At 40.0% G+C, this 110,797-nt stretch overlaps 1 protein-coding gene across 1 annotated transcript; it reads left to right on the top strand.

Moving 5' to 3' along the window:
* The first annotated feature begins 2,905 nt into the window (after window positions 1-2,905).
* MYRFL (myelin regulatory factor like) lies at window positions 2,906-65,118 on the top strand. The gene is made up of 25 exons (XM_060777468.2): window positions 2,906-2,975; window positions 4,291-4,384; window positions 5,846-5,913; window positions 6,225-6,414; window positions 7,494-7,582; window positions 14,159-14,309; window positions 20,227-20,422; window positions 21,138-21,214; window positions 25,088-25,198; window positions 26,002-26,092; window positions 36,293-36,493; window positions 37,989-38,097; window positions 41,125-41,234; window positions 44,955-45,121; window positions 45,657-45,720; window positions 47,750-47,838; window positions 49,130-49,198; window positions 50,909-50,955; window positions 51,942-52,109; window positions 56,696-56,758; window positions 59,738-59,825; window positions 60,515-60,589; window positions 63,156-63,264; window positions 63,847-63,921; window positions 64,009-65,118. The coding sequence occupies exons 1-25, from the start codon at window positions 2,930-2,932 to the stop codon at window positions 64,093-64,095; spliced, it is 2,634 nt and encodes an 877-aa protein (XP_060633451.2). The 5' UTR covers window positions 2,906-2,929; the 3' UTR covers window positions 64,096-65,118.
* Window positions 65,119-110,797: the final 45,679 nt, after the last annotated feature.

Raw genomic sequence — 110,797 nt, forward strand, 5'->3', positions numbered from 1 at the left:
TCAGATGGCAGTACTCAGGCCCATAAATTATGGTGCATTTGACTCTAAAGCAATATTGGTTTTGGAGAAGGGTGTTGGTCATAAGATAGCACAATGAAAGTTGTGGCAGATTTTTAATAACCTTTATGTGTGCCAGGTTCAGAGCAGTTCAATTTTGGCACTGCTAAGGCACTCAGAAGCTTTCCATTCAATATACTGATGTATCTGGGCATGAATATAGGAGCATTGTGTTACTCTTGTCCTTCTCCAGAGGATATATGTTGCAGTGCGTTTTCCATTTCAGATAGAAGCAAGTAACTATGAAGTATGTTGAACTAGCACCATATTTGTACCCATTGGCTAAAATTCTTTCTTTCCTGGAAATCTGCTATGGAGTGGTATCCAACCTTGACTTTGGGAAGCTCTCTTTTTCTGGCCGTCTTGTTGATGTCTCAGTACTGCATAAAGCTTCACTTCATCTGTGTAATATTCTTTACCCTACTTGAGTATATAAAATTACAGTTAGACAACATAGAGTACAGTTAGACCCATTGTTAAGTTACCATTAGGTGGCAAAGTGGTGTTAAACTGCTAAGCTGCTAAACTTGTTGACCGAAAGGTCACAGGTTCAAATCCGGGGAGAGGCATGAGCTTCCCCTGTCAGCCCCAGCTTCTGCCAACCTAGCAGTTCGAAAACATGCAAATATGAGTAGGGAAGGTTACGGCGCTCCATGCAATCATGCTGGCCACATGACCTTGGAGGTGTCTATGGACAACGCCGGCTCTTCAGCTTAGAAATTGAGATGAGCACCAACCCCCAGAGTTGGACACAACTGGACTTAATGTCAAGGGAAAACCTAAGTTACCATTATAGGGGTTCCGAGATAACACATAAAGTATAAAGTATATACTCCCTCTCCTTCTGTGTACTTCTGGGTGTAGTAATTTTGGAGCTGGGTCTGCCTCTGCAGTGGCAGATGAGAGCTTCAGCTATGAGCTCATCTGTTTTTGAGCTTAAGAAAGCCTCGGGGATTGTATGGGATTGTCACAAGTCAAAAGGCAACTTGAAGACACATATGCACACATGTAAGCCAAAATACCGAGACTTGCCAAGCTCTTGACACCATCTTTCTTTTGGTAGTTACAGCCTTTAGCAGACCACATGATGCAGCTGATGGGAACTCTGCTTGACTTCACAATGGTATAGGACTGTTGTGGCATACTAAGCTTTTCCTCCCCATCTCCCAAATGTTGTAGTGTGTTATATAACCTTGCATAGTTTACAGGTTTGCTCTATACTCAGTGAGAAGTCCCAATGAAGTGTTGAGTTTGCTATTTACCCCAGTATTGAAAGAACCAGGATTTGCAATATTAACTGAACATTTCTTCTCACTGTCCAAAGTATTCTGATGTGATCAAAAGGCCATTGTAAAGCCAACTAAAGGTTGCATAAACTAAGGGTCCCTGCTCCCCACATTCTGTCATTGCTTCCACATCACCTCCTTCTTTCCAGCCTGTTCTCAGTCATATGCAACATTTGTCCATGTCAGCCCTGCATGTGATGCAAGCAGCAAGCCATAGTCCTTCTGCCACAACTCTTTGTTTCCTTCCAACTAGAACTCACCAAGTTTTCTGGCACATCTTTGGTGTCCTGTCCCTCACCCGAGTTCTCTAGTGGGGTTGTCTAGCTATACCTTTGAGTAAGCCAAATCTGCCTTGCGAATGGACAATGCCTACTGTTCTACAGAGGTTGCTGTGTAACATTGCTGTGAGGCGGAGCGTGGGTGGGACAAACAAATGATAAAACCAATGCAATCATTAACTTAAACGTTGACCTCATCTCGGCATAGTAGTAGTAATACTGGTAGGGAATATTACAGAAATCCAACTAGCTTTATTGACCATTTAATACTAAAATGAATGTGACCTTTGTTAACAAAGGTAGTACTGTTTTCAATAGACTATCCTTTTCAAGTGAAAAAGTAACCATAATTGAGAGAGATGGAGATTAGAGACCCAAACATTGACTGTTCACAATTACTACAGGAGGCCCTTGGTATCTGTTTTCCTTTAGTGCCATGATTCCCCTGTGGATGCCATACTCTGAATTATATACAATGGCACATAATAATACCAGCCCTTATTTAAAATGGAAAAGGGCTGCTTTTTGGAATTTTGCAAGGGAATATTTTTAAGCGGACGGTTTTCAAACATAGCCTAAACAGGCATATGTGTCATCTGCCCAAAATCTTCCCCATTTAATAGACTTAATAATTATAAACCTTTCTACTTTTGCATGTTGATATAAAATATCTTATGCAATTATTTTGTTGCAAATTTGTATCTTCTGTTTTGAATGTTTGTAAGTTGCCTCCTTAGTGTTTGTGTATTTGCTGTAAAAACAGATCACATAAGACATCTATGATTATCTGTATTTGAACTCAACTGGTAATCAATGAATATATCTATTTTTAACAGTACAGTGCTTTCCCCTCCCATCCTCCCATGTATCTGTCCATAGCATTTACTCTTTTTCACATAAACACATTAGAGGGCCATACAGCAAGGAGATAAGCTACTTTTACTGCCTTTCTAATTGCACATGTGTTGAATTGTAAAGTGATTTTGAGGGTAAAGGTCCGTAACAAGGAAGGAAGGACGCATTTGTCATGATCTACAGCCATAGTTAAGGGGAAATGCTGCGTGTAATTATTATTCTAAAATTGTGGAAGGATTTTAGGACAAAAATCACAAAGAAACTCTCAAAACTAGTTGGAAACTCATGTGCAAAGGACTGAATTTTCTGTGGCAGCCAACCAGTGGTTTTCCTGTAGGAATGGGACAAGGTATCTCAAGGCAGTCAGAGCTGTAATAACTAGACTGTTAGGTTTGAGTGCTTCAGGTGAACAGTGTGAGAAAGAGCTGGATTCCTCCTATTCCTTTCTTGTCCATGGACGTAGTGGATGAAAATGAGGCCTTGCAGCAGTTTTTTGAAGGTAAGAGACTGATAATTAAGGAAGGAGAGTTTTCCATTGGAACCACTGCAGTTGGTTTCATTTTATTCTGTATCATTGTTTCCTTGCTCATTATTCCTGAAATATGGCTTATGCTCAACATATCTTGCTGGGTTCCTCTGCACTTTTGCTGTTGAAGTTATCAGGCATGTGAATAGGTAGCAAAATATTCCTCATATTTATATCCTACTTTCTTTGAAACTAAGATAGCTTTTATGTACCATTCAACACTATATGGAATTTTAGGGTGGTGTGCAAACCATTGAAATGGTACCCTCAATCTAACACAGACTGCACATTAAAGTATTGGGGTCTCATAAAAGCAGTCATGTTTTATACAAATCTACAGGCTGTCATAATCTGTTAGTAACCTTTCCAAGGTTTCCCAGTGTGGCTTCTTTCCCTTTTATTGTGACACAAAGTCCAATGCGGTGCTCACAGGTGTACATGTGCTTAGCATTACACTTCTGACTGCTTTAAATTGTTTCATTTTAACTTGAGAAATAACCAGTCTGGTAAATGCACCAACATTCAGTTTAGCCTTTGTAGAGTTTTATTATGTCATCCATTCATATTAATCTGGATGGATGCACACATATACACACAATGATTTGCACCCTTGGTAAATATAAGTATTTATCTCATTTATTTATTTATTTATTTACTATACTTGTATCATAACTCAATTATAACAATGTTGGGGCAATACCAGATTAACTTTTTTGTGGGATGATATCAAAATTGCAGTGTAGATCAGTCGTTCTCAACCTGTGGGTCCCCAGATCTTTTGGCCTACAGAATTGAAGGCCAAAACATCTGGGGACCCACAGGTTGAGAACCACTGGTGTAGATGAACCTTTGGTCTCAGGAGTAGTCTGTATAGGATTTCTCTGATAGACGATATCTCAGAGACAATGGCAGTGTCACCATAGTTAACACTTACTAGTACTGAACAGAAGAAGGTGCTGGTTGACCACTTCCAAATGTCTTTTACCATAAAAACCTATGATGGAACGATCAAAGTTCTAGAAATTAGAATAATAAGATGATCTACTTGTGGTGCTGTTCAGATTTGGCAAAGAGCACACCACAAGATCATACTTGGCAAATTATTTCATAGTTCCCTTGTGGCTTTGGTGTCAAACAGTGGCTGCTCACCCTAACCCTAACTCTAACTCTAACCCTGACCCTAACCCTAACTCTAACCCTAACGTTGTCCATTGCTATTTTCAACTTAAAACTGAAATTTGAAAATTGTACATTCTGGGGAACTCAGTTCTTGGTTTTTACTCTGAAGGACAAGATGTCCATAGAGCGTTGGAGAATACAATGATGGATACACACATGCTGGAACAGTTCATAGATTGTGACCTCGAATTATTTGGAAACCTGTAAGTATGAGATCTTATTTGGAACCTTAAAAATATTAACCTTGTCCTCCACAGCAGTTTTCTTTACTTTCAGATAATATGTTTGTATACAGAAAATCCTAGTATCACATTACAGGTATACATCAGTTAACAAACTAGATGTGTTCCTCTGCTTTCCTTCTTTAACAGAAAATTTGGTACCAGAGGCAAAAAATAACATGGAAAGAATAGGGATTCCACAAAATGAAAAACAAGAGCAGTTCAATATGTTTCAGGAAATGTTTTATACAGGACAAACGATATCCATAACCACATCATTGAAGCCTTGTTTAGGAGAACAAAAATAGTTTAACCCCCTAGAAACCCTCGAAGGCTCCTTCCAAAATGCATCCAAGGATGTTTTTTTCTCTATTTATCCAGGTTTCACTTCTCTTATGATTTCCATTTTGGTAGTCAAACTTAGAGAAAAAACTTAGTCAAACTTCATTCACATACTGGGGACATCACTTTGACAGCTCATTTTTGTCTGATTTTAAAATCTTTTTCTGTGGGTTGTTGTAGGTTTTTTCAGGCTATATGGCCATGGTCTAGAGGCATTCTCTCCTGATGTTTCGCCTGCATCTATGGCAAGCATATTCAGAGGTAGTGAAGATGCTTGCCGTAGATGCAGGCAAAACGTCAGGAGAGAATGCCTCTAGACCATGGCCATATAGCCTGAAAAAACCTACAACAACCCAGTGATTCTGGCCATGAAAGCCTTCGGCAATACATATTTTTCTATGTTTTTTTCCCCACAGAGAAAGCTAGGGAAAATGAACCACTGCAGTTTAGGTGCATTTGGGCCATGTTTTCAGAAAGGGCTCACTTTGGAGGGTTTCTGCAGGCATTTAGGGTTTCCAAGAAGAAAACCCTAATTCAACACATCTCAATTTAGGGCTGCCAACACATCTCTGATTCAACACATCTCAATTTAGGGCTGCCAACATAACTCAGGCCTGCATGTCACATAGGACTGCAAGATTGTATCTGGAAGGATTTTTTCCTAACTTTGACCCTAAACAGATCTTTGGATCAAGACAAAGTACTACAAAGCTCTGTCAAGTCCCCTCTCATATTTTACACCCCAGGTTCAGCCACAGTTGTCCTCTTCCTCATTGTCTATTACTTAATTGGTGGGTATGGGGAAGGGAAAACAGGCACAGAGGAGAACCCATGTCCTTTTTTTTTTTTTTTTTGGACTACATCCACATTGCCTGACCCCACCAGCAAGACAATGGCCATGTTGGGAGGGGATACTGTTGGCTCAAAGTTGAGGTTTGGAAGGACAGATATCCTTATCCCACTTAATGGAGTTTTGGGGAAGCCCATCCTGCTCCAAAATATGTTAAAGATTAGAGTTACAGGAACTCCCTCCCAGGTCCAGTCTGGTAACTGTAATGAACTAATACTGCAAACATTGTTTTTATGTGACTCCACTTTCAGGCAAAACAAACTACCTGATTCCCCACCAGATTCAGGATCAGAACCATATTCGCCACCACACTCTCAAGGTCAGTTGGTTGCTTGCATCCTAATTTCTTGGCATTTGGGGTATGACTAAGGCTCCCTCTACACTGCCATACAATCCAGGATTATCAAAGCAAAAAATCCAGATTATCTGAATTGAACTGAATTATATGAGCTTACACTGCCATATAATTCAGCACAAAGCAGATCATCCGGATTTTATATGGCAGTGTAGAAGGCGCCTTACTTTAATGTTTGCTTGAGACAGAAAATTTGGGTTATTCTCCCCTCCTTCTTTTCAGTTGCATATCATGATACTTCATGCTGCAACATGCACCTTCTTTCTCTTCCACAGGACTAACCAATAAGTTTCCTGGCAATTTTTTGGAGGCAACTTGTAAGATGAATCCTAATGGACAAGTCTCTCCTGCATACCAGGACTACTCTCCGAAGACAGGAAATGCTGTCACATCCTGGATGAGTTGTACATCTACAAATAGCCTTGGTTTACACGGCTCTCCAGAAAGAACTTCTCTCAGTCCTAGGTAATTTGTCATTTTTGTTTGATTTAATGGAGGAAAGAAAGTGTTGCTGGAACTACTGCAGATTGAGAAGCCCTTATCCAAAATCCTTGGACCCGGAAGCCTTTTGGAGTTAGGACTTTTTGGATTTTGGAATGCCAATATTTTCATATATGTAAATAATGAGATATCTTGGAGATGGGGCCCAAATCTAAACACAAAATTCATTTACATTTCATATACACCTTGTATCCATAGCCTGAATGTCATCTTATACATAATATTGCATGAAGCTATCAGAAAGCTAGTATCACTACAGTCAGCCTCCCACACTTGTGGGTTTGAGTTATGCAGATTTGATTATTCATGGATCAGATCAGTGTTTCCCAACCTTTGGTCCTCCAGATATTTTTTACTTCAGTTCCCACAATTTCTAACAGCCAGTAAACTGGCTGGGATTTCTAGGAGTTGAAGTCCAAAACACCTGGAGGACCAAAAGTTCGGAATCACTGGATTAGATTAAAATGTTTTCTCTAGGAATCTCTAGACCCTCCACTGTATAGAGCAGGCATGGGCAAACTTTGACCCTCCAGGTGTTTTGGACTTCAACTCCTAGAAATCCCAGCCAGCGTATCAGCTGTTTGGAATTGTGGGAGTTGACGTCCAAAACACCAGGAGGGCCGAAGTTGGCCCATGCCTGGCATAGAGTCATGCTGGAGGACCTAGAGAATCCTAGAGAGAACACCTATCTAGGAATTTTTAGGTCCTTTACTGTTATCATATAGTCAACCTCTGCATCTATTTCATCTCATGCATGAAGTTATAGATCTAAGGATGGTTTCCCATATTTCCACAAGGTGGCAGCATTTAAATATGTAAAGCTCATTTTTATGTATGTGGCTTACTCAGGGGTAAATTTGATTGTGTTAAATGGAGCTTCTTTGCAACCCAAAATGCATGGGATTACAGCCCTTTTAGTATTGACAATATTTGGTGACATGGGCTACACTAAGGTGCGACTAAGGCAGAAGACAATGGCTATTATGTTATATTGTAATATTATGGACATATTTTAAAAGTTGATAATCCTCCTTTCCTCACAGTCTTTCCTTGACATCCAAAAAGAGGAAACGACCTGAGATGTTGGAAGACCCTCTAGAATTTCTAACATGGCCTGGCGACATTGGACAAAGTAAGTAAAACTGAAAGGGAAAGAAGTCACTCGTTACAGCTGATATGCACAATGCACCCCATCTCTCTATTGATAGGTTTTTTTTAGAAGTGGAGTTAGAGGACATCCATAAAGCACAACATATACCACGTTGAAACAAGACTCTATCTATCTATCTATCTATCTATCTATCCATCCATCCATCCACCCACCCACTTACCCACCCATGATCATTCTCCATTACTGAGAATGGCAACGTTTAGGTGTATTTGTTGATACTGTGGCCCTCCAGGTCCATGGAGTCTGCACCTGCAATTTCAACCAACTGCAGATTGTCACACCTTATATTATTAAATGGTGCCAATGAGAACATGGACACCGTCCACTTGTGACACTGGATCCTTTGATTGAGTACTTCCTCATTCTTCTGCACGCTGCTGAAAGGTTTTATGGCATTGTAAGTTAGTTAAATTAGCCTCCCCGCATAAAGCGGTACCTAAATTTCCTACTTGACAGATGCAACTGTCTTTCAGGCTGCATAGGTCGACAGCAAGCTAGATTGATTGAGTACTTCCTCATTCTTCTGCACGCTGCTGAAAGGTTTTATGGCATTGTAAATTAGTTAAATTAGCCTCCCCGCATAAAGTGGTACCTAAATTTCCTACTTGACAGATGCAACTGTCTTTCAGGCTGCATAGGTCGACAGCAAGCTAGACTATTAATGGTCGGGAGCTTACTCCAACCCGGACTGGCTTTGAACTCATGACTTCTCGGTCAGTAGTGATGTAATGCAGCTGGCTACTAACTGGCTATGCCACAGCTCCGTCTTACTTTGAACTGTGACCTCAGTACAGGCCAATTCACAACACACTTGGCTGTGCTATTAAAAAATGGCTCCTAGATGTACCAGTGCTTTATGTTCGTGTTGAATAAGCAAGAGTGTAAAAGTGGCACGGATGCATTTGGAAACATATATGTTGCTGCAGTGTTCTATGATCCTCCTGTGCTTTCTGAGTTGCAAAGACATTGTGCCGTTGTACTCTCTGCCATCCCATCATCTCTTGGGCCGTGTGATGCTTTTCATCTTTGCTGTTCAAAGCGGACCGCAATCACAGTGGATCTCTCTGACCTATTTTAAAGCAATGTGCCCAGAGGCCTGGCAGAGTTTTCATTATAAAGGAGCGATGCAGAATGTCTCACCCTCCAGAGGGTTTGAACTGCATTTCCCATCAACCATCACCAGTGGATGATGGGAGTTGCAGTCCAACACTACCAGAAGGACCACAGGTTACCCTCATTGATAATAATAATAATAATAATAATAATAATAATAATAATAATAATACTTTATTTATATTCTGCCCTTCTCCCCATGGGGACTCAAAGAGGATAACAGTGTAAACAGATACCAACAAACATTCAATGCCTTGTTACAATATAATGAGACACACAAACAAAAACAAAGGCAGAGGCTTCTCCTTTCATTTCTGGCTTTGGAGGTAGTGCTCATCTCTGGCTCTGGGGGAGGTGCTCTTCTCCATTTCCAAGCCAAGGAGCCTGCGTTGTCACCTTCTGGTCGTGTGACCAGCATGACTGCTTGGAGTGTCTTATGCCTTTCCTGCCGAAGCGGTACCTCTTTATCTACTCACATTTGCATGTTTTCGAACTGCTAGGTTGACATAAGCTGGGGCTAACAGTGGGAGCTTGCCCCATCCCACGGATTTGAACTACCAACCTTCAGGTCAGCAGTTCAGCAGCACAAGGGTTTAACCTAATGTGCCACCGCGGACTGATCATTCAAAAGAATTATTCATATGCAGAAAGGTAGAAAGTGTGACCATACATATGTTGTTGAACTGTCTCTATCATCATCTGTTTTCACTGTGCTAGTGATAGCTAGTACTTGTGGGAGCTGCATAGTACAGTAACATATGGATGGCTGCATATGCCATATCTGTAGTTTACGCATCCTGGTTTTGATAAAGAGGATGCATTTATTCTCACTTTCTAGTGTTGCCCATATTTTAAGAGATGAAACCTAGTATTTATTAGAATTTCTTGCTGAATTTCTCTTGATGGCTGTGCGTTAGTGAGCAAAGGGAGGGAGTGATCAGCCTTACCATGGCTCAGGCTACATCTGGTTATGCATCAACAAACACTTACGAGCACCTCTAGAGGAAACTTTGGCCGCACAATTGCCCTGTCTCTACCATGAAATTTTTATAGGGGATCCAGGTGATCTTTCATATGTAGCCTGCCTACATTTTCTCACAGCTTCCTTCGACTCCTCTCTCACCTGACCCCAGGAAATTTGTGAAGGAGGGAAAGGCAGACGTGCTAAGTAAAACCATTTAGCGCTTAGCTCTAAGAAGCCTCTGCTTGGAAAGGTACACCTTCAAAAACCTCGCCTTTTCTACACCTTACATTATCACTACTATTTCCATGTACATTTTGCTCCCTTGAAAAAGAAGGTCCTGTATCTTGAACTGCTCTTTGAAAACACTGGGGACTCTCTTGTTTTTGTTGTTTGGGGCAATTTTACAATACTACGATCGTATATTGACCATTTCTAAAGGTGGAGTTTGACAATCATGTTGGAAAATCCTCCGCCACTTAGATCTGAAATGGCATCCATACCTAACTCAACACTGTTGCTAACACCAAGATACAGTTTTCTTCTGAGATTTTTTTCCCTCTGTTACCTGTATTCACAAATGACACAGACAAAACTGTGAGGTTCAAATGCTCTACTTTTAAAATTATAGAAGGCCCCCGATTTCATGGGGCATAGGATCCTAATAAAAGTTTTAAAAAATGAATTAATTTTTAAAATCTTGAAGAAACATCACTCTAGAAATTTCTAGATCTTCCAGCATGATTCTATGGTTAATTTTGGAATGAAGTTGACCATAAAATTAGAGTGGAGAACCTATCTCCAAGGCTGGATCTACACTGCCATATAATCCAGATGATCAAAGCAGATAATTCAAGTTGTCTGCTTTGAAATGGATTATATGAGTCTACACTGCCATATAATCAAGTTCAAAGATAATCAGTATTTTAGATGCCAGTATAGATCCAGCCTAGGAAGCTCTTGGTTCTCCAGCACAACTCTGTGGTTGTTGTTTATTTGTTCAGTCACGCCAGAGCTCCCTGTTGGCCACTCCCAGACTCTGTGGTAAACTTCCACAAAGCATTTTAGACTGGATCTGTGTTTGCACAACAAAAATCATATGTAGTTCATGTTTTATCAGTCCACACAGTCTTGCTAGAGAAAGAAAATATGTCACACAGATGATCAATAAAGAACATGTAGTTTACTCTTCATAATGCAGAACAACATATTTACAGTCATGAGATCAGTTGCATTGGCTCACACAATGACCTTTTTAAGAGAGATAAATGGTCTTTCAGTGTCCATGTAGAAAATCCCCTTCCAGCAGCTCATGAAGCAAGAACTCTGTCTCTCTGCAAGCACTTGCACAGCTCAAGCCTGAAATGTAACTGTTGCCAAAACTCCCAGGCTCAGCTTGCTCCCTGGGCATGGCCTAACTAATCACCTTCGTGCCTTGCGTTTTACAGTTAACACACTCACTAACTAATTTCTTTCATGCTGCAACAATCTACACTGCCATATAACCCGGTATCAGAATCTAGATTATACACTTTGAACTGGATTATACAGATGGAAGAAACTGGATTATACGGCAGTGTAGATCCAGCCTAAAATGCTTTGTGGTAGTTGACTACAGAGTTGTGCAGGAAAACCAAGAGCTTCCTAGGATGGATCTATGTTGTTGTTCATTCGTTCAGTCGCCTCCGACTCTTCGTGACCTCATGGACCAGCCCACGCCAGAGCTCCCTGTCGGCCGTCACCACCCCCAGCTCCTTCAAGGTCAGTCCAGTCACTTCAAGGATGCCATCCATCTGGCCATCTTCCGACCTGGGAGTCCCATCTTTCAATGGCATACCGACATATCTCTGGTTGTACTGATGGATCTATGCTGCTATATAAAATCCAGATTATCTGCTTTGAACTGGATTATATGGCAGTGTAGACATATATAAACCATTTCAAAGAAGACAACATGGATTACCTGCTTTGATAATCTTGGATTATATATCGGTGTAGATCCAGCCTTAGAGATAACACTTCTCTGGACATTTGTAGGTCCTCCAGTCCAATGTTATGGTCAACTTCATCCTGAAAACTAAAACAGAGTGTATGAAGTTACAAACACTTTAAAAATGTAATATAGTCAATTAAATAATATATTTAATTAAAACACTCTTTTCAAAACATTAAAATTTAAAACAACGAGAACAATTAAAGCAGCTCACCCATCCCTCTTCTAAGGAGCTCAGTGTTTCTCTTTCATGCTGTTGTGTGCCTTCCAATCGATTTCAACCTAAGGATCCTATCACAGAGGGTTTTTTTCTGATGATGAGAATGTGTAACTTGTCCAGGGTTGCCAAGTGGGTTTTCATGGCCAGTCGGGGATTTGAACCCTGGTCTCCAGAGTCATAGCCCAACATTCAAACAATAAACAACTCTATAAAATAGGAAGAAATAAGACAGAGCCATGTTGCTAGTTAGTGTTGTCTCTCCTGGCTAGACTGTCGAATCAACAGTGACCTACATCCAGTTGCAATCTCCAGCAGCAGGAGACATACGGAATGCATTCCTGAATGATAAATTAGCAAATATGTAAATTCATTTAATTCAACACATCTAATCTAGTTGAGACTAGCAGTTGGATTTAGGTCAGCATGTTAAATGCATGAATGAGTGTCACCTGTCCAGCTGTTTTGCTTTTATACCACAGGATTTAAACCATAGAATAGGAAGGTTTTTTTCTTTATAAAAATTCTCGATGGGCCATTGGAGAAGACAAAAAATTACACATCCATGTACTTAAAAATGTCATTCAATCAAAGAAACAAACTGCTATTGCTATTAATAATGTCTACCAGGAAATGTTACGGTCACTCCTTCATATCCACAGATTCTGCCTCAACATATTCAACCATACACAGCTTGAAAATAATAATTAAAAATTTCAAAATGCAAACATTGATTTTGCTGGGTTGCTGTGAGTTTTCTGGGTTGTATGGCCATGTTCTGGAAGCATTCTCTCCTGACATTTCACCCACATCTGTGGCAGGCATCCTCAGAGATTATGAGGTCTGTTGGAAACTAGGCAAGTGGAATGTCCAGGGTGGGAGAAAGAACTCTTGTCTGCTTGAGGCAAGTGCGAATTTTGAACTGGCCACCTTGATTAGCATGTAATGGCCCTGTACCTTCAAAGACTGGCTGGTTGCTGCCCGGGGGAATCTTTTGTTGGAAGGTGTTTGCTGGTCCTGATTGATTCTTGTGGGGAAGAGCAACACTAAAAAATCAGGGGAATTCCAGACAAGAAACAATCAGGGCCAGCTAACACCTCCCAACAAAGGATGTCCACAGGCAGCAACCAGTCAGGCTTTGAAGCTATAAGGCCATTCAGTGCTAATCAAGGTGGCTAATTGCAACAGTCACACGCCTTAAGCAGACAAGAGTTCTTTCTCCCACCCTGGACATTCCACAGAGTGACCATTCATCCCATTTCTTTCTGTTCCATCTACAGTGTTATCCTTATGATGAACTTCTCCCCATCCTAAATTGAAGGCCTAACCCCACTGTTTGTCCTTTTTGGGCTCCTCTCAAATACACTTTTTCTACTCCTACCTTATCCAGGGTTTTATCATTTCATCTTGTCCATTTAGCCTGCCCATTGTGTTCGATTTTCTATTATGCTATTTTACTTTGTGAACTTTATTTGGCCACTGTATTGTATCTTTGGGCTTGGTCTCATATTAGTTGCCTCGAGTCCCCTTCAGGGAGATGGTGGTGAAGTATAAATAAAGTTTATTATTTTATTATATTATTCTTTCTCCCACTCTGGACATTTTTCCACAGATAGATAAAACTCACAGCAACCCAGTGATTCCAGCCATGAAAACCTTCAACAACACATTGATTTTGCTTTTTTATATAAGGGATACTATTTTACTATAATGGGATTTTCGCATCCCTGGATTTTGGTATCCATGCAGAGTCCTGGAACCAAACAATAGCAGGTGCTATGGGTCTATTGTATTTGACAAAATGCAACTAGCTATGCCACATGCAATCATAAATTCAATATATCAGCTACATGTAATTTGTATATCATATTTATTTATGCAAACCATAACAAAGCATAAAACTATTATAAAACCTGATGGACATATGATGGATTGGACTGTATCCATACAATCTTGTGTTCTTGGAAACTCTTATTGGAATGTAGTAAATAATGAAATGAATAATCCAATTAATTGCTTTTATAGAACAGTGTTCAAATAATAATATGGTTTTTAACACCTTTGCCTGCTGAAGAAACCAGTGGAGCATTGAAAGCTTGTTACATGTTTAGTTGGCCCAATTAAAAAATAATCACTTTTTGTGGATTTTGACTGGTGCTGTATTTTGCTGTATAGCTCTCAATATATTTCCTGTTTTCTTTCCACGAATTACCTATTAAAGGTTTTTCTTTTTTCCTTCTGGTTTCTTTCCAGTGCCTATTAAAGACTTTTCTTCTGACATGCAAGTTTATGACTGCGACAGGCAGAGTGTGGGGTCTGTTGAGAAATGCTGCCAGTCCCTTACATGGCAGCCATATCGAAAGTCTTCCTGGAGTAGCCTGTTTAATCATAATTATGAAAAACTGTAAGTGCCAGTCAGGATCTATCATTACTTTAATGTATATTTAATTTAGCATTGTAATACTCAGCTTGCTGTGGAAAGATATGAGAAGAAGTTGCACAATGGATTGTGTTGTACATATGGTGTTTCTGCTACAAAATTGTACTTGCTAGATCTTTCTTTCCAGGGAGTCTTGAGAACATAGAAATGAGTGGCCTAAGTGGACCGTCCTTTTTTATATGTTCTTTACCTGGTCACTATGGCCCTTTCTACAGTTCCAAATAAAATCCAGATTATCTGCTTTGAACTGGATTATATGGCAATGTAGACTCACACTCCTGTTATATCCCAAATAGACTACTGCAATGTGCGTGGGGTTGCCTTTGAAGACTGTTCAGGATCTTCAAGTGGTCCAATGGGCGGCAGCCAGATTCCTCACTGGAGCGGCATACAGGGAGCATACAACAGCTCTGTTACGTCAGCTCCACTAGCTGCCAGTTTGCTACCACACCCAATTCAAAGTGCTGGCTTTAGCCTATAAAGCCCTAAATGGTTCCAGCCCAGTATTTTGCCCCCCCCCCCCCCGCAACCAATCACTGATATATATTTTCTGTTCGTCGTTCGTCGTGGGAGTTCTGTGTGCCATATTTGGTTCAATTCCATCATTGGTAGAGTTCAGAATGCTCTTTGATTGTAGGTGAACTATACATCCCAGTAACTACAACTCGCATATGTCAAGGTCTATTCCCCCCAAGAGCGCCTCAAGAGCGCCCCTGGGCAAAATCAACTATACTGCAAATGCTTACATTGTGTAATGGGTTGAGCCGCCCCTGATTAAGATCTTCTTGGGAGACCCTGCTCTCGATCTCACCTCCTTTGCAGGTGCAGTTGGTGAGGACGAGAGACAGGGCCTTCTCAGTGGTGGTCCCTCGGCCATGGAACTCCCTTCCCAGTGATATTCAATCAGCTCCTTACTTCCTAGCCATCAGAAAAAAGTAAAAAACATGCTATGGGACCAAGCTCTTGGAGAATAACCGCAGTGCAGTAAATGAATGTAGAATCTGTGCAATGACAACTAGAATGTCTCAGGATTATGACCTTGGATTGTATGATTTTAATAACTGATGTAATTGTTTTAAGATGTTTTAATTCTTTGAGTTTTAACGTAAATGTTTATTCAATTGTATGTTTTTGTATGCCACTGAATTGTTGCCAATGTGTGAGGACGCACTGAGTCTCCCTCGGGGTTGAGAAGGGTGGGGTACAAATGTGGTAAATAAATAAAATCCAGTTCAGAGCAGATAATGTGGATTACCTCCTTTGATAATCTGGATTATATGGCAGTATAGAAGGAGCCCTAGTCTGCATACCTTCAAAGATTTCACAGATAAACATTGGGACATGTATGACCTGAATGTTTTTTTTAATCATATATCTTTCTTGATTTTGATTCAGTCTTTTAGGTGAACAATTAAAATATGAAGATTTTAGTAGGGAGAGATATGAGGGTGGCGGGTGGGGGGGGGAGGGTCATTCATATGCAAATTAGTTTAAGATACAGAAAGTAATGAAGATGTTAAAAGAATTAAATATTTACATTAATGAATACACTGTTCACAGTGTGTGAGATGGACCCCTTGGTGACACAATGGGTTAAGTCCTTGTGCTGGCGGGATTACTGACCAAAAGGTCAGCGGTTCAAATCAAGAATGGGTTGAGCTCCCTCTGTCAGCTTCAGCTCCCCATGCAGGGACATGAAAGAAGCCTCCCACAAGGATGGTGAAACATCAAACATCTGGGTGTCCCCTGGGCAATGTCCTTGCAGACAGCCAATTTTCTCACACCAGAAGCGACTCAAGTTGCTCCTGACATGAAAAATAAATGTGTGTGAGATTTTGGTGCCCATCCATAAGCAGAGTAGAATTGGAGCTGGGGGACGATTGCTCCTGAATATAAAAGAAAATGTTGGTCATATAACTAGTTAAAAGCTGAGCTTGGAAAAGTTATTGCTTTGTACTATGACTCCTATGGAGCTCTCCGTCAGCACGAGTGATTTTTCTAAGTTCTGGGAAATGGCCTCATTTTTTTTACTTGTTTTTCTCCGAAATACAACATCTTTTTATGGTTCCTTCTTCTAAATCAGAAGAGATAGGAAGAGCCATTTTATGAACCAGGTCTTTTTGACTGGTGTACTAAACTAACATGAAGAAAACTGGTATCAAAGGAACAAATGGATTTTTATTCATTATCCTGAAAAACCATAGAGTGGATACACATTTTTCCTAAAGTCTATACATTAAACCAGGGGTCCTCAAACTAAGGCCCAGGGGCCAGATATGGCCCTCAAAGGTCATTTACCCGGCCCTCACTCAGGGTCAACCTAAGTATGAAATGACTTAAAAGCACACAACAACAACAAAAATCCTATTTCATCAGCCAAAAGCAGGCCCACACCTCCCACTGAAATACTAATAAGTTTATATTTGTTAAAACTGTTGTTCATTTTAATGATTGTATTGTTTTAAAGTGTTTTTGCACTACAAATAAGATATGTGCAGTGTGCATAGGAATTCATTCATGTTTTTTTTCAAATTATAATCTGGCCCTCCAACAGTTTGAGGGACTGTGACTTGCCCTTGGTTTAAAAAGTTTGAGGACCCCTGCATTAAACCATTCTAACTTCTAATGGCTGAATGAAAATATGGGTTCTGAAGAGCTCCCCCCTTTTTGGACTCCTTGAACTTGCTTTCCAAGAGTTGCTTGAAAGTAAGTAAGGCGGGGACACCTCAGCTGGAGCTATGGTGGGGAGTTCAACACAGGAGCCTTAGGAGACCACAAGTGGAACATGAGCCAGGAGTGGGATGCAGCAGCTCAAAAGGCCAATGCAATCCTAGGCTGCATCAAGAGGAGGGTAATGATCAAGGGAAACCACTGTGTGTTAAGTTTGGTCCAGATCCATCAGTGTTTGGGTTCATAGTGCTCTCTGGATGTAGGTGAACTACAACTTCCCCAAGTCAAGGTGAATTTTTCCCAAAGACCTCTAGTTATGGGGGCCATAGTGTACATTTGACAAGTCTTTCAAAGATGAGCAATATAACTTCCTACAAGACTTGAAGTTTTGTGCTTCAACCTGAAGAAGGATGATTGACTAGACCTCTAATTCACTATTTCTTTTGAGAAGATCTTTAATATCTTTCCCTGGAATGGAGTACTGGAAAATAGCAGAGCAAACAAGGCTTCTGTCTCATGTTTACTTACACAATAAGAGCAATCCTTTAGGCAAATTTGCAAGTGTCAATATCAGGACATTTGTGTGTGTGTTTGAACAGAATTCTACTCCTAAATCGAGCCTGAATATTGGAAGAATGAATGCCCAAAGAAACTTTCGCCATTCATTTGTGTGACAATATTTACAATACAGCCTTGGTTATTTATGGTTGAGTAATGATTTGCTGTAGGAAAGAAATACAGTTTGCATATGCTGACATGACTGGGGACTATTTCCCAGGAGTCCTTCCCTAATAACATAGGCAATGCTTTATACATTCTTTGCAGTGCAGATCCATTTCAGCTATCCTGGAATTCCAGTCCATGAAGTCCCTTCTTGGCATTAATCAACTAATCTCTATTCATTCAGTTTTAAAAGCCGCAAAGGACAATGCTGAAATTTGCATTTGATAGCCTGAACCTCTCTCAGTAAGCATTAGCATCCTATCAGCAGCTCGAGGCTACACTAATCCTTGACAAGTAGCTGTGATCCAAGGCTGCTAGGGGACCATCCTGCTCCAGAACTGTATTTAATTTGAAACAGAGCTTGGGGAAAAAATACCTTTTTGGACTTCTCCCAGAAAGCGATACAGATTGGAAAATTCTGGGAGTTGCAGTCCAAAATTGTTACCTTTCCAAGCTCTGATAAGAAGTTAACCAGGCAAGAGCCTTTCTTATCTCTCTGTCTTGTATCCTTCTTGTCGCACGCATGCATCTTTCTTTACTACCATAAACTGCCCAAAGATCTCCTACTCTCTGAAACAAGTCCAGGCCTTATTTTTACAAGTACCATGCAGAATGCCTTTCTACAACCATCTCTACTATTTCCATTCAGTTCCTACATTCCTAAACTCATCCTTTTCTGAAAAATCTTTAGATTCTTATTTCTCATTGGAACAAAGATGCTTATTGCCCCCTCCTACTTTCTGTTTCTCTCTATAGAACTAATAAACAAATACACAAACAAATATTTATTACAGACATAGACCAGCATAAGGAGAGTGGGGGTACGGTCTCATAAAAGCATTATACATTACAATCATTAGAATCTAAGCTAAAAGCTAGAGTAAGGTAAAGGTAAAGATTTTCCCCTGACATTAAGTCTAGTTGAGTCTGACTCTGGGGGTTCGTGCTCATCTTGATTTCTAAACTGAAGAGCTGGCATTGTCCATAGACACCTCCAAGGTCATGTAGCTGGCATGACTGCACGGAGTGCCGTTACCTTCCTGCAGGAGTAGTACCTATTGATCTACTCACATTTGCATGTTTTCAAATTGCTGGGTTGGCAGAAGCTGGGACTAACAGCGGGAGCTCATCCCGCTCCCCAGATTCAAACTGCCAACCTTTCAGTCAGCAAGTTCAGTGGCTCAGTGGTTTAACCTGCTGCACCACTGGAGGCTCCAAAAAGCTAGAATACAGAGGTATATTAAGATGCTAAAACACAAAATACTATTTGGAAAAAAGAGTAGAAGGAAATGAAAAGGGAAGAGAATCTGGAGGGAGGGGTAGAAGAATTCAGGGACTATGGGGAGCATAAGGAGGGAGGAGTACAGTCAGGCACAGGTCTAAGGGACTAGGGAGTGGGAGCACTAAATACCTATGGTTTCAATTTTCTGATAAAATAGAGTGCTGACTTGTTGTACCAGTTATCACTCAAATAATTTTAAGCAGTGCCCTAGAGACCTATAACATCTAGTCTTTGCAAACTACCATGTGTGTATATTGGAGATAGAGCAAATCTGGGATATATGTCTAGAAACCTAAAGTCACTCCATTTGGATTCAAAAGCATTCCATGGGCTCCACTAGTTCTGCATATGAACTTTTTTTTCAAAACTGGAAGTGATTGGAAGTCTACTTTCTTTAACTTCATGGTTGGGAAAATAATGTTGATGGTGCTACATACCCCATAATTTCTAATGGGTGGTCTTGAACACATACATTGGTGATAAGGTTGAAAACAGCACCTCGAACAGGCGACCTCATCAGACAGGCAAAATTGCCCATCCCACAACAGTTCAACCTCACCTCAGGCACGGAGCCCGCCAGATCCCATCACATGACATTGATGTAGTTCTGGCACGGTTCTGTACCTGAAGTGAGGTTGAACTGTTGTAAAAGGCAGTACCAGAAACATGGGAGACTTCCTGTGTTGCATAGAGAAGAACGGGTGGAAGCCAGGCAACAATGCTTCCTCCAATGGGATGAGGTGAGGAGCAATGTGGGCAATGTGGTGCGTGGGGTAACAGGTGCTGAATTCATCACAATACATGGTGATCAATTGTGACCCCGATGTGATGAGGTCCTAAGTCCCAAAACCCTTTGGCAGCATCACTGTTTTAGAAAGGGTGGTACAAGATAACTGAACAGTATTCAGTTCCATTTCATTGAGCATTATATGTACCAGGACCCCCCTTCTATGTCCTGTGATATACTGTATATGGTGATTTTTTTTTACTCCTTTAGTGTTAAAGAAAGCAAGTATATAGGTTACTAGGGTACCATATCTATAAATTTCTTTCAGCAATGTAAACTAGTTCATAATATTCAGATTTTGAGATATTTTTAGATGTAAGTAGTGTGTAAACTGATCAAACAAAACATAAAATATTTATATTTGTTATATCTGAAGGAATGTTCAATTGACAGATTTTTCTTGGTTCTTGTCTTTATAGCCCAGATGTGGGATATCACATCATAACAAACAAAGGATTTAATTTCTCAGCAGTAGATGATGCTTTTGTCTGTCAGAAGAAAAATCACTTCCAGATCACAGTCTATATTCGAGTGGTTGGAAATCCAGCATTTGTCAAAACCCACTTGGGGCTGAAGCCTGTGGAAATGTTCTATTTAAAGGCTTTTGGTATAAAGGTGTGTGTGCCCCTGTGTCTTCTCCCTCAGTGTTCATGATTCCCTTTTCTCTAACATTGATTCCTATGGAAATGTAGGAAAATTGTGATCTTATCCTTCTATTAAGGACTTCATAGGACTGATAACACTGGCTAATGGCCTTGCTAGGAGCCCCCAGTGGCAATGGGTTAAACTTTTGTGCTTGCAGGACTGGTCGACCGAAAGGTCAGTGGTTCAAATCTGGGGAGAGGGGTGAGCTACCTGTGGTTTTGAGGCAACAGTGTAGTAATGATGAGGATCCGGATCATATTTTCATTCTTGCAGACCACTGGTGGTCCACAGAGCACAGGTTGAGAACCACTGCTGTAGTTACAAGGGTGGTCCAGCGCTGTTTTGTAGCTCCTCTCCCCAAAATGTGGCATCAAATTGGTGGGAACTAAGAGCCACGTAAAACAAACAGAACATGCTTCATCCGAAAGGATTCCCACATTCTGCTGATGGAACATGAGCAAGTTTGGAGTTGGGGGTGGGGGTGAGGGGTGGGGATATAGTTCATAGCAGGTTCAAGAGAGACAAAATTGGCCTCTAGATGTGCTGAACACATCCTGCAGTAAACAACAGTGATCTAGATGATGTCCCTGGTGTAAGACAGCTTCCATCCAAACAGATAAGGAAAGCATAAGGTTTTGATCTGGATATCTGTCTTAAAAGATTTTCCCTTTTGTTACATTCATAGGTGGATGCCCCCAATCAAGTAATTGTTATTGAACAATCTCAATCTGACCGGAGCAAAAAGATTTTCTCTCCTGTTAAGTAAGTAAAGAAACTGGGTTGTTGTAGGTTTTTTCAGGCTATATGGCCATGTTCTGGAGGCATTCTCTCCTGACGTTTTGCCTGCATCTATGGCAAGCATCCTCAGAGGTAGTGAGGTAAAGAAACATACAATTTCCTTAATAAATCTGGATGTAGGTGTACACATTCCCACAACCCTCCAATGTGGAAAGAATGAATTGGTGATAAATTAAATGTAAATACATGAGTGAAAAAGGACAAACAGACCAAACAAAGCCATAAATCAAGAAACATACAGGTTTGCTGTAGGCAAGATGCACTCCCCAATCGTCTCTTTATTCCCCAAAATGTATTTTCTCTTAGTGATCTCTACCCTGCCAACATGAACGTTTAAACAATTCATCCTCATCAACAGTTTGCTTTGTCTTTTTCTAATTACAGTAGAGTCTTGCTTATCCAACATAAACTGGCCAGCAGAACGTTGGATAAGCGAAAATGTTGGATAATAAGGAGGGATTAAGGAAAAGCCTATTAAATGTCAAATTAAGTTATTATTTTACAAATTAAGCACCAAAACATCATGTTTTACAATGAATTGACAGAAAAAGCAATTCAATACATGGTAATGTTATGTAGTAATTACTGTATTTAAGAATTTAGCACCAAAACATTGCAATGTATTGAAACAGCTATAGATCTAGGCGGGAGGCAGGCTGTGTTGGATAATACAGAACGTTGGATGAGCGAAGGTTGGATAAGTGAGACTCTAGTGTATTTTAAACACATAGAAGAGATTCTGAGGGAGTCGACTTCATCTAAAAGGGTTTATACTACCAACTTCATTCTCTCACTCAGACCGGATCTACAGTGCCTTATAATCCAGTTTCAGAATGTAGGTTAACTGTATTGAACTGGATTATGAGTCTATACTGCCATATAATCCAGTTCAATGCAAATTACCTGCATTTTGAAACTGCTTTATATGGCAGTGTAGATACAACCTTAGTCTCTGATGTGTTGCAAGATCCCTTTTAGTACATGGAAAAAATGACTGAATTCACTAAAATATTAGTGAAAACTCAATGGACTCTATCTTATTGTTAGTCTTAATTAGAGTAGACTCATTATATCACCAGGATTTTCCTACATGTTGATTCATTGACCCGTTATTAAATAAATCTACTCTAGTTGGATCTAATCAACAGAATATGAGCAAAGGTATATTCACACAAAATGACATGAAGATTTTGAAATACAAGCAGTGGTAAATTCAATTTTCTGTGTTGTTTCAGTATTCATGTTCAGTTTAGCTTCACTTTGACCTTCTCCTGATGATAACTGTAATCCAATACAGAGCTGAGCAACCTAACTTTGCATCATCAATAGTTCCGAAAAATATTTCTTGTCTTAGTAAAAGGAACATGCTGTTTATTAAATTTTACTATTACCAGTAAATACTGCTGTCTCAAGTTCTCAGTAATGTGGGACATTGCTTTCACTTTGTTGTGTTACTCCTAGTTGAGGTGATAAATTCTGTTCTATATATGGATACTAAGACTGTATGGGTTGCTGTGAGTTTTCTGGGCTGTATGGCCATGTTCCAGAAGTGTTCTCTTCTGATGTTTCGCCCACATCTATGGCAGGCATCCTCAGAGATTGTGAGGTTTGTTGGAAACTAGGCAAGTGAGGTTTATATATATCTGTGGAATCCCTCACAACAAAGGATCCCTCCAGGCAGCAATCAGCCAGGCTTTGAAGCTACAAGGCTATTAAATGCTAATCAAGGTGGCCATTTGCAACATTCACACTTGCAGTCAAAAGTTCTTTCTCACACCCTGGACATTCCACAGATTGTTGAACTCCAGAACAGGAAAAGCCCTCTGACTTTAAACACCATACCGTTAAGTAGGAAAACAATCTTAGATAATTAAAAAGTAGTAAATTAAAAAGCACTTTAAAGAAATAGGTAAACCCAATTAGGTAAGAAGATAGGTAGGAACAAAGTAGTCCAGGGAAAAATGTACAGCAGAGTCCATGAAAACAAAGTCAAAACTTCTCTAATAAAATCCAAGAAACCAGGAAACATGAATCCAAGACATGAATATAAAGTCATAGAATTCAAGAATCAAAACCATGAAACAAAAGGCACTTAAACTTGAATCTTCCAAGCAAAGCTTCCATGAAACAAGGACAATATCTTGACTTGATTCCAAACTATGCTTCATCTGACTACATATCCTGTACTTGGGACTTTTATCTCCTCGTTAATTATGTTCCAAGTACTCAGAATTTGGTTTCACTTTGCCTTAGAATCTCGTATCTTTTTCTCTTGGAGCCTGGCAGAACGCCGAAGCCACTGGTCGGCTTTTCTGTTTTGACTAATCTCCTCCCGTCTATCTATTTGCTCATTAATTTCTGCACCTGGTGCTGAGCTGTTTTTTAAGCTCCAGATCATGGGAACTCTCTGGTAGCAATTCAGGGAGCACACTATTATCCTCACAATCTTCACAGACATTCTCATGGGAAACTACACTTTGAACAGGGATCTCCTGCTCATTCTCTGCATCAATATCATTGACCAAACCATTGCCATATTGAAACTCATTGACATCACTTCCTACATCCAAAGCACCCTGATCCTGAAACTCAATCGCAGGCTGAACTCCCACACAGATACATAAACCACACCTGCCTAGTTTCCAACAAACCTCACAACCTTTGAGGATACCTGCCATAGATGTGGGCGAAATGTCAGAAGAGAATGCTTCTGGAACATGGCCATATAGCCTGGAAAACTCACAGCAACCCATGGATTCCAACCATGAAAGCCTTTGACAACATTACGATTATACTTTGCAAGACCACCCTGCCCTGCATGAATCTTTGAGGCACTTTGCCTGTGTTTCGGATGATTTTCCTTCCTGGAGATGGTACATGCTCTCTGTACATTTTATTCACAGACAGATCCATTCTTCTGTGGTACAGACTGAGTATCCCATATCTGAAATGCTTGGGACCTGGAATGTTTTTTTATTATTTTGCAATTTATATAGATATCTATATTTGCATATACAAACCTAATGAGATGTCTCTGAGATGAATTCCAAGTCTAAATACAAATTCATATATGTTTCATATACACCTTTCCCATGCAGCCTGAAGGGATTTTTTTACAGAATGTTTTTTTCATAATTTTGTGTATAGTTTGTGTACATGAAACTATCAGAAAGCAAATGTGTTACTATTTCAACCACCCATGTAGATAATTCTGAGTTTGGATTTCTGGATAAGGGATGCTCAACCTAAACCTTTGGGAGTGTCAACCTACTCGTAAACATGTGAAGTGGGAGCTTCATGTAGTCCATGGGATAAGTGTTCTTCGTGTTCTTAGAACATGGTTACAGTGAAAAATGATATGGCTACTATTCCAATGCATAGAGTGGATTGGAAACTTTCCTCCTCAGGAGCATTCAAAGTATGGAATAGACCATCAGAGTGATGTCAAAAGGTAAGGAACTGAGAAGATGAGGTGTAATCCTATGTGGATTTCTGAAGATTTTGAATAACAATGTATTACAAATGACCATTCACAAATTGCGCAAACCATTGTTGTTTTACCACTAACCTTCCATCTTTCCTGTGGTTGATATGCCATGTCATAAATGCAATATGTAAATGGATGAAGACTTGAGATAGGCAATGGAAATTGAGATGGTGGGAAAAAGTGAGGAAAAAATATCAAATGTTATTATTCTGAGCTGGTCAAGGAAATGGATGGGAAATTATTCTGTGCCTTGTATTGTTAATGAATAAACCAATTACGAATAAACGAATTAGGAAGATCATAGTTACATTGAAAATTGTTGACCTTTCTCTCTCTCGTTTTCGATGTAGAATTAATCTTCCAGGAGACCAGGTGACAAAAGTAACCATGGCAAAATTGCACTTTAGTGAAACAACGGCAAATAATATGAGAAAGAAAGGAAAGCCTAACCCCGATCAAAGGTACTTGTGTGTCAAAAAACACTCTTTAGAGCTAGTTTTTACCTACATTCAAAGTTCCTTCCTAATCTCCTACTCCATTCTTTCCTTTATCTGTTTTGTAAAAATAACTTTATCTCATACAGATCTCACAAATTATTGTTAATAAACCATATCCATTAGCAGCATGTTTCCAGACTTCACATGGATATGCAAAAACATTGATAATAATGACACTTATTGAAATGAAGGACTTCTGGCCTAAGAATAGCTTAGAGTCAAATTGGAGGACCTAGAAAATGCCTTGGGAGGACATAATTTGTTGGCGGCGGATAATTGAAGCAATGGTACTGATCCCACAGATATGGGGTCATCTTGTCCATTTGGGTATCAATACTTCAGTGAGTTGTCATTCCTATTATGCTATGTAGTTATGGCACTACAATTTCTGTTTTTCTGTCTTATTGAGAAAAATTTATATCAAGTTTAATACATGAAATCAGAATGACCTGAAAACACCCAACAACGACAACATACTTTCCAGTGCCTATCACATGGCTGATCTAAAAAGAAATGTTGGGGTATACTCATAACTATACACAAAAACCTGGATCTATGAAAGAAGATTGTATGAGTCTTGCAATACATAAACAAAGCAACCCCCCATTTAAATGAAATTTAAATGGAGTGAAAATATATGTAGAAAGAGCATGAACAGTTTTAAAATCCAGTGCTTACACAATAAATACAGAATGGTGGATTTCGTTTTGCAGATAGATCTATGACTTTTATGAAATGATTTAACTTTTCATTATTATTGTTTTTAGATACTTTATGCTGGTGGCGGGATTATATGCTGTCAATCAAGACCAGTCTTATTTGGTGGCTGCTCATGTCTCAGAAAAGATCATTGTCAGAGTAAGTGCAACCTAATATTGGTAAAGGAAAGCCAAGAGGCTCTGTGTCCATATTCCAGCCCTGAATATTTGCTGAATGTTACCATTGGTCATTCTGGTCATAAAACTTTTGCCTAAGAGAGAGAGAGAGAGAAGCTTATCTGACATTCTTTTAAAATGTGTTTATTTTTATGAGTATTCAGTCTTTTGCCTCAAATAATGGAGAACAGCAATCAATAAGGTATTCTGGTAGATACTAGGGCCCCTTCCACACAGCTGAATAAAATTCTACATTTTCTTCTTTGAACTGGAATATATGTCAATGTGGATTCAGATAACCCAGTTCAAAGCAGATATTGTTGGATTTTCTGCTTTGGTGTTCTGGGTTATATGGCTGTGTGGAAGGCCCTGGGTGCTTCCAGAAGAGGCTTTTTTTAAAAAGAGTTCATCCACATTTATTTATTTAGTGTCAAAAGCATTGCATAAATAAGTATAAAATGATAAAAATAGAGAAAACACAAGCAGTTAAATAATTTTTGACCAAAAATGAGCAACAGTGACTGCATAGTCTGTAGCTTTAAACAATTTTTCCTCTGTACTTGAGGCAGGCCACTGTAGACAAGCATACATATGTGGAGTTGTTTGTTCTGCTCCACAGTCTCACGAGGTGGAGGATTTTTCTAGGTAGTGCCATTTTGCCAGGTTGTCTTTGATCTGCCCACCCCACTTCTGAGTCTGTTCAGGGACTTCCAAGTTGCCCATTCTTGGTTTGCCCCTGGAGGAAGGCCCTCGTGGGGGGGCCATCCAGTTGGGATTTCCTGGTTTAGCTGCCAAGAGGGATAGTCTGGCTGTTGCTGGGGGAACATTAAGAGAAGTGGTGGTTCTCATGAAACTTTTCCTTGATTTAAGTCTACTGGGAGGAGACTGATAGCCATGCAGAGGATGGCTTTCACAGTGTTCAACCTTATTTCGCTCACAATTAGCAGCAACTTCCTGTTGCGCATCGGGGGTGGGGAGTGGTGGTGGTGATGGTGGTGGGGGGCAATGCCAGCTAGCTTATATAGTTTATCAACAGGTGTAGGTTTAAGACATTTTTAAACAAGGAAAGACATCCTTAAACATTCAGTGACACAAAAAGAGCCTCCTCGAAGACTGAGTAAATACAGTTGGGTGTCCCCTGGGCAATGTTTTTGGTAAACGGCTAATCTTTCCAACCCAAAAGCATTGCTTTTAAACATTTTAGTTCATTGCATAATTTTATGGGAAGGATGTGTGCTGCTATTCCCCATTTGTAAGTGATTTTCCAACGATTTGTTGTGACAATGACTATTTTCAAACACAAGTCTACTTTCACAGTATGTTCCTTTTCTATTATTTTGTTTTTGTAGAACTGCAATACAGCATCAATACAATTTATTTTCCTTATGGTTTTTATTGCAAAGAAATCTTCTGTATCCCAACTACAGAAGATTGGTGGGTGGATTATCACAGAACTCTTTCATAAATTATTCTATCTAGCTCATCATCTCTTCTCTGCCCTCCTTTGCTAACTGTTGTGAACATGGTTGTAAATGTGAAACTTTCTTTGCTGCTTTCCTCAATGTATTGAAAATAATTGCTAGCATAGTTTCAACGGTTTCTTTTCTTCTGGAAGATGGCCAAACTGATTCTTTCAAATGTGGAGCTACACAATATAGGAAAGCATCGGTTTTTGTCTGATTTTGCTTTCTATTTGTCTGAAAGAAAGACATTGACCCTTCATAAGTTATATGATGACATGATTCAATATGCATTATACAAACTTACAGCAACTTTCTAGTTAAAAGTCAAATATCTCAAGCTTCTGAATTCTTTGGGGGAAAGTGTCTCTTTAAAAAATATATTTTGATGGGTAGAGTCCCTTACTCTGCATACATGCAGGAAAATGAAAGTTTTTTTTTTAAGTAAAGCATAAACACAGAGAAAATTTGAAAAAGGTGAGCCTGAAATACTCTGAAATTCTATAGTTCTAATGTAACTCTTTTTAAAAAAGTGTGCTCAAGTATACAAAATATCTGCAGACATGCTCATAATTTGTGTGTTTTGGACAAGTGGAGATGAAAGAAAACAGGAAGAGTTGAAAACTATGGGAGCCAAGCTTTTGAGGACATCAAGATTTATGCTTTCTATTCAGGTCTTCTGGCTCCATTTAAGAGGCAACAGATGAAAGGGAGATAAAATATGGGTGATGATTAATAGTAACAATATTGTTTGGAAACATGTGAAATTTTCTTAGTGAACTGTAAAAACTACATATTAGATCTGTCTGGATGTGGAAACACCAATGGTTATCATATCACTAAAGGAGGAGCTCAATTGTTTATATGAGCCCAAAGTTGCCGGCTGCTCCAAATTCTAGGGCAACTTTGCTTACGTGGGTCAAGGACACATTAAGCAACTTTGCCCTGCATTAAACTGGATCACCTCAGTGCATAGAATCAATCACCATGAAACGGATTCAGGTGCCCTTCACTTTTAGTGCTCAGTGTAGATGCACCCAGGATTGTTCCCAAAATAAAATGAGTTAAGCCACATTCACATGCTGAGCTGCATAACGAAAGCTGTTGCATATAGTGGCAATATTTCCACAAAATAAAATCAAGTGAATCTGGAGATCCTGGTTTGTGCGACAAAAATAGCATCTGCTTAATAAGAAGAAACCAGTACCTTATTTTGTCTGCAGTCCTGGGAAAGCTTAGAAGTCTACCTACTTAGTTGTGGTTAACAGGGATATCAGGTCATGCTCCAATTGTGAGATGTTTGGCCTTGCATACTACAGATGGCAGTGCTCTTTTTTCTAATGTATACTGAGCTTCTGGATGCTGTTGCTTTGATGAAGCAAATGAGGCTGGGTCTTCACCGCCACTTAAAGTCAAGGGGAAACCTTTTACTTTGTTTCCTATTGGCCACAGAGCCAATGCCTCTTAATTGCCTGTTAAGGGCCAAACATTACACTTTGCATTATAACAGTAATTGATGGGAAATTCCATCCCCCTTCGCCTGTGGCAAAGCTGAGGAAACTCTGAGATGGAGGTGGCAGTTGACATCCCCTTCGCTGGTAAAATCACGGCATGTTAGCCTTGGAAACCCTTATTTTATCAACTGATTCCTTGATTTCTAACAACTGGTTTCAGAAACAATTAGGGTTGCCAGTTCAGGATAATCTCTGGCCTTGTGACTTCAGTGCTAAAAACTGATAACTAGGAAAGATCGCTAATGGCTTTTGTTCCTGAAGGCCAGGTGATCCCCTTACATATTTCTTTAGGGGGAGAATGGGGCAAAGGGTCAGGCTAGGGTCAGGAACACAAGGAAACATAGAAATCATATAGCGATTATACACAGGGGAATCACCTTTCCATCCAGGTCCCCAGAGAGGAATTAATAATAACAATAATAAAATGCAAACGATATCATGACACAACATGAATTCATAAGTTGTCTTGAAGAAAGTTCATGGGTAGAGAACGAGTCCTTGAAGAGAGTGAAGTCCAGGAATGTAGCAGAAATCAAAAAGCCACCAAAAGGAGTCTATGGAGTTCCACGGGGCCAAAACACAAAGCCCTGCAGCGCTGGGATGGAAGCCGATTCCATGGTCCTTGGAAAACTGTAACTCTTTCCATGGGCTGGAGCCCAGGGACCAATCTGCTCCCCGAAAGCCTCATGGGGTCCTTGCTGTTGTTAGTGTCTTTGCATATTAACCAAGACTCAACCCCTATTGTGCAGTCTGCTGCCCTTGCCCTTTGCAGAACTATAAGTTACTACCTCTTATTGGGGGGGGGGGCATGCTCCGCTTCAGTGCCATCCCCCAAAGTGGCTCCCCCAAAGAGGTGAACCCCCTTCAGTGATGACCCCACCACTGCAGGCATGGTCTTTTTATGCCCTGGCCTCTGAAGCCATGCAGGTGTTCTTGCTGGGCCTCGCTTCACAGAGTCACAGGGCCAGGTCCTCAGTTCTGCAAAGAGTGAGTTTCAGGAGCCAAACCGAAAGCAACCAAGAAAACAAAGGTTGCCTCTTCCATCAAAGCCCCTGGTGATGGTACCTTCACTCCCTTGGTGTTGCTCTATTAAGCATCATCCACTGCTGCAAAGAGTATGTCAGTCAAGAACTAAGATAAAAACCAAGTCTAATAACGAGGGGAAAAATAACACACACATATGTTTTAAGGTCGTGCTGTCACCCTGAGATTCTTCCTCTTTGCTCTGAGAAGTGGAGAAGCCCTGAAAACCAGGAATCCTTGAGGCAATGCAGTAGGGTCTATATTTTTGTGAATGTAACATGTCCCACTGAATTCAGAGCATTTATTCCGAAGCAAATATGTCCGCGACTACAGGATTACTTTCTTTTGGATGTGAGAGCCCCTGGAAAACTGTTTTCTGCTGCTATATTAGTGTTATTTATGAACACAGAAATGCAGAGAGCATACTGGAAAAAGATAGGCAATATTTGCTACACTGCTTCTGATTTCCTGAGAGATTCCCTGCAAGAGCTGCCGTTATCATTAGGCAGAGAGATGGCCTGTCTGCCCCAAGCAGCAGATTTTGAGGGTCATGAAATGGAAACCAAGTGTTAGTTATGTGCTTTGTTCTTGTTTTTTTTTTACTGGGGGAAAGGTTGTTTTTTGTGGGATTTATTGCTTTATGTGTGGTGAGTGTATATCTTCTTTGCTGTTTTCCTTCAGGCAGCAAAATGGCTTGGGCCAGCTGTGGACCTTGTACCCCAAAGGTTTTTCCCTTCCGCAGCTGTCAGTCACTTTGTTTAGGTCTATTCAGACAATACACTTTTCATCTGTGCGCCTTGTGAGAGAAAACAGCAGGCGCTTCCACCTGCCACAATGTGCATTCAAGTGCAAATCTGCAAGTCTATACTTCCAATGTTCCTGATGAGAAAAAGTGCGGCCCATGAATATAAGCACATTGTGACTCCACTTTGTTGTATGTAGAGCACAGAAAAGTTATTTTTTTATAATAACTCCCACACCCCTAGCCTGCTGCTTTTGATTTTTTTTTTATTATTAAAGTATTTATACCCCACCCTGCATCATCAAATTTCAGGGCCAATCCAGCAAACTCAAGTAAAGTAGATAACAGTTTAAAACAATAAAAATGTGCAAACAAACTAGTGTGGTAAGTTAAAAGAGTTTAAATCCACGCACATCAATGTTTTAGACTAAGGGTGCATCTATGCTGTAAAATTAATGCATTTCGATATCAACTGCTATGGCAATGCTATGGAATCATGGGAGTTGTAGTTTTAAAAGGTCTTCAGCCTTTGCAGCCAAAGAGAGCTGGTGCCTCACCATACCCTGAATCCCAGGGTTCCATAGGATTGTGTCATGGCACTTAAAAGTGGCATCAGACTTCATTCTTGTGGTTGCATTTGAGAGCCAGTCTTCTATATTGAGTTATAGGACTTTATCACACTAGACTGGCAAGCCTGAATTGTAGCAAGATAAGCACATCTGCTGCTGTTAGCTTATCACATGACGTTGTGTGCATCCAGCTACGGATTTTCCTTCCCTGTAGTGCCCCTTTAAATGAGGCCCCTTCCACACAGCCATATAACCCAGAATATCAAGGCAGATAATCCACAATGTCTGCTTTGAACTGAGTTATCTGAATCCATACTGCCATATAATCCAGGTCAATGTGGATTTTATATTGCTGTGTCGAAGAAGCCTGAGAGATAAGACCTGTCAATGCTTTCCAATCCTTCCACCTCAGTGCAATAAGTTCCTTCTGCTTCTGTGTTGAAATGCCACATGGTGCCAGTGGATTCAGGGCCTGTCCAGACAGTTCCATTATCCCAGGAGCTTCTGCAGCAAACAGGAGGGTGGCCAGATGCCGTTCCCTATAAACATGGAAGCAATTGCTACAAACAGCAAAAAATGCGAGATTTTCAAGTGCGGGAATATCCTGGTTATGGGCCAAAAATCCGCATTTTGAAATGTCTGTATGTCTCTGCACTCGGAAATCATGGGACTTTTAATCTAGGTTTGTTCTCTAAAAAGAAGGTGACAGTGGAGTAGAATGTGAAAATTTTGTTTGTGTACCAGAAACTTCATGAAACATGTGGAGGGCATATTTTCTCTGGCTAGGACAAAGTTGTGGCCCCCTGGTCAACGTTGTACATCATTTCACATAAGAGCAATCAGGAACAGACACGTATAACTCAGGAAGAACACCTTGTCTGCACAGGTGGCCCTACCCAGGAATGGAAAGTATAGAGTGATTTGCATCTTCGCATGTTTGCTTTTTAAGCTTTCTTTAAAAAAAGATCCTGCTGAAATTTCTGGTGGAAGTCCCATGGTGGCCATCTTGCGAGCCTCTAAATACCACAAGGAAGCAGCAAGTATGGATGATGGAGGCAGAAATTCCAGGACCAACTGGTCTGTATGTGGACCTCTTCTGAAGTCCCGGGTTTTTATGCCTCTGATTAAAACCCGCAATTTGGTGCTGTCTGGCAAGACAGTGGGCTGCTTTGACAACGTCCTTAGTCCTCAGAAGTAAAATGCTCAAGCTCTTCTTGTATTTCATGGGTCTATATTTACTTAACAGGATTTTGGTCTTTCAGCATCCTCTTCCCATGAGCTGAGTGTGCCATCTTGCCTGTAGCAAATGGTAAATTTGGAAACACGAGTTCTCACTAGGACAGTCTCTATAGCAACCTCTCTATAGAGTCCAAAAGTGTAGGTGGCTGTGTTGACCTTCAATCAATTATTATCCGTTTTCATCTGTATCAGGAATATCTTTTGTAAAGTTATACCTAAAGAGTTTGAATTACAACAGGAATAGTGATAAGAACGCGTTGCTAGGATATCTAACTCAGTTGCTGTAAGGATTACATGCAAACATAGGCCCCTTTTGCACAGCCATATAATCCAAAATATCAAGGCAGAAAATCCAACAATGTCTGTGTTGTTATCTGAGTCCAGATTGTCATATAATCCAGTTCAGTGTGGATTTTATACAGCTGTGTGGAAGGGGCCTCAAAGGAAGCAGGAGAAGCCAAGGCAGGATATGTGTGTATACATAGGTGTGGGAAATGACATTACAGATAAGGTCTCTGGAACAAAACCTGGGCCCAGGATGTATCCATAATGCAAAATTAATTCAGTCGGACACCACCTCGACTGCCATGCTCAATGGTGTGGAATTCTTCTAATAGCAGTATTACAACATCTACCGTCTTGCAAAAAACTGCTTCTGTCTCACCAAAGCACAAATGCCAGTATTCTATAGCATTGAGCCATGGCAGTTAAAGTGATATCCACTTGCATTAATTCTACAGTGTAGCTGCATCTCCATAGTAAACTGTTGCTTGTCATTCAGCCACTCCATACCCTCATAATCGTTTCCTGTTTGCAAATGAAAACACGAAAGAAGATGTTCTCAGGTTCAAAGTGGAATTAAAGCATTTTACTCCTTCTCACTTAAGAAACGGTATAAGGAACTTTTCATTTTCATCTAGCCTACTTGCTTCTAGCCATAAAGTGGATATGAAGCAAAGAGGATGGTGAACCCAAGTACCATAATGACTAGAAGAGAAGGAAGAGGCCAAATCTGCAGAGTTTTGAAAGCCGCATCAACCACTCAACTGCGAATAGTAGCAAGCTGCTGTATTGATAGCTGACCAGCACAAAAACTGGAGACTTGACGGCAAACCCAGAGTACTGGCAATCCTAGTGATGGTTCCTATGACTACTAATAAAAATGTCTCAGGGCTTCAACCCAGTATGCCATGGCCGTGTCTACATCTTCCTAAAATCTGAAAAAGTTTCTCCAGCCTTCAGAACAAAATCTCAGATTACCCACTCAGGACATGTCAGTAAATCATTCTGAGCCTAAGGAAGTGATCACCTTAACAAAACATGGCCAACCAGCATCCTTCATAATATCATATATGCTTTGGGGAAAACTGCTGAATGAGTTGAAGTGAACTAGGCCTTAGTGTTGCAGATGGTAATTTTCCCCAGAACTGCTGTTTGTTAACATTCAGGTCTCTAGAGCTATGTTGCAAGTAGTATTTGCATATGATCACAGCAATTCTTCTGTCCCAATTAAAAGCAGAATGTCTATGTTCGCTTGAGCAACAAATGGCTTCATGGTGTAGCTGTCCCTTGGGTAGCTGATTTCAAAATTTAATAAAAACATTCAGTCCTCCACATTTGCAGATGTGATTCTTTGTGGGTTTGACTATGTTCTCTCTGGGAATTTCCAGGAATTTCCAGTGGAAGTTGACCATAGAGTCACCCTGGAGAACCTAGATATTGCCAGAAAGGTGGTCCCTCGGGTTAAAAAATTGGAGATTTAAAATGGTTTTTCCACATTTGTGGTTCCCTCACAACCCTAAACCAATGAAAGTGGAAGGCCTATGGCGTTTGGAGGAAAAGAGCCAGCAATCAACAGCAATAATACATTAGGATATGTATTATAAAGTTTCTTTATCTGGGTGGACTCCAAAAGGAGCCTAAACAGAGAAGTATCATCCATTTTACAGAGGCAGGGGGGTTGAAGGAGTGAAACCATTTCCCCCTCTTTTCCTTGTTATTTTCCCCATCCATGTTGCCATCATGGAAATAACCCTAGTTTATGATATGGGAAGTGGTGGTGGTGATAGAGAATAACAAATGAAAACGGAGAAATGGTGTTCCTCCTTCAAGTCTCCTCCCATAAAATGGACTATCCTTCTCTGCCTAGACTCCCTTTTGGAGTCTGCCCAGATAATGGAACAGTACCTAAGGCTCACTTATGGTAGAACTATGATACCTTTCCCCTTTCACTTCTGCAGGTCTCGCTTTCATTCTCTGGATTTTCTATCTGGCAGACCCTTCCCCAAGTCCCAGAGGATCTCTTCATTATTATGCAGCTGGTTCTAGTTACATAGCAAGATATTTCTCAGTAGTCTCCTGCTCTCCACTGACCACTAAATGACCATGTCACAGGAGAGGTAGCATGAAAAATGTGGATTTTCAGTGGGTTTTCCTCATTGTGGAAGATAGATGGAGAATTCTGGCCTTTGCAACAACAAAAAAGACCCATATAAGTACAGTATATGCTGGATGTATGCCTGCCTATATATGTTATTGAGAGACTATAAGGCAACACTTATCATTTATGCATGTGTGTCCATGTGCCTTCAAGTTGCCTGTTGACAACTTGATTTTCATTGAGTTTTCTTACACAAAGAATATTCAGAAGTTTATTTTTCTGAAATATAGTCTACAGCACCCAATCTTCATTGGCAATCTCCGATCTGACTACTAACCAGGACTGACACTGCTTAACTTCTAATATCAGATAGAATCTGATGCCTTTGGATATTTATACCCTTGGTGATTTATGATCAATTCCTTAATTAACCACTAAACATTTCAGGATCCCTTCCACTCATAAATAAAGAACCATGTAACTTTGAAAATAATTCATTCATTGCTTAGTTTCCAAAAAAGGAAGAAGGTGCATACCCTTTTCTAATGATTTTGCAGGAAAACAAGGTTAGCTTTCAAAATATATTCCATATGAAGAAAAAAAATAGTTTGGTGTTAGTTAGTACTTCCAATCTATTCCCAGCTTGTCATACAGCCTAAGCCATGATTTATAAGATAGTTCATGCTAGAGCAAACTCACTGAATCAGTGGAATATACATGTGTTGACTAAACAGTACAATGTAAGAACTGATTCAATAAATCATTTCCAGTTCAGTCTACCAGCAGGATTTAGGACCTTGAAAAACTGTGATATTGGATTTCTGAACTTTTGTTTTGACCTTTTTTTCTACTTTTGCTTATGGTATGATAGCCCAAGGTTGACCTCTGATGATTTGCTACCTGAGACAAAGGACATGAAACTCCCCAGTTCCTGTCTCATGACCAGGCTTTTCTTCAATAGTGACCAATGAAACAGAGTCTTCATGACATCTGTAGACAGGTGGGGAAGGCATAAAGAGAAGTTCACAAGAAAAATATTTGTCTACTCTGATACTTAGCACTACTGTCTAGCATCTGTCACCTGAGATGATTACTTCATTTTTGCTTAATGGCTGGGCCAATTCTGCAATCTTGTTCTGGGGGAGATTATTTTATTTAGTCAGTGGGGATTGTTCTGTTAAACAATGAGCAAGAATTTATTTCTTGATAAAGATTTGCCTGGAACCAATTTTCCATGAATTTTAAAATGCTTTCAGGCCTCTAACCCTGGACAGTTTGAGAATGATACTGATGCATGCTGGCTACGAGGGCAAGTTCCCGAAACGGTTATTTGTCACGGCCGAGTTGGGATTAACACAGATGCACCAGATGAAGCTTTGGTTGTTTGTGGAAACATGAAAGTTATGGGAACAGTCATGCATCCATCTGACAGTCGAGCCAAGCAAAATATCCAAGAGGTGAGTGCAACAAATAAATAACCATGTAACTGCAGCAGCACTTATGATGAGCAAAAGAAGTAAGGCTTTTCCACTGGAAGTCCCATCTGTTTGGGATTCTGTTCCTGAAAATGCACATTTGGCTCTTTCTTTGACTGTGGGGCTTGATGACCTTTTTACTCAAAATATTTATTTATTTATTTATTTATTTATTTACAGCATTTATATACCACTTTTCTCACCCCTAGGGGGAAATATCCTTATTTCAATTCAGTAAGAATGGTGGAATGTTCTTGTAGCTTGTGCTTACTATTGTGGGTAAACATTTAAAGATAGGTTTTTAATATAATCACATTCTAATATTTTAAAATGATCTTACTTGTTAATTTGTTTTAGAGAACTTCCTTTTACAGACATTTGCGACTTGGGCATTGCTTTACATACCTGAGAATGTGAGCAGCAAATTTTTGACAAAGCTTTGCTCATAGATGATGAATTAGAAAGGTCTCAGCCAAGCAATATGAGTAGAGAAATCCAAAACATTGCTTTCTAGGAACGCTTCTGGCACTGTGTCATGTATTCAGGCCAGAGCTCAGAAAGGTTACTCTTTGGATTGCAACTCCCATAATCCGAGTGGGCTTGGTGGCTGAGGAAGGGGCCATCTTGAGTGTAAGGTTAGTTGAGGGATGGGCTGCTTATTGTTTAAAAATGTGTGTTTGTGTATGTGAAAGAGTAGGATTGGCTGGGTATGTTTGTTAGTGAGCTGAACAAAGTTGCTAGTGCAACTGTGTGCAGCTGGTCCCCTGGAATAATGAATAGTAAGACTCTCATAATTGTGGAACCCATATCTGCCGTTTCACTTACCCATGCATGGGGGTGAGGAGGAATTGTCTCTCTAGGTATTTGCTAGGTTTTCCATCCGGTCCAGCTTGAACGTATTTCCTGCAGATATGGCAGTCTTATAGGCTGGGTGGAACTAAAAAGATTTCTGGAGGGTGCCAGGGGACCTTTATTTCAACGTAACTATGGTATTATAGTTTCACTGTAACTGCCATGGCAAAATCCTATGAAGTCCTGCTGTTTGTAATTGGGTGACACCAGAGAGATTTCTGGCTGAGAGTCCTAAATAGTCCTTTCCCTTAACAGAAAATTTTAGGATTTCATGGGATGTTACCATTGCAATTAAAGTTGAACCATAGTGCTACAATTGTGCAGTATGAAAGGTTCTGGGTTGGGAAGTCTGGTACAGGATGGCTACAGTAAGTAAAAATTGGATTCACATAACTCCCCATGCATGAGTGGAAACATTTTGGATAACACAAAGCCATCATTGGATAGTCAGTCTTCATGGATCTTGGGATGTATTGGATATAGGGCAAGGATGCTGGTTAATAACAATATAGAAAATTAACTGCAGCCACCTCAGACTTCAAATGTATGTGCACATTAAAACTTTTGACATGAATAAACTCTGTTAAATATTTTAACATGCAGTGTCTTGTCTTTGGTCAATTAGGTTGATACACATGAGCAGCTGAGAAGAATAGCACAGGTGAGACTTGTGGAATATGACTACAAGCCTGAATTTGCATCTGCTATGGGAATTAACCAGATCCACGAAACAGGTAACCAGCCAACAAATCCACTGTTTTATATATATATATATAAAACTAAGGAGGCTGTCGAGGTCCTGAACCGGTGCTTGGCCGCTGTGACGGTCTGGATGGGGGCGAACAAATTGAAATTGAATCCAGACAAGACAGAGGTACTCCTGGTCAGTCGTAAGGCCGAACAGGGTATAGGGTTACAGCCTGTGTTGGATGGGGTCGCACTCCCCCTGAAGACGCAGGTTCGCAGTTTGGGTGTGATCCTGGACTCATCGCTGAGCCTGGAACCCCAGGTTTCGGCGGTGACCAGGGGAGCATTCGCACAGTTAAAACTCGTGCGCCAACTGTGCCCGTACCTTGGGAAGTCTGACTTGGCCACGGTAGTCCACGCTCTGGTTACATCCCGCTTAGACTACTGCAACGCTCTCTACGTGGGGTTGCCTTTGAAGACGGCCCGGAAGCTCCAATTAGTCCAACGCTCGGCAGCCATGATACTAACAGGAGCGGAGCGCAGGGAGCATACAACTCCTCTGCTGCACCAGCTCCACTGGCTGCCGATCTGCTACCGGGCTCAATTCAAAGTGCTGGCGTTGGCCTTTAATGCCCTAAACGGTTCTGGCCCAACTTACCTATCCGAACGTATCTCGGCCTATCAGCCCGCCAGGACCCTAAGATCTTCTGGGGAGGTCCTGCTTTCTATCCCGCCTGCTTCACAGGTGCGGCTGGCGGGTACAAGAGACAGGGCCTTTTCTGTGGTGGCCCCGCGGCTATGGAACGCCCTTCCCTTGGAGGTAAGATCAGCCCCCTCATTGATGGTATTTCGGAGAAGATTAAAAACCTGGATGTTCGAGCAGGCATTTGGTTAACTCAGTGCAATGAATGTTAATGATTAAAGGACTGGCAATATGGACGACGAACTGGATCACGCTTTTAGTTAGGAGATGAATTGGATTGGTATTGATGTATGAATTGTGTATTATGTTTTTTATGCTTTTAAACTGTATACTGTTGATTGTTATATTCTGTTGTAAACCGCGTTGAGTCGCCGGCTAGGCTGAGAAACGGCGGTATACAAGTATAGCAAATAAATAAATAAATAAATAAATACACACACACACACACACATACACACACACCTAAACTGTGCATTGATCTCTTTGTCCCTTGTACAATTCTTCCCAAATGCCTTTGTTTTAAAGCATACAATGATTACATTAATTAATAATTATAGGTATTGTATGCGGCCTTTGAAATCAATTCCCAACACCCTCTGTAAGAATTTAAAATCTAAATACAAAAAGAATGTAAAAACTATGTGCAGGTGGCTAGTATTGAACCGGAGACTCTCAGATCCTCCAAAGAACACCTAAACTATGGAATAAAGCCAATTTAATCTCAACTGTGGAGACCCATTGAATCTACAGAACTCACATAAGCATTGATTTACCCAGTTCCCATTGAGTCAGTGATTCCACTGTAGTTGGAATTAACAATTGTGATTTAGGCCTAAATGGCTCCAGAAATTATAAAATGCATTATAAAACATTACAATTATACTTTTACACTTAAGAACAAATCAAATGGCCTATTACCTGGCACTTTGATTGATGAGTTGTTCCACAATTTAAATGTTACCACTAAGAAAGCAGGTCAGGCACCAGTGTCTGTGTACCACAGCATAAAGTAACATGCAGATTGGATCAGGATTTGGGCTAGGAGGAATGAGCCACAACCAATCATTATAATCTAATTAAGCATCTGGTTCTGTCCCTATAGATCATCTACCGAAATCTTCCAGGGTTCTCCAGAGGTCTTAGGTGACAATCATTCTATTGATGGCTCTATACCAGTGGTTCTCAACCTGTGGGTTCCCAGGTGTTTTAGCCTACAACTCCCAGAAATCCCAGCCAGTTTACCAGCTGTTAGGATTTCTGGGAGTTGAAAGCCAAAACATCTGGGGACCCACAGGTTGAGAACCACTGCTCTATACAGACCCTTTATCTCAGGGATGATCTGGAGTGATGAATGTTGGATTCGACACAGGATGACTGCCTGCCCCCTATCTGCTGTGGTGGCGGGAGGGAGTTCTGTCTGTCTGTCTGTCTGTCTGTCTGGTGATGCCAAACCCAGTTCAACCCCACTGGATATCCACCTTTGCCATCACCTTTCTGTTTTCATCTTTGCAGTGGCCAGTGGGCATGATATAGCTGAAGTGATGTCAGTTGGGATCCAGAATGGTGTGGGAAGGGGAAGAGGAATTGGCCATCCTTTCCCTCTTCCTTTCCCCAATCACTGACAAGCTTCACTAGTCAAAGGGCAATGGATACTTGCCATGTTGTGCCCACTTGCCACTGCAATGACTAGAACAGGAGGGGAATGGTAACTGTCTGAGCCCAAGTAATATGGGATGCCCATGTAAATAATTGTGGCCAGTTTCATCTCAGAACCAGCCCAACTGCTTACACAGGTTCAAGTTGCAATTTGCTATGAATTCATGAGGAGAATTTAGAGGAACCTGCAACTTTTGTTGATGTGGGTCAAGGCTGCATTAACTTTGATCAGCTCAATGAATCATATAGCTGCCAGAGAGCTGACTTGCCTCCTTTCAATGTAGATGTGACCTATATCTGACTGCAGGGATAGAACTGGACATTCCCTGCATGCTCTCCATTAGACATGCAGTAGTTGTAGAACCTTAACAATAATTCCAAGGGTTTATTGGGGGTGGGGGATTGACTTTTGTGGAAGGGAATACCAAGCTCTGTAAGAGTCCACCATTGGATGCCACTAACTGCATGACAGCCATTTGGTGCCATTGCGCATCATTTTCTCACTAAGCATCAGTGCACAATGCACATGTAGTTGTGCAATGTTACAGTTCTGTAAGAAGGTGGCCTAGCACAACTAAAGTATAAATCTGTGACTGTAAACTTATATTACATCTCTTTGATGTGGGGATCTTGGCTAATCTTTTGATTAGTCCAAGTAAGATTACAAGAGTTGCACTGCTTTTGATTGTGCTCATGTCCTTGTTTTCGTAAACAGGAATAATTGCTCAGGAAGTGCAAGAACTTTTACCCAGAGCTGTAAGATCTGTTGGAGATGTTATGTGTGAAAATGGAGAAAAAGTTGATGATTTCCTGATGGTTGATAAGGTAATTTTATTGCTCATTTACAGCACTGGCCATGCCAGGCAGAAGATTTGGAGTCATGAAAGGATAGCTAGTTTTTAGGTATTCAAGTGGTTGTTACCTGCCAGAGAGTGAAAGAGATGTGTTTATGGGGTTTCATGTACCCAAATTGGATGGCTGTGTGAATTCCAGAGGGGTGTTCATTAAAGATTTCTCCTAATCCACTTCTATTTATCTGAAACTGCACATGTGTAATGATATAAGTCTCTATAGGTTATGTGCCAATTTACAACTCAGAACTGATAACGGTCTTGATTTTACAGGTGCTGAAGTGGTGTGAGGTTTGATCATGGACCCAGTGGAATACAGAGCAGTCATCAAATTCCTTTATTTGAAAGGCTGCACACCAAAGGTGACGTTCAATGAGATGAAAAAGGTTTAGGGTGATAATTCCCCATCATATGATGTAGTCAAGAACTGGCATTACTGATTCAAATATGATCGGACTTCGGTTTAAACAGCTCTAGTTCCAGGGCAATCCCACTCTGCTGTTGATTAATGGACCATCCAGAAAGTGGAGGTCACAATTTTGGAATATTGCCGCATAACCATTTACCACCTAACCCAAAATGTCAAGATTAGAGTAGGATCCATGGAAAAAATAATCCAAGACCATCTTCATATGTATAAGGTATCCGGTCACTGGGTCCCATGGCTTCTCACACCTTTCCAGAAGCAGGATGGAGTATAATGCTCTCAGGCTCTATTGACGATGTGCCATGGAAACCAGGAGGATTTTTTCAACAGACTGATCACACAGAATGAAAGCTGGGACCATCACTATGATCCTGAGACTTAAGTCCAGTTGATGCAATGGAAGCATCATGATTCACCGCCTCCAAAGAAGGAACGTGCTCAACTCTCAGCAGGCAAGGTCATGCTCACAGCATTTTGGGACAAACACAGAGTAATACTGATGGATTTCCTAGCAAAGGGTACCATGATCACTGGGGTATACTGCGCTTCACTGCTACGGAAATTGCGGAAGGCCATCAAAACCAAGAGACGTGGCATTTTCACCAAAGGTGTCCACCTTCTGCAAGACAATGCACCAGTTCACAATCCACATGTTGCCCAAATGGAAGCATGCTCCTGTGGCTTTGAAATTCTACCGCATCCCCCTTATTCAACCGACCTCGCACCATTGGACTTCCACCTCTTTCCAACAATTAAGTTATTTTTGAAGGTGATGAGACTGATTTCCAAAGTCACAACCTGTCGAGTTCTTCAAGCGAGGTGTTTAGAGTTGTTTAACAAAATGGGAGAAGTGTGTCCCTAGGTGGCACCTATGTAGAGAAGGACTAATAATTGTGCCAAGTTTCATTGGTCTCAGTCCACAGGAAGTGGGTCAGGGGAAATCTTTAATGAATGCCCCTCATAGGCATGCATATTGATGTGTCTCTGAGTTCATTTGCTACTCCATTTCAGACTGCAATTTTTAAAATAGAGTCTAAGTTGTGCATGCTGACAGGATTTAAATGGGTTTATTTTAAGTCTTGCCCAGATGGGGCAAAGGTTTTGAAAGGTTGTAGGGTTTGTTGTAGTAGTTTTGTTTTTTATTTTAAAAACCACAAAATGCTTCTGTTGTTCTGCACTATTTGCTGATAATTCCCAAACCCTTAAAGTGATTCCAGATGACATTTTTTATCACATTATTGCTTGGCTTCCTTCAATGGAATATTATGAGGACATCATACAACCTCTATTGTATCTCTTTTTTGTTTTTCTCTGCTTTCTCTCTCTCTCTCTCTCTCTCCCCCAGAGAAAAAAGATGGAATGGCCAGACAGTGCTTTCTGATTACTAGTGTGAACATCTCACTATCTAGAAGTGTGCTGAATTGGGGTTTCATAAAAATTTGCAGCTCAATAAATCTATATTCTCGCTCCTCATATAGCCTATTCTTTTATGAGGAGGATTTGGCCATGAATCTGTTGCCCAACTGGGAAATGGTGTAGCTTCATTCCATAAAAACAAGGGTTTTTATGACTCCAAGTGCATGAGTGTTTTGTAGAAACTCTCCAGTAAACCAAGTGTGAAATGTCTTATTTCTATTAATTGTGTGGGCTTAGCATGAGTTAGAAGATTTTTAATGCTACATATTATATGTGGTTGTACATTATAGCTACCAGCAAAACAGAACATCTCTGTGTACCATTTACAATGGTGGTTCTGTATAGCTTAAGCATACTGCAGCAGCTTAACGACAGATGGAACAATAGCCACTTTATTCCAAGTCTAAATGATAGCGTTCATGTTACACATTAGCATGGGAAAGCAATTCAATCAAATGCAGCATTATGCATAATATGATGTTATGGGGCATTTGCATATTCTATTCCCCCTAATTGGACCAATATGAATGCCAGTATGCAATTCTAAACAGAAACAAGAGAATACACTGGTTTTCCCTAATAAGTGAGACTAGAGATCCAGTGTGGCATAGTGGTTTACATCCTGGACTATAACTCTGGAGACTAGGTTTCAAATCCCTGCTTGGCCATGAAAACCCACTGGGTGATCCTGGAGAGGTCATACACTCTCAACATCATCGTAGGGGTCAGTTTAGGGTTTCTCTAATTCCGAAATGAATTGGAGACACACAGTAGCAACAAAGGGAAAGAGAAACAGTGAGCTCCTTGGAGGAAGGAGGGGACTAAAATAACTTTTCCAGTAACTTTTCTAATACAGGAAGGCAACCCCTAAAGAAAAACAGGGGGAAGGGGAGTCTAACTATAAATCTCCTTGAGATGTTTTGATGGGTCCTCGCCTATGTCTCTTCAGTGACATGCATCTTTCTTAGCTAATCAATAAAGAAATAAAAATAAAGAAATAAATTAGCCCTTCTGAAATAGCATAAGGGGGACTCTCTATTTCCATCTGTCTTTCTCTCCCTTGGGTGGTTGTGTTGGACTTGCAAGATAAATGGCTCAGCTGAGCCTGTCTGCACCATCTGATATGCACAGAACGTACAGTGTAATAGGGAATTCTGAATCTTTCAATGGGGAAACAGTTTGTAGGGGGAAAACATTTAAAAACCTCAGCTGCCTGCCATGATATATTTAGTGTTTGAGCACAACATTAATTCAAAACAAATGTTTTAGCGTGGTGGTGCACAGTATCCTCTCATTAACTGCTGCTTTCCCTGCACAAGTGCTCAGTAGCAATCTACTCCAGATGGGACATATTTTAAGTTTTTTACATCTATATGTATACTTATTGAAATATTTACTGATCCAGCAGAATGATCTTCTATTTTGAATTAACTTGTGATGGTATTTCATACATTTGAGGACTCTCCAGGGTGAAATTGAAGAGTGAGATATGAAGGCCAGTATGCAAACATCTGCACAACTAATTCTGTGGTTCCAAATGAGCTTTGTGGTTGTGTTCCCACTGCTGTCTGCCAAAGCACTTTTGAAACTGAGAAGAGTCTCAAAAGCAGCTTGTAATACAGTATTAGGTAGGGAGGTAGATTTATATTTTAAATAAACTGGAAGCAGTAATTTCAGTATTTACTCTAGGATCTGTACCAGCACTTACAAGCATTACTTTTTGGACTACAACTCATGGAATAATCTAGCCAATAGCATGTTAAAAATGTTTCTAGACTTTATACAAATCCTTGCACTTACTTCTTTTTGCTTTTTGTTGATTAGTTAACTTCTTCCATCTTTGTCTTCCAGGACCAAATTTTTATGGAAAATGTGGGTGCTGTGAAGCAGCTCTGCAAATTAACAAACAATCTCGAAGTGAGGATAGAAGAGTTGGAAAGGTGGAATAAGACACTGGCTAAACTGAAACGGACAAACAGCTTTAAGTCAATGACAACTACTGAAAACAACCCAAGGAGGTATATAAATTTCTCAGTGCAAGCTAGAATCTATGGTTTGACACACACTATTTATGAACAATTGAGTTGAGCCAAATTACTCTGACAATTAAAAAAATTACATAAATATTTTCAGTTTTTTAAAAAAGAATGTGGTTGGGATAACATTGCTGTTCTATTATGTCAAGCTCCAAATTATGTTATTACAGTTTGAAATAAGCACTTCCATATTCAAAAGGAGAAACCCCATATTAATAATTTTGTAAGATTCCACAGCCTGACAAATTGGTTTTTCATCACATTCCATTTTCTAACAAATGCAATGTATTCTTGCAACTTCCATAAATAGGATAAATAAATAAATAGGAATGTATAAGCGTAAGCGATGTTTAACAGCATCCATCTGTTCATGCCAAAGATAAAGTTTGCCTGCTGAAATTTAGACTTCTGTGATCCCTCATCCTTGCCAATTTGACCATCCTAATATTTTTCTTTTTGATTTGTTACTTACGGTTACGATGAGCTGGAAAAATAACACATGTTTTTGACATTCCAGGAAATTTAGCCAGGTTGGTTCTTACTTACCATCAAGAAAACCAGTCACCACAAAACCTAGCAAGGTGAGGAAAACCAAACATGCACATTGTGAAGGGATGCACTATCTTTAAAAAAAATATTATAGCATGTGTCTTTTGAGAATTGAATGGTTTTAAAGAAAGGGCTTTCACAGAGTGCTGTTCTGTTTTTAAGAGCATTGTTTTCACAATTTGTATTATTTTAACATGTTTTTAAAATTGTTTTGAATGTTGTTGAATGATGTGGAGGAATGGGCATTCCTATGGTCGGTATCCTACTGAGCACTGATGCTCCATTTCTTTCCCAAGTACCGTCCCCGCCCACTTCTTTCCCAAAAGAAATGGGAGGGGACAGTACTTGATTGTGTGATAAAAAACGCAGATCATTTCGGGAGAAAGGATTGAAAATAGGAGCATGTGATGGGATTTTAAAAATGAATCAATTTCTTTTTAAACACAATGGGATGATATGCTACACCAGGAGTCCTCAAACTACGGCCCTCCAAGGTCATTTACCCGGCCCTCACTCAGGGTCAACCTAAGTCTGAAATGACTTGAAAGCAACAACAACAACAATCCTGTCTCATCAGCCAAAAGCAGGCCCACACTTCCCATTGAAATACTAATGAGTTTATATTTGTTAAAATTGTTCTTCATTTTAATTGTTGTATTGTTTTTAAGTGTTTTTTGCACTACAAATAGGATATTGCAGTGTGCATAGGAATTCATTCATGTTTTTTCAAATTATAATCTGGCCCTCCAACAGTTTGAGGGACTGTGACCTGGCCCTTGGTTTAAAAAGTTTGTGGACCCCTGTGCTACACTAACAGAGGTGGTTTCACCATGGGGGAAAGAGGGCTGTGAGTACACGCCCAGGGGCCAGTGAAGCATGGCCTCCACAGTCAGTTTCACGCAGCCCCTCCCAGTGCCTCTTCCCTACCCACTTGCCAATGCTGGGAGAGGGACGCGTCCCAGTGTTGACAACGGGGATGCCCTCTGGAGGACAGCACCCTAAGCAAAAGCGTAATCTGCCTTATGGTTCAGCTGCCCCTGAAGGTCTCATCATACTTGAGCATTTATCCACTTTAATCCACTTTAAATGCTGTGACTGCCTCCTGCAGAATTCTAAGGTTGTAGTTTAGGGAGGGGCATTTAAACTGCTCATCCAGAGAAGCCCTGGACCTCCCTAAACTACAAAACCCAGAATTGTGCAGGAGGTAGTCACAGCATTTAAAGTGGATTAAAGTGGATAAAAGCTCGTGTTTGATGAGGCTCTAACAAGACAACCCCCCCCCCCCTGTTTTTCGTAAGTCATGGGATGAGGTCCTTTCTTCTGAACAAACATAGTTCCATAGCAAAAATGAATAAGGTGCACAACTCCAGGGTTCATCTGCCTTTCCTATCAGCCAATGGGCAATGGAAGTTATGGACGATGTGAGCTGAGGTGCAGAAACATTAGAAGGAAATACTACAAATTTCCAGCTCTTGCAGTCTGGAGGGCAGCCATCCATCTGCAGTATTTGGATCTTAGGAAATAATAATTTCTTCTAGAGTACTTTTAGTACTTGTTTTATAATACATGTTGACAGATAGCAACCGGACTATAATGTGATTGTCAATATTTGACGATTGACATCTTATTCTAATTGCAGACAGTAGAATATACATATAGGCATCAGTGATCGTTGATTATTTTTGTGCCAGCAGGACAGTGCATCTACTCTATCAGACCATAGATAGAAGGAACTATTTAAGGCACAGGACTCTATCGTCAACACAGGTTCAGCACCATAAAGTTTAGGTGACATGGAAGCACTAGTTGCTGCCATTTGGCATGCTTCATAGCATCTTAGATCTAGACATTAAGACTTTCTAATCTAGCTTACTGTTTGATGCAAAAGATTTAGAGCCAAGAGGATGGTTGTCTAAATCTATGCTTTTAGATCTGGAACAAGAGAGAGCCAAGCCTTCCTCTGAATAAATTGGGACATTTCCGTAAAATGTTGTATACCAAGTGCTTGCAAGGTTTCATACAGGTTACTCTGGACTTTCTTCCTCTCTTGTTCTCTTTTAGGTTTGTTCTCCAGCAAAAAAACAGTCATGGACCAGCTATAGGATTTTCCAGATAATTGTAATTGCATTGGTTGCTGTGATGGCCCTTTGGTGAGAAAAACATATTAACTAGATGTAATTTTTGTTGTTTTAATTAGCACTTCCAGATGAACCAACTATAATTATCACCTGTATGGGTATCAGAGGTAATTTATTAAAATATATGTATACAGACATTGTTATTGTTCTGTTCCTTCAAATTGTTTACAACTTATGGCAATCCTAAGGTGCCATAAGTTGGGTTTACTTTGAAAGGTTTTTTTAGAGGCGATTTGTCTTGTGATGGCCCCTTGGCAAGAAAAACATACTAACTAGATGTAATTTTTGCTGTTTTAATCAGCGCTTCCAGGTAAACCAACTATAATTATTACCTGTATGAGTGTCAGATATAATTTATTAAAATATATGTATACAGAAATTTTTATTGTTCTATTCCTTCACATTGTTTACAATTTATGGCAATCCTAAGGTGCCATAAGTTGGGTTTTCTTTGAAAGGTGGGTTGTCTTATCTTTCCTCTGAGGGTGAGAAAAATGTGACTTGCCCAAGGCCACTCAGTGGGTTTACCAGCCTGAGAGGAGATTTAGGCATTCCCATCCAGTACTCTATGCACATATAATGTCAATAATTTTTAAAAGTTAAAATATTTACTGATTTGGGTATTCTGGTACATGAGGCAGAAAAATCACATACACACTTCTTCCCTATCCCTGTTATTTATTTATTTATTTATTTATTTACGGCGCTTATATGCCGCCCTTTTCACCCCGAAGGGGACTCAGAGCGGCTTACAATATATATTTTCATACAATATATTATATTATTAGCAAAGTACAATATCAGTATATATTACTATATTGCACTATACCATTATATTGTAATATTATTAGTAATATTACATGTAATTAAATATATATTTATAATTATAATATTGAATTATTATTACTAGTATTATATTGTATTACATTATAATATTATAAATATTATACGTATATACAATATACTATATTATATTATTAGTAAAGACACGATGGCAGTGTCTTCTGCTCCCCTCTGTCTTCCCTCTGGCCAGAGCAGTCGTTGGTGCCAGAAGGGGGAGGGGCCTCTGAAGTGATGATATAGGCAGAAGACAAGATGGCAGTGTCTTCTGCTCCCTTCTGTCTTCCCTCTGGCCAGAGCAGTCGTTGGTGCCAGAAGGGGGAGGGGCCTCTGTTAATCAAATTGGATTTATTTGAAGTACTTAAGAAGGGTGGGGATTGGTATAACCTTTTTCTATTTTTTCTATTTTTCTTTTGTATACAAATAGAGATCTCAGTTTGTAAACTTAATTATCTCATTCCAGCATTATGACCATATGCACCCTTTATATACTGAGTATCCCAGAGCAAGACGTTGTCCAATCTGGATCCAGGCAAGTAACCGATATATTGTTCATATGGGCTTTAATTTCTTCCTTGTGTAATACTCTGGGTAGATAATGGATTATTTAAAGCATTCAAACATTTACTGTAAAATGGTATCAGGCTGCATATTAGAAAGATTGCCTCCAAGGGGGTTGAATTCTGCTCTTGTGTGAAATAGAGATAGAAAGAATACTTGCAAATTTTATCATCCTTAACAAAAAAAGAAATTGCTTAAAGGTTTTTTGGGGTCATTATTTTTGGGTAAATAGTGTTTTCATCACTGTCTCTGAAGTTCAAAAAATTGTCAAAAGCTTGAGCAATTCTTATAATTGTGCAGAGCAGGAAGAAACCCATTGCAAATATTCATTCTTGCATGCATTTAGGAAGGAGAAAGAGAGCTACACCAGCTGATATGACAGTAAATACTGCTATTGGGTGCCGTATTTTTTTACTTCTCTTTAAAAAAGATGACATTTCTGTTTATCTTGGAGTATTCAGTGACACTTCCCAGCAAACACTCCCCCACCTCAACTCATATGGTTCAACACTTCGACTCTTATCAGATTCCTTGGCTATTCTTCCTTCTCACTGGAAGAGTTATGGAGGACAGATAGCTTACTCAAGGTATTTGAAGCACTTCTCCTTAACCACCCCAAAACATTTTAATGAATTAATAGAGGGTAAAACAGAACAGGGGGAACAAAGCCTTGAATATTACTGATCATCAAAAGACAAGAAAGTCCAGCTTTCTTATATTGACTAGGCATGATTCTTTCAGGTATTTATATGAAAAACATGCTATATGGGGATAAGCCTGTGTACATAAAAATAATAAAAGCATATGCTCTTCCAGTAGTCACCAGTCAATCCCTCTGCAATGCCAGAAATACAGCTTAATGATGTAACATTATGAAAATGTTGACCATTTCTGCTGCCTTGGCAGCTACCTTTCCACAAAACTCAACACTAACACTGAAATACAGCACCGCCTGAGTTCTGCGAATGCAGCATTCTTCCGATTGAAGCAGAGAGTGTTTGAGAACTGAGACATCCCTAGGGATACCAAGGTGCTTGTTTAATAAAGTTTATAAAGTTATTGTCCTCTAAACCATGCTATATGCCTGCGAAACATGGACTGTCTACAGACGTCACACTCAACTCCTGGAATGTCAGTGTTGCCTCCGAAAAATCCTGCAAAATCTCTTGGCAAGACAGGCGGACAAATGTCAGCATGCTGGAAGAAGCAAAGACCACAAGCATTGAAGCAATGCTCCTCTGCCATCAACTCCGCTGGACTGGAAACAAGGAAGGGGAGTAGCCCTAAGAATATCAGTCTAAACCCATGATGGCGAACCTCGTTTTTTTGGCGAGTATTGACACACTAAACTCAAAAGGTTGCCCATCATTGGTCTAAACACTAAAGGTGCAGGCAGGACTGATGAAGTGAAAGAATCAGTCAAGGGATGGGCTTCCCTACGAAACTTTCTAAAACCGTATCTTCTGATCTATCAATTTCCCATCATGAGGGCTATTTTCTTATGTAAGCATTGTTGAATCCCAACAGTAAACATTTGCTCTGAGAGCTCTCACTTCATTGTATTTGTTTGAGAGATCTTCCTGTCTCATCATTTGTTGTAGACAATTAAACATGTTTATACATCAACGTTGCTATTCTATTGGAATATTAACCTCTAATATTATTTATCACACTTTCTTAGCATGTCGACCAGTCGGATAACAATCCCTCCATCCACCACTCTGCCAGGTACTACAATATAAACTCATATCTGAGCCTGAAAAATGTCAAGCAACAGTTATTGGGAAATCTGAAATTGTACAATGTGACCTTAAAATTAGGTGTGTGCAGAGAATAGCAGCAGGAGGAGGGATGAAAACATTACCCCAAATAACAATTTCTAGCATTGCAAGTAATGAAACAGTGTGAATCATTCACATCTAGAACTCTTAGCTCTACTCTGTTTACATTCAGTTGGTACATTTTCCTGCTGACTCTTTTTGGATGCCTGAATTGTTTTTCCAAATTCCCAACAGTGGTGTTAAGTTACTGCAGTGCTAGAAATATGGAAAGTTGAGAAACATTTCATGGGAAGCAAAGGTATCCTGGGCAGACAATACTTGAATCTTCCCCACAGTTCCTCTGAGAGCCCCTGGTGGCGCAATGGGTTAAACGACTGCTGACCGAAAGATCGGTGGTTCGAATCCAGGGAGCAGGGTGAGCTCCTGTCTGTCAGCTCCTGCTTCCCATGCAGGGACATGAGAGAAGCCTCCCACAGAATAGTAAAACATCTAGGGGTCCCCTGAGCAATGTCCTTGCAGACAGCCAATTCTCTCACACCAGAAGCAACTTGCAGTTTCTCAAGTCGCTCCTGATACAAAAAAAGGTTGCTCTCTTAGTATCAGGCATAGGATTTTACATCCTTGGAATCATGGCTTAGTTTGGGGGCTGGCTAGAAGAAACTGATCCCCATGGCATACAGTTAAAATCATAATTGCCAATGCTACATTACGGAAAAATTAGTCTGAGATATGGAAATAAAATTTCATTTGCCAGAGCATATGTTGCTCCTTTTGTAGAACTGAAGTGGAAGAATTTTTCTATTACACAGAAATATCCGTACAAATATGAAAACTTGGTATAATGTATTCAAGTTTTAGAATTAGACACAAAATTTGGGTTTTTATTTACTATGGATAATTATGCATGTTACAGATGGATTTCTTCTGTTGCAGTGACCATCACTAGATACAAAACGATGCCTCCAAACCCAAGACCAACCAATATCATCCCTGAAGTGAATTTCTGTGACATTTTACCTTGTCACAGAACGTACTGCTGTCCAGTGCATCCGGGTGAAAGAAGTGAGCTGAGTTACCTGACAATGAATACAAAAGAAGAAAGTAAGTTAAACCAGGAATAGATGTTGTATTGCTGTTGGTCAAGAGAAGGAGGAATATACTTAGCAGTCTTTTTGTGATAATGGTAACATTTTTCCCTACAGTAAGTATGAAAATATCAAATTGTTGCTCAGGAGTGATTTTTCTATGTTGTTATGGCTGTTTGAATGCTCTGTGATAACCAGGCAGAAAAAATAGCAATTAAAAGTGAGAGCATGAACTGACTCAGAATTGCAAGCTCTTAAACAATAATTATCAATCAACAGATCATTTCCAAGACAGGAGTAGCCAGATTTAGGCTGCAGCAGGTAAAAACGGCAGCTTAAAAGCTAACAATATTTTGTGACCCAAGCTCTCATTGCCAGAAACCATTGCGGCTGATGAAGTAGGGTATATTCTATAAGAGTTAATGTGAAAATAAACTATGTTAGCCTTCACTGGGCCGTACAACTCTTTGTTGTTTAAGACAAGATAGCTTTGCCAAGCACTTCTGGCTTTCTTGCCTTTCCTTGAAGACACCTAGGTAAGGAATTTCAGAACCCACCACATGGTTTGCCAGGTTTTATAGCATTGTAAAGGAAGCCCTTTAAAGTGTCACTAAATGCTTTGCCACGTTTTATGATATTTTAAAGGAAACTGTTCTTTTTCTTATGGCAACTTCTTGGCAGGATATCTGATTAAGATAACACCTGTGTTCTGTTGGTGTACATTGAAAGCTTAGGTTCAGACTGGCTCTATCATTACAGTGTCACCTTACTTATCATGGGGGTTCCGTTCCAGGACCACCCACAATAAGTGAAAATCCGCAAAGTAGGGATGCCATCTCAATTTTAATATTTATACATTATTTTATATATTTTATATATTATTTTCTTACCCGTGCTTCCTTACCTGTCTCCTGGCCCATCCCTACCCATCCTGGCCTTTGCAGAGCCTCCGGAGCCACGCAGGCAGCAGCAGGCCAAGGAGGCAGGCCTTCCCTACTGCGCCTCAGGCCGCCACACTTAGAGCTGCCGCAAACTAGCCTCCTGCGGGAGCAAACTGTGCCAGCACGTCCATGACGTCATGAGACTGCGCCTCTCTCTCCGCCCCTTTCTCCGCCTCTTTCTCCATGCCAGAGTGGTTTTTCCTTTGCTAGGGCAGCATTGCCAGCGTACTCTCGTTGCCAGCGTACTCTCCGCTGGCACGGAGAAAGAGGCGGAGAAAGGGGCGGAGAGAGAGGCGCAGTCTCATGACGTCATGGACGTGCTGGCAGTTTGCTCCCGCAGGAGGCTAGTTTGCAGCGGCTCTTATGGGGTCCCTGCCCTCCCTGGCCTCCACTGGACGTAAATATTTAATATTTTTATTAAACACTGTATAGAGCAGAGTGAGCCAGCTGCCACAAGCAGTAGACAGTAGTCATGGACCCAAAATCTGTCCCATTCATTTCATTCATGGTTCCGCTTTGTTCCGTCTATTCGGATGGCATGAAATAGAAAGCCCTCTTCTTAAATGAAAACGCAATCAATATGAAAGGAAGGCGGGCCTGCCATTTGGATGTATTGCATGAAGCCTGGCAGGGCCTGCAAATGAGCGCCGAGTGCTCCTTACTCGGAACTCGGCACAGGCCCTGCGAGGCCTGGGCGCATAGGCCGGGAAGCCTGCACCTGTAGGCCCAAAGTGTCTGGGCCTACGGGTGCAGGCTTTGGGCCTATGCACCCAGGCCTCACAAGGTCTGCAGTCAAGCACCGAGTATGGAGTGCTCCTCACTTGGTGTTGGCTGCAGGCCCTGCCAGGCCACATGCAATCAATCTGTGTAGGCCCAAATCCTGACCCATAGGCTTTGGGCCTGCAGGTAAAGTCCCCTCCCCCAAAATAATGTACATGAAAACAAAACAAAGAACAAATATCTGACCTCCCGATTTCAGGAGGTTCAGACAGAAACGGATCGGGGCCCCCTCTGGAAGCTGAACACGAAATGGATTCATTTACTGGTCCCAATTCAAGGTGCAGGTTATCACATATAAAACCCTAAATGGTTTGGGACCCGCCTACCTTCATGACCGCATCTCCTTCCACAAACCTGCACGATCTCTTTGATCCTTGGGGGAGGCCCTCTTTCGCTCCTTCCTCCATCACAGGCATGACTTGTGGGAACGAGGGAGAGAGCCTTCTCCACTGTGGCCCCCTGGCTGTGGAACTCACTACCTGGTGAGATTAGGCAAGCCCCCACCCTAGCAGCCTTTAAGAAGGATCTAAAAACTTGGCTCTTCCGATGTGCCTTTGGAGAGTGACGGTATATTTCTTTCCTGCTATTTCTCCCACAATGTTGTCCTCATATTGCACTTCCCCCCACCATACCGAAGTCCTGACTCCACTGCTCCTCCCTTACAAATATACCTTTTTATTGTTATCTCATTCAGAGTTTTATCATTTTATGTCATGCATTTGGCCCGCCCACTGTGTGTGATTTTTCACTGTGTTATTTTTCACTGTTTTATTTTGCATGTATGTTTTACTTATTTTATTGTGATGTTATTTTTTCTTCGTTCTGTATTTAGTTTGCTGTAATATATTACTGGGCTTGGCCTCATGTAAGCCGCTCCGAGTCTCCTCTGGGGAGTTGGTGGTGGGGTATAAATAAAGATGATGATGATGATTATTATTATTATCAAGGTAAGTCCCTAATGCCCAAGTCTAGTAGACAGTGCTGTAGCCTCACCACTGTTCCTAGTGAATTTTCAGATTATTTTCCTCTATTGGGGGATAAATAATCCACACAACCATCCAGAATTGTCTATATGTTATGTGTGCTGGGAAATGACAACAACAAAAACTTTATTTTTGTACCCCACTCCCATCTCTCTGAAGGGACTCAGGGCGGCTTACACACAGCTCAATGTGTTTAGAACAACGTATAAAATAAACACACAATACAATAAAAGATAAAACTAGCATATAAAACAACGATTTAAACTCAAAACAGTGCCCAATAACCTATGGTGAGAAGTGTTGTAAAACATGCCCAACTGTAACAAGGAACAAGGGAATGGGATAGTGAAAGTTGTAGCTTATGAACTACAGCATGGGGCAAAAGTGCAGTTCTGCCACTAGTATTAAAGTAAGATTCATCTGCCATTCCAGTCTGCTTTTGCAGTTCTGTTCAGAAATATAAGCAAGTTCATCATTTTGAGAGAGGACTCTGCTTCACAAGTGAATCTCTTCTCACTGATGAACTTCAGTTAGGCTACTGAGAAAGTCCAAGGTTCTCCAGAACATGATTTGAAAAATGGCAATATGAAATATGTCAGAATTAAATCTCCATAGCTCTGTTTGATTTGGTTATAATCTGTGCATGAGAAGAGGAAGCAAGCTCTCGATCAGTGCTGCCCACAGGTGAATTGATGCTTTCCACAAAATGAGAACACTGACAAGACAAATGGGTCTCTGAATCATATGGGGAGTCTTTATTTTGCAGGTTAGGAAGAACAACAATGGGGAGGGGGAGAAGACTAACACAATCTCTTTCTGATACATTGGTTTTAATTCAATAGCATAATATTCAAATTGGCTTTATTTGTCTAATCTCCCTATACAGGCCATATAATGCACTGTAGTCAATGAAGGAGGCCCTGTTCTCAGTTCCACCCCCGTCACAAGCACGGTTGGTGAGAACGAGAGAGGGGGCCTTTTTCATGATCACTCCCCGTCTCTGGAACTCCCTCCCTAAAGAAATAAAAATGGCACCCACCCTCCTCTTCTTAAAAAAACTCTTGAAGACGCACTTATGCACTTTGGTCTATGGAGAGGAGGAGGAGGACTAGGACACTTTTAACTCCATCAGAATGCTAGCTAATTTATTTGTATTCCACTGCTGCTGTGGTGCATGAGAAAGAACAACCATGATAGCCATGTTTATGTATTTTAATTGTCTTCTCAGGGTCTATGTCTAAATTGTTAATTATATTATCAGTATAATTATATTTATTTGATTATTTGTATTTTGTTTTTCATTTTGATGTTAACTTTTGCTTTGTTATAAGTTTATGGTTATTATTTTGCATTATCTTGAATTATTATTAAGATGTTTGTATTTGCGTAGGGCATTGAATGTTTGCATTTTTTGTGTGCAAACTGCCCTGAATCCCCCTGGGGAGATAGGGCAGTCTATAAATAAAGTTGTCCTTGTTGTTGTTGTTGTTGTTGTCGTTGTCATTATTATATTTCAGAAGTACATAATTTCAGTTGAGCTAACTCTTAAAAGCTAACAATTACCAGTTCCTTCATGCTGGAGGTCTTCACGTAGAAGCTCAGAACACATTTTCAAGTTCTAAATTTTTCCTGATCGATTTTTCTAGATTGATCAGGGGATGAGATTAGACAGTCAACACCAGCCTCTCAAGTTCTGATTCTTTTTCCCTCACTGGAGACTTTTCTCTGCTCCAAAAGAAATGGTCTGTGAGGTTTGGGCCAAGATTTTATCATAAGGTGCATTGATCTACAAACATCTTTCATTTTTCTATGTGTTGAGAATTTCTGGATGACTGAATCATATAATTGTTTCAATTCGTGAAGGCACTTATGGTGATAAATGTTTATTCTTCCCTCAGGAAATAAAGGAAAAGAACTAGCAGAACAAAACTGGATTGAGAAGCCTGACCTTGGAAATGACTGTGAGCCCTCCTTAATCTTAAAAAAAAATCCTTCCAAAGCACTTTTATTACTTTTATTAAAGCAAAGTTGGGGGAAAGTGGCCCAGTATCCTCCAGCCAAAATGGTGCTAGCTAGAGGAGTTTGGGAGTTGTAGTCCAAAATTTATTTTTCCATGTTATTTTTGAGGCAGAAGAAGGACGATATATACTTTACTTGTGAAATCATAACTACTATAAGAATAGTGCAGCCCTCCCTGCTCTTTCCCACATTGTACTCATTTTCTTTTTTCTGGTATCCTCTCACGCCACTTCATCCATCCAGAGGATGAACAAATTGCTCAAGCCAAAGATCTGACTTGATAGTTTGCAGAATGTTTTTGAAATTAGGTTGCGAATGGCATAAATATTAGGTCAGGGACCAGAGGTTCCCCAACCCTGCTGTAAATCGTCCGTTATCTGGGTTAGTGTGGTTGTGTATATAGCTTATTGCTAGGGACAGCTTCTGTATCTATCAAGTATCTGTAGGTTTCATCATAATTTCCTTGCTTTAAGGAAATCTATTTGATGTGATTTGCTGAGTATTTTCCTTCTGCTATATGTTACCAAAGAGAACTGATTTGTTGCAAGAGGGAAGTCCAGCTGGGTTCTCAAATGTTTCTCCTTCCTTCATGGGTTCATTACACATTCTTATTACATGAACACATTTTTAACTATTTTAAGCGCATGTCCTGTTTGGAAAGTCAAGAAAGCATAGTGGGTTCAAGGACCAATTTTCTTTACCACATTTCCCATCTTTCATGGATGGCATGAAAGAGTTTCCAGTGGGATTCGGGGTGTTGTAGTTGAAATTTCAAACTTTGCTTGACTAAACACTGAACTGATCCAACGGTAATACTAAAAGGTAAAGGTTTCCCCTTCACATTAAATCCAGTTGAGTCCGACTCTGGGGGGTGGTGTTCATCTCCATTTCTAAGCCAAAGAGCTGGTGTTGTCCATAGATGTCTACTAGGACATGTGGCCGGCATGACTGCACTGAGCATCGTTACCTTCCCACTGAAGTGGTATCTATTGATCTACTCACATTTGCATGTTTTCAAACTGCTAAGTTGGCAGAAGCTGGGGAGCTCACCCCATCTGCGGATTCAAACTGCTAACCTTCTGGACAGCAAGTTCTGCAGATTAACAGTTTAACCTGCTGCACCACCACAGCCTCAAAAGTTAATAATAGTACTATATAGTACTAGTTAAAAGTATTGTTTTAACTAAGTAATTGTTAAAGGTATAGTAAAGTTCAAGGCCGTAGCCTGGGGGGGGGGGGGGGGGTTAAAAATTCAACCCTGCCCTGAAATGTGTCAGGTTAAAAAAGAAACATGGTTTACTCATAACTTGGTTAACCAGTTAAAATTCTTGAGTAAACCAGTTTTTTTTGGGGGGGGGGGGTGTTGGAACTCTTAAGTGCTCCCCCACCCCCGGGCTATGGTGCTATACTTTCAACAATCCCAATGTGAATAATACCATGAAATACATCATAAAATGTTTCTATGCAAATAATTATGGAACATCACAAAGGTGCTGAGAACAGTTCTGTCCCATGATTCATACCCCTTGCATTTTGAATCTGTATAAATGGAGTCTCAGAAAACTCAGCCCACATTTCTGTTTCTCTCACGGTATTCATAGCAAAGACTAAACTACACAAAACAGGTTGAGCATCCCTTACCCAGAATTGTGAAATCCAAAATCTCCAATATCCAAAATTGTTCACATGAGTCACTGAGGGAATGACACCTTTGTGTTCTGATGGTCCAGTTTATTTACATAAAGTTTGTTTCATGTGCAAAATTATTAAAATATTGTATACAAATTCCATCAGGCTGTAGGTATGAAGCACATATGATACATACATGAATTTCATGTTTATGTTTGGGTTCCATCTCCAAGATCATCCATAGTGTATACCTGTGTAAATATGGTATTCTAAAATTCTCAAAAAAATTGAACTCCAATGCAAATCTGGTCCCAAGCATTTCAGATAAGGGATATTTAGCCTGTACCATAATATGTAGCATGTTGCTTGGTGTCTCATTCAATGTGGCTTAAAATCTCATTTAAAAGAAGTACTTGCCCAAGGCCAAGTACCCACAATCCAGATCGGGATAACTCTCGATGGCATTGGTCTCAACCTGTGGGTCCCCAGGTGTTTTGGTCTACAGCTCTCATAAATCTCAGTCAGTTTACCAGCTGTTAAGATTTCTGGGAGTTGAAGGCTAAAACATCTGGGGACCCACAGGTTGAGAACCACTGCTCTATAGGGAAGGTTTAAGCTTCCCCCATCCTCAACCCTTGGCAATTGTTTCCCTAAATTTATGTCTGCCCAATACAAGGGAAAGCTTCAATTGGTAGCAATATTGTTGAATTTTAGTTTGCTATGAGGCAACATGGCTATGCCTGTTTAAAATGGCAGTATTGTCATAGGGTGACTGAACTATGCTGCATTTCAGATTTGAAGTCTTTTGGGTGGAATGTGAAGGAAATCAGTTGTAGTATCAGAGAAAATCTTGCAAGATCATTTGTAGGGTCACTTTCGGAGTTCTTTTTCTCCTTCAAAAGGCTGGTTTATGCCTGTGAGAATATGAAAGCAAAATGTCAAAGTCAAAAGACTGATAACACTGATAAGAGGGGAAAGTGATAGTTTGCAAGTTTTATGCTGGGGACTGTATTCACTTTTAATCTGTCTTGTTGCCTCTCGTGGTAGTTCTCGCAAGGATGATAACTTGTGCAATTTGAAGCATGGGAGGTGATAAAGAAAAAGCATAATCCAATCTTGTACAACAATTTTTATTCCGGAAAACCAGTTGCTCCCCTACTGTGATGTAATTGGTATCATTTTGTCCTGTTTTTCATTTCTTAAGTGTCAATCTTGCCCTTATTTCTCAGTTTATGAAATGATTTTGAGGGTATGTGCACATGTTGACATGTATTATTATTTTTTATTCTTAGGGACTGATACAACAATCAGTTCCATGCAGATCTTGGAGTCACAGCAGAAAATAGACCATCGCTATTGCAGAAGAAACTTACAATGTGGGTAGGTAAAAGGCTTATTTTATGTTTCTCTTGTCTGATGCAGTAGCCCAAAGTGGCGATTTCGTTATACTGCTGCAACAATAAAACAACTAGAAGATCTCTTGTCAGATGTTTTCACTTAAACTATAGGAAGTATCCAAGAGCCATGTCCAACTCAAAAGAGTTTCTTCTTGTCAGATATTTCTGTAAATTCTTTATTCAAGCAAAATCATATACTATAGGCTTGGGGTGCTTATCTGTACAAGTGGATGTAAAATTTCTGGACAGGCAAGTTTTTCCACATATTTCTCATTTTCTGCATGTTTCAGATCTTAGCTAAATCATAACAGGCAGACTGGATACTATGCACAAAACCATCATCTTTCTACTTATAGCCCATTCAATAGTGATTTTATTCAAGTTTAATTTAATTTAGTGTGAGACAACACTTTCCACATAAATACTTCATAAGATTACTATTGTGTGAAGAGTTGAACCATTTCAACTTTGCTCCATTCAAATAACTGACTAGTCTATTCTTTTGCTAGATTGTAAAGCTGAATTATTTCATATCGTTCTTTTCCCATTCAAATAATTCAATAGTTTATTATTCTGCTAAATTTGCTTTCATAATTTCATAAATATCTCAAAAGTATTGTTATTTGATGAGACTTTTCATATGTCAAATGTTGTCAATCTGTATTATTTCAGGTCTGGAAATTATAGTTACATCATTCCCCTTAACAAACACACGCCTCTCAAGGTAAAAATCACACTAGAAATCAAGTAAGTACAAGATAAAAGGAATATCACAGTAGTTGATGATAATTATGGCACCAATATAAATGGTTGCAACAGATTTACTCCTTCATAATAAATGCCAAGCAGTTGACCTATACAGAGCTGCCAGCCAATCTTATATTATTTCGTAAGAGAGTCGTATTACAAAATGAAGGGTAAAATGAAGTAGCATCCTGCTGAATTTTGCACTAGGAATTGAGACCTGCCTCCAGTTGTTTTGGGACTTTATCACACCAGCTTGTTGTCTCGCAGCAATTGTGTTGTTGAAGCAAATGGAAACATACCAGTTTTGAGACAATCAGTATCACACTTCTCTGCAATTGCACTATGGTGCTGCTTTGGCCCTACAATTACTCTTCTGTACTATTTTGTTAACCCCGCATTTCTGTCTATACATGACCTACCCAGTGCATACGGGCTTTCGATTTTTAAATTTACTTTTGCTACAATTTCACAATTATGGCAGAATAATTTAAAGGAAAATGAATTTTAGTAAAAGCAACCTCAACCTGCTTGGGAACAGAGAGGAGGAGTGGGGAAGTATGACATTATACATTTCATATCCCCATATTGATACTTTATGTCTTAAAGTCGTTTCTGATTTATGGCCACCCTAAGGAATCCAAGAATCCTGTCATGGGGTTTTCTGGGGCTAAGAGTATGATATGTCACTCAGTTGATTTCCATGGCTTAGTGGGAACCAAACCCTGGTTAGATGAAGACACCTCTTCCACTGATGGCACCAGCAATGACAGTGGTCTTACAGTGGTTGAATCACTTGAGCAATGAAATGTAAAAATAAGCACAAATATTTAGTTGTTTGTAATTTCTTTAACATGTTGATTTCTTTCATGTGCTTCTGTTACCAATGCACTATTGTGATTTTTTAAAATATTCCTTAGTCTCTGTGGGGTTTCGATGGTTCTTTGTTGCTCTCTGAGCAACTTTAGTAGATAGAATTAGATTTATCTTTCAGCAGAATTCTCTTCCATTTGCTACCACATGTATTTTAGATCCTTGTCCTTCCTGGCTGATCAAACAGGCCAGAGGGGGACTGGCAGAGTGGGTAAAGGAGATGGTCAGTGTTTCCTTGGAACAAGACAAAGTTCCAACTTGCCTAAAGGAGGGAGTTGTGAGGCCTCTATTTAAAAAGTCATCCCTGAACCCCTCTATAATGGATAATTATAGGCCAGTGTCCAACCTCCCCTTTCTCAGTAAGGTCTTGGAGTGTTTGATGGCCTCCCAACTCCAGGGATTTCTGGATGAGATGGATTATCTAGATCCATTTCAATCTGGTTTCAGGCCTGACTATGGAACAGAGATAGCTTTGGTCAACTTGGTGGATGACCTCTGCAGAAAGCTAGACAGGGAAAATGTGTCCCTGTTGATTCTCCTGAACCTCTCAGCAGCTTTTGATACCATTGACCATGCTATCCTTCTGAGTCATCTTGCTGGGATGGTACTGGGAGGCACTGTTTTACAGTGACTCCAGTCCTTCCTAGAGGGCTGTAGGCAGAAGGTGGTCCCGGGGGACTCCTGTTTGAACCCCCTGCCATTGACCTGTAGGCTTCCACAGGGTTCCATTTTGTCCCCCATGCTGTTCAACAAATAAATGAAACCACTGGGAGAAGTCATCCAGAGTTTTGGAGTTCTGGACTCAGCACTGAACCTGGAGGCCCAGGTGTCAGAAGTGGCCAGGAGGGCCTTTACATAATTAAAACTTGCACGTCAACTGCACCCGTTCCTTGAGAAGTCAAATCAGGCCAAGGTGGTACACGCCTTAGTTACATCCCACCTGAATTACTGTAATGTGTTCTGCATGGGGCTACCTCTCAAGAGTGCTCAGAAACTTCAACTGGTCCAAAGAGCTGCAGCCAGGTTGCTCACTGGGGCTGGATACTGTTTCAGCAGCTCCCCTGGCTGTCAGTCTGTTACCGGGCACAATTCAACATGCTGGCTATGACCTTTAAAGCCCTAGACAATTCAGGTTCAGGCTATTTGGCCGACCACATCACAAACCTGCCTGGGCTGTAAGATCTTCAGGAGAGGCCTTTCTCTCAGTCCCACATCCATCTCAAGCTTGGTTGGTGGGAATGAAAGAGCGGTCCTTCCTTCTTGGTGGCTGCCCCACAACTCTGGAACTCCCTGCCTATGGAAGCCAGAATGGCCCCCTCCCTGCTGTCCTTCCGGTGGCAGGCTAATTCAGGCAGGCTTTTAAAGATGGTGTTCAAGACCATCAAGGGCTACTGTGATTTTGTGATGTGATTTTATATGCTTTTATGGTTTTAACCCGGATTGTTTAATGCTGTTTTAATATTTGTATATTTTAAGTTGTATTGAAATGTTTTAGTTGTGAGCTGCTTTGAGAGATAAAGCAGGATATAAATAAACATAATAAAAAATTAAGTCAGCATTTGCCTTATGCACTTTGCTTGTTTTGACTTATATGGATATTTTAGTACCACCATGTTCCTTCTTAGAATTTAACCTTGTTTGTCAAAGATTGGTATAGAACTTTACAGCTTTTCATGTTATTTTGCTTTCTTTTAAGTACAACAGAACCATTGATTATATTCCAATGCAAAATCACATTTGGAAAGCATTGCTTTTATCATCTACCATCTCATAAGAAGAGTGAATTCTTTCAGGAAACCACACAGGTACTACTATTTTTAATCAATTTCTGTCTAGCTTTTGTTTATGTTATCTGTCAGTAAAGAAACAATTAAAAGGAAACACAGACCATTTTCTCTTAGATATTGTTGGGTTTAGAAGCATCAATGTAATGAAGTCATGTGATAAACGATATGTCCTTTCAAATATTTGAAATAGCCTGGCAAAGCTTTGTAAAAGCTGTATGCATTTTCTTATATGCTTACACAAAGGATTTTGGATTCATTGTATCTGGAAGACCTTTTGACCTTCATTTTCTAAAGTTAGCCGGGTACATTTCATGTGACTGTTTTCAGTTTAAGTAATGATGACTGGAATCAATGAAGCCCTTATTTGTCAAGATATGCATACTTAAGAGCTGACCTAGGGTTGCTTCACATGTGACATTTTTGCTATGATGGAATAATGTCCATGTAATGGCAGGAAGATGAATAATATGTTTTGCTATACAAGATTTGTCCGTGATGGCCACGTGGTTTAGGAAATGCTCCAGCCTGGAGATACATGTAAGCCCAACAAAACTGACAACTAGCTTACTGTTGTTGCCTTTCTTTCATTTGTGTTTTTAGGGATTGCAGCATCTTTGGGTTCTTCCTGTGGCGTCGTTGTACGAGAGCGCCTACCATTTTCGCGTGGCTGTTCCTGTGAGTTTTGGTTTCAAAATGAGAAAAAACTCATTTAGTGATAGTGGGACCCTATCTTAATTTATGTTTGTTTCTCTGTCCTGCCAGGACCTTGCTGACTGTTCAACTGATCCTAACTATGCTGGGATATTTTTCACTGATTACTACTTCTATTTCTACCGCAACTGCTTCTGAAAGGACAGCTTGAACTCTCTTTGAAAAAGAAAGGAAAGAAGAGAAAACCTCCTGGTGCTTCAGAGATCTTTGTTTGTTACCAGGACTTTATTTGTTTGTTAGTTGGTAAAGGTTTCCCCTTGGCAGTAAGTCTAGTCGTGTCCAACTTTGGGGGGTGGTGCTCATCTCCATTTCTAAGCCTCCAAGGTTATCTGACTGCCATGACTGCATGGAGCGCCATTACCTTCCCGCCGGAACGGTACCCATTGATCTACTCCCATTTGTATGTTTTCAAACTGCTAGGTTGGCAGAAGCTGGGGCTAACAGCAGGAGCTCACCCTGCTTTCTGGATTTGAACCACCAACCTTCTGGTCAGCAAGTTCTACAACTCAATGGTTTAATCTGCTGCACCACCAGGGGCTCCCAGTATTGTTACCAATACTGTATTTGGTGCTGAACATTGACACATGCCTCTAGACAAGTGTTGTACCCCTTGCAGGCTAGAGCTGATAGAAAATTGACTGCCAAGGGTTATATAGTTTAGAAGAGAATCACAGTGCCAAGAAAATCAAAGTGCACAAATATGAACCACCTGTCCGACTGCTGTAAGCAGTATACAAGTAGGTTAGTAAAAAGAGGCAAATTCACTATCCTAGTTTGCTCTCAGCCTTCACATCTTTTCCTTACATGAAACTGCTACTCTAATACAAAAAAGTATCAAATAACTAATACAACTTTTAATTTATGTACAAATTGGAATTCAGAGCATGAAGATAGAACCCATATTCCTAGTGTTAGAGGCCCAATTTACTATGTGATCTAATTGCCAACACCCCACCAAACCATCCTGCCCAACCATGCAAGGCTTCCTTGAATATTACAAGGAAGTAGTAAACTAGATGTATCTGACTCAGTCTCTGGAAATCTGCTGCCTGCTCATCTGGTAATTCTACCAATTGTTCACTCAGGCTGGATCTACATTGCCATATAATCCAGTTTCAGAAGGCAAATTAATTGCATTAAGTATTTAACTGGATTATATCAGTCTACATTGCCATATAATCCAGTTCAATGCAGTTAATCTGCATTCTGGAACTGGATTATATGACAGTGTAGATCCAGCCTCAACCCCTGTGGACATCAGTTGCTGCTGTTTGCTATATTTTTTTTCTTTTCTTGGCGAATACTTACTGTAATTCAGTTTTTGATACCTTTGTATTGGAAATAAGAAGAACCAAATAAAATTGAAGTCATGAACATTTGTTTGAAGTCTTCAAAGCCACAGCTATTAAAACTTATGATTGTTGATAAAGAGAACCTACAAGCTTGCCTCCATATTAGCAGATTTCAATCCATAAGACTCAGTTGCCTTAAATCCAGCTATTTGTCTGCTCTAGTTTGTGGACTGGGCCATAACCATTTGTTTTAATGGTGATATAGAACAGAGTAATTGGATGGAAATAATCTTATTTTTCAGAGCCTCTCAACATGTTTAGCTGTTTCCTAATGGAAGAGAGACAATTGGACTTTTAGTGGGATATGGATCAAATAGATGGGATTGTACTCTCATAACCCATGTTAATCAATTTACAAAAGGGGAGGGCGGTATAATATAATCATAATATATAGTATAATATAATCATAATATATTTTGCTTTTATTCTGCCCTATCTCCCTGAGGAGACTTAGGGCCGATTACAGTACACATATATGGCAAACATTCAATGCCGTTATACAATTAACAAAGACAGACAGTACATCTCTGGCATCTGGAGGCTGTTCTCGACTCCGGCCATAGGGGGTGCTGTCGCTTCATCTTCCATAATGAGCTTTGATGTCCTTAGACACTCCCCTGATCAAATCGCCGGCATATCCGTATGGGCGCCTTTTATTACCTCCCCACCAAAGCAGTACCTATTTACCTACTCACATTGCTGTTTTTGAACTGATAGGTGAGCAGAAGCTGGGCTGATAATGGGAGCTCACCCCAACCTGAGCTTTAACTATTGATCTGTTGATATGTTCATTAAGTAGCAACACAATGTCTACTGATTTAATCCACAAAGATCCATTGAACACATAAATCCTCCCCCTACTCCTAAAACTAGATGCAACTCTCCCCTGCAGAGTGCATATTGGCTGGTCCTCTTTGGATGCATCTACATTGCATTCATCATTTCCACTGCCTTGACTAAGTGCTATGGAATCCTGGGAGTTGTGGTTTTATAAAGTATTTATCATTCTCTATCAGAGTGCTTGTGCCTTACCAAACTACAAGTGGGGGAGGGGGGAAAGAAAGGGAGACATTGTAAGACATTATAAAAAATGAACTACAAGCAATAGTACTCCTGTGCCAATGGTTGCAACTATTGTAAATAAGGCAATTTGATTTCTTTTGTTAGCTTTGAAAGGTGTTATCACTTTTTAAAAAAGCTCCGTGGGGCTAGGAATTCAATGCCACAAGAAAGGATAGTTTCCCAATAACTAATAGCAACTGAACAGTAATTACTGATCACTGGCCCACTCCAGTGATATGTGTGTGTGTGTTTGCTTTCAGTTGTCTGTTGACATTTTGTGACCACATGAACTTCATAGGATTTTCTTAGGCAAGAAATACTCAGATGTGATTTTGCCTCTGAAATATAATACACTATAACATAAATACTGTAGCAATTATAGTAATTATATCTAAATAGCTACCTAGCTATATATTTAAATTAAATGCAAATGTTATGCCTATCCCTGCCCTCTATTGTCACCGTTAATAGATGTGCAAATGGCTGCCCAATATGAGCCAGCATAGTAATGATTTGACCATGGACCAATGTTCAAATCCCTACAGAGGGCCCTTCTACACAGCCCTAGATCCCAGAATATCAAGGCAGAAAATCACACAATATCTGCTTTGAACAGGTTATCTGAATCCACACTCGGATAATGTGGGATTTTCTGCCTTGATATTCAGGAAAATAGGGCTGTGTGGAAGAGCCCTGAGCTATGGAAACCTACTAAGTGAACCTGGACAGGGGGTTGCTGTGATTTTTCTGTGCTGAATGTTCCTGAAGCATTCTCTCCTGACATTTTCCCCACATCTATGGCAGGCATCCTCAGAGGTTGTGAAGTATCTTGGAAACTTGGCAAGTGAAATTGATATATCTGTGGAATGTGGGAGAAAGAACTCTTGTCTCTTTGAGGCAAGTGTGAATGTTGTAATTGGCCAGCTTGCTTAACATTGAACGGCCTTGCAGTTTTAAAGCCTGGCTGTTTCCTGCCTGGGGGAATCCTTTGTTGGGAGATGTAAACTAGATGTATCTGATTAGATGTATCTAAAGGAGAAAACCATGAAAATAAACAAAATATGGCTATCAGTATTTTAAAAAACTATAAAATCAGGTAAGTAAATAAAGAGCCACATAAAAAAACTGGGGAGTTCCAGACAGGAAAAAATCAGGGCCAGCTAACCCCCCCCCCCCAACAAAGGATTTCCCCAGGCAGGAATTACCCAGGCTTTGAAGCTGCAGGGCCAGTCACTGCTAATTAAGGTGGCCAATTGCAACATCCACACTTGCCTCAAACAGATGAGTTCTTTCTCCCACCCTGGACATTCCACAGATATATAAACCTCACTTTACTGGTTTCCAACAGACCTCACAGGCTCTGAGGATGCCTACCATAGAGGTGGGCAAAACGTTAGGAGAGAATGCTTCTGGGACATGGCCATATAGCCTGGAAAACTCACAGCAACACAGTGATTCCAGACATGAAAGCCTTCGACAACACATTGAACTTGGACAAGTCACACTCTTTCAAACTCAGAGCAAAGGAAAGCTAAGTCTCCCTCTGAACAAACCCTGCCAAAAAAAACCCCATGATAGTTTCACCTTAAGGTTGCCATATGTTGGAAATGTCTTTAAGGTGCACAATAACAGCAACAAATAGTCACCTTATATTTTCTGTTGAAGCAGTACTAAATTCAAGCTCCAAGTCATTTATAAATAGGCTCTTAATTCAGGTCTGCAACCCTGATTTATAGTCTAGGCTGGGGGTGTTGGAGACTCAGTTGTGTTTAGAGGGACACTGTGCAGTTAATGCATGTGTGTGTGTGCCTTCAGGTCGCCTGTTGACTTATGGTGACCCCATGAATTTATTGTGCATGAAATCAACACAGTTCCCTGACCCACTTATACTCTTAGTTACTAGAGAACTGGCAGGCACTTGCTGAAACACACACACACACACACATACATGTGCAGTGTAAATCAATGCCGGGAAGGAATTAACGCTTTTTATTTCTCCGTGGCTTCTATCCAGAAAGCAGTTGTTTCTCTTGACAGCTGGCTATAGTTCCAGTTTGTCTAGAAGCAATGAGATTACTGTTGGCTTTTCAGCAAGGTCATCCTTGTATTTCAGTTATCATCCCAAGGCTCGTGTTGGTAACAACTCCTACCTATTTCCATTCGACTAGGATCAGAATGGTAAATCCCAAACCTGTCCAGTGAAGGCCCTGTTGTTGCCTTGTTTCTTACATAAGCTTTGACATGATTAAACTTTTTTTGATTAGTCCTTTTCCAATTGTGGGGGTGTTGGCTTTATCCCTTCAACCCGCAAAGGAAGTTGCAATCTGACCCTACATGACCAGAGATAAAACAGTTTATGAGTAATCAAAATAAGTGATGCTGGCAGAGGCTGCTTTTTTATGAATGGGATTTAAAACCAAATTAATTTTTTTTGTTACAGGCAAAGGGAGGGCTTCAGTTTCCGGCTGCTACATCTTTTTCATTAGTGTTGACCGTAGCTCATACTAATAAAAGGGAAGGATTTGTAGATATTACTTTATGCTACTGCTCTATCTTGAATTTCTTTTGTCTTGAAAGTGGCTTTCTTTGGCTGGATCTACACTACCATGTAATGTAGTTTCAGAATGTAGATTAATTGCATTGAACTGAAATATATGGCAGTGTAGACTCAAATATTCCAGCTCAAAGCATTAATCTGTATTCGAAAATTCTAATTTTAATACACTGTTACTTTTTACTTACTTAGGCGATCCCTCATAGCTTGAGGATGATAGTCCTCCAAGTGTAGTGTCTTGACGGTGGGTTCGTAGGTGACTGTGGAGCCCTATTCTTGATCTGCATGTTCTCCCACAGTGAGGACATCAGTTTCCAGGTGGAAGGTGGTCCCGGTCAGGGTTGGTTTGATGCACCTTCCTCTTGGCATGCTTTTCCCTTTCGACCTCCATTCATGCCTCTTTGAATTCCACAGCACTGCTGGTCACAGCTCACCTCCAGTTAGAGTGCTCAAGGGCCAGGGCTTCCCAGTTCTCAATGTCTATGACAGTGTTTTTAAGGTCGTCTTTAAACCCATGTTTAAATTTCTTTTCCTGTCCACCAACATTACGTTTCCCATTCTTGAGTCGGGAGTAGAGTATGTGCTTTGGGAGATGGTGATCGGCCATTCAGACAATGTAGGCCAGTCCAGCGGAGTTAATGGTGTAGGAGCATTGCTTGCGGCTGGTGGTCTTTGCTTCTTCCAGTACACTGACATTTGTCCACTTGTCTTGCCAAAAGATTTGCAGGATTTTTCAGAGGCAATGCTGATGGAATCATTCAGGAGTGGAGTGTGACGTCTGTAGACAGTCCACATTTCATAACCGTATAGCAGAGAGGACAATATCTTTATAAACAAGCACCTTGGTCTCCCTACGGATGTTCCAATCCTCAAACACTCTCTGCATCACTCAGAAAAATGATGCACCTTTTAATACATTGTTAGCCTTGTCCCCACTTCACAGTGAGAAGTTCTCTCAAGAACACACAATCTTGTCTTGCGCTCCATCATATTTGTTTCATTTCTCCAAGAAATGATAATTTTAGAGATGTCATGCTTACCTAAATTTGATTTCCTTTGGAAGGCAGATTTTGGAAGCTTATAGATGTTTGATAACATTTATAAACTATACAAGCTGAATGTAAGTGGAGGCAACCATCTTAAACTATAACTAATTAAGTGGCCCACATTTGATCTCACGGCCAAATACCCTTGCAACTTACAGAGCCCAAAACTCATCTCTATTTTAATACAAAATTCAGGATATTGTTCCGTCTCCCAGGAGCCTGGTTTGCCCTACCTTTCAGCTGTTTGAGGTTGCTTTCTTTTGCATTTTGTCCCAGGGCTGCTGCAGTTTGCAAGAGCCCTAAAGGTTAATAGTAGCAGGTTTGCAAAGCCAGTCTACAGGCCTCCTTTGCAGTTATTGACCCAGAGAGTAACTTTTGAGCCCGCCCCTTTTACCAGGCCAGACCTCCATTTTGGAGTCCTCCCTGCCTGTTCAGTTCTGAAGAAGGAATCTGATGTGCTGGTGGCCAGAAAGGTAGCTCCAACAAAACCACTGCAAAAACAATTGAGAATTGAGATATTATAGTTAGATAAGCTTAATTGAGTTACAGATAGGAATTGAGAAGAATTGAGCTATAGTTAGGTAGATGATAAGAGAGTTATAGAGTGTAAAGAAGAATAGATATTGAGCTTTGAGAATTGAGTTTTATAGAGTCTTATAAAGAGAGAGAGACTGCACTGCCTTATCTCCAAGGCTAATCTGGAGCTTAGATAGATAGGGAAAGATTTGTTCTTTCTAAAAGACAACAGCTCTGGATTAGGGTGAAGGATCCCTGGATCCCTTTGCCACTTGGGGAAAGGCTGACTCAGTAACTGGTGGAGAAGAGAAAGAAGAAATAACTATTTGGTTCATCAATTGACTGTTCTGTTTGCAACTTAGAGAAATAAATATCCTTTTTGATGTTCAGAACTTGTAATAGACTCAGTTACTGAGAATCTCAATCTTCTCAAAAAAAAAAAAAAAAAAGCACTGGCAATTCGCCCAGACATAGGGAACAGCACATCATAGTTTTGTTTTTATAAAAGCGTCTGGGTGTAATGGCACAATATAGTTTTTACCTTTTCCACACACAACCCCTAGATCACATCATCCTTGACTAGGGACCTTAGCACATTAGGAAATACTCTGTTTCTGAGACTGAGAATGATTTTGAACGGGTCCCATCACATGACATTTGCTCCATCCCATCAGTATTCCGTCAGAATCCACTTGCAAAGTGTCACAGAAATAGATTAATTGCAAATGGAATTCTAATTGTGTCTTTTGAAATACTATAGATTCTTCCATTGCTGAAGCACTGTTTTTGTGTGTGACAGGAAAATCTGTATGCATCCCACCACCAACAATACTTTTTAGAAGGTCATAGAGTGATATAGGGGGTGTTTTGAATGGATTGGGAGGAGCCAGAATGGACTGAGAGGAGCCATCAGGTATGATGAGGAGAGTATTCATCTTGTCTCAATGCAATATGTATTCAGTCCTAAAAAAATTATGGGATGCATATTGACAGGCCCGTAGCCAGGATTTCGTTTCGGGGGGGGTGTGTGTGATTTTTTTTCAGAGGGGGTTCGAGGGGGGGGGCTGAGTTTTGGGGGGGGCTGAGTGAAAGAGGGTCTAGTCTAGCAAACCTTTTGTATCATTAGCCCAATACCCCCATGCATATGGGATATATTGAGTATGGTGATCAGATCATGATATGAATAAACATAACAGTTTAAATAATGCACCAGTAAGGCCTTTTCGCGAACCACCATGAGAATTTCGGGGGGGGGGGGGCTGAAGCCCCCCGAGTCCCCCCCCCGGCTACATGCCTGCATATTGATATAAACAAATTATATCCTAATGTGATAAGGTCCTAGGAGAAGGTGAGAAGTATATCTTTGTAACCCATTCCAATGATTGGAGAAAACCTAGCTGTTGTGAATGCTCAGCCAGCAACATATTCAACAGAAGACACAGTTGTCAACTTTGCCTCTAGCCATTAGAAAAGTTTGAGAAATCATCTTGGTTCTGTGATGCTGTACAATTTTCCAGTTTTATAAGAGACTTGTCTCTAGAAGATAATCCAGACGATATCAGAAGATTATCAAAAGATAGAACACAGAGATTACATTTTAAATTTGGTCATTGAATCTTGCAAAGCCACAGAAGAGGATGGGCGGGATTGCTCCAGCTTGCAAGTATAACATCATGCTGTTTAGAGTACAGTCATTATGGAAAGCAATGCATTCCTTTTTACAGGACAACTTTTTCACCATTACTGGAACTAAAAGGTAGCTTGAGTAACTAGGTTCCTGGGAATGAAATGAGGTGAATTATTTATTCTTCTACTTACAGTCAAATAACTCTCAAAATTGCTGCAGTTCTTTTTGGTTCTGCCTTCTAAAATGTTGCAGTACCTTTAATTAACAAAAACGGCCATTAAAAAGAACTTTACATTGTCTTGAACTATCTAAAGTTGTGTCTCTCACCTCCAAATTTAGTGTGTAATTCTATATAAATGCTTTCAAATAAATCTTGGTAACCACATTGAAATTTATTTTTGAGTATGCAGGTACAAAACAGAATTTTCAGTGCTCTATGCAAAGGCATTTCTATGAGCTGTGGTACAACGGAAGAAAACTTCATTTTTATGTTGTTGCAAAAACAAAATATAATAGCAGCTTAATTAACAATAATAATTCTTTGCTGATTTCATATTTTGGGATTCTTGGTTTTAGTCATCCAGTTTACCTGTAACAAGGTGGACATGTTGTAGGCTTTAATTAGAAAAATGAGCCCTGCTACATGCACAATGGAGGACCTTCTTGCAGCAACACCGGAAGCACTCCAAGTGGCCAGATACTGATCAAAGGACATTTAACCAACTACCAAACTCACAAGTTTTGTATTTGTCTGTTTGTTTGCTTTGTTCTGTTAGAAATGTAATATAATGGACTGGTTGCTCTGACACGACAAATAAATAAAGAAAAATTGGTATTCAGTACTGTATACGTTTGGCAGTAAACCCTGGTATGTGCAATAAACAAAGACCTTCAGTGCCAGCCTGGAGTGGGGCAATGGATCTGGCTAGCTAGACAATGGGTAACAATAGGTATTGGCATGCTTGAATGGGTTCCCAGGAAAGGATATGGCAAGGTGTTGGTCAACTTCTATGACCACTTGGCCTGAATTCATTGTTGGGTACACTGAGGCATTGTGGGGGGTTATGCCAACTGCCTGAAGGGATGATAGAATTTGCCCTGGTGTGTTTTTATACGTTCTTGTGCAATTTTGTAGATTCGGGCTAGAGGCCATCTGTGGAGATTAGCTGAACCAGGTTTCTAGGGGAAAGGTCACCCATGGACCCTTCCTGGCATTCCTGGGGTCATGGGTATTGGCGTCTGTGTGGGATCCAGATGTTTGGATGGACATGCATATTAGGTGAAGCTATCGAGAAACCATTTAATGAGCATATCCAACCAATCCTGTGCTGTAAACATGTTTAACCCAATATATGCTAGACCTGAATGTAGGACTATAATTCATCTTTTATGAATCAAAAGTCTTAGAGTGGTCTCTGGAATCTCCTCATGCAATTGATGAAACGCCGATGCCCTTGGAGGATTACTGCCAGATAATGTGGGCAAGACTCAGCTAGACAAACCAGTATAAGCATGCAAATACACTGTAGAATCAATGCAGTTGATACCACTTTAACTCCCATAACTCAATGGGAGCAGGGGCGGCTCAACCCATTACGCAAAGTAAGCATTTGCAGTATAGTTGATTTTGCCCAGGGGCGCTCTTGAGGCGCTCTTGGGGGAAAATAGACCTTGACATATGCGAGTTGTAGTTACTGGGATGTATAGCTCACCTACAATCAAAGAGCATTCTGAACTGCACCAATGATAGAATTGAACTAAATATGGCAGAACTCCCACGACGAACAGAAAATATATATCAGTGATTGGTTGGGTGGGGGGCACCAAAATACTGTTTGCTCACCGTTGAAAATTACCTAGGGCCGCCTCTGAATGGGAGTTATAGTTGTGTCAGACACCAGCACTCTGACAGAAAAGGCAAAAGACCTTGTAAAACTACAACTCCTGTGATTCGATAGCATTGAGAAATGACAGTTAAAACTGATTCATTCTAAACTGTAGATATACCCTATGACAGCTTCAGATGTTGCTATTCTTCTTATATATATACAGCTTCTAGGTTCAAACAACTTACAAGGATTTCATCATTAGAGAGCAGACCTCTATTTTGATGAGGTTGTTAATTGTGTTTGAAGATTCAGCAGCAGATTTGTAGCGGAATGGATTGCTTCCAACTTACAGCCCTGGGTAATAATTACAGTGATGTAATTATTGATAATTGCAGTGATGTAATTATCATTTGTCAGCTGCAAATCAAACACTAGCAATTTAAAGCCTTTCTGAGTGGAGTTGTAACCTCTAGGAAAATTGCCCCCAATTCCCAAACTTCCCCACCTTTCATTTAGAGTTATTGCTATTTTGGGAGATACTTGTAAGTGTAATAAAACTATTATTAAACTTTGATAGTATAAATCCAGCTTTGGGGAAACCTAGCTTACAGCTGGTTCCATGTACACAAACTTCATTCCATTCAAAAATATGAAAAAATATTATATAAAATTACCTTTGGGGTATGTGTATAAAGTGTATATAAAATTATTTTCATGCTTAGACTTGGGCCCCATCTCCAAGATGTCTCATGATGTATGTCTATGCAAAAACAGGCAATAAGACATCTGAGATTCAAAATACTCTGGTTTCAAGCATTTCAGATACAGGATAGTCAACGTGTGGGTGTTTGCATGTGTGTGTGTGTCACTGTCTCCTGTTTAGGAGGCAGTTTTATTTTTCTTAGGTAACAGAATCAACATAAAGCGATTCAGATTGTGTTGGCAAGGACAGCCAAGACAACCCCCTACTGAGGCTGCCAGCAGTCCTCCATACGCCAAGCTGTTTTTTCCTGCTCTGTGTCTGCCCCTGGAAGATGAAAAATTATAAGGGCTCAGGCTGAAAGCATCATTAAATGTTAATCTGCCAGGGCTGCCTTCGTGCCACTGAGGTCAGTTTCAGTGGCTGAATATAGTGACAGATGGAGTGTCCTTTGTGAAATAATGCAGCTTTGCCAAAAGCTCTCAGGACATGAGCTGTCTGTCATCCCGCACATGTTCTCACCATGCGTCCCTGAAGCGGCGTATGGGAGCTCAATGGGGAAGTTCAATAAGCGATCACCAACAGAGCTGGATTGTCTCACCATGGAGCTTCCGGTTATGCAAACAACAGTATTTGGAATTTTAGAATGGAAGAAATTCTGCCAGAAGAAGGCACTCTGTTTCCATTTCTGAATTCTGAATTCTGAATTCTTAATTCTGAATGTGTACTATTCATCCCTATTTGAATGTCAGGGTAAATAAAAACATCAAGCCCTACTGCATCTGCTTTAAAAAAAAACCTGTGCTGAAGGTTTTTGTCAATATGGTGGAAAACTGATTTATTTAATTTATTGTTATGAGAGCTGCAGCATGTTCAATAGAGCTGTTATTTTTTATTTATTGTGTCAGAAGCAAGATGAGGGTACAGTTAGAATGCATTTAAAAACACAAAGTTTTATTTAAAAAGAACTTGGCATTATGCTAAATGTCCTTTGACCAGAAGCTGGCCACTTGGAGTGCCTCTGGTGTCGCTGTGAGAAGGTCCTCCATTGTGCATGTGGCAGGGCTCAGGTTGCATTGTAGTAGGTAGTTTGTGGTTTGCTCTTCTCCACACTTGCATGTCGTGGACTCCACTTTGTAGCTCCATTTCTTAAGGTTGACTCTGCATCTTGTGGTGCCAGAGCGCAGCCTGTTCAGTGCCTTCCAGGTTGTCCACTCTTCTGTGTGCCCAGGAGGGAGTTTCTCATTCGGTCTCAGCCACTGATTGAGATGTTGGGTTTTAGTCTGCCACTTTTGGACTCTTACTTGCTGAGGTGTTCCTGCGCAGGTCTCTATAGATCTTAGGAAGCTGTTTCTTGAGTAAAGGTATTGGCATGCTGTCTGATATCCAAACAGAGGATGGGCTGAAGATGTCACTGCCTTGGTCCTTTCATTGCTGGTTGCTACTTCCCTGTGGATGTCAGGTGATGCGATACCAGCTAAACAGTATGATTTTTCCAGTGGTGTGGGGCGTAGACATCCTGTGATAATGTGGCATGTCTCGTTAAGAGTCACATCCACTGTGGTGAGATATTTTTCACACTGGGCATGCGTATTCAGCATTTAATATTTAATAGATCTGTCAAATAGATTGTATCGTATTTAATAGATCTGTTAAAAGTTCAGGCTTAAACCTAGAGTAGGTTCACCACTCCACTGATCTCTCTACCAGCTAGTTGTGGTCTAAAACAGCATCTTTTCCAAGCTTTCAGTTATGTGCCCTGTTGCACTGTATCGATACAGCACTATGATGCCAGTTTAACTTTCATACTCAGAGTCAATGGAATACCGAGATTTGTAATTTGGAGTTCTCTGGTTGAAAAATTGTAAGTATTCCTCTCTAAGCTGCAAATCCCTGTGTTGCCATGAATTTTTGAATAAAACAATTCCTTAAGTCCAGGGTCGCCGGGATCTATATGATGTTGCTATGGCAGCTAAAATGGCATCATAGTGCTATAATTGTGTGTTGTGAATGGGCTTCATATGCTGCTGTTAGGGATCCATTGAAACCTTTCCTCTGTCATTAGCTCAGTGGATACCTGCTTTTAAAAATGTCTCTTTTGTCATAATCTTTTTTGTGGAGCTTGATTATTGACCATGGTTTGTTTGTTTTTTTTTGGATGGCTGGATGAATGGATGGAAGCAGGCTGTGATTTATTTTGATACCACTTTACCAGGTTTAAGGAACCTTACCTTGAAAAGAAATGTGATGAGGAGTAAGTCATTCGCACGGATGTGCTTTAGTACTACAAGCTGATGGAGTCCAAGGAACAGCAAACAAAAATTTAAAAGGCAACGAATTACAATGTTAGATGGTTGTTTTAGCACCAGAGGACAGAGTAATATAGTATTTCATTCAAAATGAAACTCTACAACGATGTTATTAGTTAAATGCTCTAACCCAGTGTTTCTCAACCTGGGGTTTTGGGACCCCTGGAGGGGGGGGATTGTGAGGGGTGTCAGAGAGGTTGCCAAAGACCATCAGAAAACAGTATTTTCACCTTCACTGGGAAGAAGGTGGATGAAGACTATTGGAAGCTCTCTGGGTCATTTAATGAAAATCAGCAAGAATTTATGCCGCTGAAGTCATGGAACTGGTTAGAAAGGGAGGTCTTTGTATGGAACCCAATAATCAATATGACATTTTCCCATGCAAGCAGGATTATTATTTGCAACCAACAAAGTGGTACTTGAAACCTGTTTGCTCTCATACATCTCATGCTATATTGTCTGATATTTCCCTGATCAGCACTTTGTGAAGCACCCCTTTCTTTCACATCTGTTTGTGCATTTCTTTTTCTATAGGTATATTTTCCCCCTGTCAAAGCCAAATGCAGTGTGATATATATATATATATATATATATATATATATATATATATATATATATTCTCACTGAAATACATGTAATTCATTTTGGTTCAGCTCTTCTGAACAATTATCCACATGAGAGAAGCCTCCCTGCAGGATTACAACACATCCGGACGTCCCCTGGGCAATGTCTTTGTAGATGGCTGGTTCTCTCACCCCAGAAGTGACCAGAAGTGAATTGCAGTATGCAAACAAACAAACCAACCAACGGACCTTTTCAGGACCAACGATGACAATTATCAAGTGATAATATCAATAATGAAAGGACAAAGCAGTGACATCTCCGGCCCATCGCCTGTTCAGATATCAGCCAGTACGCCAACACCTTAAATCAAGAAATAGTTTTCTAAGATCTACAGAGATACTCGCAGGAACACCTCAGCAAGCAAGAGTCCAAAAGTGGCAGGCTAAAACTCAGCACCTCAATCCATGGTTGATACCAAATCCTGGGCACAAAGAGGACTGGGCAACTAAGAAGATGCTGAACAGACTGTGTTCTGGCACCACAAGATGCAAAGCCAACCTTAAGAAATGGGGCTACAAAGTGCAGTTCACGACATGCGAGTGTGGAGAAGAGCAAACCACAGACCACCTATTAAATTGCAGTCTGAGCCTTGCCACATGCACAGTGAGGACCACAGCAACACCAGAGGCACTCCCAGTGGCCAGCTTCAATAGAATGCCAAGTTTTAAAACTTTGTGTTTTCTCAAATACATCACAATTGTACCTTGGTTCGCTCCTGACGCGATAAATAAATAGCCACTACTATCTTCAAGAAGTGATTTATAGTTTCAGGTGTTTAGAGTATTCCTTTTCCCAGATTTCCCAAAAAAGTTGATTGGAGCCAAAGGAAAATCATCAATGCATTCAAGGTGGCCTTTGTGTGGATTATGGTCCCTAATCCTCAAATTTGGTAGCACTTGGGTTTTTCTGACTTGTAATCTTAGTCATTTGTCCTTTTTGCAACAAAAATAAAGTGCAGGATGGATTGCAGCCAGAAATGTGCATACACACACACACACACAATATACCAATCAGAACAAGCCATACTATTCAAGGTAGTAGAAAATATTATACAAAACAAAGTTTGAACTGAACAAAGCAAGATGATTATTAGTAGGATGTCCATTAGATCAATGTGAGCCTTTTACAAGTCAGTGCCATTTAAAGGAATTTGTCACAAGAGACAGTTAATAAAAAGCCGAAGTATAGCTTTTCCTGCAGAAGATCAAACTTGGGTAACAGTAAGTGTCGAGCTTCTGTTTAGTATTGAAAAGGCACCGTTTTGTCCTTTGCCTCAGGCAGCAAAATGTCCTGGAACAGCACGCCACTGTGCTTGCTTTGATGGCTTGGAGCATATGGGGAGAGGAATTGGAGATTTAAACCTTCTCAGTGTGTGTGTGTTGGGATTTTCAATTTGGAGATTTCAGCGATGGGAAGGATTTGATGTGTGTTCAGGTTTTTTTTTTTTTTTTTTTTACTGGTTTAATGTGGATCCCTGGAGACTTTGCACTGTGGCATGCTAAAAATATTTAGAACTATAATTTTTCATACTGTCTTGTCCTGCTTGAAAGGAACACAAAGATATTTGCCTCCAGCAAAGTTATTACGGGTCTGGTTCCGAACCCCAACCCTGATATTTAAGGAAATGACTGGCAAGCACAGATGGAAATCACTGATAGGAAAGAAGCATATACGGTCACTTGGCAGCTACTGCCTCATTCATGGTGTGAGACCTTTCCAGATAGGACATTGTGCACGTGGAGATATGAAGGAAAAGCAGCTCTTATTTAGAGTTCAAGAGTTCACACGCTGACAAGAGAAATTGGTCATTCTCTTTTCATAACCACCCGCAATTTTATTTAATTATTTATTCAAAGTCCTGTGGCTTTTGGGTTATCCTGATGGATGGTATTTGCAGATAAGTAGGTATTGCCAGAAAAAGGAGGATTTGCTACATAAGGAGTCCCCCACCCTCCCACCCCAGTTAAGCATTAGTTCTGCTTGGAACTGGATTAAGCGTGGGCTGATAAAATCAACTCAGGTTTGATTCCTTCCATAAACAATACAGTATGGCACAATGTTATTTACTAGTTTCTAAAAAAATTCCTTATTGAATAACTGGACACTTATTGCTACTCAACTCATACTTGGCCTTCTGAAGCTACACTTCCATTTCTTATCCAATGCCTCTTGCGAAAAATTCCATTATATGACCCTGACTTGTAAAAGGTTCACATTCTGAGCTACTAAAATCCTTCTAGTAATAATCTTGCTTTGTTCAGTCCAAACAAAATTCCATATAAAAATGTATAATACTTTCAACTGCTTTGAATCATATGGCTTGCCCTGATTAGTATTGTATATACACACATTTCTGGCTGCAATCCATCCTGCACTTTATTTTTGCTGCAAAGAGAAGGACAAGATAACAAGCAAGAAAAACCCAAAGTCTGCTGAATTGGAGGATTGGGAGCAATAATTCACAAACAGTTCACCTTGAATGCATTATGGTTTTCATTTGCTCCCCGTCAATTTTGTTGGGACTTTTTTTTTTATAATAGTTTTTATTAAGGTTTTAAAAATAACATCGAAAGAGGGAGAATATTAAAAAAGATGATAGGAAAGTAGGAAAAAAGTAAAAAAGTAATTTGTTGGGACTTTTGAGAAGGGAGTGGTTCAAACATCTGAAACCTTAAACCATACCTTGAAGAAAATAGTAGCTTATTGCTCAGAAGACAGACTCAGAATTGTAGATGACCTTAACAGCGAAGAAGTAATGTCTGTCTCTCTGTTTGTCTGTCTCTCTATCTATCTGATACTACAAATAGTCAGCAAAAAATTCCAGTGCACACATAGGATCTATGTACAAAGAATCTAGCGTCTTGGTAGACTGTAACTTTCACTTGTTTCCCAGACATATTTACTTTTTTATGAGCTAAAACGACTGCCTGTAGATTTGAAAGTGAAGGTAAAATTGTTGTTATTTAAATACAATGAATGCAAGGGATATTTCTAATAGCAATTATCATTCCTTATTTGGCGTATTTAATAGGAGTCATCATAGTGATTGATGGTTTGAAGTAGTTAGTTGGTAAATGTACCTCTTTTTTTGATTTTCAGAATATAGTAACCTTATGTCACCTGGAATATTGTTTCCTGATGGTAAAAGCTGTTCAAGTGCATATTATCTTGGAATATGATGGATTCATGGGGGGAGGGGGGGTGACCTAGTGGTAGTGGATTGGACTAGATGGTACTTCCAGCTCTGTGACTTTATGATCCTATAAAGACTTGTCCTACTGAGTGCTTTCTTGAACAACTAACGGATGACCTCATCACATCATCCCAGAACACTTCATCAAGGCAGCCAAAACGGATCCCACTGGATCTCATCATATGACACACAGCTACTTCAGGTGGGGCTCCGTGCTGGCTGCATTGGCATGTTCTATGATGGTGAATTCTGAACATCTACCCATGTTTAGACATAAAATGCTGGGGACACCTTGGGAGCAAGCTGGAAAGTTATACTTTCTGGCATGTGATGGGCAAGTGGGTGATGCGGGCTGCCCCACGATTTGCCCTGCTGCCCCACAATTCACCCCACTGTCCTACAGATTCCCCTGCTGTCCTCTACACCAAGGATCTCCATGTGAACATCATATGCAAAGTCTCCAATCATTAACGTCCATCTCTGATATGCTTGGTTATCAATCAAGGCCCATTCTCCCCAGATGGGGCTACACAAGGAACCTCATTTTCTTTTGTTTCTCATCTAAAATGCCATTTTCTTTGCTTCTTTACCTCCACTTTTCTTCGGGTCCACAGGGATGAGAGAATGATCAACAAGAGCAGGGGTCCACAAACTTTTTAAACAGAGTGCCAGGTCACAGTCCCTCAAACTGTTGGAGGGCCGGATTATAATTTGAAGAAAAAAAATGAATCAATTCCTATGCACACTGCACATATCTTATTTGTAGTACAAAAAACACTTAAAACAATACAATAATTAAAATGAAGAACAATTTCAACAAATATAAAATCATTAGTATTTCAATGGGAAGTGTGAGCCTACTTTTGGCTGATGAGTTAGGACTGTTGTTATTGTTGTGTGCTTTCAAGTTATTTCAGACTTAGGTTGACCCTGGGCGAGGGCCGGGTAAATGACCTTGGGGGGGCCGCCTCCGGCCCCCGGGCCTTAGTTTGAGGACCCCTGAACAAGAGTATTGAAGAGGAGGAGAAGGAGAGGATGAACTGTGCCCAGCATCATCTTCCCACTCTCTTTCCTGCCAGTTCTCCCCACCAACAGTATTATGTAGAAGATGGTCACATGCTCATCATTGTTGAGGACAATCCTCTGGTAGAAGGCATTCTGTATTTTCCTTGGAAGACATGGATTCCTTGAGACACCAATGAGACTCCTAATTGCTCTCCCTAACTTCTTGCAACCCTCAACAAAGTTCAGGCCCCAGACATAGTCCCAATAGCTCTGATGATGTTAAAAATACTGTTTCAGGCCACTTACCCCAAAACTTCCAGTTGCCTGATGGTGGCCATGATGGTATGCTGTGGCTCTTGGGATGCAAACATTTGGGTGGAGTGGGCTCCAGAATATGCTCAGCTATTTTTTTTTAACTGCCAAAGTATCAATTCCATATCTGATTTAAAGGCAAAGAACCAGAAGAAGGGATGGAGGGAGCTAGTTGGAGCGACTGCCCTGGATGAAGCAACTGCATCATTTGCTAGCAAATGTATTAGCATCTGGAATGTATTACAATGGCACTTGGCAACTACACTCCCCCCCTCCCCCCCAATCTCTACCAGTCTTCTTGAGTTAAGCTCTGGACTTTTCTTTTTCAAGTTTTTCTGTCTTTCCTTCATTGATTTTGTTAGTTTAAACAAGCCCACCCACAGTAGCCTTTTTCCTGTGTTTCATTTTGATGGCTGCTGTCCTTTGTTTTAGAGACCATGGCAACAACTTCTCTTTTGGTATGAATCATGCTCAATTTAATATTACTAAGTATAGCTTCAAAGTTTTGCAGTTTCTGGGATTTAATCCAAGTCTTTATTTGCTCTTTGGGGATCACTTCATGCATTGCAGGGATTTTCTATCAGAAGTCCATATTCCTCTTTTGATGCTCACTTGAGAACTGGCATCATGTCCTTGCAAAGTTTCATTCAGATCTCTTTTTAATATACGGGTAGTTATCTTACTTATTATGTCATCTTCTTGCTTGTATTTTTGACTTTCAAAAGAAACGTCTATCTGAAAAAGATACTACAGATATTTCCTAAAACCAGCGAGCAATCTGATGTTCTCTATATGACCCAAACTGTGTTTCATGTGGGTGGTTATACTTTTTTTTCATGTCAGGAGTGACTTGAGAAACTGCAAGTCGCTTCTAGTGTGGGAGAATTGGCCATCTACAAGGACATTGCTCAGGGGATGCCAGGATGTTTTGATTCAGTTATACATTGATTCTCATGAGAGCAACATGAGTTGTCCTACTGTACTTTTCAAATGTTTTAAGCAAATGTGCCCATTAAGGAAATGATGTAAGTTAGATCTGTTTTTATACTTGTCTGTGGACTTTTAATCCACCTGTTTGCAAAAAGGAATGCTGGAGATGAGAATGTTGCATAGTATCAAATTAGAATACTCAAGAGTGATTGTTGACTATGTTTTTTCCATAATGTTACAATTGATATTTTAGTTGCACTCATCACGTGTAATACCTGGGTCAGGCCCTATCATTAGACAGAGAAAATAGTATTTTCAGGTACCAATTACTGATGAGTACAAATTTGTGTCTTTTGACTTGTCCTTCATTTGTCTTGTGTCCTTAACTTACTATGTTGTTCCTACATTAAAGCGGAAGATGCTATCCCATTGTCAATATGGAAAAAATATTGCTAGACTATTTGGCTCTATGTATACAGTATGGGCATTTTGATGCCTGATAGAGTAAATTGTGTACTGAGAGCACATTTCTCAGCTAACACACTACTGCAGGAGTGGCATCCACACAGCCCTCTATTTGTTGCTACATTGCAAGTCACAACAGTCCCAACCAACCCCACCAGTGGTGAGGACTAATAGGAGTTGCTATGTGTTTTGTTATCAACACCAATTTATGATAAACCTATAATAGGTTTTTTTTTCTTAATCACACATACACACAGACACTTATATATTCAGATAAGGTTTGCCATTGACTTCCTGTCAGGCCAATTTGGTATAACTTTCCCAAGACCACCCAGTGGATTTCCGTGGCTGTAAAATGAGTCTAATGGGAATACACAGACAACTGCAACATACTGGTTCTCATTATGATGTTCTTAAGGTACTATATGACTGCATGGTGGGAAATACAAATGGTTGTCATTGACCATTAAAGTATATCAACATGATGTGAAATTAGAGGAGTGGAGAAAAAAATGAAAGTCAATGTAAATATGAGCTGTGAGCTCAATTGTTATTATACTCTCAACCATTTTAATTGCTCGTTAAAAGAGTTTATTGAGAAATAACCATGAAAACCCCGGTATCAGAACTGGCAAGATGATTAATGCAGCAGTCTCTCTACATTTTGAAGTTAAGAATTTGTTAATATCATTACTTATGGATTGCTGTATTTATTTACTGCTGCCAAAATAGTGTTTGCTGTTTTTATTTGTATTTGCATTTTCCCACCATTGTGGAGACCCTGCACCCCTACACCCTGCAAATGTGGACCGACTGTTGTATTTGCTTTTTGTTAACTTGAAGTTTCTTAAATTCAAGGTCAAACCACACTGTGGGCCCTTACCGACAGAACCTAAATCCCAGGATCTGATCCCAGGCTTTCTGCTTTAAACTGGATTATATGAGTCTGCACTGCCAGATAATCTGGGATAAACAGAAAATCTGGGATCAGGTCCTGGTATATAGGGCCTGTCCGGAAGGGCCCTGTATTTTATTCCTGGTCACCCAGAAGTTGAAACACTCAAAAGAAAAACAGCTTTAAAAACCCAAAGTTTATCTGAATAAAAACACCATTACCTGTTGGTGTGGATCTTGCTCATTCTGTTTGTAGACAGTTCAGGATCCTGGAAGCCCAAACTGAGAAGGCTCTTTTATCATGCACCCATCAAATGTGGGTCCAATTGTGCTTAGAAAGAGATGAATTCTTCTCCCATGGGGCAGGCTCGTAAGTAATTTGAAACCCAGAGCTGGGAACTTATTTTTGGAACCTTATCACCACTCTGAACTACACAGCATTCACAACAATATAGCATAACTGCCAATATTTTAATGAATTGAAACTGGAACACCTGAAACCTAGCAACATCTAAGTGTGGTCAAGGTAGCCAAAATTGTTAATGAGGAAGAACAGACATTGAGATGGGTTGTTGTAGGTTTTTTGGGCTGTATGGCCATGTTCTAGAAGCATTCTCTCCTGACGTTTCACCTGCATCTGTGGCAGGCATCCTCAGAGGTTGTGAGGTCTGTTGGAAACTAGGAAAATTGGGTGGAAGAAAGAACTCTTGTCTGTTGGAGCTAGGTGTGAATGTTTCAATTGGCCACCTTGATTAGCATTTGATGGCCTGACAGTTTTTAGGTGAGACTTGTTACTGCCTGGAATAATCTTTTGTTGAGAGTTGATTAGGTGTTTCTGATTGTTTCTTGTCTGGACTTCCCCTGTGTTTGAATTTTATTCTTTATTTACTGTTATAATTTTAATAATAATAATAACACTTTATTTATATTCCGCCCTTCTCATCCCGAAGGGGACTCAGGGTGGATCACAGTACACATACATGGCAAACATTCAATGCTGCTTTTGTAGAGACAATACACAGACACACAGAACAGAAGGAGGTGCCATGGAAGGTTGGGCTGGAGTCCAGGGGGTGCTGTTGCTCTGACAAAGAGCCATCAGGACTTCCTCCTTCCTTTTGGTCGCCTACCATTTTCTGATCTTTCTTTATGGCGTCGTAAAACACCTCCCCCGCTTTTTAGCAGTACCTAATTTCTCTAATCACAGCTAAAGCTGTTTTCGAATTGCTTAGGTAAACAATGAGCTAGGCTAACAGTTGGCCACTCACGCCAACCTGGGGTTTTGAACTTGCAACCTTTTGGTTGATAGATCTTATAATTGCTGATGATTTACCAGCTGGTAGCCAGATTTTGTTCTTTTTCATGGTTTCTTCCTTTCTGTTGAAATTGTCCACATGCTTGTGGATTTCAGTGGCTTCTCTGTGTAGCCTGACATGGTAGCTGTTAGAGTGGTCCAGCATTTCTGTGTTCTCAAATAATACGTTGTGTCCAGGTTGGTTAATCAGGTACTCTGCTATGGCTGACTTCTCAGGTTGAGTTAGACTGCAGTGCCTTTCATGTTCCTTGATTCATGTTTGGGCGATTCTGCATTTGGTGGTCCCTATGTAGACTTGCCCACAGCTGCATGGTATACAGTAGACTCCTGCAGAGGTGAGAGGATCCCTCTTGTCCTTTGCTGAATGTAGCATTTGTGGGATTTTCTTAGTGGGTCTGTAGATAGTTTGTATGTTGTGTTTCCTCATCAGCTTCCCTATGCGGTCAGTGGTTCCCTTGATGTATGGCAAGAACACTTTTCCTCTGGGTGGATCATCGTCTTTACTCTTGTGGCTTGTCTCAGTCTTGCAGCTCTTCTGATGTCTGAGGTGGAGTATCCATTGGCCTGGAGAGCCCAGTTTAGGTGGTTCAGTTCGTCTTGGAGGAGGTGGGGGGTTGCAGATTCTTTTTGCACGGTCTGCCAAGGCTTTAATTGTGCATCTTATCTGACTTGGGTGGTGGTTGAAGTTTTTATGTAGGTATCTATCTGTGTGTGTAGGTTTTCTGTAGACTGTGTGACCCAATTGTTGATCTGGTTTGCAGATGACTAGAAATTGAGAGTTGGCAGCAATGGAATCATGGAAGTTATGGTATACAAGGTCTTTAGTCTTTTCTGTCAAAGAATGCTGGTTCCTCACCGAACTAGAAATCCCAAGATTCCATATAATTGAGCCATAGCAAGTGGTATTAAACTGCATTAATCTTACAGTGTAGATGCATCCTGTTTAGCTTCTAAGATCAATCAAGATCTGGTGTCTTCAGATTTAGAGCCCTACAGACAATTATTATTCAGCTCAGTAAAAGATACTACTTGAACTCACTCTTTGAATATTTTGTTTTACCTATATCTTAAGCTCATAAAACATTCTTTGTGTCCTCAACAAGCTAATTTATATGTTAATACACAGAGCCAAAAGCTTTTGCTGCAGTATAAAATTGATCTTTCAATTATTAGGCCTTTCCTTTTATCGCTCCTGTGTGCCCAACGTTATTTGTAAATAAAATTGATGAATGCATCTTGTTTTAGACAGAGGTGGTCAACCATACAGCCCTGCTAATCAGAGCTGTTTTTAAGGCAGCAAATAGGAAAATGTCTGTACACATGGATGGCGTACTGTTTCTTGAAGTTTCTTTGACATAGTGCAAGTCTCATGAAAATGAGGCATGTCAGAATGTGTTCAAAAGATTTCACCTAAACATGTATAATGCTTTTTGCAAATAATGCTCATGCCTCAATAAACTCTTTGACACAGCTGTGGATGGTGCACAAAATAAAAATGGGTAAAATGAAACATTGGTTTCATTGTCAAGTGATGGTTAGGGAATCAGGGAAGAGACAAAGAGTTTGGAAAAGTTACTTTTTTGTACTACACCTAGAAATTGATCATGTTGTCAGGCAGGTATTTTCCAAATTTGAAGAAGTCTGGGTTCATATGACCATCTGTGATGGCACGCCCGAGCCTATGGGAAAACTAGAGTGTCTGGCTTTACTCAGGGGCTATCTGTATACCTTCTGTTAATATTAAGACCCTTAGCAGACAGAGGCACTTTAGGCATGGTGAGAAGATAATCAAATGAGTTTACTGCAAACAAGATGAATAAAGGGTTAACTCCACCTGGGACTATTATAAGGTAACTTAAAATGATACATTACAAAAGGAGCCTTTGCTGGCTGCAATCCTCTCTCTGGAGTCTTCTGCCTCTGGTGCAAAGTGATGACTATAAACTGTCTTAGTCTTCTTTCTTGTGAAGTTTAAGCTGGTCATAAGCTTCTGTTGTCCTTTGGACTGATGGTATAAAAATACTGCTGAAGGCAGGTGCTAAGGATGCTTGTTTTGAATTGCTTGGGCCTAGGATACTAGACAATGCCCCAAGCCTCTAATGACTAGAAAAAAAGGAGGAGTCCAGCAAGAGAGCTCTATACAGGCAAATGGAATAGACCAACTAACACTGGCCTCTGGGGAGATTTTAAGCTCCACCTAAAACTAATACAGAGGAAAGTATCTACACTATTGGGAAAACCTATGAACAGGGGAAACAGAAACAGAGGAGAGGAAAAGGCAGAGCTAAGACTTTACAACACCTACCCACAAAGTTGCTCTCTAAGGCCCTTTTATACTGCCCTATATCCCAGAATCTGATCCCAGATTATCTGTTTATCACAAATTACCTGGTAGTGGAAACTCCTATAATCCAGTTCAAATCAGACAATCTTGGATCAGATCCTGGGATATAAGGCAGGGTATTGCCAGAGAAGTCATATACAGTAAGATGGAAGCATACATGGCAATATGTTCCTAGCCAAAATACAGTTACACGATACCAGAGATACAACAAAATGTCATTAAATTACCCACCTTCCTGTCCTAGGACACCATCATTTCATTGAAGGACATGGCAAATTCCTAGAAAATATACCTTTCAAGGAATCTCTGGGCACTTCAGTGTAACTCCATGGTAATTCCCAGGAGAAGCATATCATGTAATTACCTGGAGAACCAAGAAAAGGCTTAGAGAGACTATTTTTCCATGGTCATGGACAAGAACAGATATGCATTTTGTGCTTTATGGCCAACCTGGTACCCCAAAAGAGGAATACATGAGGGCTTACTCCAAATTGAGTGGGATGAATGTTTTATCTTTAAGAAAACATTGTAAGATGGTAAAAAATTCAAGACTAGGAAGCTTGCTTTTAAAACGGAAGAATAACTGGATGTTCAGCTTAGCTTTAAAAATAATCCATAACAGTTCTTTCTTTTTCTAAATTGGTTTTGCTGTAATTTCAAATCACTCTGCATGGTTATTTTAATCTCCCATCGTAATAGTATCATCAGGGGGTCTTTTATGTGTCTGCAAGGGTCATTATGCATACACAGCAATCTCTCTGCTACTGCAGTTTCACCTGTTAATGGGTTTTATTGAGAACTTAATTCCTAATTTTGATTTAATGCCTTAATGGCATGATTATAACAGAACTGTGGGGTTTTTTTTCCTCCCTAGATTCGGAAATGGGTTGCAATGCGAAGATTCCTCTAATATTGTTTCTATGCATTTGTATGTCTGTCTTTCTGTCTCTCTATCTAAGTAATCTAGCTACTTTGTCCATGTATCTAGTTACTCCAGCTGTATTTTTGTAGGCTTTATAAATTATGAGAATGCCAATATACAGTATGTAATATTATCAAAAGTAATTGGAAAACAACAGAGCTTGAATGTAATAGGTTGCATGCAATGCTGCATGTGAAACTTCTTCATCTTAGGTGATCCCTCATAGCTCGAGGATGATTGTCTTCCAGATGTGGTGTCTTGGCGGTGGAGCCCTATTCTTGATCCGCATGTTCTCCTGCAGTGAAGACATCTGTTTCCAGACTGAAGGCAATCCTGATGACTGTTGGCTTGACGTTTCTTGGCACATTTCTCCCTTTCACCCTCTATTCGTGCCTCTTCGAATTCTGCAGCACTGCTGGTCACAGCTGACTCCCGGTTAGAGCGCTCAAGGGCCAGGTCTTCCCAGTTTTCAGTGTATATGCCACAGTTTTTAAGGTTGGCTTTAAGCCCATCTTTACATCTCTTTTCCTGTCCACCAACATTATACTTCCTGTTCTTGAGTTCGGAGTAGAGTAATGCGAAAAATAATGTAGTTAGTTTAATGAGTAACTCTTTATCACTTAATCTGACACTATAAGCAATGCATAAAGTACCGTATTTTCCAGACATTATGTGTATAAAATGCAAAGGAATACATAAATGACCTTCATGTTTAGATTTGGATTCCATCTTCAAGGTACCTCATTATGTGTATATATTAGGGGTGTGCAAATCTTCATTTTAAAATTGTTAGTCGTATCTAATTTGTAAGTTTTCTACATACGAACAGATATTAAGAAACATGGAGGGGGGGGGGGGCACTGTCCACACAAAACTCACCCAATACTTTTTCATTTGAATTCAGTTTCATTATCAGAGAGGCAATAGTCTGCCTCTCACCAGGAGGAGAGGAAAGCAGCAGGGCAGGATGAACTGAGTGAAAGAGACTGAGAGAGCACAGAATTTTGGAAAATGTAATTTGGGAAGACAGGGAGCTCTATGGCAGAGAATTCAAAAGTCCCTGCCCTAAACTACATTTCCCAGAATTCTGCTCAGCATCAGAAAGCCCCAATTAGGAAAGGGGAAGGATTTGTCCCTCCTAACAGCAGCCAGAGTTCCAATAAATTGTTGAATCTGCAAAAAGGAGAACTGACTGATACTTCAATACTAGTAAGTAAATATGTGCTGGGCTGGAAGAAATCTCTAAATTGAAGTTCAATTGGTTAAAGACATTCCATGAGATAGCTGTTGTGACTTTAAGCAAAAAAAGTTTTTGTCAAAGCTTTAACAAATTCTCAAAAAATCAGTAGAGCATATTTCTGAAACTTGGGGAGAATGCTCCCCTGTTAGCTTCTGATCGACAGGTTAGCCATTTGAAACTGAGAAGAGCAGGTTGAGCTCCCTCTGTCAGCTCCAGCTCCCCTTTCGGTGACATGAGAGAAACCTCCCACAAGGATGGTAAAACATCAAACATCCGGGCGTCCCTTTGGCAATGTCCTTGCAAACAGCCAATTTTCTCTCACCAGAAGCGACTTGCAGTTTCTCAAGTTGCTCCGGACACAAAAAGAAATATATCAACTATATCTCGTAATGTATGAATATGAAGCATTTGCAGTTACTCTTTGATGCAGTCACTCAACAGGTTGAGGCCAGCTCAAGACAAATTATGACATGAAATATTTCAAGAAAAGCCTGATGCTCCAGGAAATGCAGAGGGCTCTGATATATAAAAGCAGTAAATGCTGAGCATATCCTTTGATGAATAAAACTTCTCTAAGTAGCATAGAATATAGTGATAATTGATGACAATGTCCTCTGATTTCTTAAATGAAGCAAGGCTCAACTATTCAATTGCCTTATTTAAAATCTAGTGGTAATTTGAAGATGGAGATCAAACAGGCAGTGAGCCAAAATATCCATTTGTGATGCCTCTGTGTACTTGCCTTGTCCAGCTGCAGCAACAATTATATCGTTTTTTTAAAATGAAATATTTAATCTAGTTGTTAAACTATCTTGCATGCACTTAATGAGGAAGCACTGTGGTGTACATGAAAGATGATATAAGAAGAAAGGTAACTTTAGGAGTTAATGGGAAGATGTATTGGCTTGTTATAACTGGCAACAGATTTTAAAAGCTATTGGGAATGGGTTTTTTTGAAAAAGCAATGAGTGTCTTCTTTATAAGTTTTAGCTCAATTATGAATGGCGTAATAATCAGGCCAGCCTCTGGCAAAAAACTTACGGCTAGGATTTGCAATGGTCTTATTTTTAACATGTCTTTTTTTTCTGGATACTTGTTGGCCTCTTACCATTTTAATTTGGTGCCCTTGGTGGCACAATGGGTTAAATCCTTGTGCCAGCAGAACTGAAGTCCAACAAATCAGAGGTTTGAATCCAGGAAGAGCATGGATGAGCTCCCTCTGTCAGCTCCAGCTCCCCACGCGGGGACATAAGAAAAGCCTTCCACAAGAATGGTAGAACATCAAAACATCAGTGTGTCCCCTAGACAACATCCTTGAAGACAACCAATTCTCTCACATCAGAAGCGACTTGCAGTTTCTCAAGTTGCTCCTGACACACAAATTTTTTTTTAATTACTTCCAGTTTGGGCTAGTCATATATAATACAGCATTTAGTAATCATCTTTACCCCCTCAATGGTGGCCAATAGTTTCCAAGTCAGAAGTGTGGTGGTGAATCCACTTAAAAATTTTAGATTTAAAGGCTTTGTCCAAGGGGATGAATTTCTTTTGAGGATATGGTTCGGCATCTTGGATAGCTCTTTTAAAGTCTGGAATAAAAGCCAGAGCAAATTCACTAGAGTGGTGACATGGAAAGCATGGGACACCTTCAATGTTAATCACCTGCAAAAACAATACAATTAAGAATGAGGCAGGATATTTTTCAAACAGAACATGGAATTAATGTGCTGTATTTTAAAAGCCATTGGAATTGTGATGAAACTATATGGATATCTATCTATCTATCTATCTATCTATCTGTATATTACTGAATCATTCTCTGATGCTCATCTGCTCTCTTAAAGTCAACTATGTTGTCTCATTGCTGAGACAGGTGTATAGAATAAGGGAGAGAGGTGAAGAGTATGAGGTTGAGATGTGCTGTGCCTCATCTTGTTACACTAATGGGCTTCACTTAGGAGTCCAGCACTTGCAAACTATCCAGTGCGACACCATTAACAAAGGGAATGCACACAATACGAAAGCTTAGTTGAAGAAGTGAAGTGGTTCATGGGTGACATGGGGCACACAGAACTGGTCCTCAGCACTGGCATAAGAAAATCTGCTGTCTTTCCAGACTTTGAGAAAGAAATCTTCAGAAGGACAAGAAAAACAGCCACAGCAGCAGGAGAAAGAACATGAGGACAGATGGCAGAATTTTTGTGCCCCCACTTCAACCACTGTTTTAGCAATCCAAGGCATGAATTACTCTACAATGTCAAACTGTGCATTATTTCAAATGACATCCTTTATTGTGTTCCATCTGACGGGAACACAACTCTTCTCTGAGTTCTGTCTGAGCTCCACTCAACAAACTCCTGAACCCCTGAGAAGAAAATGAAGAATTATCCCAGTGGGTACCCATCATGCTGACTTCTCACCGCTTCACTAATAGAAGCCTTTGAGTCTGCATGTGCTCCTGCTGCTGCCCAGGCTGCCACACAATGCATCCCTTGAAGGAAGCTTTAAAACTTGTATCATCTGCTTCAGATTTTTCTTTGAGCAGGATTGAGGGGTGTGGAGGAAGGGCTGAGATTTCTTGTATATCCTCTTCAGATGGAGTCATTGCAGCTCCATGCCCCACTCCAACTTTATATTCAAAGCCCTCCCCATCTTTTCTCTTTAAACTGCACAGGGCTGGTAATGTTACATTATGGGACAACCATTGAGACACATGTATGGTGACTCCCCGCAGTTGCTAATTCATGTTGTAATCAAAGTGCTTTATTTTAGTCTTCTCCGCCAAAGATTGCTGGTGCCTCGCCAAACTTAGCACAGAACATCTTTTTAAAGAGGGCTTTGAAACTGGGGAGCTAGTCATATGCTCTGCTACATTTCTAACCTCACGTACTTTCTTAGTATTATTCTGATACCAGCAACACTACAGTAGCAGCGATAGCAGCAGGGACAGCCCAGGCCACTTTGTTACCTAAGTGAAGCTTCAGTTATTACACTACAGGGAGCAAGCTTGTTTTCTGCTGCCCTGGAGACTAGGACGCGGAACAATGGCTTCAAACTACAAGGAAGGAGAATCCATCTGAACATTAGGAAGAACTTCTTGACTGTGAGAGCTGTTCAGCAGTGGAACTCTCTGCCCCGGAGTGTGGTGGAGGCTCCTTCTTTGGAAGCTTTTAAACAGAGGCTAGATAGCCATCTGTCAGGGGTGCTTTGAAAGCAATTTCCCTGCTTCTTGGCAGGGGTTTGGACTAGATGGCCCATGAAGTCTCTTCCAACTCTATGATTCTAGTACAGTCACTTTATCAATGGAACCAATATGTGTGGTTTCACTTATCACTTTCTATGGTTTCATTTCTTCACTTCTTTACTTACGGATCAAAGGAAAGGGCTCTTTTCCTGTATCTTTCCTTCACTGATTTCTTACAGACTAGGAAGGAACTTGAGAGACTTTTGGCCTGACAGTGGGTGCACTCATAACCATCCTGGTGTCAAGAAAGGTGGCTATTTGGTGCTGCAGGTATGTGTGGGGAAGCAGAAGAGAGTATCTGATGCCTAGAGTATATTCCATGCCACACACTAAAGACTTCATCACATGGGCAAATCTACTTGTCATGAGACACTTTCACCACAGTTTGGGGACAGAACCCACTGGAGCCCATCAAGTGATGTACAACTACTTACAGCGGGGGCTGTGTCCCCAAACTGTGGTGAAATCATCCTACAAGTTTGCAACAAGACTATGGGAGGGTTCCCGTGTTCTCAATGAGTAAAATGGGGAAAGCACAGGGTGTGTGTGTGTCTGATGTGGGACGTGCAGTGACAGTTTCCTCCACTGCCCCACGGGATTTGCTATGGTGCTGGTGAATCCTCCCCACTATTGCCTGCTCTTTGGACCTCAATATGAGGTCCAAAGAGCAGAAAGATCCTCTGGGGGACATTTCCTACAACTGTCACTCAGATGACCTTTTCATCAGCTGCCCCTGGACTGTGGAATGATCTGCCGGAAGAGATTCGGCAGCTAAATGAGATGTCAGAATTTAAAACACAATTAAAGACTCATCTCTTCTGGCAGGCCTACCTGGTCAATTTTACACTATGAATTTTACCTTTATTAGAATTTATGTCTTAATCTTTGTTTTGTGCTTTAAATATATATACTTTATGGTCCTTTGTTTTACATGTGTATGTTAACTATGTTGTACCCTGCCCCAAGCCATGAGGAGAGGTGTGTAACAAATGATTATTAATATTATTAAAATGATAATAATGAGTTTGGGAATGGAGAATTGTTAGTGTAGATATGAAGTAAGAATCATGCAGTCCTTCAGATGGTGTGGATGTGTAAGTCCCAGTAGCGCTTAGGTGACATGGGCGGTGGTGAGGAATGTAGGGAACTGCAGTAACATAAATTCAACAGCAATAAAGAGCTACAAGATAGACTGTGCTTGATGTACCAGTTGGTCAACTCAGGGCAGGTAGCTTCCGGTGTTCATGATTGTGGGTATGTCTGTAGTTCCCCCACAATACTCAGTTCTTCATTTGTAGCTGATATTGAAGATGGCATAAGTCTCTTGCACTGTCAGTTTACAACTGGGAAGATCTACTTTATCCTACCTACATTTTCCTTCTTAGTTGTTTAAGATCTAATATATTGGCCTCTTCACAACCTTTATAGATATGGCTTCCAGAACTGTCACAACACACAGGAAAAACAAGGCCAGTATGGGGCAGGTAAGGTAAAGATAAAGGTAAAATCTAGTCATGTCTGACTCTGGGGGGTGGTGCTCATCTCCATTTCTAAGCTGAAGAGCCAGTGCGGTCCGTAGATGCCTCCAAGGTCATGTGGCCAGCATGACTGCATGGAGCATTACTACCTTCCCACCAAGGCAGTATTTATTGATCTATTCACATTTGCATGTTTTCAAATTGCTAGGTTGGCAGAAGCTAGGGCTAATACCAGGAGCTCACCCTGCTCCCCGGATCTGAACCACCAACCTTTCAATCAGCAAGTTCAGTAGCTCAGTAGTTTAACCCACTGCACACCACCAGGGGGCACGAACCATAGAGAAAAAAGGTTTCATGCCACAATGTTCCGTTCAGTGACTTCCACAACGTAAGATGATTGAGGACACATCAGATTACATCTGGACCCCTGAATCTCAAATAGGAAAGGAAGCAAATAATCTCTTTTTCAGTTTTCATTTGCAAAAGGAAATCAGTAATGTACATAATTTCACCTTAACATTTGTCCAGCGGCATTACAGTTTTATTTGAAACAAACCTAGTGCAGATCAGTGGAAGAAAGATTAAATAACTGAAATAATCTGATACTCAAAGCTCTTTGCTTTGATTTTTGTGAAAGCTTATACAGAACTATATTAAAACACTAGCGTTAAATCAGCAAGCAGTTGGGAATTCCATTGTCTGCAGCAAATGTGTTTACAGCGAAAAAGTACAGCTGCTGGAGCAGCACTGAGCATCAGTATTAATTGTAGTGATGACTGTTCTACAGCAATCTGAACAACCTTGCTCCTTCCTTAGCTTCAGTTATCTATACTAACTGGACAGCTCACTGTGGTGGCTTTTTTTGTCTAATGTTTAAATCATCTGAGGTTTAGTACTCTGTATTCTTAAAACTGCTGGAAAGGAGATTCCATCTGAACATTAGGAAGAACTTCCTGTGAGAGGCATTCAGCAGTGGAACTCTCTGCCCCAGAGTGTGGTGGAGGCTCCTTCCTTGGAAGCTTAAACAGAAGCTGGCTAGCCATCTGTCGGGGGTGGTTTGAATGCAATTTTCCTGCTTCTTGGCAAGGGGTTGGACTAGATGGCCCATGAGGTCTCTTCCAACTCTATTTAGTTACTTACTTACTTAGGTGCTCCCTCGTTGTCTGAGTAGAATAGTCTTCCAGGATCAGTGTATTGTCGGTGGGTCCGTAGTGACTGTGGAGCCCTATTCTTGACCTGCGTCTTCTCCCGCAGTGAGGGCATTGGTTTCCAGGTGGAAGGCAGTCCCGGTCGGGGTTGGCTTGATGCACCTTCCTCTTGGCATGTTTCTCTCTTTTGTCCTCCATTTGTGCCTCTTCAAATTCTACAACACTGCTGGTCACAGTTGACCTCCAGCTGGAGAGCTCAACTCTGTGATTCTATGATTCTATGCTATGTTATGGTTTCCTAGTTGCCCTACAGACACAAATCCCATAAACCTCAATAAAATGAAACTGCCTCCCCCTTCCTCACGTTTCTAAGATTTGTAAAGTTTCAAAAATAAGAAATTGCAATGTGGAATTACTAGCTTTAGAATTTTGAAGGGTGACCAGAAGCAACTTGCAGTTTCTCAAGTCGCTCCTGACACGACCAAAATTTTTGAAGGGTAACCGACTGTGTATAGTATCAACAAGGGTATTACTTGCGAATTTTGAGGAAACCAAACTGTTCTATGTGTTAATTCTAAAACCAGAAGCCGTATTTAAAGATGTTGACAAACTGGTAAATATTTAGCTCTCTATACAAAAATATTCAAGTACTTGAAAGAAAGAAAAATCTAATATTTCCAGGCTAAGCTGAGATACATTTTGCCTAAAAAAGAAGAATGGGCATAGGTGGTTAAGAGTATGTGTGATAATGACATGCATAGACAGAAAACACTAGCAATTTGCAGAAGCTGAAATGTTAATCAAAATGTTTTAAAGGAATAAAGCATGAGGAAGAAGAAAATAACATCCATCTGATCACAGGGATAAGACAAGGCACAAAGGTTGTGTAGGAAGTCTAAATTAGAACTCATGCCCATAAATTTATAGAACTCTTCTCACTCTCCTGTAGGTTTTCAAGAAAAGTTTGATGCATAGAGCAGGTTGCCCTCATGCATAATTGGTCATGTTATCTGTTTAAATAAAAACTTCTCCCAGACAACCTTAATGGTAGCAATATTGGTGTATAAGGTAAGCTATTTGGTAAAACCTCTTCAGCTTCAATTTAGATATGGGATATACCTAATGTCATTTGAGCATATCCCCATTAGGCTACTTAAGAAAAATATTAGTAAGATCCCATTTGTTTGCAGATAAGGGCGGAACAGTGAAAATATATTTTGTTCTCCAGCACTGTCCACAGGCCATGAGTGTGAAGTCATTTCAAAAATATCCCCTGTGTATATGTATTGCTAGCCAATGGATAAACATTGAAAAACAGCAGGAGGCAAGCTAATGCGAATAAGTGGAAGGCACTGAGCAGAACTATAATCATCTTGTAGTTGTTTTCCTCCATTGCTGTTTTTTTAAAACAATATAAAGCAAGAAATATTGTCAATTGGCCATGAAAACAAATCTTAAAATTGCTTTTTATTGCAAATTTAATTAATAATTGGTTATTGATCTCGCGTTTGTTTTCATAAAGTTCTTGATCTTTACTTGTCTCCGTTTTTGGACAAGGCCGCCAAATAGGCATACCATATATTCTGTTTGTAAGACACATCCTCAACACCGTTAAGTAAATAATGTTTATTTGTTTTACATCATTTCTCCTGCACCTGCCTTCCACTCCTTTTCTCTGATTTGCTGAGAGATGCAAGTCTGTCTTAATTGTACACCCCGTCTCCTCATCTCCAATCCACCTTGACCTGGACAAACATTCGTCTCCCACATTTCTCTCAGCCTGCACTTCTGGCAGGTTCCCATGAGAATGGATATTGCCTTCTCAATTCTCTTGGGAACTCCCAGGAGAAGATTCCAAAACACCTCTCTCAGGTTTACTTCCAGTCACCTCTGGGCCTGCTGAATCTCTCCCAGCATTCCCTTCCCCATCTGAACACTCAGAATCTGACTAGGCTACAACAACTTCCATAATCGGACTCTTGCAGCAAAGACATCTTGTTCCCCTACCACATCATTAATTCCATGTGAGTATGGAGTCATGGTGGCATATCTTCACATTTTGAATAATTCCACCCAGAGGAGAGCTTTGGCAACTGCAAGATGGAATGTTTTGCTCTCACCTCTTTTGGATGGGAGATATAAAGAAGTGGATCATTCCAAAAGGGTTTCTTCTTATGACTTGGGCTCTGCTGAAACACTGCATCATTCCTTGTTTGAGTTTCCCAAATATAATAATATATGGATGAAATACAGGAATTTCATTTTTTTCACAGTGTTCTCATTTGCAGGTGTTATAAAATTCCATATCTTCTGAACAACTCTGATGCATTCTTTTGTGAGACTGTTGCCAATTTTATCCTTGAGATAAAACTTTTAGTAACTTTTAAGCATGTTTTCTTTTTATCTGCGATGTCCTCTTGTTGCATATACCAATGTTGTATGCCAATTTTGTTGTATGCCAGTAAAGGCTGTGTGTGTGTATCAAACCTTTGGTCTATCTTTCCTGGTTATTCTTGCTTGCATGACCAGCATAAAAGTTTCCTAAGATCATCATAATGAAGTGGATAAATTAGTTTTATAAATACTGCTCTCTTAGCCCCAAAGTTATCCTTGATATTCATTTTTCCTCATTGACACAGATAGCTTTAATGTTTCATGTTTACCAGACATTTTACCAAAACCCCTGCCTTCATTGAATCACAATTCCCTAATCTCTGAGACATTTTTTTGGTAACGTGCATGCTTTGTGATCAGTCTTTTCCTCTTATCAGACTGAATTTGTCACTTTTCAATTTCACTAGAATATTCTCTTGTTCTTCAGCTGCAAGATAGGAAGATTGGTTTCCTTTGTCTTTAGAATGAATTATTATTTTATAGTCAGTTTGTGCCCTTGTTGTCTCTCAATAGTGAATAGGCTGCTAATGTTTCCATGTGATAATTTTTCTTATTTTTTTGATGACCTTTGGTTTTCTTAACCAAAAATCTTTCCTTCCTGAGAAAAATATTTTTGTAAGTACTGCTTATTATTTTACAATGCAAGCCTATCTGCTTGAATTATTGCTGGTGAATGAGAATAGGATAACTATTAAGTTGCCTTATAACAGAACACAAAATACAAGGTTTGTAGTTTTATGACAGTTCAGTTATCACTGGACCAATGTCAAAGGGGGATTGATATGGGAAGTCGGTATCATTTAAAGCCATGCTAGGAAGGCAGGTGGGTAGTAAAATTATATGCCCATTCACAGACTCCCACCTCCAGTATTTTAGTGGACCTACTCTAGGGACTTACTTAATCCAGAGCTAATCTTCTTTACTATGTCGGACTCGGCACCTGCCCCAGGCTGCACTTAACAGTATTGGGTATATTTACTTCAGCATGACACAACAAAAAAGCATGAGATTGAAACTATTTTCCTAACACCACATATAGAAAAGAGATTTTTGTTACTCAAAAGTATCAGGGATGAAGAAAAACTATTCAGATACTGTAAATAGAGAAGAGGTAACCAAAATAATGGATTTTATCACACGGGGTAGGCAAACTCTGTGTCCATCCTGCTCCTGTGATCCTCCTGTTCCTAGATATTAATGGAAATAACTGCCAATAGCTCCCAATCTTCTTGTCACCTACCTTAGTGCGATGGATTCATTACACTAATGTGCCAGCAGGCTGGTAGTAGCAACACGTAAAGAGTGGGATTCTCCTCCTCTCTTTCCTTCTCCTTACTATTCCCAAGCTGGCTGCTTGCCTTTTCTTTTATGCATTACTTTTGAGCTTTTTTTGTTTTCAATGCTGAAATTGAGACGATGATGTAGGAGCTGGAGCAGAGAAGGAAGATGTAGGTATGAGGGTGTATGGAAATGTATTTGTGGGATCACTGAAAAAAGATTTGACATCAATGGTGCTCAATATAGTATGTATCCAATATATACGGTTCTACGCTAACATGACTGCAGCGGAATAGTTGATTGATGTGATAAAGTCCCATGAACGAGGAAAGCTGTATATTATAAAGCTGTACATAAGAATGCTGTACATTATAAGATGAAGGGTGTATGTTATAAAGTAAGGTCACTGTAGCTTGCTTTGCATGTCAATAGTTGTGAAACAAAATTATATTTTGATTCCACAGAAATATAAAAGGGCAGGATTTTGGAAGCACAACTGGCAATCATATTGAGTTGAACTCAGTAGAACGGTAGAGATGGTAAATTATTTCATGATGTTTTGAAAAGCTAGCATAGTTATAGGCATACCTAAGAACTTATTGATATCAGATCTCATCTGAAGTTGGAAGATAAGCAGTCATGTTAGTACTTGGATGGAGAACTGCAAATGTAGCTCATTGCTGTAAGCTATATTTCAGAAGAAAGACCTGACAAAACCCTTGGAAATTCATGTGTTCACTAAATGTTGACAGCCAACTTGAAGGCACATATATCCCACACATCAGTTACAGTCATGTTGTTCTATGCAACATATATTCTTCACACTGTTAACTGCCCTGAGTCCCCTTTGGGGTTGAGAAGGGCGGTGTACAAGTATCCCAAATAAATAAATAAATAAATAAATAAATAATTCACTGACATGGGAGACACTGCATTCCAGCTTAGACAATTTCTAATAATATCTGAAATCAAACAAATCTCTGCTTGTGACAACTGTGTGAAGCACAATGGCCTGATTTAGAACAGCAATTATTTTAAGTATTCTTCAGCACTATTATATCATTAACTATCATGACATAAGTGATTTTTCTGTTTGTGTATTAACCTTTTAAAATGTTTTCTTCCACCTGCAGCTTAGTAAACACTTTTTTTGCATTGAATGTGAAAAAAATAATAATCCAGCATGCATTTTTGTATAACCTGAATCTGAAAATTGCTTGGTCAAGTCATCTGCATTTATGCTCATAAGACATTTTTTAAAGTCATTAGTTGTTTTTGAAAGATTTTGTCTGAACTCCAGTGTGTTTCCCGTCCAATTGTTTATTTTATAGTAACAGGGAACAACAAAATGAAAATGTTATCATAGCCAAGGGTTTTTTTTTCTATGAGGCAAATTTAAAAACCAGGAAAATGATGTTGGAGTGTATCTCCCAGTGCACCACATCAAAGGTGCTGGCGAGAGCGCATTGGAGCTGTATTCCACCAACATCTGGGGAAGTTCAGTTTTCATCCATTTTATTATGATTTAGATAAAGCTTATATATCTCTGCCCACTGGATCTTCAAAATCACAGCTTTTGCTGTTTGTTTTTGACATATTTGTCTGGCCAAAATTTTGGAAATGTGACCTTGTGCTGTCTTATATGAATGAATAGTATGTTTGCACACTGCTGGATAATAAATATCACTATCTTAGAAATTTGTGGTTTCTCATAAAGGAATTCATGGCCAGGCCAATGACCCCATTGCTGTGGTGTTATGTAGCCATGATATTATGCACTCTTAGCAGCAAGGAGGTAAGTACAATAGCTTAGAAAGAACAGATGACTCAAAGTCAATAAGACACTCTCATGGTATTTGGGGGACTTTACCATCAAAAACCACCCACAACTGCACAATTTATCCACTGTATTAAGTTCCTGCCTCCTCCCCACATAGTGTGTAATCATACTACCAAAAGACTCATCCTCAATGCATGTTCTCTGTACTCGGGTTTCTAAGCCCAGCAAATAAAGAGTCAGCCACCGATAAGTGTAAGGACTTATGTTCAAAGCTCCTGGCAATTCAGCATCAGTCTGAAAAAAAGGAGTGTTCATGTGCAGCACATTGAATGAATTCTTGAAAAGGGGTCTGTCTACCATTTGTTGGTCTCCTTCCATATGCCTCAGCCTCTCTCCTGCTTAATAATCCTCTGATGTCAAATGTTAACTGTTATAGGACATAATATAACAACTAAAGCATTTGTTTAATAAAGGGGTTTTTATTGAGCCTTTGCTCTTGGCTACCGTGTTTTGATCATGATGCTCTGGATCCAATTTTGCAATAAAGAATGGGTTTAGCATTTGGCTAGAAGTACTAAATACTAACAGAGCATTTGGCATTTACCAACAATGGCAGCCGTGTTCTTCGTGGTCTTCAAAGTCTACTTATGGAAATACACCTAAATTTGGAGGTCTGTGGCCCAAAAGTCCCTCTTATCTGTACAGTGCATACTTTCTCAGGAAGAAATTAGACAAAGGCAGGCACTTCTACACACCAACTATAGTAATTGAAAATCAATGGGAATCATTAATTATTACTAACACATATTTAATAATTTCAGTAGGTCTGTTCTAACTAGAGGCCATCCCCACTTTCCTGTATCTGCCCAAATGTTGTCTATAGGAATTGTCCAGGTCTCCAAGGCAATTCTATAATATGCTTCCATTGGAAGTTACTACAGAATCAACCTGGAAGGCTAACACTTTTCTAAAGAAGATCCCTCTAGGAATTTGCTAGGTTCTTCAGGGCAACTGTGCAGTAATTTCAGGCAGAAGTTGTTCATTTTAATAGGGTTTGCTATTATCCAGTTTCCTGTTTCCATGGCAAGTTTAGGACTGTATCCCCTGATGTCATGGAAGTCGTACCTTAACTCCACAACCTATTCTGCATTTAAGAAATCTGTCAAGCGGATTTCTCTTAATGCAACTGAAAATAATAGGGAAATAAGTCTAAATGATGAAATAACTAGATTGTGATCTGTTATCACATAACCTAAACTGACATAGACACTGGCAATAGTATCAACTGGGAAATTTTTATTTGTTAAATGAATTAAGGGGATCATCATCAGTTATTAAACGTACAAGATACTAGGCATTGGTACAGGAGACTGATTCCCAACATGACTATAATTTAGTAACAGAATTAGAAAAGGATGTGGAAATTATTTTTGAGTGGTATCATTAGAGAAACAAAAGCTGAAGACTGAACCATGAAACTTTATTACCAATCATTTATTTATATGTATATATTTTCTTACCATTACCCATTGCGATGTCCTGTGGTTTTCCCCCTCTTCTTTAAATATGGAATATAAATTTCACTATAATGTGGAAAATAATATGAATCTATCACACACAATGAGAATGGTGTTTAAAGAAAACATTTACATATAAATGGGGAACACAGTTAAAAGATACTACTTACACCACTTTCAAGTAAGAGATGTAGAATTTTCAAATACTGAACTTCATTAAGAGATTTTGGTCATGACTTCCCTGGGTTAAGATGAGGAAACCTATGTTTCTCCAGAAGTATAAAATCAGACATAGCCAATATTCAGCAGTGAGGAGTGTTGCAGGTTTCCCAGTCCTACTTTAGAACAAACTGCAAGTACAATCAGATTACAGATAAGTGGCTGTAATTTTTTGGAGTTGTGTTTGTTCAACATGAAAGCAAAGACAACTAATGGTTTAATGGTATAGTATAACCAAAGTTGATCTTGCCTGTTGTGAATGTCTCCATCCTTTTCTAAACGGGCTGCCATTTTCCCACTGTGTGGTTTTAAAATGAAAAGTGGGAATACACTCAGTAACATAACTAAATAGTTGTCTTTTCACCTGTCTGTTACAAATTTGTCTGGCCAAGTTAATATTATAAATATGAAATGGATTTTAGAATCACACTGCTATTATTCATTTTGAACCCAATGTAGTTGAAAACAATCTAAAAAGCCACAAAATAGAATTCTTTCACTGAATGCAAGACCTATCAATACAGATTCTAAAAGATCTAGAACATGGATTTGAATACTAGTCCCCTGAATTTCTGGTCCAGGACAGTCCAATATGCCACCCTGACTAGAACAAGCCATATAGGTAAAGACAAAATGAATGTATAGTCTCCAAAACTAGATGGATAGCTTCTGAATACCGAAATGATAATTTCAATATTTATATTAATATGTACCTAGCTATTCCATATATTTTCTCTTCATTTTCCTGCATATTTGTTATTTATCATACTTTATATCCTTTCTATTCAAGGCCAGAACACAATGGAAACTCAAGTTTAATATGTGCATTACTTTTTGTTTGAAATTATGCACCCCAAAATATGGAAAGCAAGACAAATACTGACTAACTCTTCTCTCTTGACTTTTTCCATTCAATTTGTTCACTATACTCTTTCAACAAGGAGCCTCTGTTCAATGTTTTGTCTTATGTCTGATATAACAGGTTGCATTTTTAAATTTTAATTGTTAAGTCATAATTTGTTTTTATATGTTTGGTTGCCAAATTTCATTACTATGGGTGCATTGTTGTTGTGTTCAGGCATTGAATGTTTGCCTTTTATGTTTGGAATCCACCAAGTCCCTCCGGGGAGATAGAGCAGAATATAAATAAAGTTTTTTTATTATTTCTCCCACCTCAGACATCCTCGTATCCAAACTTTTTTTGTTTTGTTGTATTTTTCAGGCTGTAAGTCTCTAGGATGAAATTTTGTTAGGGGGTCTTAGGGTAGCTGGAATCTTTTTTATTTCTAAGTAAGTCTGGGCTTAAGAAATGAAATAAATATTATAGCTATTTCACAAGAAGCTGTCACCATACATGGCAAGTACCAAACCCTAAAATATTAACTAATTCACACAAATCCTACTTGAAATGTAGAGAAAATGATGAGCTAGTTATAATCAAGATCCTTTATCTTTGTAGCATATTTTCAATAGTGAACTGTTATTGGCTGTTAGATAGCCAAGTTCTATACAAGCAATGACATTACTTTTCATTTAAAAATAAAATCCAGAGACAGTTGCCACCTCAGCTACAGGTTGCCATGGCATCCACCAACCTGATAGCTCATGCTTGGGGCACAATGAATTATTTGTTTTGTGCAAATCTTAAACCGCTATCAGGATATAATGTCTCAAATCACATATGCTGTTAAAAAAAGCACTTTAAGAACACCACTAATTGTTAGTATGCTTAACAGTGCCTGCTTGAGCATTTGCAAAAACACTGAAGGTAGTTTTCTATCATGATAAATTAAATGTGCCAGTATGAGAATCTTCTCAAGCACTTTGATGAGCCATGTGTGTCTCTCAACTTGCATAACCCTCAGGCACATACAGTACAATCCTGTCTGTGTCTACCCACAAGGTCTTGCTGTGTGTAATAGGACTTGTTCCCAGGTGTGTACAGGAATTGCAACCGCAGTAAGTAGGGGACATCACATATAAGGTTTAAATGATTTAGTTATAGGTAAATACAAATGTGGGGCTTGACTCCAAAAGATACCAAATCCATGTGAGCAAATTTTACAGGAATCGAAAAAATGAGCAAAAGATATGCATTCATTTACTATAAAATACAATTTTCCATGCCTTGTACCAAAGCGATTTGGCATGTTTTGATCTGTACATAATATTCTACTTCTAGCCAACAATGTGCTGCCTCCTATAACTCATTTTTTCATTAGGTACTTTTTGAAAACAAGCTTCACAAATGGCTAGCATACATTTATCTAGAACAGGGGTTCTCAAACTTTTTCCTCTGTGGAGCCCTCTTTGAAGCAAAGGTTTCTCGTGGAGCCCCAATAAATGTTTATATATTACATTATATATTTTATATAATGTATATGCATCAAGCATCAGCAAACGCTTTGATCAACATAAACTTAAAAATGCTTCAGTGAAAGACTCTAGGGGCCATCCAGTCCAACCCCCTTCTGCCATGTAAAAAAAAGGTAAAAGTTGTCCCCTGACATTAAGTCCAGTCATGTCTGCCTCTGGGGTGTGGTGCTCATCTCCATTTCTAAGCCGAAGAGCCAGCATTGTCCATAGACACCTCCAAGGTCGTGTGGCCGGCATGACTGCATGGAGCGCCGTTACCTTCCTGCCAGAGTGGTACCTATTGATCTACTCACATTGCATGTTTTTGAACTGCTAGGTTGGCAGAAGCTAGGGCTGACAGCGGAAGCTCATGCCGCTCCCCGGAATTGAACCTGCGACCTCAGTCAACAAGCTCAGCAGCTCAGCGCTTTAACCCACTGATCCACCAGGGGCTTCACGTAGGAAAAGCACAATCAAAGCATCCCAAAAGATGGCAACTCAGACTTTGTAATAGCAATAACATTAACAACAACAACATCAACAACAACAATAGAAACCCCGGGAGCCATCCAGTCCAAGCCCCTTCTGCCATACAGTAAAAGCACAATCAAAGTACCCCCTGAGTGGTGGGAGGGAAATAGGGTTTTTGAAGCAAGCAAGGGGGAGGAAGAAAGGATCGGGGGGGGGGGTGAGGGATGAATGAAAAAAAATGCTTTTGGGGATGAGGGACCCCAAGGGCTCCGCAGAGCTCACTTTGTGAGCTGCTGATCTAGAATATACTGTAACAATCTACACGTCATAATCATAAACGGAATTTGCTTTGTAAATAACAAATGTGTGGAAAATTATTCAAACTTCTTTTTGGGCAAATTAATGGCATCTCTCTGGTTTATAATCTGCCAGTTACTTCTATATATTTCTCTGTGTAGGACAGGGGGAAATAGAAGAGCACTACGGGTTGTCATTGCTTCAGTCCCTATTCTATTTTGATAGGATGAAATTTTGCTTTTGTATTGGCAGCAACTATTGCAGACACACTTTTACCCATGTTTGTCCAAGTTGACTGGTTTGCACCTTCCCTTCAAAACTATATTAATGGAAGAATCATATATTTGGGTGGGTGAGGACTGATAGCATTTTGCTTTACTCCCTCTTTTAGTGATACTGTAGCTAAATTTCCCCTCTGCCATGTTAGCAGTTGAGCAAAAAGTTACCTACGTCACAATGGTGTCTCATTTAAGCTGAGATGTGTGACTGGCAAGTATCATTATAACATGTGGGATCTGCAGTTTAGGAAGCTTCTGGATTGCTATTACTATATACAAATAGCTTACCAGTGCAATTCTTACTAAGAGATGCACCAGCTATACTAGAGTAGGATTAGGCACAAGTGTAATCAGATTTAAGATGTCTGTTAGCAAAGCAAATTTAACAGCAGAAGAACCAAAAAGTAATGAAGAAGAGGGTGGGACAAGGGAGTAACAACTGAGTCCATAATATCGCCACAATGCCAGAACAGTTAACCTACGGTTGCCCCAAGTAATTTCTAACTTTCATAGGCTCAATAGGGTTTAGCATACCTTCAGCAGGCTTGGTTTTAACTTTCTTTTTCAGTTGGGACAAAGGCCTTGTTCAAATGCAGTTCCCTGAGTGTGGAATGCTGTGCAGAACTGAATTTATGCAAACTGGCTGCAACTATTTTTTTTTTCTTTCCTGGAAATTCTTTGGGAACTTGCAGTTAATCACTTGGGAACTGGCATCAGCACTCCTTGCAGTAGAAATGCCCTAGACCAGCTCTAAAATGATTTCCTTAAACAGAAGAGCATTGAATATATCACACATTTGTACAACCCTTCTCCGGGTTCACTGAAAACCCTTCGCTTTTGGGGGAAAGGGACATAAACCAGGTTTACAAATATGCATCCCTGAAGCAAATGGAACAGACTTGTGTTTGAAGAATGCACCATAAACATCCAGACTCTTAGCACAAAGAACCCTAAATGTGCCACTAAGATACTGAGGACAAGATTATATTTTGGTCCAATCACTAACACCAGTTGTCTTGGTGAGGGTAGGAAAAGAGCCTTTTTAATGGCTACTCCCACCTTTAAAACTCCCTTCCTGTTGTCCTTTTGTCGGCAGGCATTTTTATTTAACCAAAAATGTTGTACATACAGTGGGGTGGCTTTTTATGGGGTATGCTTTACTAATCAAACTAAATGTATATTTTAATTGATTTTAAAATGTTATTATAATAGAATTTTAATTATATTTTTAATTAAATAGCAAATGCTTTTAATTTATTCTATTTTGAAAGCAAAACAGTATATTAAAAAATCCTGGGGAAACACACATAAATATAACTATATATAAATCACTTAAAAAGACACATTTGACAAGGGCAAGAAAACTCCTCTGGGGAAGGGGATATTACTCCCATGTTGGAATTTCATCATGTCTGAAAAAGCCTGTTTTGTGAAAGACAAACCTTTACTACATGATGCAAGGGTGGCCTTGCTGCGGCAAGGTATGTGTTTGTGCTTGCAAAATATACCTACCAAGCTAATGTTATATAATGTGGGGTGGCTTTTTGTGGAACATGTTTCACTAATGTTATTAAACCGTTTTAAGTTGGTTTTAAAATGTATTATGACACAATTTTAATTGTTACTAAAATTTTAACATGTTTGAAAACAGACTGTTTTGGGGAAATAAGGAGAGAAGAGATGGCTTCTTAGCCAGGGCAGCTATGGCTCCCTGTGTTGGTAATGGTTAAAAGGTCCCTTCCAAGCTTTTTAGGCTATAAGGGGGTTTTTGGTCGGGCATGTTTTACCCATCTTATCCAATTACTGAATATTTTAAATTGATTCTAAAATGTATCATAATAGGATTTTAATTGTAGTCTCGCTCTGAAGGGAGGCATATACATTAACAAACATGGAAAGCATAGAGAAAAATAACCACATAGAAATCACCTTAAAAGACAGCAAACTCTTGTGGTGAAGAGGGTATTACTGGAATTTCAACCTGTCTGTTTTGTGAGGGGCAAAGAGAGAAGAGGTACCTCCCCGCCTTTACCACAGTGTTGGTTTGTGCTTGTTAAAGGTCCCTCCCAAGCTTTTAGTAAAGAGGTGGGGTGGGTTTATTGGGGGTGTTTTACTACTCTTTTACTAAACTTTTGATTATTGGATTTAAAATGTATTTTAAAATGTACTCTGGTAGGATTTTATTTCTTTTTTAAAGTTGTAGGCAAATGGTTATAATATACCGTTTTTCCAAATAGCAGCATGTACAAGTAAATTAAAGAAAAACAGGAAAGCCTCTCATATATATAGTGCCATACAAGTGGTCTGAAAAGCTACTACAGGTAAGAAAGCACACATAAACTCCTGTGGTGAAGGGATTCTTATTACTTGAATTTCACCTCCTCTGAAAACAGGCTGTTTTGGTGTGTGTGTTTAACATGTAGGGTAAAAAAAAATAATTTGCAGGCAGTCTCCAAATTATGAAAAGGATAGGTCCTGTAGGTTTGTTCTCAAGTTTATTTTGTTGGAACATGTACTTTTTAAAAGTATAACTCCAGCCAAATACACACACACATACACATATATAAGCTTTGGATAGCATAGGGGTCAACACCTCTGTGGGGTCTGTTTTGCTGTCTGTGCCGCTGTTGAGAAGATTCCACTTCCCTTTCTGGATTTTGGAAAATGTGGCTTGTTGTGGAGACAAGGATGGGTGATAAAGCTCCACTAGAGATACCTTTTTCCCCTGATCACTCTTCCAGGAGTGAATTTCCCTTCCCTTCTCCTTCCTAAGGATAGACTGCCCTTCCTGTTGTCTCACCCGTTCTTAATTATGAGTAGTTTGTAAGTCAGGTGTTTGTCACTCGAGGACTGCCTGTATCATTTTTAGAAGCCTCCTAGGGTCCCACTGAAAAGTGGCATATAAATTAAACAAGCATGCCTATATAAATGGCCTGAAAAGACACCATGTAGAAGAAAGGGCAAAGAAGTTCTTATTGGAATTCCATCAGGTTTGAAAATGCTTGTTTTGTGGGGCAAAGACGAGAAGGGAAATCTTCTCAGGATACTTCCACAAAGCTGTATAAAATCTACATAGAAGTTCTGGCAGTATGGACTTATGTAACCCAGTTCAAAGCAGATATTGTGAATGATCTGCCTTGATGATCAGCGGCTTAAAGAGCTGGGCATGTTTACCCTGCAGAAGAGAAGGCTGAGAGGAGACATGATGATTATGTACAAATATGTGAGGGGAAGTAATAGGGAGGAGGGAGCAAGCATGTTTTCTGCTGCCCTGGAGACTAGGACGTGGAACAATGGCTACAACTTGCACTATCCTATTCCCTTGTTCCTGTATACAGTTGGCGATGTTTTACAACAGTTCTCACCATAGGTTATTGAGTTGAAATTGTTTTATATGCTATTGGTTTTATCTTTTATTGCATTGTTTATTTTATGCATTGTTTTAGGCACATTGTGCTGTATGCAAGCTGCCTCAAGTTCCTTCGGGGACATGGAGGCTGGGTACAAAAGTAAAGTTATAGTAATAATAATAATATCACTCAAACTACAGGAAAGGAGATTCCACCTGAACATGAGGAAGAACTTCCTAAATGTGAGAACTGTTCAATAGTGCAACTCTGTGCTCCAGAGTGTGGGGGAGGCTCCTTCTTTGGAAGGCTGGATGGCCATCTGTTGGGGATGTTTTGAATGCAATTTTCCTGCTTCTTGGCAGGGGGTTGGACTGGATGGCCCATGAGATCTCTTCCAGCTCAATGATTCTATTATATTCTGGGGGCCCTGAATAAAATCTCACATTATCTGCTTTGAACTGGATCATCTGGCAGTGTGGACTCAGATAATCCAGTTCAAAGCAGATATTGTGAATGACCTGCCTTGACATCATGGGTGATATGGCCGTTTGGAAGGGAATTTAAGGCCCTTCCACACAGTCCTCTATCTCAGGACATCAATGAAGAAAATCTCACAATATCTGCTTTGAACTGGGTTATTTGAGTTCACACTCTGATAATGTGGGATTTTCTGCCTTGATATTTTGGGATGTGGGGCTGTGTGGAAGGGCCCTCAGAATAGATAGTGCTGAGAGCCTCCGAGTCAGGGGGCTCTTCCATAGAGCCCTGTATTCCAGAGTACCAAGGCTAAAA

This window comes from Anolis sagrei, chromosome 5, assembly GCF_037176765.1.
Source record: "Anolis sagrei isolate rAnoSag1 chromosome 5, rAnoSag1.mat, whole genome shotgun sequence".
Taxonomy (NCBI): domain Eukaryota; kingdom Metazoa; phylum Chordata; class Lepidosauria; order Squamata; family Dactyloidae; genus Anolis; species Anolis sagrei.

Bases quoted from the DNA above. Each gene is read 5' to 3' on its own strand.
- MYRFL (XM_060777468.2), top strand. From the start codon at position 2,930: ATGGACGTAGTGGATGAAAATGAGGCCTTGCAGCAGTTTTTTGAAG. The intron at 50,956-51,941 runs GTACTACAATAT...CTTCTGTTGCAG, and splicing joins TCCATCCACCACTCTGCCAG to TGACCATCACTAGATACAAA. The intron at 59,826-60,514 runs GTAGGTAAAAGG...GTATTATTTCAG, and splicing joins AGAAGAAACTTACAATGTGG to GTCTGGAAATTATAGTTACA.